Source organism: Lacerta agilis, chromosome 3 (genome assembly GCF_009819535.1).
Source record: "Lacerta agilis isolate rLacAgi1 chromosome 3, rLacAgi1.pri, whole genome shotgun sequence".
In the NCBI taxonomy this organism is placed as follows: Eukaryota; Metazoa; Chordata; class Lepidosauria; order Squamata; family Lacertidae; genus Lacerta; species Lacerta agilis.
Window position 1 is genome coordinate 95,709,836 of NC_046314.1, and position 144,179 is coordinate 95,854,014.

The 144,179-nt window shown below is 42.9% G+C and overlaps 3 protein-coding genes across 8 annotated transcripts; 1 reads left to right on the forward strand and 2 right to left on the reverse strand.

The window, feature by feature from the left end:
• Positions 1–3,351: 3,351 nt before the first annotated feature.
• PRPH2 (peripherin 2) lies at positions 3,352–13,980 on the reverse strand. Its single transcript, XM_033145524.1, has 3 exons — positions 12,926–13,980; positions 9,068–9,314; positions 3,352–3,666 (listed from the first exon to the last, which is right to left on the reverse strand). The coding sequence occupies exons 1-3, from the start codon at positions 13,504–13,506 to the stop codon at positions 3,433–3,435; spliced, it is 1,062 nt and encodes a 353-aa protein (XP_033001415.1). The 5' UTR covers positions 13,507–13,980; the 3' UTR covers positions 3,352–3,432.
• A 4,154-nt stretch (positions 13,981–18,134) lies between these two features.
• TBCC (tubulin folding cofactor C) lies at positions 18,135–19,432 on the reverse strand. Its single transcript, XM_033145464.1, has one exon. The coding sequence runs from the start codon at positions 19,430–19,432 to the stop codon at positions 18,368–18,370; it is 1,065 nt and encodes a 354-aa protein (XP_033001355.1). The 3' UTR covers positions 18,135–18,367.
• Positions 19,433–34,447: 15,015 nt separating this feature from the next.
• BICRAL (BRD4 interacting chromatin remodeling complex associated protein like) lies at positions 34,448–55,947 on the forward strand. 6 transcript variants are annotated; one of them, XM_033144851.1, is made up of 12 exons: positions 34,448–34,757; positions 42,135–42,183; positions 43,851–43,899; positions 43,988–44,047; positions 44,808–46,502; positions 48,189–48,267; positions 49,810–49,910; positions 50,618–50,679; positions 50,813–50,958; positions 51,127–51,221; positions 53,482–53,584; positions 54,675–55,947. In XM_033144851.1, exons 2-12 carry the CDS (start codon positions 42,140–42,142, stop codon positions 55,475–55,477), a joined length of 3,237 nt encoding a protein of 1,078 aa, XP_033000742.1. In that variant the 5' UTR covers positions 34,448–34,757; positions 42,135–42,139; the 3' UTR covers positions 55,478–55,947. The 6 variants fall into 6 exon arrangements, with proteins under 6 accessions (XP_033000742.1, XP_033000746.1, XP_033000744.1 ...); XM_033144855.1 differs by lacking the exon at positions 34,448–34,757 and adding an exon at positions 35,112–35,130; XM_033144853.1 differs by lacking the exon at positions 34,448–34,757 and adding an exon at positions 36,084–36,102.
• The last annotated feature ends 88,232 nt before the right edge of the window (positions 55,948–144,179 follow it).

The window sequence follows — 144,179 nt, forward strand, 5'->3', positions numbered from 1 at the left end:
ATTTCTGTAAAAACAACAAAAATGTCTATGTCTCCTGTGTCCTTACTAGGAATGGGTGAATCTTTCAGTGTTGGTTTCTCCCACTATCTTATTATCACAGTCTCTTATTATTCCAATCTTAAGTTTGGTTCTCCACATTTCCACATCTGTTTGAAAATCATTTCTTAAAAAAAATAATCCTCATGAATATTCACACACAATTTAAGTGCAAATTTTGTGTGCAATTTTGATGAATATATACATTCTTGCAGTGCATTTTTCTGTAACATGCATTTTTGTAAGTTATTTTCACGAATACTGTTTGTCTATTTTCATGCACAATTCCCCCTAAAACATGCATTTTTAAACACATTTCTTGGCTGGAGAACTTCACTGCAAAATGCAGATAAGTGCAAACTTTATAAAATGGTTGTGTTTCTGCTTGTGTATTTTTTTTTCAGAACGTATGAATTAGGTAGGTTCACTTTTAAATGTGACTTGAAATGAAATCGTTCCCCATCGCTAGTCCTTAAACAAAAACTGATTCTATAACCTAATATAATACAATATAATGAGGTAACTCTTGAGATTAGCTGTGAAATGTGGTGATTTTGTAAGTGAACCCATATATTCTGATATCACAGTAAATAATGTTTTAAATAAAAAAACAAACCACAAAATATAGGGATATAACCCAACTCTGTATGAAGTGATGGCTGCAGTCAAATACTTATTAGGTGCAATACAATAAACTCTTTGGAACTTTTCATGACTACAACTCATATGTCAGATACAGAGCATAGCACACTAAAATCTCCCCAGAGAGTATTTTGAAATTTTCATACTTAAACTCTTTTCCAGCTGCCTGTTCTTTGAAAAATGTATCATGTTGACCTAACCGGCACCGTTATACAGTAGATCTATATACAACAGATTTTGAACACTTTAGTTACTGTATTCCCTAATCTTCAATTGTTTTGTTGCTTACTGGTTCTGCTGTCCATATTTCACTGTTTCAAAAATTGCGTTTCAAAAGCTGAAGCGCAGAATTATTTTAAGAGGTTCATACTAAGGTTCATGATAATGTTCTAAAGATTTGTCTGCAAATATCAAGAATGGATTTGGAAAATGGGAATACACTGCATTTAACTAACTTCTTCATTTGGAAAAAGAGTAAAAACTGTACATGCAACCTTGCTGATGATGAACCTGTGTGCGACAATGGCATACCTACTAAAACCACACACACACACACATACACACGCGCACACAAGCCAATTTGCATAGAATTTCATGAAGGTTACCATTGAACCCTTCCTTTTGTCCTCTTCTGGAACCTAAGCAGTCATCAAACCCTTAATCATCGCCAAGTTCTTCTTCTTCTTCTTGGTACCTGCTGCTAAAAACCATGGCTGTACTCCCGTCATGACTTAAGGATACTACTGTAACCTACTCCTTGTTGTCATTTCCCCCTTGCTGTATCTCTTCTGCATTATTCCTTTACATTGGTGCTCCTTTCTCTGTGATCACATCACTCCTGTGCTTCAGTCTCTACCCTGGCATCCTTTTTCACTTCATAACAGCTTCAGTCTCATGGTCCTTATTTCAGAGGTCTCCCCTTCTGCAGCTTGTGGCCATACCTAGCAGAGATCACCTTCTGTTATGGCCCCTTGCACTCACTCTTGTCAAGTGTCCATGCACACAGAAGATCCCCATTGGTCCTCAACATGTCCAGTTAAAAGGAGCACAGATAACAAAAGCTCGGAAAGGCCTTCAAGAGCTGTCGCCAGGGAAAATGCACAGCACCAACCTAGATGGACCGTTGGTCTGACTTGGGCTAAGGCAGCTTCATATGCTATCTATGCATTCTTCTTCAAGTCCCTCCTGGGCTTCTCTTTTTCCAGAACGACCTTCCTTGAACTACCTTACCCCACTTTTTTATTACCACAAGTCCACACACATGTACACTACTCAAAATCTCTTCTCAATCACCCATCCCTTTCTTCTGTCACTTACTGAAGATGGTCAAGTCTTTTGGACAAAGTACCAGGTCCAAACCGCGTTTGTTCACAGCACCTAGGAATCTGCTGAAGCTAGCTAACTGCTTTTTGCTTTCACTCAGGAAAGGCTTGCCTGGCAAATACATGCATGTATGTACAAATAATTAAAGAAAAATGGAAACTTCATACAGAACAAAGATAAAAATCTCTTTACGCAGCAAGCTCTTCCCCATGCTTCATTCAGGCTTCTAAAACTTTAAAAGTATTTGCTATCTCATCACCACTTTTAGAATAACAGTAAAAGTAATATACAGTCATGCAGAATGATGCGTTTGGATTCAAAGTGCACTGAGCCAACAAGGTCATTGGGCCAATGATGTCTTCTGTAAGCTGCAGAAAATCCAACTTTTTCTGCATTCCATCCAATTTGTTGAACAAAAATGTTGAACTTGCTTCGATTATTAGTTGGTGCTTATTAATAGGAGGGGGAAAGGCTCACACCCAAGTGCTGATTTGCGGCAATATTTTTCCTTTGACAACCAAACCGCTACAAGTTGGTTGCCATGATTACTTCTCAGGAAACAGCACAATTCTCATGTCTAATTTATTGCAGTTGGTGTGCATGTTAAAACAAATTGAGCCTAAAATCCTCAAGTAGTTGAAATACAGAAATACCTACCAAACGAATGAATGACATATTGGTATCACAGCACCTGAGCCATCGCTGGCAGCTTGGGCTATAGCTTATCTGCTGTTCAAACCAGTGTGATCTTATTTTTATCAAATGACAAATTGGTGTTCAGTGCACAGAAATCCAGTACAATTTTACTCTCTGTGTTTGCGCATCACGTGAACATGGCATAAGGTAGTCCTTTCAGTAACAACTTCAAACAACACCTGCGTTTATCCAAAAAATTAGAGGCTATTATTATGAACTCATGCCATTCTCTATGTCTTTCCATTACTTGGACAACTGAATATTTTTTTGCTCTAGCAAGAACATCCAGAGCAGTGCTTTGACTACCAGAAAAGTATACTGATTCCCCCCCCCCCAAAATATATTTGTAAACTTAAGTACAAAATAATTAGCTTTAAACTTCCCCATTTGGTTTCTGCTGATGGGACATGAAACACAATATAGTGTCAATCACTTATTCACACCGAATTTCTTATGAAATATCACTTGCATCAAAAATAGAATTACCCTAGAAAGTATCTGCTTTAAACTTCACGTTATAGCATTTCCCAGAGAAGTGGTTTTGGCTGTCTACTGTAAGGATGCTTGTATTATCCCAAAGTGCCTTATACTGTTCTCTCCATATGTAAAAAGTGTGTGTTTTGTGCATGCATATATATATAGAGAGAGATATATAGCTGCGACAGCTTGTATCTTTTTAAAAACTGAATATTCACAAATCTCAGTCTTCGGTAACAGTCTTTTCAGCCAATAAACTCAACTGACGGTTGAGACAGCTTGGGTTTTCGCGCCGTCGCCTTCTGTCCCTTCTGCGCCTGCATCCACCTGATTCAACTTACCAATATTTTTCAAATTTTCCAGGGTGGATTTGAAAGTGTCTTTCAGGCTCTTCTCCAGCACCCAGCCTTCGCTCTCACATTCTGGATCTTCTGGATTGGCAATGCTCTCCAGGGAAGTATGCAGCAGCCGCAACCCTATCATCACCAACATCTGGTTGGGAAACAGAATTTAAATGCCTATATTCAAAGAATGCGTAAATCCCTCCATATCCAAGTATGTCAAAGTGATACACAAAAAGCCATTCAGGCAACGAAACAGTATAAAATGTGCCTTTAAAAACCTGGAAATCAGGAGAACAGCTGAAATCTGGGAAGTCTTGTCTAAATAAAAAGGTTTTCAAATTGGGGTTTAAGCTGGTGTAAGTAGAGTTTGGATTTGATATCCCGCTTTATCACTACCCGAAGGAGTCTCAAAGCGGCTAACATTCTCCTTTCCCTTCCTCCCCCACAACAAACACTCTGTGAGGTGAGTGGGGCTGAGAGACTTCAGAGAAGTGTGACTAGCCCAAGGTCACCCAGCAGCTGCATGTGGAGGAGAGGAGACGCGAACCCGGTTCCCCAGATAACGAGTCTACCGCTCTTAACCACTACACCACACTGGCTCTCACACAGTAAAATGGAGGGGATTCTAGGACCACAGTGGGGGCAGGGTGGGGAAATGGAAGAAGGGCCTTCTGGCAGTTCCCTCACTGCGAGAAGTGAGGTTACAGGGAACCAGGCAGAGGGCCTTCTTGGTAGTGGCGCCCACCCCGTGGAACGTTCTCCCATGAGATGTCAAGGAAATAAACCACCATCTGACTTTCAGAAGACATCTGAAGGCCGCCCTGTTTAGGGAAGCTTTTAATGTTTGATGTTTTGTTGCTTCTTAAAAATTATTATTAATATTCTTTTGGGAGCCACCCAGAGTGGCTGGGGAAACCCAGCCAGATGGGCAGGGTATAAATAATAAGTTGTTGTTGTTGTTGTTGTTGTTGTTGTTGTTGTTGTTGTTGTTGTTACATATTCCAAATCTCTTTCAACTCAGTCACATAACCTGGCAGCCCAGCAGCAGGGTAAGTCAAACAAATTGTTTCCCCTCTGGAGTAGGCCTTCTCCTGAATGGATATTGAAACAGGGGTAAGCTTATGCAAGTTTAACTTAAGCTGGTGTAAATTCTGCAAGTTTTCTATATTTAGGATTACTCTGGACCCGTGACCATTCCAGATGTTATTGGACTCCAACTCCCATCAGCCCCAGTGAGACCCAACAACATCTGGAGATCCACAGTTTCCCCATCCCTGATCTGAACCCTGGATCCAAAGAACCACAGGTTGAACAGAGCAATCCTAAGTAGAGGAAGTTGGCAGAACTTACGCTGGCAAGTTCAATTGGCACGTTCCCCATCAATGCTTTAGATCCTGGAAAAAGCGTGGCATATCTGGTGCTTGAATTGTTCAACCATATGCAGGGAAGAAACATGTTTTTGCCTTCAATAACTTCCAAGTCCTGCAGCGATAATTTTACTCTAGTAGATGTTTGTGGTTATAAACTTCCTCCGAACTAGCAGAGGAGATCTCAACAGTGATTTTCAGGTACGTTGAAAGCTTTTTGAGGGCAGGGTGGTGGTTAGTCTAGATAGCAGGGCCGGACCAAGACATTTTGGCAGCTGAGGTGGACCCGGAAATGGCACCCCACGCCCCACCAGAAAAGAAGGGTTGAGGGGAGATCTACAGCATGCAGAAGAGGGGAACAAAGATTGACGTTGGGATCAGCTGCTCCTGTGGATCATGCTGCCTGAGGCGGTTGCCCCACCTTGCCTCATAGGTGGGCCAGTCCTGCTAGATATCACATGAGAAGTCTTCTATAGCCCTTGCATTGTAAAATCTCAAAATGCAAGTGGTAGAAGTTCAGTGAAAATGTTATACTTCTGCCATCAACAAGAACTCGACATTTTATAATCAAGTGTCTGGTTATCTGTTCAAGGACAGGAGTGGGGGACCTGCAGGCTTTCAGATGTTGTAGCATTATAACTCCCCTCAAGGGATGATGGGAGTTGGAGTTCCTCATCTAGAATACCCCCACTCTTCTCTCAGACCAACTACAGTAGATTGTAAAATATAAGCATTCACATTAAGCTATGCGGCAGATTACTATTATTTATTGAAGATTAGAATGTAATAGATGCGCGTTAGAGTTACCAGGTGGGGTGGGGGCAGTTCTATGGTTGGACTTGACCAATACAAAGCAAAATGCAAACATGAAACATTTAAAATGGCCACTCGCAGTCCAGAGTGGCCATTTTAAGAACACAGCCGGATTTGCTTGCGAGCCTGAGAGAAACCAGGTCCCTCTTGCACGTCCAGGCTGGCCTGCTTGTGTCTCCTGCAATTATATCACCTGGATGCAAAGCCCTCAACTTTGAAGTTCAAAAATAAGAAGTGGAACCTGAGAGAATGATGCCACTCAGTAAGAGGAGTGCTTCTTGTAGTTCTATTTCGACTTCTCGTGCAGTTTCTGTGTGTGTCTAGAGTGGGAAAAGAATGAAGAGCACTTTCTTCTTCTTCCCAATTCCAGTGCCTTCCCCTGCTCTGTTATACAGCTGCCTGCCAGCCATGAATACGAGCATTTTACAGTGGTGAGGTGAATGGATGAATGAGAAATAAAGTTAAGGAGAGTGTTCATTTCTCTTTTTATGCTAATAGCACGGTGTGGCGCTGTCAGGGGTGGGGGGAGGTTAACCTCACAGCACTCATCCAAACCTAATCCCCTGCTGCAAGATATTTACTATATCCTGCCAAGGACTTAAGCAGGCCAGTGTCCTTTCTCCTAGGGCCAACCCTGGCGTCAGGCAGAGCTGGATGGGTGGCGTAGGGGGAGGAGAGGCAGACCACTGATGGTTCTTTCTGAGTCCTGAACTGTTCCCCTCTGTCACTGTTGGCATCAATCCTCTGTAAATCCTGGAAGCTCACAGTTCCAGTCAGGGCACTTTGAGTGTTTTGGTGTTGGGTTTGTTTTTTTTTAAATGTCACTTAATGTGCATACCTAGAGACCTAGGTATATAGAAACCTCTGCCTTATTTTCGAATGCCCTCATTTCTGTTCCAAACTGATAGGCACTCTGTCACCCAAGTTGACCATCAGAGAGGAGGATGGCTGCTTCAGAACAATAGTGTCTGGGCAGTTAAGAGAGTTCTGAAAAGGCTTATTCTGTTAGACCTTGGTTTCCCAAACTTGGTTATCCAGCCATATATATTTTTTTGGATTACAGTTCCCTTCATCCATGACTACTGGTCCGGCTAGCTGGGGATGATGGTTCTTGTAGTCCAAAAACAGCTGGAGACCCAAGTTTGGGAAACCCTGCATTAATACGAAACTGACACTAAAGAAGTAAACTAACCTGAAATAAATTAACAGAGTGAGGAAATAATGTTGATTTTGGTTCTGCTTTATGTCAGGCAGGGTATGGCCCTTGACCCCAATCTGAGAATATGGTCTCAAGGCTTCTAACTGCCCCGCCCCCCTCACCCTGAGAAGAGATCTGCAATGTTCCTAGCATCTGAATCTAGCCTGTATGTGTATGTTAACTCCTCCTGCCATACCACAGTCTTATCACAAATGTACCTACTGGTGGCAACACCATGCTCCCCCAGTCTGGGATGCCCTCCTGCCATGGTGGGCTGTGACTTGAAGGGCCAGCCCACAGTGGAGTGCCTCTGTCATCTTCCACGCTGCCCACTCAGACGTAAAAGACTTGATCATGCCTGTTGTGTGTTTAGCTGTGGCAGGGATGGGGAACCTTTTTTGTGGCTGAGGGCCACATCCACTTCTGGGCATGCCAGAGTGGGTGGAGCCAGAGGCAAAAATGGGCAAAGCAATGAATGTGATTTCCCCCCCCCCCTTTGTACAGCAGACTAGCTATCCTGAATTAAAGCAAGCAAGTGTCATTATCTGAGGTCAAGGGCACACTCCGGTCAGGAGAAACACCATTGAGGGTTTTAAAAGCAACAACCCTGCAGTGACCACCATCAAACCACCCTTTAGCACCATCTAGCCTGATGAGCTCCATTCTTAAGGAAATCAGCCCTGAGTGCTCACTGGAAGGACAGATCCTGAAGCTGAGGCTCCAAGACTTTGGCCACCTCATGAGAAGAGAAGATTCCCTGGAAAAGACCCTGGTGTTGGGAAAGATTGAGGGCACAAGGAGAAGGGGATGACAGAAGACGAGATGGTTGGACAGTTTTCTCAAAGCTACCAACATGTGTCTGACCAAACTGCGGGAGGCAGTGGAAGACAGGAGTGCCTGGCGTGCTCTGGTCCATGGGGTCACGAAGAGTCGGACATGACTAAACGACTACAACAACAACAACAAGCCTGGTGAGAATCTCTGGATTAACTTGAAAGCTTTTGCACTATTTTCTGACCTTTTCATATTGCCCAAATATGGATTTTGAATCTTTTCTTATGGGTTATTGCAGCTCATTTATTGCAGCCAGTGTGGTGTAGTGGTTAAGAGTGGTATACTCGTAATCTGGGGAACTGGGTTCGTGTCTCCGCTCCTCCACATGCAGCTGCTGGGTGACCTTGGGCTAGTCACACTTCTTTGAAGTCTCTCAGCCCCACTCACCTCACAGAGTGCTTGTTGTGGGGGAGGAAGGGAAAGGAGAATGTTAGCCGCTTTGAGACTCCTTTGGGGATATCAAATCCAAACTCTTCTTCTTCTTCTTTCTGTGTTTTTCCTTGACTGCCCTTGAAATGGGTTTAAAGCAGCCTTTGCAAACCTGGTACACTCAAGATATTTTGGACTACAACCTCCATAAGCCCAGGACAACACATCCAGGGTAGGGCTGATGGGAGTTGTAGTCCAAAATATCTAGAGGTCATCAGGTTAGCAGTGGTTGGCTTAAAGGGTTTCCTTTTTTTTCCCTGATCTAGCCCAGACAGGAAACTCTCCTTCCCTTAAATGAATCCACAAGATCTGTCGTCCTGCCTTCTCTACCAACGAGGAGGAGCTTCCTGGAAGACCACTGCCTGGTTGATGCAGCTAAATATAGAAATTTAAGCTAAGAACATTGTCCTTTTTTATTTACATCATAAAAGTTGAAGAAAGTTAAAAGTGAAGGCAAAGAGTGTGGGCATAGCCAGGATTTATGTTGTGGGAGCAAAGATTGGGGGCAGGGCAAAACTGAGCTATCTGGGACGTGATTGGTCAGTTAAGTATTTTTATTTACTTACAGTGGTTGGAGGGCATGGAATTATCCAACACCCCCCCCCAAAGCTGTCTGAAGGCAATTCTGGGAATATTTTATTTTTTAAGGGAAGTTTATTTTTAAAAAAATGTTTTCATATATGTTGGAAGCCGCTTGGAGGGGCTGGGGAAACCCAGTAGGATGTGTGGGGTATAAATAGTAAATTTATCATTATGGAATGGGACGTCCCTATTTTCATCAGAGAAATGTTGGAGGGTTTGTGTACTGCGCCATTTCATTGTGGGTCCCCACTTGATAACCATCACCCATTCTTGTTCTTCACTGCGGTTCTATGCAAGACACCGAAATTACTATGCCAATGTATTACCTCAAAGAGCCAGACAAAGAGGACGATGACTCCCATGGAGCTCATCATGTTGCTGTAGTATTTAAGCAGAGCCTCCCTGCAGCCGCGGTTCCATAGATTGAGCTCTTCGGTTTGAAAGTCATAGCTGTAGTGAGCTGAGTTGTTAGAGACCTGGTACTGGATGCAAGGTCGTGGCGAACTTGGGTTGCAGCAGCTGAAGGGGACGCCATCCACCAAGTACCTGCCGTCCACGTTGCTTTTAATGCGACTGTAAACAGGCAAAGCACAGCAAGTTACAAATATAAAGGCAATTGGATCCAAATGCATTCCTACTGCTATTTGGCACACTGTTTCTCGGCCACAGAATGCCGCATCCAAACTCAGGTTGTGCCTCCTGCATGCAACTTTTCCCCCAGAGACCACATCATGTTTTTGGTATTGAAATGCCAGCCCATATATTCCCTCCCTCATTGAAATCTAGATTTACAATTTCTGGGCAAAATCTGCTAAGTTAAACTCTTGTTTCCAAAGGCCTATATATGCTCTTTGAGCTGGAAGCATCCTTAGACAGGCTTAGACTATTGCAATCATTGGGTCAAGTTGGTCATTCTTAACTAATAATGCTTGTTGATTTCCATGTGTTCAAACCTGGACCCAACCCTGCATGATCATCCTGTTTTCCCTTCCAAAATAATATCCACATCTCACAGCTCTTCATTACCTGAAATCAGTAGTGATGCCTGGAGTGGGATGGAACTGCAATGTTGGCCTCCCAACACTGGTGTCACTGCTGCTTAATTGGATGGGACTGGGGTGGAGAGGGCTGTGTAGCTTCACCACTAGTGGAACATGGCTGGCAGCAGTGGTCCTGGCGGCGCAACCACACACCCCTGATCTCTTCGCCCTCCTGCCCTAACCTTGCTAAGCTAAGCAGCAATGATGCTACGTGAGGGGGGAAGTGGTTCCACCATATGACCTGCTCTTGCTCAGAATATTACTCTGTTCCTTCAGATGATCAATCGAGAACAGCCCATTGCTTCCCACCCACTCACCAATTAGGGAGAAATGCCACTCAAATTCCACAACACTTAATCAGCTAATTTGATAATTTAATAACTGGCCAGAAGAATACTCCAATTTACTATCATCTGTGTAAGCACTCATATTCTGTGGGTATGTGTGTGTGTGTGTGTGTGTGTGTGTGTGTAATACCTGGGAAGCGCCATCTCAGAAGAGGCAGTCTCCCTTCTTTCATACATGGGAGGGAAAGCCGCTTCCTACGTCACATGCTTGCATCATGGGAAGCAGGGATGGGAAACTCGTGGTCCTCCAGATGTTGTTGGACTATAACACCCATCATGCATGAACACTGAGCATGCTGTCCGGGTCACAGTTCCCTCAAACCTGATCTAAAACCAAAGTACATCCAGAACTATCGTTTTTACTCCTGTACAAATTTAACTGATTGTTTGAACTTCATTTTATTCATTTATTTTACAATTGCCAGACTCTTTCTTAGGGGTCTGAATAGAGCCTTCCGTGGTGGTGAGGAGCTTCTATGTCACCTAACTTCACCATTGGGATTGAGGGCCAAACCTGTGTCTAAGGAGGCCCAGCATTCAATATTTCTCAGCACACCCACGTTTTTAAGCACAGCATAATCTTGTTTTTCCCCTCCTGCCCTGCCTTTCTGCTATGGATGGATTAAGAGCAAGCTCACAAATCTTCAGCTAATGCTGGCAAGGGTGAACATCTCATTAGGTTCTCTCAAGTAGTTATTTATATCAAAGGGTATTTCAACTTAAACTGTCCCCAACAAGTATAACTTTTGACATAGCACACATCAAAGTTCAGAAAATGCTAATAACAGTATTATAGTGACTTAAAGATAATAAAGTTCTGGCCATAACCATCGCAACCAAAGAAACAAATTTAAGAAACTCCAGGGCAACTTGCCAAAAACCAAGCAAAACAATCTCAGTATGCTATCTGAGTATAGTATTTATATATATATATATATATATATATATATATATATATATATATACACACACACACACACACACACACACACACACGTGTGTGTGTGTGTGTGTGTGTGTGTGTGTGTTATCATTTAAGATAAACAATTACAATTATTTAAATATACAGTTACTTAAATGTAATTGCTTAGCCATTAGTATGTAACTAATACGAACATATCAAATGCTGTATATGTAACTTCACCCTACATCTACCACTTTCACTTGTATTTAGGGACCAATTCAAAGAAAATCAGCCATGCTTAAATTCCACCGAAAGTAATGGGATTAATTTAATTGCAATGGGCTTGTCCCATTGATTTCAGCGTGATTTAGACCACACTTACCAAAGATCAGGCCCCTCTGAAGCCAATGAGACTTACCCCGTCTCTCCCCCCGCCCCCCGCTGCTGATTGCAGTGTATAACAGTGGGGAAAGTGCTGCTATATCCATATATTCACATTCTATCCATGCATGAACGTGGTGTGGGACCGTGACTACAACTCTCATGTTTTACTTTAGTGCCAAACTATAACTTGAGCAAGTTTTTCTTATAAAGGAGCGGGCGGGCAGGTGGGGGGGGAGCAAACATGAGGATGCCCTGATCCACATTAAGAAGTGCAGTGAGTGGGAGGAGGAATTTAATGCTAGGAAATCCCACCAGTCTATTTACCTCCAAAGGTGCTATGTGCCGTAAATGTGCGACACTTGTTTTGTGACATTCAGAAGCGCTGAAAGTACTTGCCCGCTATGTTGTTGGGTTGCTTTTGCAAAATTACCTTGGCTATAATTTTACTCGGTGTGTGTTTTCCCACCTGTAAATTACCCAGACCTCTTCATAGCATGTACAGTGATTATGTGGTACTTGAAAAACATCGCTAGCAAAACATGCTATCCAAAGCAAGACCCATGAAGCATCTCAATGTCCAGGCATGCTGTAAGGTTGCGGCATGGCGAGGACAAGATCTGCAAAACAATCAAAGACAATCTGCCCAGCTGGTTTTATAAAATCAACTGGGACAGGGGCTGCGTCTCTCTGAATGCATGCCCATTTTGCACAGCCCTACGATTCCACCTGTTCAGTAAGCCAAGAAAGCCAATAATAGCCGCAGAGCGACTTAACAGAGGTCAAGATAAACGTTAGGGCTCAGTGCAAGCAGGAAGCTCTCCTGCACAGCCTCTGCTGAAATGAACAAGAGCTACGTTAATCACTTCGCTTCAGTGAGGTTTGTGCTAGAGAAGCTCCTTACTCCCTCTCCCGTTTAGGGGCAAAGCTGGCACAATTACTTTATTACAGCACCAGGTCTGTAAGATATGAATGAACCTAGGAGATTTATTCAGCCAGTAAAGTAAATTTGGCAGCTTGAAATGACAGTCTCTTTTGAGGGATAAAACATCCTAATTCCATGTTGTTGTTTTTAGTTGAGCCTCTAGCCATTCACAATAAAGCTTTTTTTTTTAACAAACTAAAAGCTAAATGACCTAGAAAACAATGGGGGAACACACATTACACCGGAATGTTGAAGAATGCTTTTTGTACTGGAACATAGGAAGCTGACTTATATTGAGTCAGATCCTTCATCCAGGTAGCTCCATATAGTCTACACTGACTGGCAGCAGCTTTCAAGGGTTTTAGGCAGTGTTCTCTCCTAGCTGTACCTGGGGATGCCAGGTACCAGACCTGGGACCTTCTGCATGCAGAGCGGATGCCCTGCCACTGAGCTACAGCCCTTGCAAAGGAAGAAACACAAAAGACAAGTGGCGCAAAACAGATTCAGATGACAATGAGTTGAGATTCCGATAGCAGAACTTGGAATGCAAACACGGGTTAAAGCATAAGTTATACTTAACTACTTACTCTTTCACTTCCTTAGAACCAAAATCCAAGTATCTGTTGCTGATCCACTGGATCTCAAACCAGTCTCTAAAACCATTGTTTCCACAACATTTGAACTCAATCTGGAGCATGTCGATTGTCTTCTTCATGAAGCACCTCCCTGGAGTATCTGTATCTCGATAGAACTTCATGCCATTTTTTAGACCATGCGCTAATGTACTATCCAGGGAACCCCTCATCAGAAAGCAAATGAGAACCACGAAGAGAATGAAGACGTTAAAGAACACACACAACACTAGGTACACTTTCAAGATAGGCTTCCACTTTGCAAATTTAGCAGGATCCAGAGAATCGTAACAGATCTTGCCTGCAAGACCATTGAACACGCAGGCTAGGAGACCCACCAATATCAAGGAATTCGGCACAAAGTGGCTTTCAGAGTTGTCCATCACTTCACTTCGTTTCCTGAGCTCAATTTTCAAGAACAATCCCATAGAGAAAACAACGATCCCAGCAAACAAGGAGAACCAGTTCATGAGCCATAGTCCTTGTGCTAGTTTTACTCTTTTCTTCTGGTTGAACTTGACTTTCATCACAGCCATCTTTGCAGTGTTGGGCTCACCAAGACTTCACAAAAAAATAATAATCCTGTTTTGGAAAGAGAACAACTTCAGGAAGATCTGCCACCATTCAGGCCTTGAAGATTCCAAATGGCGTAGCTCTAACTGAGCCATGGTTTGGCCCCTCCATCTTGCCGAGCCTGAAGGAGGAGAAATGTGGGTAGGTTTTCCTAGGGGCAAGAATCAACAAATTTCACAATAAATAAAAAAAGGATTATTGGCAAATAGCACATGCAACTATTTCTAGTGGTCCCTTCCATGCAAAGGAGAAACAGCTTCAAGGTTTCAAATGATTAAAGCTGGATCTACAATGCGTCATTCTAATACTAATCAGCGTGATCCAATTTAGAGAAATCTCTGCCAGCAGATGAGCAATGGAAATAATCCCTCATTTTACTAGTTAGTGGATTTGTGCTTTCACATGATACGTTACATTACACTGCAGTTGAAAACCAAGTTATTTCAAGGATGTCCCATTCCTAGTCTCTTTTTGGGAGAAAAGCCGAGACTCTCCAAATCCAAAACTGGATCAGAGACATTGCAATTTTTATAGATTACGCCAAGCCAGTAAGACCATGTTGCTGCTTATCCTGTCCTGCCACTCGCCTTTAATGACATCCCTCTGGTTTACCTGTTTTTTTGGGTGGAATTAAGGTCACCTTTTAAGAGAACTAAAATTTATGTTTGAGGAAGCTTGGATGACAAGTTATACCCATCCCCTAACTTTTCACAGCTGGAAGTGTTCAAAAGCAAGGGAGAAACTGTCTCGATCCTCACCAAAAACAATTCCCAAAGATATTGTGAGCAGCTTATAGGCTAATCGTGCTGGGCCAACAGTGGAGCAGAACTTGAGGCTTTAAGAAAGAAAACCCTTTGTGCAGTGTGACACCAGGGATGTAGTTGCCCCACAGATTAAGCAGGGAATCTCTGCTTCAACGTCACTGCTTAAGGAAGAAGACTGTTTTTTATGGACCTTGAGAATCTCAACAAGGTGTTCCGGTGGTGGAAATAGAACTCAGAATACAGTATGGCAGTAGCTGTAAAGACTCTCATTTGTGGATGAATATGATTATGAACTGTGCACCAGCTATAGGTAATTTCTTACTAGTGTACATGCCAATACAAGGGAAGTCCTTATTTTCTTCCTAAGTGCTCAGTGCAAGAATTTGTAAGTCATGTTGACTTTGTCATATTTGTCCTTGCACTCATCCTAGTAGACAGGAAATATTTATCAGAAAGACGTATGCAGACCCTAACCCATGCTTTTGAAAATCTTTGCAATCCACCTAACATACACAAAATGAAAATGATAGGAAAATGAATGTGTAACTTTTTAAACAGCAGGAGAAAGCATCAAATTCCATACAGCAAACTATTGCAAGAACTATCCTTCTGACTGATCGCAGATCTTCATGGAAAGAGGGAGAAAAAGAAGCTGTGAAACATGCCTCTGTATAATCTAGTGGCTAATACTAATATTACAAGAAACACAACATCAGTAAGATTTATGTGATCAACTAATGCTAAAAAACGTTGGCTACAAACTTTTGAGTTCTCTTAGTACAGATATTCAATTTTAAAAAAAGATGTTTCTAAAACAGATTACAGTATTTTCCCACTTACTGTCATGTCTTCAGATTTTCAATTCCAAAATGGAATTAGTGGGTTGGAACACCCGTTTGTACATTGTGTTCTAAGCACATACACAGAAAGGGAATAGCTGAAGGAAGGTGGTCCCGGCAGGAAAGGTAGGGTAGAAAGGTTCTCTCAGGGTGGGAAACTGGAAGATGTAGGCTCCCAGGTGGCAGCTGGGTCTACCTTTCTTTTTGTGGATAAATGATATGATATATATGATATAAATGTGATAAAGGGCCCTTATATTTCCCCCCTACTTTCTCTTTCTCTTTCTCCCTTTTCATTTCTCTCTTCTCATTTCTTGGTTTCTTACCATGTTTGAAATTTAGATTAGTTTTATGTTGAAAACTTTCAATAAGAACACTTTTTAAAAATACATTGTGTCCTAAGCTACATTGGTAGATTTCCAGTTATGTGTACTTTTAAAATCGTTGCCTTCATTATGACAGCGAGCAAGAGACACAGAAGTGCACCGAGCAATCTTAGTATAAAAACATACAGGAAGGAGCCCGGATGAAGGATGACAAAGCCCATCCCTCCCTGTGTATATGAACAATTATGGCTAACCTTTATGGTTACTTTTAACTGATTTAACTATGTACAATGTATCCCTCTCGTGCACTGCTAAGAGGTATATGAATTATAAGTAACATTTTGCATGGGATATGGCTTTAGGTGGGAGCTTCCTCTTAAGTGAGGGAGGTTTAATTAGAGACAACTACTTTCCTGAAGTTTAGTTTTCATAAGTTCAAGGCATTGTCATACCTCTTTGAGCTACCATGGTTTCCCCCAGAATCCTAAGTGCTGCGGCTTGCTGGGGGCTGCTAGGAGGCCCCTGCTCTTCTTGCAGAGCTACCTTTTCCAAAATTCCCTGGGGAGAGGGATTGACTGTGAAACTATTCTGGTAGTTAGTTCTGTGAAGGGGAATTGGGGGCTCCTGACTGCGCTATGCACCCTTACCTGGCTGCAGTTCCCAGGGTGTTGGGGGGAAAGGGGGAAGTCATGACTGTTTGTGTTGTATAATAGTGCTTTAAATCTAGAGTGCATATGGGACCTATTTATTTTTTTAAAAAAAATATCTACTTAAAAAGCTAGATGGAAAAGGAATGTCTTCAACAGGTCTTTTAAATGTGTTTGTGAGGGGGGGTTATTGTGGTTTGGTTTTTTTGTTATGTTATGCATTTTGTGTTTTCATTTTGTATTCTGCCCTGTGATCTTCAAATGAAGGCTGGTATATAAATTTAATAATTAATAATTAACAACAGTAGTTCTGATGTAGGAGGCAAGAACTGGACTGCTGCTCAGCTTGCTTGTGTCAGTTGTCTAGCTACAGTGCCTTTCTAACCTAGAGGGATGGATCCAGGGATGAAAAAAAAAGCTTTCTACTTGCACAACAGAGCTTTCTCTGGTTCCTCCCCCATTCAAACACTGCAGCCCTCTTTGCCCCTTCTGAAAGCTGCTTCAAGAGTCAAGGGATCTTCTGGAATAGTATGTGATGGGTTATTTTGCAGCAGGATGAAGAAATTAGAATCATTTGGCAGGGCTGTCTTGTACAAGCACATTTCTGCTCACCCAATATATTCCTGGATCCAAGCTGCACAACAGGGATCAACAACACTATCCCTTCTCACCTATAACAGCTTGCTAGGGTGTGTGTTGTACTAGCAGCCATTCCTCCAATTAATTATTGGAATTCACAGTGCGACCAGCAGTAGAGCACTCAAGATATGCCACCTCCAGTTTCTCCCCCTGCTTGTGGGAGAGTGAGAAGTGGCCTGTGAATTGTGGTATGTAACCACCTCCCAGTGTCACAGAGATATTAAGAGGTAGAGTACCACTTGTAAAACAAAATTCAGAAGAAACCAGTCACTTATGACTTTTTAATCTGAGCATCCTGTAAACAGGGAAACTGGTTTATAAAACCAGTAAGTTCTTAACTACTTTCACATAAATACTAAAATAACATAAGGAATGGAAATGTTTTTTGTTACAGTCAAACAGTAATGAAGACCAATTTTACAGAGTTTATAGACAGGCCAACAATACTGAGCCCAAAGGCATTACCTCTAACAGTGACTAGTTCATTTTAATCCAAGATGACATTTGCGGAAATAGCATGGACAGTACATCAAGACTTTGAAATATCCAGACCATTTCATATTTGTACAGAAACATGCAAAATGCTATATGAAGTTTCGTATGTTTACTGTGAAAGCAGTTTTCTTGCATACAGCACAATAAACGTGTGGGCACAATCTAGCCAGAGTTCAGCACTTTTAATTTCACAATGATTTTTGCGGGAGAATTAAGCATGTGCTTTAGTTGTTTAATGCATGTATACATTTTTGGCTGGTCACAGACCTTTCAAAAACTTGCAGGTACAGTGTTAATTGAAACCAAAACCAATTATATGCACTTGTTCAGGATTAGAGTATTTGTCAGCTCTAGGTGCAAAGGTGAACTAAAGCTTACAAACACTGTAATTCAGCAACACGTTTTGGTGACATTTTGCAGGTGGTGCAGGTAATCCCTCAATGTATTCTAGCATACGAAAGTATATTCTATTAGGGACATTTGAAACTGAAGTGGAAGTCCACCCAAAGTTTGCTTCTGGAAACAGGGCATAATTTGAATTGTTTAAAAGGTTAGGCAGCCAGTTGAAGGGATGGTTTGACACCCCTACTCTGACTTGTAGCATCTCTGTTATACATGTGCCACATTCCTGAATAAGCTTATTTGACAGATATGTGGTATACTAATTGTTAATGTTTTTTCAGCTTTAACTACAAGTATTAATTTAACCATTAGATAAGGTTATACTTTCCTCAACACTTGCAGTGGTTCTAATGTGTTACAGAGCTGAAGCATTTCACCAACCAAAGCACTCTTTTTTTAAACCTGCACAATGGGCAGATAACCAAGAGTACTGGCACATCTTATTATCTTAAAAGCTGTGGCAGAGATGAGAAAGCACCACCGTAAAGGAGTTTGGAGAAATAGTAAGGTAGCCGCAGCATAAGGAAACACAGAGTGCAGACAACAGAAGGCACAGCACCAGGGCAATTCATTACTTAGCAAGAGCCACCAGGCTGTGTTTGGCCTCCGCTTATTACACTGCCTAAACCGATACCGGGAACAAGAAAAAAGACATCAATCTGGTATCTCCAACTGCATCCTTTTGTGAGCCGTTTCCAGAATGCACCCGGCTCTATCTAGTCCCCTCTGCGGAGGGGCTACAATCACCGGTTCGATCCCAGTCCGCGATCCTCTCATTTTCGGGGATCACACTCCAGTTCGGCGAAGGCTCGTTCCTAGCCAGCCAGTTGAAGTCGTCCACTTGGCTCCAGTTGTCCCTGCTCCTGTCGAGCCCGGAAGTCTCGAAGTCGGCGTCGATGCCCTCGTAAGTCCACGTGTAGGGCGCGAAGCGGACCCCGCTGCAGTCCTCCAGCATGGCCCGGCAGGTCACCTGCACGTAGAAGCTGCTCTGGGTGGCCTGGTGCGTGCGGAGCTGCTGGCAGGCCAGGGCCAAGACGCAGCCGTCGCAGCCGTCGACCCTCACCGACGTGGACACGGGTCCGCAAAGCACCGTACAGTCCCGGCAGTCGCGCACCAACAGCGTGTTGGGGTTGCCCCGCAGCCGCACCCGGCAGCGGCTCAGCTGCGAAAGCGCCACGTCCCGCTGCAGCAGCTCGGCTGGCCCCAGCTCAAGCTCCTGGTCTTCGGCCCGGCTGAAGCCGCACCCGGGTTCCTCCTCCTCCTCCTCCTCCTCCTCCGCCCGGCTTGGCTGACCCTCCCGCGTTGAAGGCACGGGCGGCGTCGGCGGCGCCTCCTGGGCCGAGGCGGGCTCCTTCCTGAGGCCCTTCTTGAAGGCGAAGCGCTTCTTGGGCTGCAGCTGGAGGCGCCGCTCGGCCAGCGCGTCCTGGAGCCTCCCCAGCGCCGCCTGCGCCTGGCGCACCTCGTAGGGGGCCAGGAAGCGCACCGAGTCCGTCAGCAGCCGCTGCAGCTCCTGCAGCCGCTGCGCCGCCTCCGACACGGCCTCGGCGTCCCGCTCCGGCCCCAGCAAGGCTTCGGCGGCTGCCCGCTCCCGGCCGAAGGCGGCGGCGAAGTAGTCGCTCTGCTCCTCCCGCACCGCCAGCGACTCTTTCTCGCGGCGCCGCCGGCCGGCTTCCTCCCTCCGCTCCGCTTCCCGCTGCTGGAACCTCTCGGGGACCTCGGGGGCGAAGCCACGGCCGCCGGCGACAGACACCCCGTTGCTCTCAGGAGCAGCCTCCATCTTGCTGCTTCTTCTTCCTCCTCCTCCGGGCGCGGCTTCGAGCGCCTCGCACTAAAGGCGGCGCCGATTGGCCCACTAAGCCCGGCCTAGCTCGCGATTGGTTGCGGAGGCCTCAGGGAGTGGGCGTGGCCAGCCTCGTTTCTTAAAGGCGCCGCGCCGGCGGTGCTCAGAAAAGTGCCGGCAGAGGAGGATGTAGCAATAATGAAGCCTCGTCGCATCCGGCTGCTCCTTCGGGAGGGTGGAAGGAGCGAAACAAAACACAGCTGGGTGTGGCCGGGGCTGGAGGAAGTCGAACGATCTTTGGACGGAAGAGGAGAGGGGGATTTGGGGGGAAAGGGTTTTGGAAATTTCGGCTCCTGCTTTTTTAAACGTGAAGTATTTGCTAGTCTTTGCTAAGGGACTCTTCGGTGTTGCAATTGCAACCAAAGGAAATGGCATGCCTGCCCCACTGCAAATTATTGAGCCTGTCTTTAAGCTCCAGCGATTTATCAGGCGCTGCTGTGTTCAGAAATGGATTCTAGAGTAATAGGTGTTGCCGCAAAACCACTCAAAAGGTCCTCTGTGTAATAGACATACAATTTGTAGTTTGCTGTTTGTCGGGAAACAAAAGGTTGTGTTCCCTTACGCATTTAATTATCACTTCTGAATAAAAGATACAGAGGGTTGTGGAGGAATGCAATACATTTTTTTAAAAAAAGGGAGAAGAAACAGCTGTTTTCCTTCAATATAATAAAAACTAGGTGAGATTTTGGTTCAAATAATTCAATAGATGTCCAAAGTCTGTATCTTTGGCCCGCCGGTTGAATTAATCTGCCCCCCGTGGCAGCATATTTCCTGTGGTAAAATCCTAAAAAAAGCTCAGCAACTTCAATCCTAAAAACAACAAACTTCATCAAATCTGGCCCTCTTTGAAAAAAGTTTAGGCACCCCTGTAAACGATTGAAAGATGATATTGCCCTCATCCATTTGTTTTGTGTTAGAGCATATGCTTTGATGCAGAAGGTCCTATGTTCCATTTTTGGCATTTCCAGGTCCAGTAGGGGAAATCCTTTTTCTGAAACCCCAGAGAACAGCTGCCAAACACTAGGCCAGCCTTGTCCAACTGCTGCCTGACACCAATAGAACCTATAGTGCAACACATCTGAAGTGTACCAGTTTGGCAAAGACTCAGCTAGATGGACCCAAGATCCCTAGGTTCTTAATCCATAGCAATGGGAGGTGATGGAAAGTCCCAGAAAAGTTACATCCTAATTCTCTTAAACACATTCATGTGGAAATTACTATCCATCTATGCCTGCCATGGAAGGTATTGGAAATAGGTTTCACTCACGTTTATGCTGAAAAAAGGGCTCTCAAAGCATCTTACAAATGCAAACACCCTGTTTTGGGGCTTGTTGTTGTTTAGTCGTGTCTGACTCTTCGTGACCCCATGGACCAGAGCACACCAGGCACTCCTGTCTTCCACTGCCTCCCACAGTTTGGTCAGACTCAAGTTGGTAGCTTCGAGAACACTGTCCAACCATCTCATCCTCTGTCGCCCCCTTCTCCTTGTGCCCTCCATCTTTTCAACATCAGGGTCTTTTCCAGGGAGTCTTCTCTTCTCATGAGGTGGCCAAAGGGATTTAGAGATAAGGAAAAAAATTACAGGCACCGGTAATAATACGGTAATAATAATTATAATTTACTATTGATATGCCACCCATCTGACTGGATTGCCTCAGCCACTCTGGGCGTCTTCCAACAATTATAAAACCACAGTCTCGTTCCTTATTGGAATCAGCCAGATAAAGGACTCTACTAGCTAATAAGAAGGACCATGCACCACCACCTGTTGTGTTTGATTTCCTATAACTTGATTACAGTACTTCCTTAGGAATTCACTGCTGAATGTGTTAACTACACTGAAAAACAATTGTGTGTGAGGTGATTTGAAAGCTTCTGTGGGAATACACTTCGTGGATCCGTTAAGATCCGCGGTTATTTGTTTATATTAATGTTTATTATGAACTACTTTTCGTATCCTTCCGTTTAAAAAGTGAAAGTAAAAGTAAGACTCAGTGGGCACTTTGCCACTGAGATCACTCCGCCTAAAAATTGTAGTTCCAGAGGTTTTTGAAGTTGTCATTGGACGTTTATTGTGCTTCCCGCCTTTTTGGGAGGCAGCAACAGCATTTCTATTGGTAATATATCGATCGTGATGTCACACTTGGTGATCAATAAAAGGCTGAGGCTCCCCGCTTAGGCATCTCAGTTAGTTCCGTTATTCTTTGGTTCTTTCAGTTGGGTTAAGTTTAGTTTAAGGGGAGCGGGTTGGAAGGGCTGGACGGGTTGGAAGGGCTGGACGGGTTGGAAGCGCATGCAGGTGGTAGTTAGGGTCTAGCTCGCAGAAGATTTGGCGGTAAAGGTTAGATAGCCTTTAGACCTAGCATAGGTTTAGATTGCGGAAGATTTGGCGGTATAGTTTTATTTAGCCTTAGCATTGCGGAAGATTTGGCGGTGCAGGGACTGTTAGTTTAGGGAAAGTTTAGCTTAGGGCTAGGAACAGCAAAGAGTAAGAGCCTATGCGGGTCAGCCAAAGCCATAAAAGAAATATCGGTGTCTGTCTTTATTGGGGAAAAAGGTTTTTTATTTAATTTTTAAAAAAAACATTAGGGGTTTCACTTAGTGCTTTAACTTTGCCCTTAGTTTGGTCATCTTTGCTTTAGCAACAGTACAGGAGGTCACAAGTGGTTTCAAGTCTAGTTTCGAGGCATCCATTCATTTTCGAGGCATCATCATTTCCGACTTACTCACGCAACTTCAGATTATGAGGCTTGGCCGGCGCCCGTGCCAATACGCACGTGGAACGCTGGCCGCATTTCCCCGGCAACTGGTATCCCGTGTGTAGGTAGCCTAGACTTACACACGGGAAGCTCCAGCACCGAATCCCCGCAAGCTTCCTCTGTACTGTTTAATCTATGATGCCTCGTTCAGACATGTTGGAGACACATTCTAAGTCTGCTGCTTGAATAAAGTTCCAGCATTGCTTCTTATGTATGGGAGTTACTGATGCAGAATGATGCCTAAAACAATCCTTTGGAAGAAGAAATTCCTGACCAAAGCATTATTGGTTACAATTGCCACTTTGTGGCAATAATTTGAATCTGTGGTCATACTTAAAGGTAAAGGGACCCCTGACCATTAGGTCCAGTTGTGGACGACTCTGGGGTTGTGGCACTCATCTTGCTTTACTGGCTGAGGGAGCCGGCGTACAGCTTCCGGGTCATGTGGCCAGCATGACTAAGCCGCTTCTGGCAAACCAGAGCAGCACACGGAAACGCCGTTTACCTTCCTGCTGGAGCAGTACCTATTTATCTACTTGCACTTTGACGTGCTTTTGAACTGCTAGGTTGGCAGGAGCTGGCACTGAGCAACAGGAGCTTACCCTGTTGCGGGGATTTAAACCCCCAACCATCTGATCGGCAAGCCTTAGGCTCTGTGGTTTAATCCACAGCGCCATCTGCGTCCCACACGTGGTCATACTTACAAAGATCATTATTGGGAAGCATTATTTAGAATCAGATGTGTCATCAACTGGTACTCTATAAACACAACTGCCTATCTTGAAGCTGCTCTGTTTGGAGGAATTTGCAAACCTCGGGGGCAGATTATAGACTAGAGATGGGAAACCTATCTCCAGTTGTAGGACTTTCATTTCTCATCCCAGACCATTTGCTATACCAGCTGCAACTAATGGGAGTTTGAGTCCAAAAACATCTTGAGGGCCACATCCCTGCCACTGATTAGCCAAGGAACCTGTCAAAAGGGATAGCTGATCAAAAATCCAATTTAAAAACTTAATCAACACAGTCCTATGCATGTTTGTTTAGCAGTCCCAATAATGTACGTTCAATGGCTTTAATTCACAGGTTAAGTGTGCACAGGATTGCAGTGTGAGTAGTTTGTTTTTTAGAATAAATACACGAATATACATTAGCTTAATGTTGTGTATAAACTAATCAATTAAAGCTTTTGGTTTTATTTCAAAATTTTAGATGCCGTCCATGAATTTCAGGGTGTGATATACCCGGGGTGTGTGTGTGTGATGGGCTTTATGTCTTCCCCCCCCCATCATATTTTTAATCAGAAGTAAGTCCCATTGAGTTCAATATACTCCCAGACAAATGTGAATAGGGTTGAAGCCTTAGCAGAAAAATACCAGTTTTCCTCCACTCTGCTATAATGGATCACATGCGTAGAAACGTGGCTCAGCCTTATACTCACAGTGAGGAGTGACTGTCTGAATTTGACTGAACTGTTGTAAGCTATAATCTTCTGTCTAGATATAGTCTCTGTTTGGCTTTTATGTCAGATGTAAAATTACAGTATTAGACGTTAGGGAGTTTTCCAGCCCCACATGTAGTAATACCAACCTTTGGAAATCCTAAGAGGAAAGGATTGTAAAGGAGGGGAAGCTAGCAAGGAAATTGTGTTGTACCTGGATAGCTTGTTTTGCAATATTTCACCAGGGTTTAACTATTCTGGGGCCTGCAAGCAAGAGGAGCTGTTGGACTAGTTACTGCTATGAATGATAATCTGTACAAAACGAAGGCTTCTAAGTGCATTTTATTTGCAAGAGATTTGCAGTCATCATGGAGCAAAAGTGATAGGCACACAATAACTAAAATGATTTCAATTTCCATCTTGTAATTGATTTCCAGCATCTAAGAAGTAATAGTTTTTTGGGGGGTGGGTGGGTTGTAGAAGGGCAATGTAGTGTTTAGTGTATTATATAGCACTTAGCCGGCTCAGTGCTCACAACTTAATGGGTTTGTGTCTCTACCTTCAAAAGAACATGAAAAGATTGTGATTTTTATCAGCAGACTTTCTTATGCCTGGGAAGCATGCTGAATCCTGAAAATGTAAAAGAAACACAGAGATTTGACTTTTTGTCAATGCACTTGAAAGAAAACTATTGCAAGACGTTGGATGAGTGCTTTGCAAATTGAAGCCTATATATAACCTAGTTGCTGAAGGTGTGGTAGCCTCCCTTGCAGAGTGTCTACACATGTATCGAGGAGATTATAAGATTCAAGGGTTCTGGTGGCAAGCCTTAGAAAATAGTAAGCAAATTGCTGGATACTTAATTCCAAGAAATCCAGTAAATTGACTTTTAAACTGTTTGGAAGGATATATGGATATATGTGAATGTGGAAATAGTTACCAATATTTTGATAGGAGTGAAAATGTTGATTGCAATGTATTGGAGGCAGGGGGGAAGACTACTACCTCTTTTTTAAAATATTGGACATGACAATAAAATAACATATTCCATCCAGGCAAGAAATTATTTATTGATTGGGCAATTTTAATTTCCTTTTGGAATGAAACTTTTGATGGTTATGTTGTCAGTTGGTATTGTTTTCTTTTGTTTGAATATTGATGGTAATATTTGCAATAACTCATCTCTTTCATTTGTTACTTGAAGAACTAATGAAAATAAGCATGTAAAGTGTGAATATGATTATTTGTTTGTTCATTCATTCCATTTGTATCTCCTGTTCTCTTCACAGAGCTCAGGGTGGCATCATAGTTCTCTCACTCCCCAATTTGTCCTCAACACATCGCTGTGAGCTAGTTTGAGCTGAGAGACAGCGACTGGCCCAAGGTCACCCAGTGAGCTTCATGGCCGATTTGGGATTCAATGCATATTTTATATCCAATTGCAAGTTTTATTTGGACTTAAGAGGTATACACGTTTTGTTGAAATAAAAATTGAACCTTGGTCTCCCAGGTCTTAGTCCAGCACTGCAACCATCAAACCACACTGGCTCCTCCAGTGATAAACACATACTTGCAATGACATGTATCATTCAGTTACCCCTTTGTAAAGTCACAGAAGGATGTCCTGCATAATGTTGGCTGTGGCCCCAAAAGTCAACATTTCGGTTTAAACTGTCTTACCTTTAACTATGAGTGAATAGCCTCCAACATCTGGAGACCTGGGATTTAGCACAACCTATTTTATGGGATCCACTTTAATTTATTCATTTTTTTTTAAAAAAAATACTAGGTTTGTTTTTCTGCTTCTCTCTTTCCCCATCTAGTTTCCACTTATTATTCCCCATTAATCTTCCCACACATTATTGCTTCATTCTCTTTTTCTCCCCATGACCCTTCCTATCTGCACATTCCTTTCAAAGTAATTTTACCCTTCTCCTGAATTCCCCCCCCCCATTCTCCTTGCACATACAGCTTGCCCCTTATCTCTGCCTCCCAACTTTCTCATTCATCCTTCTTCCCTGGACCCCTTTACATTCACCTCTTCCTCCTACAACAGCTTCCCTCTATTCTCACTTAGTTAATTAATTGGTTAGTATTAACTATTAACCTTTTATTTCTTATTTCTTTCAACACCACCTCTGGGCCTTTTTCCTCAGAGTGGGGAGACATATCTTCCTGTCCCCCTGAACTTCTCTGTCCACCACCTTTACTCATAGAATCATAGAATCTTAGAGTTGGAAGGGACCCCATGGGTCATCTAGTCCAACCCCCTGCAATGCAGGAATCTCAGCTACAGCATCCATGACAGATGGCCATCCAACCTCTATTTAAAGACCTCCAAGGAAGGAGAGTCCAGTCTGTCCCACTGCTGAACAGCTCTTACTGTCAGAAAGTTTTCCCCGGAATATTTAGTCAGAATCTCCTTTTTTGTAACTTGAAGCCATTGGTTCGAGTCCTACCCTCCAGAGCAGGATAAGCATGCTCCCGCCTCCATGTGACAGCCCTTAAGATATTTGAAGATGGCTATCATCTCTCAGTCTCCTCTGATCCAGGCTAAACATACCCAACTCCTTCAAGCGCTCCTCATAAGGCTTAGTTTCCAGACCTGTGATCATCTTGGTTGCCCTCTTCTGCACATGTTCCAGCTTGTCAACATCCTTCTTAAATTGTGGTGCCCAGAATAAAACACAATATTCCCAGTGTGGTCTGACTAAGGCAGAATAGAGTTATACTATTACTTCCCTTGATCTGGACACTAGACTTCTGGTAATGCAGCCTAGAATACTATTAGCTTTTTTGCTGCTGCATCACACTGTCTGGTGACTCATGTTAAGCTTGTGGTCCACCAAGACCCCTAGATCCTTTTCACAAGTACTGCTAGTAAGCCAAGTGTCCCCCATTTGTGCATCTGGTTCTTTCTGCCTAAGTGCAGAACCTTGCATTTGTCCTTATTGAAATTCATTTTGTTAGCTTGCGCCCAGTTCTCCAATCTGTTAAGGTAATTTTGAATTGCGATTCTGTCTTCTGTGGCATTAGCTATCCCTCCCAGTTTGGTGTCTTTGCAAATTTGATGAGCATCCCCTCAATTCCCTTATCCAAGTCATTTTTAACGTTGTCAAACAACAACGAGCCCAGGACACAGAACCCTGTGGCACCCCACTTGTCACGTTTTTCCAGGATGACGAGGAACCATGGGTTCGTTCAGTCAACTAGCTACAAATACACCTACCGGTAACAGTTACTTCATTCAACCCACATTTTACCAGCTTCCTTGCGAGAATATCATGGGGGACTTTGTCAAAAGCCTTACTCAGTATGTAAATAAGTTGCTGGTACTGGCATGGATCTAACCAAATGGTTAAAACACAGCTGGGGCATAGGGCCAGCAAGCAGGGAGACAGTGGGCAGATTGTAACACTGTTTGAGGCCCACTGGTTGGTCTGGGCCCACTGTTTGAGAAACTTTGGTGTAGACAAAGTTTCCATGAAGTGGAAATTATGGTATCTAGAAAATTATCATTGTGTCCAATATAGTTGGAAAGCATATTGAAAATGATGCCTGCCACCGTAGTGTTCTGACCAATGGGTGGCTGTCTCTGAACTCAATTTTTTTTAATAATAACAAAATGTTGGGTTTTTTATTTTTAGTAAGCTCTAGGAGCAGGGCTTATTAAAACTTGTGTGCGATTGTAATAACTAATTAATAATGTAGTGATCAATCAGCTGTCTTTGTTAGTTACACGGTTGTGGACCTATTCTCCACTGCATAAACTTTCCTGACCTCTTCCCAGAGAAGGTTCCAAAGTTTTGTAATAGCTTCAGGAAGACTTAGCTGTAGCTAATGCCATCTAAACCTGTTATATAGGTCATATAGTCAGCAGGGCTGACTGTCTAACTGGAGCACAGTTGGCAGGTGGGCTTACATGGGGTGAAGCAGCTATGTGACAGGAAAACAATTTGTAGCTAGCGGCAAGAGTTCTGATGCAGCTTCCTCCACTGAATGTGTGTGTTCTGGACTAATGCCACATTCCACAGTGAAAAAGTCAAGTTTGGTGGCCCATGAATAGCTTCAAGTGAGCAACTTACTCCAGCAAAGGTTGAGAGCAGACTATTGCTTTTTAAGCCCCTGTCTGCAGTTTGCCTCCTCCAGTCTCCACCTCCCCACCTCCCATAGATAATTTCCGAGCCTTAAAAGGCCAACCATCTGGCCTGAAAACAGGCGCCATTCTTCTTCCATAGCTTCTACTTGGTCCACTCCTGGACTGGCGATGTGCTAAGAGACACACCTGGTTCTTCATGCTCAGGGGGAAATGCCCATGAGGGTCTGGGCTTTGGCTCTGTTGGCCCTAGAGGGCCAGAGGGAGGTTTCTCTGGGGGCTCCTGTCCAACGGCCTCAGGCACAATGGCCTTCAGTAGTCAGGTCTGAGCTCTGAACCTGTGTCCTGATCACTGTTAAATTCAGGAAACATTGTCTAGATGGCAATATAATCTCTTCCAACTGGTGACACCGCACAAGATGCAGATCCCAGGGGGCCTAAGATCTGAGATCACATTTATGGGTCAGGGAGCCTAGCTGACACATGGGGAATGGCAAGACACCTCGGTGCTGGCATCATTTCCTAATCATTTATTTTCATCATGTGGCCATTCACAGGTAACTTTGGTTGCAGCTGCTACCCGTAGTGCATTATTATCTGTATGTTGTCCTTATCTTTCCCCAGGCAACCAGTCAGCCATAGAGCATTTGAAGAGGCAAGAAAACTCTCTACCCTTTGTCATGGCAACCACAAGGGAAGCCTGCAGCAGCAATAGTGACAGATGAGTACCTCTGTTGGGTTGCCACTTTTGTCCTAGGGTTCCTAGGCTATTCTAGAGTGCATGGAAGACAATCACGTAAAGAAGAGGGGCATCTGTGCAACATACAAGGCCATATCCAACTAAAAGTACTACTCACATTAGACTCATTGAGATTAATAGTCCTAAATTAGTCGGGTCCATTAATTTCAGTGGGTCTGCTTTGAGTAGGAGTAACACCATGCTCCCAATTCCCATTCCAAAAATACAAGCCAGAAGAAAACTATCATTGGTGTGAAAAGCAGTGGAGACTTCCAGGAAAACCAACAGGATGGTTGGTGAAGAAAGTGTCAGGAAGGATTTTTATAAGCCCTTCCACAAGGAGAGGAAACAATATAGACTAAACGTGTTTGTTTGTAGCATTTAGTCTACTCTTTTAAAAAATAATTAATCTTTATTAATTTTGTAGAAGACAAGGCTTCAAATAATAAAAAACCCACATGGTAGAAATCCCCAGAATTTATAACAAAGGTAAGTAAAATTAAATGGGATACAAAACATGTCTGTATTTCATCTTATTATTCTGTCTGTCTTCAAAGGCTCCTTTGTGGACAGCAATAGAGGTTTTTATTCACTGTTACTCCTATTCAGAGTAGACCCGTTGAAAAGAATGAATATGACAAACTCTGAATCAGATTTAACGAAATGAGGCTCATCAGTGGAAGCCCTGCACCAAGACTTTGCTGGCATATTGGGGTTTTTCCTCTCTCCCTCCTGTGTGGCTCCATTAAATGGACTGTGGGAGGAGTCAGGAGGACAGTGTGCTGGGGGAGAAGAGTGAGGGATCAGGATAGTTGTTCTGTCTGGCAAGCCAAAATGCTCATTCTGACCGGTGATGTTGAATCAGCAGCCTTGGCATGTTGTTGAATTCTTCCTTCCAGTTTAGGGTTGTCATACGAATCTCGGTTATGTCTGGGAAATTCCAGATGTATGGCAGCCCTATTCCAGTTCATTAAATTCAGTGGGTCTCCTCTGAGTATAACTTGGTTGGATACAACCCCAAGTTCCAAAGAAAGTAGTCATGCCTCTCCAATGTAAAGTATGTCTTGGTGTTAGGAGTACCACAAGCTTATATACCTTGCATCCCTACCTTCAGGGGCTCTGCTGTCTCTATCGAAGAGATGTTGTTCACAGATGATGCAGCCTTGACAGCACACTCCAAGGAAGCTCTAGAAGCTAATCAACGGTTTTGCCTAAGCCTGAAGAGAGTTTGGCCATCAGCCTGATGAAGACGAAACACCTGGTCAGGATGTTGCTAGCACTCCAAGCATCACTGGTGAGGTGGTAGACAATTTTGTCTACCCGGGTTTCATCAGCGCTGAGCTGGACAAGCGTATTGGCAAGGCAGCCATGTCAATGGCTGACCTCTCCAACTGGGTATGGGAGAGTGTGATGCTAATGGCCAAGATTAAGATGAAGGTCTACCAGGCATGTGTGTTGAGCACACTGCTTTATGACTCATGGGCAACACCTCACTTCAGAAGATTGACACTTGAGGGCAATTCCGCCACAGATGGAAGTATGTGCCCTATTCTTGCACACATCCAGCATTTCTGAGAATTTGACTGGGTGATGAAGCATAATTTAATCAATATGAGATGCCTGCAAAATAAGATTTTAAGTACTGTTTCCTTTACTTATGCTGACATCAAGCAAATTGATTTACTATTCCATATTTTCCCCCAAATCTGTATCACCCAACTCTCAATCTCAACGTATCTTGTAAGTTTTCCATGTTCAGAGTCATTAACAGATGGTAAATTTTGGAAATTTGCTTTTTAGAGTTCACATTTACTACTAACATAAATCCTTCAAAGTTCTCATGGCCTGTGTTTTTATGCTTTGTCTTTGTGGTAAGGAGAGTTGGAGGCCGGTGAGAGCAGAACTTCTCCCCAGCCACAATCCTAGAGCGCTGCTGAGGGAGGAGGAGGAGGAGGAGAGTCCACCACCCACCTCCCCGCCCGCGCAGCTGGAGGACCATGCTAGGGAGAGGCCACATGTGCCCATGAAGCCTCTGTGTGTGGTGCTGTCAGGAGGGGGTCGTGCAAATGCTGCACGTTGTGCAGAATGGAAATATTTAGGTGCGATGTTCTATCCATGGATGCAGCTTGCAGAGGGAAAATTTGAGAGGGCGAGGGAGCATGGGTCTGCTGTGGGGAGTGGAGCGCATTTCTTGTGCGTGGGTGCCTGCCTGCAGAAGGGATTTGTGCTGCGGAGCAGTTGTGGAAAATGCCTATGTGGTTGTGTTGACAGGTGTGCAAAGGAGGGGTGCAGAAGCTAAAGGTATCTGTCTATATGGCCTTTCCAAAGGCCAGGTTGTGCAACCAGCTGGGGCCTGTAAAAAGCCAGGCCGGGAGCCACCTTAAGTTGAGGCTGCATAGGCCTTGTGGTGCATGTGATTCAGATTCTATTCAGTTGAACCTCTGGTTACAAAGTTGACATTTTTTCAGCAATGCCCCCCCAGTGAGCCTTCTTTTGTTCACTTCTTTTTATTTTGAGGCAGTGCACACCTATGTTTGTAGAACTGCAAACCTTTCCAGTCAGGTGTAACTCCAGTCAAATCCCAAATATGAATGTGGGGAAAGATGATGGTGTGTAGCCTGGTGTAAATTAATTTGTAGCCTCGGGGGATTACCGAGGCGTGGACTGTCCCTGAGAACCGTAGACTGCCCCAGGACAGGTGAGGGTGCTGATCCCTTATTTTCAAATCTGAAACTTGACAGCTATGATCCAGTGCCTCCTGCAAAGTTCTTTCACTCTTGGGACCTACACTTGTATAGAACTCACATGGTCTGTACTGTTCCTTACCTTTCCGGCCCTTAAACTGTTGCACTCCATGAAGGAATGAACTATTAGGTTGGTAAAGCAAAGGCTGGGTTGGTGCCAAGCCTTTCATCCAAACCTTGAGTGTTACTCTGAAATATGGATTGGAGACCCATGCCAGAATTTTTGGACATTTGCCTAAAAAAGGGGAACTGCATTTACTCTTCAGCACAAGAGGTTTCTGGAGTGTCTTACAAAAATCTGTAACGGGATACTCCCTGCCCTCAGTTTTGTAGACACAACTTGAGAGGAAAAGAGATTGGGGGGAGGGAAAAAAATTCAAGACACTAGTTCTTAGTTACAAAGTTCTTACAGATAGGTCAAGGAAAAGAAAAGCCAAAAGTTGCAGATCTCTTGGCTGCTTCTCACCATAACGAAATCAAGGGAGAGATAGCACTGGATGCAAAAAGAAAAGAAAAGAAAAGAAAAGAAAAGAGATGGTTTTCCAAAGTGCCCTAAAATGTGTATTATAGTTGTTCATTCCCAATGCAATTTGGAAAAAGTTTTGATTCTGCAGGGAAATCTAAAACATATTTTAAAAAATACATTACGTGTCATTAAAAAAAAAACCTGGAACATCTTGAAAACCTTTAAACACATCTTAACAAAGGAACACACTTCAGAATAACCAATTGAATATTACCTCTCTCAAACTCACATATGTAAACAGAAAACCAGTGCTAGTATAAACCTAACCTATTAACTTAAAATACAAAGTCATACTGAAGTCATACTGAACCCACTTGTACCAAGAACAACAAATACGCTTTATACAAATTTAGGTGGGCATGAACAAGTATTCACTGACAGCAGGCTATCTTATGGGCACAGGGTAGACACCTCGGCACGTACAGACCACTACACCCTCAGCATCTGCTGCCTCAAGTGGCTGCCTCACTCTGTCCAGTGGCTGGACCATCACTGTTCGCATCTCTCCCTGTCCTGCAGCCTGAAGGAATGGTGGCTGCCAGGTGACAGTTGATGGAGGGAGGAACCTGACAGAGTGGGCTTCTCAGCAGAGCAAAGATACAGGAAGGATAAGATGGGATGACAAATCTACCTCCCTACATATCCATCAGTTGATTTAAGTGCATTCAGACACTGAATGTCTTTCATGCATGCACACCAACAGTAGGAGAAAGGTTCCACTCTTAGGCAGAGTAACCCATGGGTGCAGAAGCCATGGTATGCATTGTCCTGCCATTTCACTATGGCCAGGATGGGAAGGTAGGGGGTCCCTTCCTCTTCCTCCTCCCCCATTGATGACAGCGGGATGCAATTAACACTGATTCCATTGATTATGTGGGCATGTCAGAATTAGGTTGTTTTAGATTTGATGGATCCATGCTTGCACCCAACACACTCGATTTTCCTCTGCATCTGCTACAGGAAAAGCTATGCTGCCAGAACTTTTAGCTGGTGGACCAGGGAAGCTTTGGCAAAATGTCATTCCATCAGATGACCTCTCTACTGGCTGAGTGGGACCTTCTAATGCTTGTTTACAAAGCTATTGTACTACCAATACTATATGCTTGTGAAACATGGACCACTTATAAAGGGTGTCTCTGAAAATTTTTACACATCACTTGGGAAGACAGGCAAACTAATATCAGTGTACTGGAAGAAGCAAAGATCACCAGTGTTGAAGCAATGATTCTTCAACATCAACTTCGTTGGAATGGTCATGTTGTGCGGATGCCTAATTATCGTCTTCCAAAGAAACTACTCTATTCCGAACTTAAAAATGGAAAGCGTAATGCTGGTGGTCAACAAAAGAGGTTTAAAGACTGTCTCAAAGCAAATCTAAAAAAAAAATGTAGTATAAAAACCAACAATTGGGAAACATTGGCCTGCGAATGTTCCAATTGAGAACAGCCTTTACCAAAGGTGTCATGGACTTTGAATACACTCGAACTCAGGATGGAAGGGAGAAACGTGCTAAGAGGAAGACACACTTGGCAAATCCACATCATGATCAATTCCTGCCTGGAAACCAATGTCCCCACTTTGGAAGGACGTGTGGATCCAGAATTGGCCTCCACAGTCATTTACGGACTCATTATTAAAACCGTGTTTATGGAAGTCAATCTTACTCGGCTACGAGTGACCGCCAAAGAAGAAGAAAGATAGTCTACATTGCCTCTTCAACTATTGAAACATACATGAAGAACAAGATACTGTATATGAGATTGCCCATTGTAATGTACTCTATCTAATCTATCTCCCAATGAGAAATTATCTGTAACCCATTTTTTTCCACACCAGAAAAGGTTTTGTGCATGTTTTCAAAGGCAGTTAACAAAAGGTTTTGCAATGTTAAAACAAGGTGGGATGGTTATGTTTCTCAACAGGAAATCAAGTATTTATTAATTCTTTGAAAAGTTTTTAACATTTTTTAAAAAGAAGATGAAAGGTGGGCAATAACATTTCTTTTTGCACAAATAGAACAGTGAATATGGACAGCGTTAAGAATTCTGGATATTTTAAACGAACTTTAAAATAATTTTGCCCCTCCCAGAACAGAAAACATGAAATATTATGGCCGTTAATTTAATCTTTTATGAATTTATAATAGGCTCTTGTCAATAGCATGTCAAAGTATGGTAACAACCATTACAAAGTGACAATCCCTAAGAATCCCTAAGAAAGTTAGGTACTATGTACGGACAGAATTATTTTTAAATGAAAAGCTTAGCATTCAGTTCCTTTGAAATATTTCGAACCTCAGTTTCTTTTGTGTGCGTCATTTTGGGTGTGCATGTAAAAAAAAAAAAGAATGAAAAATTAAAAGCGGCGTTTTGCTTTTTCAAAAACGCGCAACTGTGTCACACACTTAACTGGTTGGGCGGACTGCAAAACGTTCTATTAGACCGGGCGACTTAGTCACTCACTGCACCATTAACTAAGAGCAAACTTAAGTTTTTCAAAGGGTCAGCAGATGACAGCTCGGAAGCGAGCTGGTTATTCCAAGGGGCTTGATTTTCTTTGCGACCAAGAAACAAACAAACAAGCAAGCAAGCAAGCGAGCGAGCGAGATCTTTTAAAGGGGACCCTCCTTTCACGCCGCGCTTTGCAAAAGGCAAAAGGCAGCTCGCTCAAGTTCGCCGAAGCGCCGTTCCTTAATAATGCTCTGTGAATGCGGCTCGAGCTGCGGTGTTTCATTTTCTTCCCCCAGCCTGGTGCGCCGATCGCCTCTCCTTGTGGCTGGCTGGGTACTCCCGCACTGTGTGCTTGTTGTACTCTCTCTCTCTCTCTCTCTCTCTCTTCCTTTCTCTCTCTCTCTCTCCCCCCTCCCTTTCTCTCTCTCTCTCTCTCTCTCTTACACTGCCAGCCCCTGATGTGATGGCGAAGAAACCCCGTTGACAAGGCACTGCTTTTTCATGACGGTGAGTTTCCCTTTGAGTGTATTATAATTTTGTGATAAAAATTTCAAGGAAGAAAAAAAAAAACACACAACCTCCTTCCTCCCTTCCTTCGGGGAGGGAAAAGAGAGAGAGAGAGCGAGAGAGCGGGGGTGTTGGTGGTGGGGGGAAGAAGAAGAGAAAGAGAGAGAGAAATCTATCTCCAGACCAGACAGAAAAGAAAAAAAGAGGAGCAAATTAACAACCAGGAGTTGCCAAAACCAGGATATTAGGTTTCAGCCCAGAGAGCTATTGGCTCCGGGGCTATGTATATAAATATATATCTAGAGAGAGAGGAGAGAAGAGAGAGGGGGGACGCGGGGAGGAAGATGAAGGAGGAGAAGGCGATTTGGCGCGGGTGGGCAGGCTGCTAATTCGCAGGGAAATGAAATATTTATTTCTTTTTTGCAGCGAGAGGCCGCAGCGGCGGCGGCGGCGGCGGCTACTGAGGGCACTTCCAAAAAATGTTGTTTCTTAAAGGGGGAGAGACAGGCAAGGAGGGAGAGAGGGAGGAAGAGGGAGAGGACAGATAAGGTTTCAGGTCTAGGCTGATAGCTGAGAGAGAGAGAGAGAGAGAGGGAGAGACGGGGGGGGGCTGGGAGAGAGAGAGAGAGAGAGAGATGACTGGGGTGGGTTTCTCTCTTCCCACCCCCCCTTCTCTCTCTCTCGCTGATGCCATGCAAATTTAGGAGAGGAGGGAGAGAGGGGAAGGCGAAAGAAGGAGGAAAAAAAAACCTCGGTTTAATGACTCATTGATTGAGCCGGTTTAAAATTAGTTGTTGTTGTGTTTGGGGTGGGTTTTGTGTGTTTTTTCCTGGCCGCCCCCTTGGTGGCCATCAAGAGGGAGAGGGAGAGTGGGGTGTGTGTGTGTGAGTGTCTCTCTCTCTCTCCCTCTGTGTGTGGTGTGTGTGTGAGGAAGAGGGGGATCGAGAGTGTGTATGTGAGGGAGAAAGAAAAATAATCTTTTCAAATCTCCTCCCTCTTTTCTTCCCCCCTCGTTTCTTTGCTTTTCTCTAAAGCTCTCTGGTCTGTGAAGCACTTTTTCCCTTTCCTCCTCCTCGGGAAAATGGAGACGCTCCGTCTTCTCTCTCTCCTGGGCGTGAGGCTGCCAAGAATTTTTCTTTTTCTTTTGCGTTCCTCGTTGGATTTGCTCTCATCGACCACCTCTTATCATCTTGTCATAATTTTCCGCTATATCTTTTTAGCATGGGCTGTGTTTTTTTTGGTTTTTTTTTACGGGGATTCCCAATTCGTTTCTTTTATATGGTTTCTTTTGTTACTCTGTGTTTTTCTTGTCTCCTCCGGTATCGCGTTTAAAGGAATGGAAATGGTGATTGTTTCTGTGTATGTGATTCTAAGTCGGTAGGATTAAATAGGGTGGGGAGGGGAAGAAAAAAACCTTAATAGTCGGCTGTAATTACGTTCTTTTTTAAAAAATGGCAAGATTAATAAATATTCTACATCTGTAACAACGCCTTCGTTTTTGTCTTTCGATGAAAGTGAATTTGTTAACTGCCGCCGGATTAGTCTTCCAAGAAAGTACTTTTTTGTGGTTAATTGATTTTCAGTTATGGTTACACTATAAGGGGGGGGATGGGGGAAGAGAAAGCCTTAGATAAAAGACTGGCTTGAAAAAATCTCTGAAATGTTGGATCATTTTTGAGGTGGGTCGCCGATTTTCTTTCTTCCCTCCCTCCCTTTAAAAGCGAAGCGGGTTTGCCGAGGGTTGAGGTGTAAACGTCGGTAACTTTAAAACCGATTGTTTTATATATCTTGTTTTGAGAGCGGAAACCGGTTTAGCATTCGTAAAAATAAATAAATCACCTATTGCTGGGCGAAGGAAGGACAATGAGGCCTTTACTTTTCCCGGGGCTAGGGTGTTGTTGTTTTTTAAAACCCTTAAACATGCATGGCTTTTGAATATCTTAAGCACTGATCGTGCCTTTCCAAAGGTCAGTCGAGGAGGCTGTTTTCTCTCTCTCCGTATCAGCGTTTACATGGCGGGGTACGGTCTGGTTTGTGCCCCGCTTCGGAGGGACCAGGAGGAGAGAAGATGGCGCTGCCTGGCTGCCGGCCAGGATTTGTGGCGCAGTTTCTCTCCGTTCTCTCTCGTCCCCTTCAAGCCGCCATTTTGAGAGACTCTTGACATTTTTTCCCGGGCCGGGGCGTTGCCCTCCGTTGCTTCTCGCGGTCTGGTTTCGTTACCTCAGGACAGACTCGAAAATGCTCCCTCACGAGCAAAATAATAACTCCTTCCCCCACTCACTTAGGAAATATACTTTTTATTTTTTATTATTATTTCCTAGAGTAATCACTTTCCTAACACCCCACCTCAAAATTTATGTGGAATGCGAATCGAAAGGTGTGTGTGTGTGTGAGAGAGAGAGTATGCTTTTTTTTTTTTTTAAATGGCCACTATTTTAAATTATCCAGTCCTAAGCACACAGTTTACCCATTCAGTGTAATGGGTAGCTGTTAAAACGCTTCTCCCTTTTGCCATGTTCTCCTACACTATAGTATAGTGGATATGGAAATCAATTAATCCCACGTTGTCTGCCAAACAACAAAGGGGCTGCTGGAAAATAAGCGATTTGTAAAATTTAAAAATGGAGGAGCAGCACTCTCTGAATTGGCCTTCTAGATTTAATTCGTCGCTGTAGGTGGGCATTTTTACACGGTGTACCAAGGAGGTAGCTACTGTTAGCTAAAAATCGAAGTGAGCAAAATACGCCTTCTTGAGCACAGGCATCCCTGTTGCTAAAGTAATACAGGAGTAAAGTATGTGGAAAGCAAGAGTCTGTGTTGATTGAATTAACTTAACTAAAAATGCTTCCAAAATTTAGAAATGGTTTGGTTTAGAAAGCCCAGTAATGTGGCTTTAAGGCAACACATGAAACCATTGTGCTTTCCTGTGAGAATGATTTAAACACTGGGCATTTAAATATCATTTTTTGCCAGTCATATCTTGCCAGCAACAGACTACCTTTCTTTAAGCATTTTAGAATTAATCAAAACGTTTGGGGAGGGATTAGTTTTGAGATTCCCCACTCTCCCCTCCCCAAATATACTCCCCTTGATGAGATACAAATTTATGTTTCACTGCTTACTGCAGTAATGTTTATCTCATCATTTTAAAAAATAGCCTGGATGTTGTTTATTTTAGTTTCTAATGAGAAGATAAAATATACAGGAAAAAAGATGGAAGAATGTTGCTTTATAGCGGAATATCAAGGTCTCACATGTGGACTTTCTGCAGTTTAAGCTAAACTGAACTCTTGCACCCACTGGGGTTGCCGTATTTCAAAAAGTGAAAACCAGGACACCCCAAAAATTGCTGACAAAACCCAAAAGTTTTTTAGACAAACCCCAGAGTTGAGCCAAAAAAGCATGATTTTTCAATTGACTTGCCTAAGATCCAGAACAAAGCGCCACCTTTCGGAAATCCTTCCTCCCTGATGTCAATTCTGCATTTAAAATCCCGGTAATGTCTGGGGAAATCTGGACATATGGCAGCCGGCAAGACACCAAGGCAACAGTGAGAAGCTCCTGATCACATAAGCAAAGTCATTTTCTTAATGTTTTTAGTGTACAGTACTCCAGGACCAAGGATGTAGCTTATAGAACAGTTTCTGACACATAATACTCTTTGGTGAATGGCATAGTTAGAACTGACATACTATTAATTACTTACCCGTAATAGGATTATAGTGTTCCTTTCAATACATACATAGGCAAAAATTAATTTAAAACTTAATTTATAGCATAGAGAATTAAATAAAATTGCTGTCTTCACCTGTTCTCATGAGAGAGAAAAAGCAGAAAGTTCACTGGGAACAGGATTGAGTGGATCCAAAACAAACCAGGTTTCAAACTGAAGCCACAAATAGTGTTCTTGTATGGGGGAGGGACTTTTCTGAAACAGGCATTTCTAGTTTCACATAACATTCCCATTCCTCTCCACCTTCCCAAATGGAAATGTCAGGCTGCTGAATGTGTGCATTCCCCCCCCCCCTCCCAGAACAAAATAAAATAAAAAATTCCTTCCAGTAGCACTTTAGAGACCAACTAAGTTTGTTCTTGGTATGAGCTTTCGTGTGCATGCACACTTCTACGAAAGCTCATACCAAGAACAAACTTAGTTGGTCTCTAAGGTGCTACTGGAAGGAATTTTTTATTTTATTTTGTTTTGACTATGGCAAACCAACACTGCTACCTACCTGTAACCCCCCTCCTAGAGACAGGAATGGGTTCTATGTAAATTTCTTCAGGTGCATAGAGATAACCTAAAATCCTAACTAGATTGTACCTCAGATACATGGAACAGGGCAGATGTTCCAGAAAACAGATTCCCCTGTGGTATATAATATGTGAAGCGAGGATCTAGCTGGTAGAGTAATGGGAGGGACACCCAAAGATTTCTTGGCCAAAATAAATAAATAAAATTAGCAAATCTTTTCCAGTTTAAGAAGAAACATGATAGGGGTTGCCTTTGTACTTAAGCTCTTCCTTGTGAGGGTACACATACAGGTCAGATGAGTGCTAGAGGAAAGTGCTGTGTAGTGGGCAGTTGCCACTCTACACTGGTATGCAGATAAGTAGGAAACATGAAAAAGGTAAAGGACCCCTGACAGTTGAGTCCAGTCGCAGACGACTCTGTCCGCAGCGCTCATCTCGCTTTACAGGCCAAGGGAGCCGACTTTGTCCGCAGACAGTTTTTCCGGGTCATGTAGCCAGCATGACTAAGCGCAACAGATGGAACACTGGAACCAGAGCAGCGCACGGAAATGCCGTTTACCTTCCCACCGGAGCGGTACCTATTTATCTACTTGCACTTTTTTTGCGTGCTTTCAAACTGCTAGTTTTAACTGACCTTGAAATCATCCTTTGAGGCCCTTTGTGTGCCTCTTCCACAGGAAGTTTCCAGGGTGACCACACAAGATGGGACTTATTCTGTGGTGGTCCCCTGCTTGTGGAATACTCCCCCCAGGAAGGCCTGCCTGGTGCCATCTTTATTTTTAGGATTCAGGCAAAGACTTGCCTTTTTATCTAGGATTTTTGGCCGTGAATCGAAGGGTGGCATGCATCTAGCCAGGATGGGAACTTTTAAGTCCTGCCTTTTATCAGTGTGGCTGTATAACTTACTGTATTTGTATTTTTAGAACTTTATTGAATATTCTTAATTGGTTTTAATATAAGCTGCTTTGGGTCACTCTGAGAAAAGTGACTAAGGAATATAATTAATAACAAAAATAAAAGGATTTAAACAGCATTTTAAGTATATAAAAGGTGTGATCCTTTCCTACATGGGCAGAGTGTCAGTGTATGGAATGTGAATTCAGAGCTCTGTAGGGGGGACCACATGGGGACATTGGAGGTGTTCAAAGAATTTCATTCCTCATAATGCACTGACTGCATATGTACCTATTTGTCATGGATGGGACCCAAAGTGTTCTGTAATGCTTCTTCCTTCCTACAATACCACTGTGTAGTAGGTACTGACTTGCTCATAGCTACCTGGAGGTTCCAAGTATAGTATGTTCTTGAATGGCTTTTAGTGTAATTTTGTAAAAATATATTTGAAACTGATCATTTTACTTTATATAAAATAATAACCTTGTGAATGGTATCCATTATATGAAAATATGACAGATACATTACATGGTACTGTGGCCTGTGCGGAAGAGACACACAGAAAGAGAAGTTCATTTCTTGATATGTGCAGAAAACCCTCACATAGGCCTATGGACAATGCAATTTTATATTGAAAGGATTGCACACAGGGTGAAAAACAAGTGCTGGAGTCCAGCAAAGGATTCTGACTGGAAGCCATATGGAATGAGGAAATCAGAGTAAAAACAAGAATGTGAGGCATGGAGTTCAAGAAAGGGTGGCTGCAGGGTGGGAGAATATACCTTCCTCCTTGGGGCAAACTTCATAAAGAGATTTCCATGGTCTTTTTTTCTTGACAGGGTTATTTACTTTTAAAGGTTGCTCGATGAGAAAACAACATCAGCAACAAAAAATAGCAGATACAGATTTCTCTAAAACTACATTTGGGGGAAAACTGCAACAGTTAAGTTCCTACCAGTCATGCAGCTTTTAAAGGCATAGAAGCAGTTCCTGAACCAAGATGTCAGTCCTCTTAGTATCTTCTTTATCTGACTGGGCTGCATTATGTTAGAGACCCACAATGTACTTTGGCTTGCCTCCCTTTGTCCATTGCAGGAACTCAGAGACAGAAGTGTCACCCTTTGCTGAGGGACATGGCAGTGTGGGGAGGGACCTTGGCCCAGTCTGATCCCAGCCTTGCTTTACCCCCTTCCCCCTTCTAAGCTACAGTCTAGAGTGGGCCACTAGTTTTCTGTGGTAATGTATGCATATAGTTGTAGATCATTTATATATTTAACAGTTTTCTATACCGCTTTCCGCAAAATGTATCAAAGCAGTGTGTAGCAATTTAAAACAATAACATTTCATAAAACTACATAAGAAATATACATATCATACAACTGACAGAATAAATAGCAAAACATAACTGAGGGGTCTATAAATGCTTTGGCAAGAAATAATGTTTCCAGTTGCTTGTGGAAACACATCACGGAAGGTGCCTACCAGATCTCTTAGGGGAGACTTCCCTAATGAGGGAAACAGACTTCAACTTGACAGGCTTCTCCAACTTGACAGCTGTGGCACTACCAAGAGGGCTCCTCTAAAGACACCGAACAAGCAGGTTCAGATGGGAAAATATATTTTCTCAGATATCCATTTCTCAAATGGTTCAGGGTCTTGTAAGTAAACAGTAAAACCTTAAAACTGGGGATAGGTCAGGGGTCCCCAAACTAAGGCCCAGGGGCCGGATGCGGCCCAATCGCCTTCTCAATCTGGCCCGCGGACGGTCCGGGAATCCGCGTTTTTTTACATGAGTAGAATGTGTCCTTTTATTTAAAATGCATCTCTGGGTTATTTGTGGGGCCTGCCTGATGTTTTTACATGAGTAGAATGTGTGCTTTTATTTAAAATGCATCTGGGTTATTTGTGGGGCATAGGAATTTGTTCATATTTTTCCCCCAAAATATATTCCGGCCCCCCACAAGGTCTGAGGAACAGTGGACTGGCCCCCTGCCTCAAAGTTCCATTTTACTCCTATACTGTATTCAAAGCAGCATGTAATAACGTGTGCCCTGTTGTAAAAATATGCTGTTGCTAGTCTACATAATTTGCAGGTTAGTGAACAATAGGAACATTTTATGAATAAACAATACATGTTAGGAAGAAACATGTTGAAAAGCATCCTCTATTTTTAATTGTCTTGTTCCGGAAAGAAATAGGAAATATTTATGATACAATATTATTTTTCCTTAGTTGTCATGGATGATGACGATGATGAATCCTGTCTCTTTGATCTTATTGGGTAAGATTTTTTAAAAAAGAAATTATGCAGAGAAATAATACAAAGTTCACTTTGCAAAAAGAAAATTTGCACAAATAGTCTATTTGTGTCTGTTAGAAAAGGGGCATAACTGTCCTAATCTCCAGACCTGCTGGCTGGAGAAGGTTAGAATTTCATGAAGGTTCCTCCCTGCTGGTGGAGAAGGTATCCTACTCTGTGGGAGGGGCAGGCATCTCTGCAGTGAAATCCCCCACTTTGCCCATGGAAAGTGCTGCATGTTTAGTTCTACCACTGGTGTTGCTGCTGCTTACAGTAGGCACCTTCATTCTCAAAGAGGCTCCTGGTTTGGGCCTCCTATTTGTGCTAACATGAAGCTGGCATAAATAATTCACCTTGAAACCAGTGGGGAGATTTTGTTTTAAAAGTGCAGAATTTAAACACTGGGTAAGACCATCTCTCTATCTCCCTGCCTGGTTGGGTGAAGCCTGTAGGAAACTGACACAAAACTCAGCCCCTATTAGGATAGCACTCTAGGGCTGAAATCAGGTGCACACTTACTTAGGAGTAAATCTCATTAATCTCAGTGGAACAATTCTCAATGAAGTTTTATTGAGTTCTTTTTTTGACAAAAGGTGGGGTATAAGTTTTTTTTTTTAACAAACAAATATGCTTTGGATGCATGTTATGATGTGTTTGAGTTCTACTGTAAATGAAAGAAATGCTTATTATTTATTTACAGTTATTTATTCACAAGTATATAAGGCACCTTTGTAAACCATTTTGAGGTTGTTTTTAACAAGCAATATATAATTTTTAAATGAAAATAATAATACAATAAAAATTATCCCAAAGGCATACAAGGTATTTAAAATTTACAGTAAAAGAAGTAATGACAAATATTACCTACATTATATAATAAGGGCCACTTGGATGAAATTGAATTTCCTCATAGAAGGAGGGTCCCTGAAATCAGTGAGAGGGATTGAATGTAGTTCTCTGATGCTTCATTTGGCACCTCCAGCACCAACCTTTTTACTTAACAGAAGTACCAGAGAGTGGCACTCTGCCTCCTTTCTTCCCACCAGCTTGATCACTACTGCCTTCTTAGCCTTGGCCATTTTTCCCAGGTGAGATAGGGACTTAACAGTGGTGAGGAGCAGTAGAGGAGTGGGAAATAGCAGCAGGAAATGGCATGAACAATGGTGGCAGTGGTTTGGGAGCTAGTGACAAAGTATGTAGATAGCAGAAAGTGCGTCCACCGTAGATAGGTCTCTTGCCAAAGGCCCCAACATTTGGAGCTGGTCCTTCACAAAATGTCATACGTATGTAGGGAATAAAAATGTAGGAAATAAAGAGAGTTATAGCCAGCTAAGTCAGTGGACATTAAATCATTAATTTCAGTGGCTTATTTGGTTCAGTCAATAGCTGAGAGCTATTTTAAAAACAATGTAACAGTTAAATATATTGCTTTATAAATATATATTTACACTATTGATAGGGTTTGTTGCAAACAATCCAGGGTTGTTGCTTTGAGATGCATGCTCTAAAATAGTTGGGGATCATAGCCTCAGTATTCAGATGGTGTGATTCAGAAAGATTCTTCCTGCTTGTGCCATTTTAATATAATTTAAACAAATGCAAGATTCTCAGACTGATCCATCTTACTTTCCTTGTTTGTATTTTTAAAGAGATGCACAGGCGCTGAATTATTTCCTCCATGGAGCAGGCAGTAAACCTGTAAGTATCATATATTCTGGTATGTTAAATATTCATCTAATTTTACAAATTGTGCTGCTCTTATTGTAATGCTTTTTCTGTATTACAGAACAGTGAAGACTTAGGATATTCTGCAGCCAACTCAAATTCCATATTCGCCAATATCAGTGTAAGTTTATATGAAAAAGTGTAATTTTAGTGCATGTTAGTGTGTGCCTGAGTTCTCCATTCTTATAATACTCCTATCGTTCTGAGGGAAGTAAAAGCCTAAAAATAACATGCAGACAATTGCTATTTAAACTAAAGGATTGAATATGGGTGAAGTAGGAGGAGAATTCTGAGCCTGTGCACTTGTGCACTAAGCTTTTTCCACCAGTTTTTGCCTTTTGCAATGCTAGCATCTTGTTGCTTCCCCATTGGCCAGTAGGATTATGGAGAAGGAAGAATTGTTGAGTTGGGTTTCAGTGCTACTTGTCTATTGAGCTTTGGGCTTCCCTCCTACATTAAGTAACCTTTAATAGGGCCTCCGTGGGGAGGATGTGGGCCAAGTGGTCTCCCTTTACACCTGGTTCAGACTTCTTGCTCAGTCTCATTTTGGGTTAATGCTGAATGCCACTCATCTAATGATACCTGACTTAGTAGTATTCTTGAGAGATGTTCTGAAAGAGAGGGGGTGGGGAAGAAACATATAATGAGCAACACTGTACTACAACTAATAATTTGTTTTAAAATAGTATTTTATTGTTGCTATTACATTTACATCCCACCTTTCCTCCAAAGAACCACATGGTTCTCTCCCTCTCCATTTTAGTCTCACAATGTTTTGTGAGGTAGGTTAGGCTGAGAGACAATGACAGGCTCACCCACTGAACTTCATGGTTGAGTGAGGATGTGAACCCTGATGGTTTGTATTACGTTTTTTCTTTCAGAGTTCTGATCCTAAGTCATCAATCAAAGGTGTTGGTAGTCAGCTTGGAGAAGGGCCTAGTGATGGACTGCAGTTGCCAAGTAGCCTTCAGTTTCTTGATGATGAACTTGAATCTTCTTCGTTGCCTGATCTTAGTGAAGATCAGCCTTTTGATATCCTCCAGAAATCTTTGCAGGAAGCTAATATTACTGAACAGACTTTGGCAGAAGAGGCTTACCTGGATGCCAACATAGGCCCCAACCAACAGTTTGCACAAGCTCAGCTACATCCTTCCTCATCAGCATCTTTTACTCAGGCTTCTAATGTTTCTAGTTACTCAGGTCAGACGCTGCAACCTATAGGAGTTACTCAAGTGGTACAGCAACCAGTTGGAGCATCTTTTGCAAGCAATACAGTTGGTGTGCAACATGGCTTTATGCAACATGTGGGGATCAGTGTTCCTAGCCAGCATTTGTCAAACAGTAGTCAAATTGGTGGTTCTGGACAGATACAATTAATTGGTTCATTTAGTAACCAACCTTCTATGATGACCATCAATAATCTTGAAGGGTCTCATATTATTTTGAAGGGTGGTGGGCAGCAAGCACCTGGAAACATGAGTGGTGGACTCTTGGTTCATAGACAAACACCTAATGGTAACTCATTGTTTGGCAACTCAAATTCCAGTCCAGTAGCACAACCTGTAACTGTTCCATTTAATAGTACAAATTTTCAGACATCTTTGCCTGTGCATAACATCATTATACAGAGAGGTCTTGCTCCAAATTCTAACAAGGTTCCCATCAATATCCAGCCAAAGCCTATTCAGATGGGACAGCAAACTACCTACAATGTGAATAGCTTGGGAATACAGCAGCATCATGTACAACAAGGGATTCCTTTTGCTTCATCAAACTCACCTCAGAATTCAGTAGTTGGTCCACATATGTCTGTTAATATTGTTAGTCATCAAAATGCAAGAAAAGCAGTTACCTCTCAAGCCGTAAGTAATGCCAGTGGTAGTATTGTGATCCATTCTCCTATGGGACAGCCTCATGCACCTCAGAATCAGTTTCTTATACCCACAAGTCTGTCAGTAAATCCTAATTCGGTTCACCATGTCCAGACCATAAATGGACAACTTCTTCAAAATCAGCCTTCCCAGCTTGTTTCTGGCCAAGTATCCACTGAGCATGTTATGCTAAACAGGAATTCTACGAACATGCTTAGAACTAACCAGTCATATTCAGGACAGATGCTGAATAATCAGAACACTGCTGTACAGCTAGTTTCTGGTCAGACATTTGCAGCTCCTGGAAGCCAAGTTATAGTGAACCATGGGACTTCTCAAATTGTTAGTGGCCAGGTTCCACTACAACAGGGATCGTCTGCTGTGTTGCATTTATCCCCCAGCCAAGGAAACATTTCCCAAGGTAGAACAGGCTTTACCACAATGTCTCCTGGACAGTCAACAGGTTCGAGTATATCATCAAGCAACCGGTTTACAGTTGTAAGTTCTGCTACAGTGCATCCCAACATTGGTCCATCAGCACAGACTGTTGCTTCAGGAGGAAATTTTGCTGGAGATCAACTTACACAGCAAAACAGAACACAATTGTCTGTCACTGTCTCACATCGTCTTCCAGTTTCTTCTTCCAAATCAGTCAACACCTTTAGTCACACATCGGCAACCCAGCCCCAGTTTTCCTTTGGCCAGGTATGGATTGATGCAAGTTCAAAATCTTTAGCAATTTAATTTTTAGAAAAATTAAAATCTCTTTATAATGCTGGGTTGGGAATAATGCAGCCAGCCTTTGCAGCTTCTAAATGTATATATATATTGCTATGATTTTATTGTTTTACAGCAAACACTGCAAACAAATAACACCCCAACAACCTTTTGAATCAATACTTCTTGGTTGGAACTATTGGGTTGTATCCATTATTGTGCATGGAGAAGATGGCTCTTTTGCTTCCCCTGTAGCCTTCTGTACCCTCTGAAAAGCTTCTTTAGAGGGTTGAAGGGGAGGCTGTGGACTGTGTCATACGGGGCAGCAGTGAGAGGATTGCTGAAACTGGGCAGATGAATCTTGTTTTAGTAGAGTTAAATTCTTGGCATTAGAAGACTTGCCCCCTGACTGCACCACCATGTGACAGAACCCACACATAGGAAACTGCTTTATGCTGGATCCATCTAGCTCAGTATTGTGTACACTGACAGGCAGTGGCTCTCCAGGGTTTCAGACTGGCAACATTCCCAGTCCTAACTGGAGATGCAAGGGATTAAACCTGGGACCTTCTACATGAGTAACAGGTGATCTGTTACAGAGCTACATCCTTTTTCTCCAGGAAGACACCTGGAGAAGCTTTTGGTGTAGGGAAAAACAGGAAGGGAAAGATCCATCTTTTGAACTTGCCTTCTACTTGTGCAACGTTTAGTACAACCCATTATTTCTGTTCTTTCAATAAGTCTTGTTTAATTGCTAAAAGTGAGGTTTTCAGAATTCTCAGTACAGTGGTACCTTGGGTTATGGATCCGCACCCCAAAAAGTCCATAACCCAAGTGTCGCGCTTGCGCATGTGCAAAAGCGCAATATTGTGCTTCTGCACACGCGCGACCTGTGCAGAATGCTTCTGTGTGTGCGCACGTGGCGAAACCCGGAAGTAAACACTTCCAGGGTTGCCACGTTCGCAACCCGCAGCAAACGCAACATGAGTTACGACTGTAGTGATTTAGATATTCATTTATAAGTATTGAAGTCACATTGTAGCTGATTCCTTAATACTATTTATTGTAATTTGCACGTTGAGACTGTGTGACAGATGGCAAGGAGAGCTCTTGAGGTTGTCAGACCATTCTCAAGTGATTGAGAAATGATTCCATTTAATATATATTTGTACTACTTGTTCTCTTTAAAGATCTGGAACAATTTAGAATTTGATGATGGAAGGTATTGATTGAAGGTCCAGCAATGGAAAACCATGGCTCAACAAATTTCAGTTACAATCCAACATGGCTCAACAAATTTGGAAAGTGCTTCTTGGTCTAATAAACCAGAGATGTTATATCTGAACTGGACAAGATGCCACAGATGTTTGTATTGATTGCTAAGATCATACGAGCCCTTCTGGATCAGGCCAAAAGCCATATCTAGCCCAGCATCCTGTTTTGCACAATGGCCAACCATTGAAAAAAGGGCAATGATTTTGTGTGCCAACCTTTCAGATAAACAAATTCAAATTTTCTACCTATCGGAGCTCATTTTGTTTGTAGTGCAAGGTAATAAAAACTGGAACTGCAGATAGAGTTTATATGTTTTCTTTTGTATATAGGATATTGGCTTTTTCTTATCTTTTACCTTTAATAATCTGCATGGTATTTATGTGTGGTATCTTTTTTCAGACTCAAAAAAAAGTTACAAATATGGTGTCTTCAGTTTCAACATCAAAGTCACAGGATAATCTAAGACCAAGTCTTTTAGGTAATAAATTGCTGAGTCAGATAAAGTTTTTGTTTGTCCTAAGCTATGAAGTGGGTTCTTAACTACAGCAAAGGTTTGTCTTGAATATTATTTGAAAATTTGAACTTTCAGGTTGATATAATAATAATAATAATAATAATAATAAATACCTTTATTGTCAATGTACAACCTGTGTACAAGGAAAGTAGCTGTGCTACTGGGAGTTAACATATATGTGTCAGATTCTGTTTGTTTATTTATATGCCACTTTTAAAACAGTTTTCTCAAGGCAGCTTCCAATTAATGCAATAAGAGTTTTTAAAACCAATCTCTAGAAAACATTTAGCTTAAAAGGGTAGTATACAACAATTTCCAGTCAGACCGGTAAAAAGTTATATTACACTTTAAAACATAGAGAAAATTCAGTTAAAATATGTATAGATAGAAATTTAGTTTAAGTTCAGTAGGGTGGAAATTTAGGAAATGCACTTTACAAATTGCTAGAAGTCTTCTGCAAATTTAGTTGATTCCCCCCCCCCCCCATGGCTTTTACAAGTCATAAATGCTTTACAGAGCACCAACAATTTACCGAAAAACATGAAAATGTAATATTAGAAGGATGTTTTTATTGGTTGCAAAGAGAAGATGCATGAGCAACGGAGCTGTTTCCTGAAGTTAGCTCTGCACTAATTTCTCAATGCATATATGGCCTTCCAGTATTGTCATTGTGCATCTTAGAACATGGGTGAACTTTGGGACTGTGCCTGTGGCCTAAGGCATTTAGTAGTATGTTAGTAGTAAACAAAAACTTGGGAGCTGTGATTGGAGTACACATTTATTGTGGAACACACACGTGCCCTTCAGATGCTACAACAAAAGTGTACCTGACTTGTAGTGGAAGTGAAGGAAGCTATCTTTTGTTTTAACCTTGAAGTGATCCTAAGATTTGAGACAAGCTGCATTAAGCTTGCCTGAGTAATTGAGCACATTAGTTCTTCGGGAACCAAAAAGAGAAAACTCGCATACTCATTGGAACTTGCTCTTCAAAATGTGTACTTGGGAGCACAGCTTAAAGCAGTCTCTACAAATAACAGCAGAAGATATTTCAAACAGAATATATATGTCAATATAGTAAAAAAATAACATGATTCTTTGATTAAGTTGCCTGATTGAAACAAGAGACCAAAGTGTGGGGGGTGGGGGTGGGGAGACTGGACAGTACTTTTTTTGCTAGTATGTGTGCTATTTACATTATGAAGACAGGGATTAGCTGGGCTCCTCGTGCCTTTTTCATTGATACCTGTATACAGCTTCGACATTCTGAAGTTCCATGAAATAGCAAGTGGTTAGATGCTGGCTTAAACCTCACAGGCTCATGAGATAGTTTTAATAAATATTTGTGTTTTGTATGGGCCTGCAGTAGTTTTGTAATAGCATTGCTATTTAAATACGCATGCCTACGTGCAAATTAATTTTAAATCATTCAGTGACATAACTAGACAGAAGATTCCACATATTGTATAGGGAACTGTTAAAGAATCTTCATAATATATATTCTTATAGGACAAGATACCGGGGGCAAAATCATACAGCAGCCTATAGGCACAGCACTGACACACCAAGAAAAAGCAGTAGGATCATCTTCTGCCCAAACAAATGTACAGGTAGGAGGCAATTTCCCCTTTCCCACCCTCTGCCCTTGAATGTTACTGAAAAGGCTAATAATTTCTTGTTTGTACTATTTTCTACATAGAATATAAGAAACTTTCTATTGGTCATTCATGAGAGGAAATCCATTATAGTATATATTAAACATCCCATCACTTTTAAATATCAAATGAATATGTGCTGGCTAAGCTTGATGGTAGCTGGAGTCCAAATAAGCTGGAGGGCACAAGGTTGGAGAAGGCTGTGTTAGCATATCTGTTGGCACTCTAAGCTCTAGTCATGTGCTGTCTTTGGATCAGGATGCAAGACAGCACATGACTCCAATCCTGTTCTTATTTACTTGGAGAAAAATGCTTCTGACTTTAATGGGGCTTATTCATGAAAGTTTGTGTTGGATTATTGCCTTTGTATCTGTCAGATGCATGTATTCAGGAGTATATAGCCGTACTGTTGATTTATTTTCCTAGTATCTCAAAAGATTAAAAAATGCCTTTCTGAAAATCCAAAAATCTGGTCATATTGGTAATGCAGTCTATAGAAAATGCCTTTAAGATATTTTTAAACCCCCCTCTCCCCATGATTTTATTATCTTAAAGAGATTTTGAGGCCATTTTTATTTCTGTTGGATGATATGCACAACTGTATAATTGATTTTTATAAAAGAAAGTTAGCCCAGTGTATTTGATGCGTGTTTTGAATCTAGGTCGATGGCCATACAATTGGACAAAAGAGGCCTGCTGCTAAACAACTAACAAAAGGAGCCTTGTAAGTTGTTTCCTTTTATGCCTCCTTTTACTTTAGATATTTCTTCCTCTCTTTCCCTCCCTCAAATTTTGTCAAGTTGTTACACACATGTGGTGCTATTGTAAACAACTGACAATAGCAATCTTCCCATTAGTATTCTGCAGCAGCTACAGAAGGACCAGGCACATGCTGTGACTCCTGATAAAACTCAGTTCAGATCTTTAAATGATGCAGTCCAGAGACTCCTCTCATATCATGTGTGCCAGGGATCGCTGCCAACAGAAGAGGATTTAAGAAAAGGTACTTTTTTTGCTCTCCAAATGGTTATGAAAATGCTTTGCTTCTGGGGTTTTATAACAGTTAAATGTTACATTTTGTACTAGGCAAAAAGTAACAATGAAATGCTTTAAATGACTATTTTTGTTGTTAAGAACTACTATTCTAAATGTATTTTCTTCACCTTTCCAGTGGATAATGAATTTGAATCTGTAGCCACACAGCTCCTGAAAAGAACACAGGCTATGTTAAATAAATACAGATGTCTGCTCTTGGAGGATGCTATGGTAAGACTAATAAAAAATATATGTGTGCATGTGTGTATATTATGGATTTGTGCATCTTATCCCACATGGGTTAATTTATTGTAACACAGCAATGTGCAGCTTTCATCTAACTCCATGGCCCGTATCTCTCAACATGTGGTACTTGGGAATGTTTAGCACTAACAATAGATTTCACTAAACAGATAATGTTACCATCATGTGTTCACAAGTTCACTGGGTGAGAGCTTTTTGACTTCTACAATGTTCCCCCCTCCCCAGAACTCTTAATGTATTTCAAAAAATGTGAGCAGGGGTTGGGGTCGGTCTCCTTTCACAAGGTATGCTTGCTCAGAAGAACTATCCAGGCCCATCAGGGATAAATGTACAGGAACAGAAAGGTCTGAGCAGGCATATTTGCATGATAATTTAGTCCTTTCAACTATTTGTTGATAATAGCCTGGCCACAATGCATTGGTAAACTCAATATTCTATTATTGCAATACATTGTATGAGAGGTGGCCAGTGGGTCTGGTCCAAAAGCATCAGCTTCTGCAAAATGCTGCAGCTAGACAGTTGGTAGGGACAAACTATTGCCATCACTTTTGAATTATGGTGCTGGAGGAGACTCTTGAGAGTCCCGTGGACTGCAAGAAGATCAAACCTATCCATTCTCAAAGAAATCAGCCCTGAGTACTCACTAGAAGGACAGATCCTGAAGTTGAGGCTCCAGTACTTTGGCCACCTCATGAGAAGAGAAGAATCCCTAGAAAAGACCCTGATGTTGGGAAAGATGGAGGGCACAAGGAGAAGGGGATGACAGAGGATGAGATGGTTGGACAGTGTTCTTGAAGCTACTAACATGAGTTTGGCCAAACTGCGAGAGGCAGTGAAGGATAGGCGTGCCTGGCGTACTCTGGTCCATGGGGTCACGAAGAGTCGGACACGACTGAACGACTGAACAACAACAACAACATTGCCATCACTTAAATCAGGGGTGAGCAAACTTTTTCAGCAGGGCGCCGGTCCACTGTCCCTCAGACCTTGGGGGCCACACTATATTTTGGAAAAAAATGAATGAAGTCCTAGGCCCCACAAAGAACCCAGAGATGCATTTTAAATAAAAGGACACATTCTACTTGTGTAAAAACACGCTGATTCCCGGACTGTCCGTGGGCCGGATTTAGAAGGAGATTGGGCCACATCCGGCCCCCGGGCCTTAGTTTGCCTACCCATGACCTAAATGATGCTTAAAAGCTTGTATTGGGAGCTCATACACTACTGAGCCAAGTTCAAGATTCTGGTATTAATTTACAAGGCTTGTAACAACTTGGCTCTAGGGTACCTAAAGGACCACTTGATGCCTTTTATTGCTGCTTGATCACTGATGTCTTTGGGGGAGTCACTGTTACTGACGCATACAGTGACCCGGAACGCAGCACCCATGCAAACAGAGAGTTGCTTTTACCAATTACATGCACAGACGCTGATGATGTTGCTATCTCATCACAACAGGGAACATTAATCAGTACCAGGAAAAATACACAATTTGGCCACACCACACTCACTTGCATTTCACAGAAATTGCTTAGAAAGTACCTGCACATTTGCCCCATAACTTCAATTCTAGGAGGGGTAGAGAAGTGCTTCTTTTTTAAAATGAAAGTTATGAGTCTGGGGGACCTTTCCAGAGGCAGCAGTGAAAGCCTTCATGGTGCCCATGGGTGCTGGGTTGGTAATCCCTGATTTAGTGTTACTTGTGTACCAGCCCATAGTCTTCATTTTTTATAGAGGCCTCTTAAAAACAACACCAACACCTCATGGTTTTTGCATAAACCTGTTTTTACAAAACATGCACACTCTTTCAGATCTGGCATATTTAAGCAAAGTTATTACCTGCACAGTTAGGGCTGCAATCCTCTGTGCACTTTGGAGTAACGTCCCATTGAATTCAGAATGGACTCACTTCCAATTCAAAATATATAGAGCTGTGCTGCAGAAACACTTTGATGTGGAACAATAATATTATAAAAATAGTTCCCCCCCTATGTTAACTGACTTTCCCTAACAAACCAATTTTCCAAAACAAATGTGTGTATTTATAATATACAAAAACACCAGTTTTTCTTTAAAAATAACCCCCATAATGAACTTGCAACCTCAGTTTGTCTGTTGAACTTTAGCATTCTGTTTTATAGTATTGTTAGGAAACTTCATGCTGTTCCATGCAAGAAAAAGCTGAAGTTGTTAATTATAGAAATTATTTTGTTTCTTTCTTTTCCAGAGGATAAATCCTTCTGCAGAAATGGTAATGATTGACAGGATGTTTAACCAGGAAGAAAGGCAAACTCTTTCCCGGGATAAACGCCTTGCAATAGTAGATCCTGGTAGGTAACGTAACCATTTTAAATGAAAGCATCTTTGGCTGCAGTCCTATACAAATAAACCTGGGCGTAAGTTCTATTGAACTCATTAGGTCTTACTTCTGAGTAGACATGTATAGGCTAGCACCGTACCATACAGAGAAATGATTTTAATATTTATAACAGCGGGTTTTTTGCCATAAGTAAAATGAGAACGCAGGAAGGATTTATATTTGTGGAAACTTGGGTGCTGCAGAAAAAATACAGCTGTTTTTGGATGGGGGGAGGAGAAACCCAATCATTTTGACATCCTTGTCAAACCTAAATTTTATTTATTTATTTATTGCTTTGATAACATTAAATACATTCTGCATGATTAAAGCTGCAATGTTATATCAACCTATCTGGGAGTATGCCCAATTAAACTCAATAGGACTTGCTTCTAAGTAGATATGGGTAGGACCGCACTGTTAGCAGGTAATATACAAAACAGTGTTACATTTATAAAGTGAAAATGTATAATTCATTTGCATTCAAGTGAGCAATTCTGTCCAGAGAGATGGAACTCCAGTCTGTTACACTTTAAGTTGACTAAACATACTTTTTTTGCCAGTTTGCAAACAAAAACAAACAAAGCTGAAAACAGAACTAATCAACAGTGGGTTGGTGCACATATAATCCTGGTTACCTGTAACCCCATGTGACATATCAGTAGTCAGTGCATGCTTCCTCTCTCTGGAGCAAATTCCCCTTTTCTGGTCTTAATTGTAGTTAAGGGAAACAGTGGCCCAGACCTTAACCATGGTTAACACTAACCTGAATTCCCCTTAGCTCAGGACCTGAAACTCACTAAAACCATATTTTAGTACACATGCTTTAGTTATTCTATACAATGTTCTTCAGCTAGTGGGCTGGGACCACTGCTTGGTCACAGCTAGACCTTGATAAGTGGGACCCAACAGCAATACCATCCAGCTATATGGTAACAAAATTCAGAAGGGTCTGCAAGTGTGTGGGTCCTAATTCTGAAAAGATTGAAAGCTACTCCATTCCTTGTTTTTCTGTCCATAATATGTCACAATTCTTTACTAAAATGCTTGCATTCAAATTTCAGATGGTTTTCTAGCAGACTTTTGTTGTCCATCCACACAAATTGACAAGATCGCTGATGAAACACAGCCGGCTGAAAGTGATCATCAATCTAACAAATCTTCAACGTCTCAAAACCAGATTGCTAATACCCAAATTAAAGACAGATCAAGTTCAAGCACAGCAGAGTCTTTAAATCACAACAAACTTCAAGTAGTGCCTAACAATATTATGAGTTCACAACAAGGAAACAGTTCTATTAAAAAATCAGAAAGCCTCGCAAAAGCTTTAAAATTTGAGAAAACAAGCTCCTCTCCTGAAAGCCAACATATGGCTGATTCAGAACAAAAAATCGCTGGCAAAAATCCAGGAAAGTCAAATGAAAACTCGTTAAGTTCTGAAGATCATTCGTCAAAAACCTTATCAAGTGTAGATCATGGTACGCATAATAAAACATGTCGGAACACAGTTGATTCTCACCCAGAGACAACATATAATCATTCCCTCCAAGACAAAACTCCTCGGAGTTCTCCAAAGAATGAGGATTTGCATCCAGACAATTTGAAAGGTTCTGGGGAACCCCAAAAGGATTTGCTGCTCAATAAGAGTTTAGAGACTACATTCAAAAACATATTGGAACTGAAAAAGACTGGGAGGCAGCCACAAAGCGAAGCAACTGGCAGTGGCTCCTTAGAATTAGAATATCCAAACTTTTCACTTATTTCTTCACAAGAAAACTGCCTGGAGAAATTTATTCCAGACCACAGTGAAGGTGTAGAAACAGACTCTCTTTTAGAAGCTGCTGTAAATAGTATCTTAGAGTGTTAATAGTTACAGTACCATGGACATATTTCTCTTAGAAGTAAATGTGAATGACACCACAAGAACAGCCTGACAAATGTCAAAGGATACCCTTTCTAAAGTAGATTCTGTTTTGTGTTTGAAAGCAATACTCATTGTGGTTACAGTGAGGTGTTCAGTAATGTAAACCCTTGAGAGAAAGCTGTCTGGTAGGGCCTACACATTATGATACAGCTTTGCTGATTGTTTTAACATTGCAGTTTAATGAAACTGCAGTTCACTAGGCCCTAAATTAACAAGGTAATATACTGACAATCACAGTCTAGTAACAGGTTTCTTAAATAAAATGTTAAGAATGTTGCATTTAATAGGAAAAGATCCATTGCCTCCGCCCACTATCACTTGATTTTGTGATTTAATATTTGGGGCTAAAAAAAAATCCCCAGTACCTCTATTCAGAAATGCCTGTCTCTTGAGGTTTGGAACAAAGAGAGGGGGGGGGGGGAATTGGAAGAAGAGAAAATGGCATCAGTGTTTACAGGGCTTTATACTTTTAAGTGCTTTTCTATGCTCAGTGAGCAGAAACAAATATCTTACATAGGAATTTGCTGTATTGAATTACACTGTACAGTTTTTGTCACTTTCAGCACTGCATAAAACGATACATGCTAGTCTAAGAAGCTAGTAGATGGGAAATTGTATACAAAGAGGCTATAATATAACCGTAAAATTCTGTATAGACACACATAAATGTATGTATATAAACACACACACACTAGTTTCATCAAGAAGAGCTATTGCATTTTCTAATTGGAGATAGTCAAACTTAATCTTTCTGATGTGGCATAATTTTTTTCTAGACCAAGTGTCAAAAGCACTTTTATTTGGAAATCATTGTAGTAGTTTATACTTTAAGGAGATAATAGCCTTAATCTGAACAATTTAAAGGCCAGTGTTTGCTATTTGCTTATTTCTGCTTCTTGCTGTTCAAGAAGCCTGTCATCTGTAGCAGCAGTTATAGTTACCAAAATATGTACAAACCAAAGTTAATTTTCTGTCCCATTAAAAAAACTATAGGTTGAATTTAGAATTTGCCGTCTGCAAATTTGGACTTTGCCTTCTGTTCACGGAAGGCTTTTAATCCAGTGGAGGATCCTGACGGAGGAGGAGGCTGCAACGTTTGCAGATTCTTCCTTCCTCCTGCAATGCTCAGTACCATTTCCCAAATTGTTCCAAAGGGTTTCCCAACCCGCATCCAGAGTGGATTTTCATAGTGCTGCAGGGGAAGGGATAATCAGGAAATGTCACCTCTTCCGCATCAACCAATGGGAGAGTCCCTGAATCTAAGCCTATCTCTAAAGGCATTTAATACATAATCTAGAGCCAAAGGAACCCCTTGCATGTTTGCATTTGGCTAGTTGTCATCATGACAATATAATTATTTATTATTTTAACCAATGGCATTTCCCCATTCTTCCTGTGTGTTTTAGAAATTATTCTATCACCATCACCAGTGCTGCTAGGTACATTGCTTTTGTGCCATTAGTAAGAGGGATGTGGCATGTATGCCTGCTAAAAACAAAACCCCAAGAGGTGTGTTTTTTGTAAAGCAATCTCTCTGCAGCTTCCCCTTACAACCATATTCAAAAACTTCCTTATGGATATCGTCATAGCCTTAGAGCCCTGAGGTGCAGGAGCCTCGACCCAGTGATAACTGTGTGCATACAGAGGTTTGGAATTTAAGCATTCCCAATATTGCTTTTGGGGAGCTCCATGGAGCTGTGCGACACAGCAAGAGTAACAAACTGTGGTTGTCAGTTGGGTTGCCAGAGCGCCCAGATAAAGGGCAGGATTTTGCTTTCTTCGCTCCGATTTTATTGTAGCGTTAGAGCCATATTCTACTTTTTAAGTAAACACAAAACACTACCACCAACCTTGTGTTGAAACAGAATAACTATAGAATAATAAAAGATAAATTCAGCAAAATAGTAATGCAACTTAACGTTCTGTTCACTCTTAAAAAAACGGGGGGCTTAAAATTTCTGGTTTCTTTTTTACCACTTTTTTGTTTTTTTTAAGTGCCAGTTTTAAAATTACTTATTTGTGAAACCCCAGATTCCACGAAGACAGCATTGCCACTTTGGTTCATTTTTGTAGGCATGGGTCCTGTACTTGCTTTCTTATCAATGATAGTGCAGCAGTTGCCTTTCCATCAAGAGGCTGCAAAGAATAAATTCATTGAACTGTAACCATAATGAGATGTCTAAGATAGCAGGGTGTATGTTGCACCAGTCACAGAAATCAATTGAACTAGAATCTGATGGGAAGAATGATAAATTTGACACATACATGTAAATTTGTCTTCTTTTGGTTTTATCTCACAGAATAAAGTTTCTATCAGCTGTACAGAATATTCTGAACCTAAATACCAAAACAAAGCTTACACATTTTGAATATTATGTGAGAGTTTACTTTTAGATAAAGGTTTAGCTGAGACATCTGAAATGTACTTCCATCATATGTGGATTAAATTCCACCTATATTGATTCCAACATTTATGCTGGGTACCCACTGAACAAAGTTCAGCTAAATTAACCTACAGTAGCTAATGTATTTTATTTATTGAACTTGGTTTTAGAGCTCTGAATATTTTAATTGGTAATGCAGTAAAAATATTTTTGTTGTAAAAAAAATGTGAATTTGTTACGCAGCACATGGTCCTGAATCCAGTGAAGACCATTTATTTGTGCATAACTGCTTTGTAGGATTGGTCTCTTTACTTCCTGGATGTCTTTCCATGTTGTCTAAGGTTAAAAGAAAATTTTAGTTGGCAACTATGAAAAAAACAAAACCTGATTCAACAATGTCAGCATAATTGAGCTGTTAGATTTGGGAGGCCTTACAGACTGACTTTACTGAAAGAGGATGTGTCACTTGTTGTCAGTGTGGTATGGATTTTATTTGCTTAAATACTTTCATTTGTATAGTATGTCTCACTTGAAATTGCTTTGTATACATTTTGTAAAAATATTTATAAAATGTTTTGTAAAAAAAGTATAACAAATTGCAGTTTATTTTGTTATGTTGGATAAATACTGTTAAAAGACAACACGTTGGTAAAATATATTGTTAACCCATGGATAGGAAATGTTTAGCTGGAGACTACAAATTGAAACAACCATTGCAATACAGCCAAAGATTTGGGAAAAATGTGTTATCTGTGATTGTCTTGATTTACCCAAGATTAATAACTAGGTTTTGAAAAGGGTTTCTTTTTTAGTTTCAAGTATCACAGTGGCAGTATATTTTTATTACATTTATATCCTGGTTTTCTTCCAAAATGGTATTAAAAACAAATATATATGGGTTTCTAAGTGGATTCTCATCTAGACACTGATCAGACCAAGACCTGCGTAACTTAATTTATAGGCTTTAGATATTCTCCAACAGAGCTGGAAAGGTTCAGAAAGGGACAGCAAAATTGATCCCAGGGCTGGAGCAGCTCTCCTGTGAGGAAAGGGGTTACAACATTTTGTGCTTCAGGAAAAAGAAGTGATTAGGTGGAAACAAGACAGAGGTGTAGTAAGGTTTTCTTTCTGTCTGTTAATGCAAGCCATCTGATGAAGCCAAATGTTGAGAGATTCAAGACAGAAAAAGTACCTTTTGACACTGCATAAATAGTTGAATTTGTGGAAGAGTGAAGTGATGACCACCACCTTGGATGGCATTAAAAGAGGATTAGACAAATTCATGGAATTATGTTTTGCTTCTAACGTTGGAGGCACAGTATACTGAAGTATAGCAGTGGGACTCGTAAGTAAGAACCTAAGAACACAGAGTTCTGTGTCAGGCTAAAGGCCCATCTAGTCCAATGTCCTGCTTTCATGGCGCCAACCTGAGGAGGGCAGAGTGCTGTTTCACTTGTGGGCTTCTCATTGGCAAGTGGTTAGCCAATGTGAAGACAGGATGCTGGACTAGAAAGGCCTTTGGCCGCCAGATCCAGGAGGGCTCTTTAGTCTTAGCACTTCTCATAAGCATTGGGGAAAGAGTGGCTGGGGAAACCCAGTCAGATGGGCGAGATATAAAAATGATGATGATGACGACAACCCATTCCTATTCTCATACCAAGGATTTCTGCCCACGTTCCACCATTACATGCTGCTGGATAGACCTTTCTGATCTGCTGTATGCTGTATTCATTTATTCTACAGCAGTCATCCCTTCACTGGTCTTAAAAGGTGAGGCAATTTGTTCTTTAGACCAAAGAACTACTTGTCTGACAACATTTCATCAACTATTTAAAAATTACGGTAACCTCACCAGCTGGGGTATGCGGAATGGCAGGTTGTGCAGTGCTCAAGGCCTCGTCATTCACCGACCATCGCCCTGGTCTTAATTTTAATATTATGAATTTATTTCTTAGCTGTCCTTTGCCAAGAAGCTGCAGGGCTGCAACACAGTACAAAAACACAGTAACCTTGGGTTAAGAACTTATATTCGTTCTGGAGGTCCGTTCTTAACCTGAAACTGTTCTTAATCTGAGGTACCACTTTAGCTAATGGGGCTTCCTGCTGCCACCACACCGCCGTCGTGCAATTTCTATTCCCATCCTGAAGCAAAGTTCTTAACCCAAGGTACTGTTTCTGGGTTAGCGGCGTCTGTAACCTGAAGCGTCTGTAACCTCGACTTACGAATTTAATCCGTTCCGAATGCACATTCGTAGGTCGAAAAATTCGTAAGTCGAAAAAAGCAATTTCCCCATAGGAATGCATTGGAAACGAAAAATTCGTAAGTCGAGTAAACCGCATCTAAAATTCGTAAGTCGAGTAAACCCCATCTAAAACCGCCAACGGATGTCCATTCGTAAGTCGAAAAATTTGTATGTCAAGTAATTCGTAAGTCGAGGTACCACTGTATTTAAAAACTGAAGCAAATGGCAGTTGCTGCGAAGGACCACTATGGGCAGAATGGGGGCAGAGTGATGTTGCGATCAAGTCCTCCTTGCAGGATTCCCACAGGTGTGGGATCGGTCACTGTGAGAACAGGATACTGGACTGGATGGGCCATTGGCCTGATCCGGCAGGCTCCTCTTATGTCAACAGGAGTTGTTGACAGACAAGACAGGCAGCTTCTCCCTGTGGAGCACCTGGAGAAGGCAGATAATAAACAGCTGGGAAGAAACATAGCTATTAGACTTGAAATTTCACAACTTATAATTCAGGAGGGAAGGAGGAGAGGCATACTGTTGGAGCAACAAGAAAGCAGGGAGAAAATGCCTGGGGGAGGCTGGAGCACCCTGCTGGATGTGGGGAGAGGTGTCATGCTGCAGGCATGGAAGCTACTGGGAAGCTGACTGGAAGGAGGACAGAGGAAAATGGGGGCCTAGTGAGCTACAGGCCAGGCCTGAAGAAGTTAGCCCTCCTCAATCCACAAAGCAGGAAAGCTAGAGTTGCCATATGTCCAGAATTTCCCGTACATATCCGGAATATTGCATTCGGAAGCAGTGTCTGGGCAGAAATCGCTAAAATATCCGGGACAATCTGGACATATGGCAACCCATGTCGACAGTGTCGTTTTGGGCAATTTCCCTTAAAAATAGCTGGAAAATGTCTTTTTGAAGATGCCTGCCTAATATCAATAGCTGAAGTTACATGGGAGCTCCAGTTACATGGGTGTAAAGGAATCTTATTATGGGACTCTGCCAAAATTTGAACTGGTATCTAGATCGCATGCTTACTGCATCTTTGGGAAGACCCGCTGAATTGCATCTACTGACTGATCAGTATCCTACTATTAAGTACAATAGTCAAGGAAACTGCCATTCATGTGAGGAAGCCTCTGATAAATAAACTGCTTTATAGGAAGAGGTGGGGGAAGGAAATTCTGTAGAGGACCTGCAGTTAATGGAGCGTTTGCAGTGAATTCAGCATCACTCTATTGCCATCTGCTGGCAAGTGGCAGGTTGAACATTGTTCATTCTCTTTAAGAACGTTAAGTCACTTTGCAGACTGTCAATATTTCGCTGAAGGATTTCACCACACTTTTATGTTTGCACAATTCAAGTGGATCAAAGTGCCGTGTTGCCTGCAGCAACCAAGCCACATTAAAAACACCCCCCCCGACTTTTGTGGTTTGAAATGTGATGAGGAAATGAGGAAGTGTGGGATCAACAAAGGACTAATGGTAAGGTGTGTAAACAGCACACAATCAAATCAGGATGAATGCTACTTGGATAAGCAGCAAATCCTTGGAAATTTCACTTTCCCAATTTTTGCAATGCAGTTCTCCAGCCAAATACGTATGCAAGAATGTATATGTAGAGGTAAAATCCGCCTATAAGTACATATATTAGTGAAAAAAGCATACAAAAATGGATTGATCTTAGGTGAAATTGCTTTTCAAAAAAAGCACATATTAGCAAAATTGCATATAAACTAATGTATATTAGGAGAAATCTGACTAAAATTCTGCTTAATTTTTAGCAGGAATATTTTTTTAAAAAAACCATTGCAAACTGATGTGGAAATGTGGAGAACTGAACTTAAATTTGGAAAAATGAGAAATTGAGATAAAGTGAAAAGATAAATGCTACAGGTGGCCAGTTGAATTACTGGTAAATGCTGGTTGTTTATTTGAACTCTCTGCTGCCTTTCTGAACTAAAAATCAGGAAACAATTTGCTGTGAACTCTATAAAAACTAGGTTGGCCTTGCTATTAGGAATCATGATACAAAAGATTTTTGTCTGTTGAACATAGAGAAAATTATCTATCCCTCCACAATTGATGCAGGTTTATTTGAGTTTTCAGTCTTGCCACTAGAGGGAGAAACTATACTGTATTACCTTTTGACAAGCTTCAAACTGTAGATATAAAAATGTTGTTTCTCTCAATCCTTGCCTGTTTTGAATTTTTAGAACCAAAGTCAGTTAATATGCATTATATGTATTTGTTGTTCACTACAAAAAGTGTTGCATTCAATACCTAATAAAAATACGTTAAAAGATTAAAAGATAGATATATATTAACTGAACGTGCTCAGTCTGCAATAGGGCACACCCTACCTCACTCAACTAAAAGATGAACACCAATTAAGAGCAAAAATAAAAATGTTTTCTCCTGGCACTAGAATCATAGAGTTGGAAGAGACCACAAGGGCCATCCAGTCCAACCCCCTGCCAAGCAGGAAACACCATCAAAGCATTCTTGACAGATGGCTGTCAAGCCTCTGCTTAAAGACCTCCAAAGAAGGAGACTCCACCACACTCCTTGGCAGCAAATTCCACTGCCGAACAGCTCTCACTGTCAGGAAGTTCTTCCTAATGTTTAGGTGGAATCTTCTTTCTTGTAGTTTGAATCCATTGCCCCGTGTCCGCTTCTCTGGAGCAGCAGAAAACAACTTTTCTCCCTCCTCTATATGACATCCTTCTATATATTTGAACATGGCTATCGTATCACCCCTTAACCTTCTCTTCTAAAGTGATGGTACCAGATGCATCTCTCTGAGAACAGCATTTCACAGTTGGGGCGCCACCACTGAAAAAGCCCAGTCTTGTGTTGCTAGCTTTTGCATCTCTCTCCAAGGGGGCACACAAAGAGGGGCCTCAGATGATGAATGAAGGGTCCAGGTATTGGAGTCCTGATACAAGGCTGTAAGGTTTTATAGGTAAAAACCAGCACTTTGAACTGAGTCATGGTACGAATCTAGACACTCAGGTGTTGGTTTCATGTAGGGCATAAATGCATAGACTTTGGAGCGAGGCTGAGCTTTTAGGCCTCCTTCCCCTGATCTCATATCCTCTTCCTGTGTCAACTACCTGTTGGGGATGGTAGCCAATAACAAAAGCTAAATGGGTGATTGTGTAGGTTCAAACTGTGCTTGTAAAAGGAGAACTTCAAAGCCATCACCCATCACAGTGAGACCCACTTGCTGAGGAACAACTGGGAGCGCATAGTAAACTCCCATACAACACGAGAATAAGTTTTAGAGTTAGCTAAATACACCCTGCCACACCTGGACATGCATTCCAGGAGGCTGAATTTCTGAACCGTTTTCTGATACATATGTTATAAAGGCATGCCACATTTCTATAAAGTCATTTTTCATTTGCTATCCATTCGATGTTTCTATTGTCCGGACATTTTGTCTCCAAACAGATAACTGCAAATTACCCAAACCCTTCCAATTTTCAGCAATCATTTAACAAGCTGCAGCCAGCAGAAAGGCAATCAATTCTTTTTGTAGAAGGTTCTTCTGCTCAGCCTTGATAACTGTTAACAAAGCGAATTGAGGGATACACTGAACAGCCTGTTTCATTGTTAAGCAAGAAGCACATACTTCAGTTCAAATAGCCTTGTGAGCACTTTTCCCTGTGATTATCATTTCACTTCTATGCGTAAAAAAAAAACATTTTGTGTTTGGAACCCGATTCTTGGCACAGAACTTCTATCATGAGTACCAGTTTGGAAAGAAATCAACAATTTCCACATGATTTCCTAGAACGGAATGCGGGACTTCGATCATATATTTGGAAGCCAGTGCAGAAAGCAATGAATCCAAGTTGCATTTGGAGCGGCTTTGTGAACAAGCTGGATCAGCCCATTTTTCCTTTCTGTCATAGATACAGCAAAGTTTTCTTGCTCTTCAAAAACTGTTTGTCCATCCACGCTTTGAAAAATAATGATCAAGTGGCTGGCTTTTTTAAAACTGGCACACATTGTTTCTAAATACCTCAGCAGCTATGATGGTTCCAAACTTAAATTTGCTAGCATCTTGCTACATTTCACACACTGAAGTATTTTTTTTCGGTGCAAGTGACGCAATTTCCCACGTATATTTTACATAATTTATATTTTTATTAAGAATAACATGAAAGAATACAAACAACAATAAAAGGTACAGTCATGATGTCTATAAGGCAGAAAAGAATAGCAGCATGTTACATTAATTAACCAAGCCAAAAAGACATATGAGTGTTGAGGTTCCTTCGGGTGACAGTTAATAAAAGAAATAAACATAAACCAATCAGCAATTCAAAGTATTATTTTAATTCTCCATGCAACACTCTACAGTGTTGTGCAAGTTTATCAGCCAGAGCCAAGTACCATAGCCCTATCATACAGCTGAATCTTACCCGAGCACTTGTGCTGCCCACCACAGCAACTGAGGGCAGCAGACCAGTTTTAGCGGGCGGGCAGACACAGGCCAGGTCACGTGGCACACAGAATCATGTCCCCCAGTAACCCCAATACCTCTCCACTGCTCGCCAGCAGATGGCTCACTGTCTAATAGCTGGTCCGGCCCACTGCGCTGGTAGATCTTTGATTTTCCTCTCAACTTTGTTTGAAAGCTAAATGCAGCTCATGCTACAAGAGAGAGGCCACTAATGTGACTGGGGGAGTTGGGGGTGGGGTGGGGGAATGGGAGCATTAAACTCTTCCCCCCTGCATGCTTTCCCAGTCTAAATTGCCCTGCTGAAGCGATCTGCTCCACAGGAAAAAAATAATACATGCATCTATGCCATGCCTGCATTTTCACCCTATAGAGAATATGGTGTGTGTGTGTGAGAGAGAGAGGGCAGGGAGGTTAAATCAGGAAAATGGTGTCCCTGTGACCGTATTTAGTAAACAAAACAAAACAAAACAAAACAAAACAAAAACCCCTGGAAAATCATTCCTAGCTCTTCCATCATAAGATGTAGTTTGCTCTGAGTATGGAAGTAGTACCCAAGACTCAGTTTCATCTGCTTTCAGCGTGCTCATTTTCGCTCTACGTCTGTATCCAAGTGGCTCGTCAGTAACAGCAAATGTGCAAATAAACAGTAGACTTCAATTATCTGTTGCTAATTATCACTCAAATCTGATTTGCACACACTTCAAAAGAGCCCATATCGTTCCATTTAGTTATTTGCTTCAGTCTGATGGGTCTGTAATTCAAACCAAACGTGGGTCAACTGCCAGCCGGCAATGAAAGGAATGTGTTTATCCATAATCGTATCTTTTGAACATGTATCTGTGGTTCATGAAGTCACTGGGGAGGCAAATTTACCGGTACGTCGTTCCTCAAATTGACATTGCTTGCTTGGGTCAGTTGTTAAAATGGTTTAAGCAACTTTGCAGAGTGGAAGCTTCCCCCCCCCCCTTTCGACAGGCACCAGGAGAAGCAGTGGAAAGAGAAGCAAGCAACTGGAGTAAAAGCAGATCAGCCTTGGCCTTCCCCACGATAGGACTCAGAAGAGGACAAGGGCTAGAGATGGGGGGGGGTGGCCGGTTCCAGTTGGGGTGTGCACAGTGATTTTCTGGAATGATCAGAGGACTTTCTGCACAGATTTGGATCCCTTCCAGAAACAGCACATGAACTACACTTTGTTATGAAGTTTAGGGGGAGGCAGACTCCCCATAATCCTAAATTTAGTAAACGGTAGAACTGGTAGGGACCCAGGTGGCGCTGTGGGTTAAACCACAGTGAAAGATACTCGGAGTCCAGTGTGACTTTCATGCTCTTTATTCAGCTCATAGTAGTGAGGAATGCAGTTCCCCCAAAACGTTTGCTTTATATACACTATTTACACAATGGGCCCCACGTGATTGCCTAATTCCGGGATACTCCTGTATGCCAATCAGAGTGTGGATTCACTTCCACCTGGAGCTGGATTGGGTGGCTCCTGCAGACCAATCAGACTGCTGCAATCTCAATCCTATTGTTCTGGGGCCAATCAGACTGCTGCAATCTCAATCCTATTGTTCTGGGACCAGTCAGACTGCTGCAATCTCAATCCTATTGTTCTAGGACCAATCAGACTGCTGCAGTTTGGATCCTATTCAACTCAGTACATAACACACAGAGTCTAGGGCTTGCTGATCAGAAGGTTGGTGGTTTGAATCCCTGCCACGGGGTGAGTTCCCGTTGCTTGGTCCCAGCTCCTGCCCACCTAGCAGTTCGAAAGCACATCAAAGTGCAAGTAGATAAATAGGGACTGCTCCAGCGGGAAGGTAAACGGCGTTTCTGTGCACTGCTCTGGTTTGCCAGAAGCGGATTTGTCATGCTGGCCACATGACCTGGAAGCTGTCTGCGGACAAACGCCGGCTCCCTCGGCCTATAGAGCAAGATGAGCGCCGCAACCCTAAAGTCGGACACAACTGGACATGATGGTCAGGGGTCCCTTTACCTTTACCTTTAGAACTTAGCTAATACAGTGGTACCTCGGTTTTCGAACGTCTCTGTTGATGAACATTTCGGTTTTCAAATGCTGTAAACCCAGAAGTAAAGCCCTGTCGGGGTTTGGGTGCTGGAGCTCCTCGTGCACAAACTTGGACTGCTCATGCACGAGGTACCAGTAGCGGGGAAAGCGGCCAGCGTTCCGCGTGCTTTTGAGCACGGGCGCCGGCCAAGTCTCACAATCCGAAGGAAACTGAGTAAGCCGGGTGATGACTCCGAAGGTGCATGAGTTCTTAATTGCCTTCTAACCAAAATATTGCCTCGAGAAATAGAGGATACCCTGAATCTGAATAAGTAGATCAACTCAAGGAAATTAAAAATTTTACCTTAAACCTTTTACTCCCCTTTTTACCCCAAAGAAAGACAGACACCGGTTATATCTTTAGTGGCTTTGGCAGAACCCGCGTAGGCTCGTCCCCTAAGCTAAGTTCTCCTAAGCTCAAAGTCCCTGCGCGCCCAATCTTCCGCGAGGCTAACTAAATAATACTAAAACCGAAATATCTTCCGCGAGCCTAGCCCTAGGCTAAACCTAAAAGAAACCTAACTAAAGCTAAACCGAATGATCTTCCGCGATCTAACTCTAACTAAAGGAAAAACCCATCCAACCCGTCCAGCCCGCTCCCAATATCCTTAAACTAAACCCTGAACTTAACTAAAACCCAACTAAAGCAAAACGTGAATGAACGTGCCTAAGCGGGGAGCCTCAGCCTTTTATTTAGGAACAAACGTGACATCATGATCAATGCCTTAACCAATAAAATCACTGTTGCTGCCCTCCAAAAAGGCGGGAAGCAAGTTTAACGCTCATTAATAACTTTGAACATGACCGGAACTATAAAATAAAGGCGGATTAATCTCATTGGTGAACCAAACTATTCATTCTTACTTTCGCTTTCGCTTTTGCGCGTAGTGATACCAAAAGTAGTTCCCGAAAACCTCATTAAACAAATAAATAAATGTGGATCCTATGGCGGATCCGTGCAACGTATCCCGACAAAGCCCTAAACAGCCTCAGTCCTGTATACCTGAAGGAGCATCTCCACCCCCATCATTCAGCCCGGACACTGAGATCCAGTGCCGAGGGCCTTCTGGCGGTTCCCTCACTGCGAGAAGCAAAGCTACAGGGAACCAGGCAGAGGGCCTTCTTGGTAGTGGCGCCCGCCCTGTGGAACTCCCTCCCTTCAGATGTCAAAGAGATAGACAACTATCAGACATTTAGAGGACATCTGAAGGCAGCCCTGTTAAGGGAAGCTTTTAATGTGTGATATTTTAATGTATTTGATTTTTGTTGGAAGCAGCCCAGAGTGGCTGGGGAAATCCAGCCAGATGGGCGGGGTACTACTACTACTACTACTACTACTACTACTACTACTAAGCTTCAGTTTTCAAACACGCCTTGGAAGTCGAACGTTTTTCGTGGCTTCTGCTGTGTGTAAGACCCTGAGGCCTAGCTGTTGGCTTTTGAGGTTTTGGTTTTCGAACGTTTCAGAACTCGAATGGTCTTCCAGAACAGATTACGTTTGAAAACCGAGGTACCACTGTATTTGGAGTATGGAGGGAAGATACAGTATGTACGATGCTCTTAAAAAAGCAACAGTCTCTGAGTTGTATCTACTCTGACCTTGGAGTAGAGAACTGCAGGCCACAAACTGCTTGTAGAAAATGCATTCTTCCCCAGTTCTCTGGGAAGGAGGAGATGGCAAACCACTAAAATGTTGACGAACCTCAAGCAAATCATTTGCAAAATGCAGAATGTTCATTGCAACCTTGGTCTTTTAACATCAGAAAATTATCCAGTAGCTGACATATGCTATAATTTGTGGCCGTGAATACCATTCCTTAGGAATATTCCTCTCATTTTTGGGTCACTGCCTGATAGCCAACTGGACTGTTTCTAATGTCATAACCATTATTGTGCACACACACTAACCAGCAATGTAGCTCATGCCACACCTTGAATTCTAGTCTGTTGTCAGTGGAATGAGTCGCAAGGGGCCAGAAGTAAGGATAGCAGGCAAATATGTCAGTTTTCTCAGTTTCTCATTTTTCCTGTGTTAAGTACAGTTCCCCACATTCCCACATCAGTCTGCATTTTTTTAAATTAAGTAAAAAAATGCCTCATAAGGATTCATCGGCATTTTATTGTGAATTTCTCCTAATATACATAAATCTGTATGTGATTTTGCCTAATACTTATGTTTATACAAAGCAATTTCCCTTAATATTGTTGTATGCCAACCCAATCTATGAGCAGTGTGAGATTCCAGGGATTCCAGGCACTTACCCAGAGTTTGGTTTCCTCAGAATGAGGAACAATGGAGACAGTGGTGTCTTTATGATATATGGTTTATTTACACATATATCCAACTGGAGCCTACAATGGAGGGGCCTCCAGTATTAACACTCCAAGAAAGTCTTACTTAGTCACAACCTTGGATTCCAGCAGAAATCAGGCATGACTCTGCCTCTCTCAGCTGCCCAGCCTGCAGCTTCCAGCTTCTAGCACACATAACTCAACTCTCAACCCTGGCCTTTTGCTTTCTGTCTACCAGTGTTGCGGGAGGGAGGTCTGCCCATTTTCTGTCTGGCACAAAGCCACTTTCTTTGTTACCTTAATGACACATACTCAGAGAGCCATTATCTCACCAGGAAGTTAGCCTGGCTATTCCAGGAATTGAATCCATGTTGGATTCAGGAATTAGAACGGGATTTAGGCATACAGTCTACCCCCCAACTCATAACAGTTAAATGCATTTTTGGGGGTATATTAGTCACATTAATATGCAGTCATATTCATGCTTCATCCTAGTGTCTACATTTCTCTGCACATTACTTGGCTGAAGAAGTACACCACAAATTTCAGAGAAAGGTGAATTTCCAAGGATGGCCATGCTTTAGTTTGCATAACGTAATGTGTGTAATTTATACCCCATCCATCTGACTGGGGATAGTGATTCAGCAAGTGATTTCAGCTCTCTGACATAGCAGGCAGGAGACAGCTTCTTCATGTAACACTCTTTATTCAAGTAAACAAGACTGGGGAACTGAGGAGAGGGAAGCTACATTTATAGGGACAGTAGACTGGCTTGAAAGGATACATTTTGGAGGGAACAATCTCAAGCAATCACAAGTCTGCCTTTTGGTGGGAACCAATAAGTCTGAGGATCCAAATGCAGCAACTTGAATGAACCAATAGTAGCTGTTCCTTCTGGAACAGGAAGGCAGTTACGTTTCCCCTAATGTGAATACAGACAATAGTAATACAGATATGATAACCCTTGAATCAATACACAACATCCACACCCTCCAACATTTCTCCGATGAAAATAGGGACATCCTAAGGAAAAGGAGGACATTCCAGGATCACATCAGAAACTGGGACGGCTTCTGTAAATCCAGGACTGTCGCTGGGAAATAGGAACACTTGGAGGGCCTGGTACTGTAGGTCATATGGCTTCCCTAAGAGACAAGGAGGAAGGGGAAAAGAGCCGTGAGATTTACCTTCCTCTCTCCTGTTCAAGTGAAATAGGTTCTTAATTATAAACAGTGAGGCCCCAAGCAAGGGACTGAAATGAAGGGCAACTGCAGTGACCTGCAGGCAGAACCAATCAATGTTGACAGATTTAACAACATAAGCACCAAGGGCGACATGCCAGTCTTCTCCTGGACAAAGAGCAGGGATGGTCGCAGGAGAAGCTGTTATGTACATCATGGAACACACGATGCATTTAGAATGAAAACATTTGCTTATCAGTGGAAGCACTGTAATGTCAAACATACGGTGGCCACTTGATATTTTAACCTTACCTCCGAGAGACGAGAAAATTAGATAGCTGGTTTTATTTAGGGCCTTCAGAGTCTGTGAATATGAAAGGTTGGGCTTAGTTAAAGTGGGACATAAGCTTCCTGACAAAGCTGAGGGAGCTGGAGAAACATGTCTGTGTTCTCTGGCTCTGTCACTATTTATTTAGAGGAGCACCATTGGTGGCACTGTGGATTAAACCACTGAGCCTAGGGCTTGCTGATCAGAAGGTTGGCAGTTCGAATCCCCACGACGGGGTGAGCTCCCGTTGTTCTGTCCCAGCTCCTGCCAACCTAGCAGTTTGAAAGCACATCAAAGTGCAAGTAGATAAATAGGTACCACTCTGGCGGGAAGGTAAACGGCATTTCCGTGCGTTGCTCTGGTTCGCCAGAAGCGGCTAAGTCATGCTGGCCACATGACCCAGAAGCTGTACGCCGGCTCCCTCAGCCAATAAAGCTAGGTGAGCACCGCAAACCCAGAGTCATTCGCGACTGGACTTAACTGTCAGGGGTCCCTTTACCTTTATTGGTGTAACACAGTGTTTTCCAAATTTGGGTCTTGGACTACAGTTCCCATCATCCCTGATCGTGTTGCTAGCTAGGGATGATGCAAGTTGGAGACCCAAGTTTAGGAAACACTGGAACATTTTGTAGTGGTTTTTAAAATATCCAAGGTTAAACACAGAAGAAGGGGACAGGAAGAACCATGACAATGCTTCTTGCTTGCCTGGACAGAGGATAGAGAGGGATGTGTTAGGGTGAAGAAACTGGCCAAATGTACAAAGGTAAAATTCACATTTATTGGTTTGCTCACTTTCGCCTCACCCACCTGGCCTTGGAAAGTTACCTAGAAAGGAATGTGGGCCTCAGGCTTGAAAACGTTTCCTACCCCTGAGATAGAAGATTGATTCAGATGTAACACCAAAGCATGATTTGGCACTACACCAACAAACCCTGTCCCTGTGCAGTCCCAATCCAACCTTGGATTCCAATCCTGGATTACAGAGTTTGTACAAACCATAGTTTACCGCTTCTGGCCTATGGTGTATTGTAACCCAGGAAGCCTGAAAGCTGATTGCTGGAAAAAAGCTTACAAACATTGATGAGTGTCCAAGCTGGGATAAATTATTGCTAAGGGATGAAGGCGAAGATGTCCATGGTTATGTAAATGGGAGAGGAGAAGAACTAAGGAACGCGGAAGTAAAGAGAGACATGATAAAATGCACAGAAGCCAAAGAGTTCTAGGTAAAATGCCCATGCCAGAGACATTGAGAGAGAGAAATCACGTAAAGGTGTTTGTGGCCAATGCTAGAAGCCTCCAGGTCAAGGTTGGAGTCCTAAAGGACAGCAAAGCTATCCTAGAGACACTGACTGGAAAATAGGAATTGTTCCCTGCAAATAGGGGCAATTGGAGAATATGACAGTCATAATATGATCCTAAACAAAGATGAAATTTAAAAGAGGTGTCCCATGACAAAGACCAAGTATATCAGTATAATTGTGTTAGGAGAAAGGCTTTAATGATGGTTAGGAATTTGTGCTTCTGCCATCCACTTCTATAGAAAATGATGCAGGCTATGCATTACTCTAGCCATGGCACTAGTATCCATTGCTTAATACTCATAATAGAAAATTAATGCTGGAAAACTCCATGTAACAAGCTCTCGCGTTACTAAGCCCTTTCTTAAGCTGAAATTCCTCCTGCCTAGGGATGAACTATTGAACTCTTCTAACATTTCTGGAAGCCCGGATTTAGAAAAACTCTGGCATTCTCCCAAGATGTTTATACCTGCATGCAGATAGGCACGTTAAGATGGTACATGGTGCCTATATTTGGAGGATAAGTTCATTGACAGCTGCTTTTTTTTGCATTAGGGAGAAGCAAGCAGTTCCCCAGCTGAAGCCTCATTCTATCAAAAAACATTTTCCCCTTGTTACCACTTCCATAGAAATCAAATGAGAACCATGTTGCTTTGCGGTAGGCACCAGGGATGAAGGATTTCTCTGGCAGGATCCCTTTGCTGAAATAAAGGGAATAAAACAGGGGTGGAGAGCCTCTGGTTTGTTGGGTGCTATAAGCAGAGACTTGCTGGATCCTGTTCTTACAGTAGCCAACCAGATGCCAATGGGAAAACAAGAGAACTTGCTTCACTTGTGATTCCCAGCAACTGGTATTCGGAGGCTTATTAGGGCTGATGAAAATTCTAATTCCTATCAACCCCAGCCAGCATGGGATAATGGGCATTGTAGTCCAACAACAGTGGGAGAGCTCCATCCCTGAGTGAAGATTTGATGTGATTGATTATATTTCTGTGCCGCTTTTCATTTGAACGAATCTCAAAGCAGCTTGCAAATAATAAATAACAGTAATATAACAAAACATGGTAAAGGTAAAGGACGGTTAAGTCCAGTTGAAGGCAAATATGGGGTTGTGGGGCTCATCGCGTTTCCGGCCCAGGGAGCCGGTGTTTGTCCACAGGCAGCTTTCCGGGTCATGTGGGCAGCATGACTAAACCGCTTCTGGCGCAACGGAACACCGTGACAGAAACCAGAGCGCATGGAAACGCTATTTACCTTCCTGCCACAGCAGTACCTATTTATCTACTTGCACTGGCGTGCTTTTGAACTGCTAGGTTGGCAGGAACTGGGACAGAGCAACTGGAGCACACTCCATTGTGGGGATTCGAACTGCTGACCTTCCGATTGGCAAGCCCAAGAGGCTCAGTGGTTTAGACCATAGTGCCACCCGCGTCCCTTATAAAGCATGACATCACAAGTACAGCATAGATCGTATAAAATAATTGACAAATCATCAACAAAACAATCATAATTTATTAATCTGACACTGTTCACAAAACAGCAACTAAAAATTAAGATAAACATCACAATTGCAGCAAAAGTCACATAATATAATAAATCAATATACCATTTATAATCTATAAAACAATATTAACAACATTAACAAAATAGCAACTAACAAAAAAGCTACACACTGTTTAGTTCATACACACACTCTCCACACCCCCATGACTCATAGTCTTTCACTCCATTTAGTTTATTCAAATACTCATAAAATACTATATTGCCCATTGTTAAGCCAGCCGGGGTCCTTGAGTAGTGGGCCATTGTTGAGACGGTGGGGTTCTTGGGCCTTTCACCAGTAGTAAGGTGAATGTTGCCTGGGTAGCCTGCTCTGGCATTGTTGATGAGGAACTCGCCCACATCTCTCTCCTGATTGTCAAGGTCCATTCCTACTTGAAGAAGTCTGAGATGAGCCTTTCCCTCCAGAGTGGTGAGTCACAGCTACACTCAGTGCAGAGGCTGACCAGAAGGTCCGGCAGTGTCTCAGGACACTCTCGCCAAGCCATGACCTGTCCACCAGCAGCTGTTCTGCAGCTGCACCTTGGCTGACATGGTGGCAGAGAAAGCTAATGGGAGTGAGCGGGGAAGCTAGTTGAGTCCACCAGGCAGGAAGGAGAGGCCATGATAAAGATGCTGAGGGAACTTCAACAGGGTCCTGGTGGCCTAGATGAGCTCGCAGCCAGTTGATTTGTCTCGGCGTCCAGGCTGCTGCCCATGGAAGTCTTGAAGCAGAGGGCATCGGTCGGCAGGGCGTGAAGGATGAGATGCAAGAAGCAAAAACATACCTGTGTTCCTGGACAGCTCCCTATATTTTCAGAGATTTATTATACAAGAAAAGTTGTTAGTGGATTTTTGCCCCCAAATCTCTGATTTCCTCCCCGCAAAGGTGATGCCTTGTTAAAAGGCCAGGGCTTATTGATTTCAAAGCCAGAAGGTAGAGTTGAATGAATAATGAACAGCAGCTGCTGGAAACACTTTGTGGCAGCCTTGGGACTGTCTTTCCCTATGTTGCAATTACACTTTGACTGACCTCCAAGAATAACGAACAAGAGTACCCAACTGGATCATAAGCTCTGTGTCTGTGTTGTCCAGAGTAGGTGTAACGTTTCACATCCACGGGGTCCTCTGTGTCAGTTGAACATTATACCACTGTACACCCGTCAGGCTTGCAAAGCTAACTCTCAATCCTTTATTTTTATGTTCTGATTCAGCATTTCTTTGCAAGCTGTGCTGAAAGTGCAGATAAGATTTTCCATCTCCGAAGAAGAAGAAAGCTCTCTCTTATTTTCTGAAGGCAACAGCGTGTGTGTCAGTTGTTTATGGCCTGACTAAGAGCAGGTGCTTTCTAGTTTACAGCAAGCGGGGAAATATGTTACTTGGGGATTGCGAGGAGATTGTGGATGGTGGTGGTGGGAAATATCTGCTTTATAAATTATTGTCGTGGAGTGCCAAAGTAAGCTCAAGCACTCAGGTTTTCATCCATAACTCCTGTCGATCTGAATGGCAATTTGATCTGTCTGTTTTTAATGGGGCGTGAAATGCGATGTCAGCCCCGTTCTCCAGGTTTGTACGAGGAGCTGAAGCAAACCTAGCAACTTAGACAACTGCTGCTTTGGTGTTTACATTCCCTCTGTCTCTCCCACTTATGTATATTTGTGCATATCTGATGAATGGGCTCCAATCTACCAAAGCTTACGCCACAAGGAATCTATGAGTTCACGGTGATGCAAAGTTCCTTTTTGTCTGGTGCCGGGAAAGCCCATGACTCGGGGCCCCCCAGTCATGAGACTTCCCCAGGGGTCAAGGGTAAGCTGGAGCCAGACCTCTTCTACACCTTCCCCTTTTAAAGGGAGGAACTACCGGTACATAAGAATTAAATCCAGAATGCACCTGCCAGACTGGTGATTGGGAGTCGCCGCCGGGACCGTATAACACTGGTTCCAAATGAACTACATACTAGGCTCCCAGTACGTTTGCAAGCACAATCCAAAGTTTTGGTGTTAAAGCCCTAAACGGCTCCAGCCCTGTATACCTGAAGGAGCGTCTCTACCCCTTTCGTTCAGCCCGGACACTGAGGTCCAACTCCGAGGGCCTTCTGGTGGTTCCCTCACTGTGACAAGTTACAGGGAACGAGGCAGAGGTTCCCAAGTTTTCCTGAGGGGAGCCATGGCAGCTCAACTGGGATCAAATAGATAAAACTGTACGGCACAGAAACCTGCATGGTTTGGAAACATTCCCAGATATTGACTCTGAACTTGGAGCTGATCACTCAACAAAGGCTTTGTTGTTGTTGTTGTTGTTCAGTCGTTCAGTCGTGTCCGACTCTTTGTGACCCCATGGACCAGAGCACGCCAGGCACGCCTATCCTTCACTGCCTCTCGCAGTTTGGCCAAACTCATGCCAGTCGCTTCGAGAACACTGTCCAACCATCTCATCCTCTGTCGTCCCCTTCTCCTTGTGCCCTCCATCTTTCCCAACATCAGGGTCTTTTCTAGGGAGTCTTCTCTTCTCATGAGGTGGCCAAAGTACTGGAGCCTCAACTTCAGGATCTGTCCTTCTAGTGAGCACTCAGGGCTGATTTCTTTGAGAATGGATAGGTTTGATCTTCTTGCAGTCCAAGGGATTCTCAAGAGTCTCCTCCAGCACCATAATTCAAAAGCATCAATTCTTCGGTGATCAGCCTTCTTGATGGTCCAGCTCTCACTTCCGTACATTACTAAAGGCTTTGTAGTGAGTGACCAACTTGAGTGGTTTCAGGACTGCAGCGAAAGGGTCTTAAGCGCTGGTATCGGCAAAGATGAATGAATGACACACCTCATTTCTGCCGTTGCAGCACTTTAAACAACAAGAGGCAATTTCTCAAATAAGCAGATTTCAAGTCCTTCAGGGCCTTATAAGTTACGGCCAAGTAACAACACAGAGCATTCCATCCAGAAACCTCGCAGCAGATCCCCGGGTACTTTTGCAAAATATTCTTTGCACACAAGACTGCCATTCTTTTTTGTACCAGATCTGATTTCTTCAAGGTTTCAGTACCTAGCTTCTTGCACAGGCCATCACGTTAATCCAACCGCAAGGTGCCAAAGGCATGGTTAGCTGAAGCTATGCTTCTCTACCAGCGAAGGAAAGACCCTAAGTGCAGTTGTCGAGAGCAGCCTGCCTTCCCCTTGAGGCCTTGGAGCACATTCTCAAAGCCATTCCAGCCCATAGCAGTTGCAGTTGTTCTTAAGTTCATGCTAATATCCTGCTATTGCAAGGGTGGGAAACATTTTTCAGCACAAGGGCCACATTCCCACCAGGGCATCCTTCTAGGGACCATGTGCCAGGGTGGGCAGGGCCAGAGGCAAAAGTGAGCAGGGCAATGCATGCAAATTTTAACTTAGTACAATAGGCCTACACAACCTCCCACACCTCTTTCCATAGGTGTCAAGTCTCTGGGGCCCTGAGCATCCACAAAATTCTCCATGAAGGGGCCGGGTATCCACAAATTTCGGTGCTAGGGCTATGGGACACGGGGCCAAGTCATTTAAGGTCATTCAAGGTTACATTGCAGCAAGGCAACTAGGTTGGTATTTAATATGGTATTTTCACAAACATATGCATTTTAAACACACCACTTTCTCATAATGTACACATTTTGGGTTCAAGAACCGCATTACAAAAATCAAACAAGCATGAATTTTGGAGAAAAGCTGCATTTTAGTCCTTGTGCTTTTTCGAGGAGTGCGATTGACACAGCTTCATGTTAAATATGATCTGAACTGAATTTCCCTTCTTCTTCTTCTTCTTCTTCTTCTTCTTCTTCTTCTTCTTCTTCTTCTTCTTCTTCTTCTTCTTCGTTTCAGAATGCTGTCTTGGTTGCTGTCTGCCTATTTTAGTGTGAACCATGCCTATTTTATTTCAAACTACACCCAAAGCTACGTTTAAAGAACCCACATTAATTTCCTCTGGAGCCTTATGGAAAAGAAAAGAAAAGAAAAATCAAGAGTGAGGCAGAGTTGTGGTGACAACCTTTTCAACATGTTGGGAGAAAAAACCTCTGGTCACACATGGCAGGCAGATCCTACAGGAGTGTACAGAGCCAAGCTTGTTCATTAACTTTCCCTTTGCGAATGTGCTGGCCAGATAACTTTGCTGGTCACACTTAATGTACCATCACATGCCTGGTGGGGAGTGGGGGGTCAAATATTAGCAATATCCAGCTGCAGTTCAGGCTGGATTTCAATAAGGCTTCAAACCTGACCATGAAATCCTAATATTTTGGGGCATTATAAATCTCTGCTGTCTCGCATGCCGCATGAAGCACTCATAAAAAGGATAGACTGATTCTGTTGGCTGGTGCACGACGCAGCTAGGAGTTTTGGAGATCATTCCCAGCTTCTCAGTGTTAGCCTTAATAACACAATCCTAAAGCAACTGTTTGAGACAAAAACAACCAAGCCATTGTATGTCAGGGCTAAGATACGATCACAGACAGCTCCTGCTCAGCAAGATCTAAGAGAACGCAGATAGCCAGGAAAAGTCTAGAAAACAGCTCTCAGCTTGAGATGATTATGGAATCATGCAAGTGCCCATGTAAAGGAAAGTTTCCCTAGGTCAGCAGATGATTCAAGAATATTAGGTGCATGAAATGTTAGGAGCCTAGTTTACCGAGGTTAGTAGATAATTTGAGAATATTGGGTACAAGAAACTGATGAAAAATGACTGGCGCACACTATGCTATCCCAGAGGGATAGTATTATAGGAATAGGAATAGGGATAGGAATAATTTTTCGGTCAAGTACATTTTCCAACATACTTGGAATTTTGCTTCGGCTACATTGCAGCGTAAACATACCTTATACAAACACTGTTCCACTCACAATACAATGACACAGCAAAGAAACCCCACCCATAACTGGCCTCCCCTTCCGCTACACAACTATGAATTTAACAATTTAATGGCACAAGGGAAAAAACTGTTCCTGTGCCTCTCCCATGCTACCCAAGGGGGGGGGGTAATAAACAAGAAAGCACCGAGCTCAGTCTGTGAAGCTCCCATGCCTTTGTGTCCTCATATTCAATCAAAAAGAGTAGCTGTTTTCAGACATTCTCATGAATACATGTCAAGAGAGCGGCTTGTGGGTGTAGATAATAGGGCTGCTTCCAAGTTATTGTCTCTCCCTAAAGTGCTCTGTGGGAGATTCCTCCTATGTCAATGGGTTGCCCCATTCACACTAGGGCCCCCTTCCACTCATTTCCTTAAACATCTGGACTGGGACATTGTGCTCACTTAAAATAGCGGACAGCTGACAGAGGCTGGGTCTGAGACACCACCCACCATTTAAAGTGCCCATAATGCCCTGGTGCTATACTACATTGGTCATGTTGTGAGAAATTCAAAATGGCGGCAGATTAGCTTCCACAGTGAGGGAACAAATCAAGTGGGTCTCCCAGGGTATGTGGACCCTGAAGGATGCTCTAAGATGCAAAATATTGCTGCTGGCCCAGAATATTGGTTGTTATTATTATTCTTACTTATTAAATTTGTGGATCTCAGGGCAGTTCACATCATAAAAATACAAGATAGAAACGTGAAATATGTCATGAAAGCAACAAACAAACAAAAAACCCCACAAACCCACTCGCTTCCACAAATATATTTAAAAGAGTATAGGATGTTATTCAGTCAAAGGCCTGATTGAAGAGGTACCTTTTCACCTGGGGCCTAAAGGCATATAATGAAGGTGCCACCCAAATTTCCTGGGGAGAACATTCCACAAGCAAGGGGCCACTGCAGTAAAGGCCCATTCTCATGTTGTCTCCCTCCAGACATTTTGTGGAGGAGGCACACAAAGATGTGTGGAGAAAGCCTTCCTTGCACACAGTTGTACATCCATATAAGAAGAGCCCTGATGGATCAGGGCAATCACCCATCAAGCCCATCACCCTGTTCTCCCATTGACCAACTGGATGTCTATGGGAAGCCAACAAGCAGGAACCGAGCACAACAACACTATCTTGAGATTCTCTTTTTTCATATATTTTTTTTATTTTCAGAATAACAGAAAAGAAATACATATTATTAACATATATTCCACAAGTCAATACAAATACTGTACTCCGCCGAGCTTGTGACTTCCTTCCTTCTCGCCTCTGGTTTTCATTTTTCCATCGTTCGTCAGCTTTCCTAGGTCTGTCTCTGCCTTTTGAATAATTACAACATTATTTAGTCTTTGGTCAGAGACTCTTTCTGTTGCATTGCAAATATTATGTCAAACCTGTCAATGTTTTCATATCTTTACAATAATTTTTTTTAATACTCAATAAATTTACTCCAGTCCAATTGAAACTTCTGATCACTTTGGTTCCTTATTCTCCCAGTCAATTTTGCTAATTCTGAATACTCCATCAATTTTATTCTCCATTCTTTGATCGTTGGTAAGTCCATTGATTTCCATCACTGATTTTTCCACTGTCTTGAGATTCTCAGTAGCTGGCATTTAGAGACATACAGCTTCTGACTGTGGAAGCAGAACCAGGGGATCTCTTTACATATTAATATTAATATGTAAACACAGCTAGGTTGAGGGTAGAGACTAACTTCTGCAAAGTTGTCCTGCATTGTCCATTATCTTCAGTGAATACCTGAATAGGGTTAGGGCAAAGCAAGACGAGGAAAGTTTGGGTTGTTCCAGGGTTGTGTCGGTTTTGTGTGACAAAATTCAAAAATTGCTCTCAGATTATTGAGCAGCTTTAAAATTAGGCATTCTCAATCCACCCAACGTGCTAGTTGGCATAATGACCCTGTTCTCGGAAGCACGGAGGAATCATAACAGGCCAAATTCCATGGCTCTCTAAACGTTTTAGAAGATTACATCTGGCTTTTCTGCCAGCTGAAAGAAGGATTCAGTTTTCAGCCAATTAGAAGAATGAATCGGTTGACCAATTAAATCATTAACTTTATTTTGTAGTAATAATCATTCCCATTTGAGATCACTGAAATGTGTAGAGGAAAATTGGATTAAAAGCTGTCATCAGCCAGTTCCTTCCCCTTGGATGTGTAGATATTCCCAGCCTTGAATTTAGGACAAAACATGATTTCTTTTTATTACTTCCCTCCGCTTTACAGATAAAACTTCAAAACAGAAAACAACAACAAAAAAAGCAGGAATCTCACATATCGATAAGTTATGCTTTTCTTCCTCCTGTGACTGTAAGCAGCTGTCTTGACTCTACTCACACTGCTTTTGGCAACTGAAAGTCTTCTTGCAAATTCATTAGCAGCAATAATAAATGAATAAACCGCATATTGCTGTGCTTTTAAAGTTTTCTGCAGGTTATATGCCACTGATAGACGCTAATAAAGCAAACTGGGAGGGAAGGAACAAAAGCAGTTGCATGTCAATGTCCCGACCCCTCCCGTAGTGAAATAAAGACACAGGACTCAATAAGTAAGGTTAAATGGGCAAGAAAAAGGCCACAACTTTATTGGTTACGGATGTTGAGCGGTATTGGCTTAGGCATTGGATCTAACTGACTATATCCGACTCCAGTACGTCGTGCTGGCAGTCCGGGAAGGGTTAACCACGGATGGGAGAATCCCTGCTGCTGCACATCAGCTAGGGACTCACCCTGTGATCACCGGTATGGGGCATGCCTTAGGCCCTCACCTTCCACAGCTTTGGACAGGGACACGCCCCCCGGACTCATTTAACGAAGTACCCTTCAGCATTTGAGGGGAGGTGATGGCTCCCCCCACCTTTCAGCCTTCCTGAGATAATCCAATGCCTAACCGCCAAAACCAAAGTTGTGACGAATTGCTACGAGGTAGGCGAAAACCACCAGGCTGAAGCCAATTAGCCAAGTGGGGAAATTCCTACCAGGTCCCTCAACGGCGACCAACCGTGGTCCATAGCAAGGTCCAGAAAAACTCTGCCTAACGGGTGGGCGGGCGGGGAAAACCGAGTCAGCTGGGAGCGGGAGAAAGAGGCTGAGCCCTGGCCGCGCACCCACTTAAATGCAGCAGGCACGCCCCGGCTGGCCACGCCAGTTGGTCGCTTGGGCAGGGCACCGCGCCCACGGCTCGGCCAATGATGCCAGGGCGATGAGGCCATCCCCTGTGCACATGGAGGGCTCGTGATGTCTGCAACCCCCCTCCTTTCTACGGACGGAAGGGGCTTTACGTGCAAGTGTACTCACAATTGAAACCGTGGTTGTTTTACTCTCCTCCGGCAATCTTGCTGCTGTAGGAACCAGAGCAAAGCCATGGTTTGTCTTAGTGTCACATCTGAACTTGGGTTGTCCATTTTCCTCCCCCAGACAAACTGCCACAAATGGTAAACCAAGAACAAAACTTGGCTGAAATTCATGGTTTGTTTGGAGTGACACAAACCATGAGCTTGAGTTTGGACATAATGAGCCTAACATAATATAACATAACATAATATGGCTTATGCCTGGGTTGGGTGGAAGCATCTGGACCTGGGGAGCAGTCAAGTAGCTGCTGCACTCATCCACATTCATGCTTGGCTTAGCATTATGTGTGAACTGGGCGAGTGTAGAGGAAATCGGCAAATACCCACCGCTGGCCAACAAATGAAAGCACGTTCTCCTTGCCTAACATGGAGGGGTGCACTGGAGCTGGTTCATTTGGGTGAATGGAACAATGGCCACCAACCTCAGTCTGCCCTCATTAAAATTATAAGTTTAGTGTACATAAAATCTTAAGATTTCTCAGTACATTCAAATATATTTCAAAAAGGCTGGTATTCCTGGTCTCCTGACTCAACTTGTGAGTTTGAAACATGAGAAGGTGTTTATGTATAATCAAGGGAAATTATAGCAGCTAGTTATGCCTGCCTGCTCTGTCTCTTTGTCTTAAAACTGCAGGTTTTTACAATGATCCTGCCAATGTCTCGATCTGTTTACAGTTTGTTTGTAAATACTCAATAAACCATTTCCATTCCTTTCTAAAAAGTTTGTTGTCTTGATTTCTTATTCTTCTAGTTAGTTTTGCCATTTCTGCATACTCCATTAGTTTCTGTATCCATTATTCTTTTGTCAGGACCTCTTCATCCTTCCACTTTGGGGCAAATAACATTATTGCAGCTGTAGTCACATACATAAATAAATTTCTATACTGTTTAGGTAGTTCTAATCCCATAATTCCCAAGAGAAAAGCTTCTGGTTTTTTGTAATGAATGTTATCTTAAACATCTTTTTTCAATTCATTATATATCATATCCCAGTAAGCTTTAACCTTATTACAAGACCACCACATGTGAAAAGGGTGCCTTCTTTCTCTTTACATTTCCAACACTCATTTGACTTTGATTTATACATTTTTGCCAATCTACTAGGTGTTTAGGTACCATCTCTATAGCATTTTCATATAATTTTCTCTTAAACCATAACATGCTGTAAATTTTATATCCGTATTCCATAATTGTTCCCATGCTTCTATTTCTATATTATGACCAGTATCAATTGCCCATTGTATCCTTGAAGATTTCACTTGTTCATCTTTCGATTCCCATTCCAATAACATCTTGTACATCTTAGACATTACTTTAACATTACAAATTAACAGGTTTCGCTCTAATTGTGATAGTTGTTCCCCAAACCCCCGCTTCCTTTCCTTTTTAAATATTTCATTCAAATGATAATATTGTAACCATGTTGTTAACATTCCTGGTAAATCTTTAAACTCTTTTAATTTGAATTCTCCACCCTCCTCTCTTAGCAAATATCTGTAAGTCGCCCAACTTTCTGTCAATTTTTTCTTTTTCACTGCTAGGGCTTCTAAAGGTGAAGGCCAAAGAGGTGTTTTAATTTCCAATAAATTTTTTATATTTGCCCCCTAATTATATGGTTAATGAAACCTTTATGTACTTTCATCTTTACATACCACAAATAAGCATGCTAACCAAAAATATTATCATGACCTTCCAAATCTAAAATATACAGATTCTTCAATAGCAATCATTCCTTCAACCAGCACAGACAAGATGCTTCATAATATAATCTCATATCCGGCAGGGAGAAAGAACCTATCTCTTTCATGTCTATCAGTATTTTACATTTTATTCTCAGTTTTCCCCCTTGCCAGATATATAGAAGGAGGAGAGATTCAACATAGGTTCAGTGCTGGGAGTCCTCTCCAGCCTGAATGCATTTCAAAGCATTTCACAGAGCAACAGAAGGAAGCTTATAAAGTCAGCATAATATATTGCAGAAACACCAAACCCCTGCGCGCAACAAACCTTCATAGACATTTGTTTCAATGGTAGTTTTAGAATCCTAAGTAGATCGAAAAAGCTGTATAAACAATGTTAATCTATTTCCACTCTTAGCTCATGCTTAAGCGTTTTATTGTTGTTGTTCAGTCGTTCAGTCGTGTCCTACTCTTCATGACCCCATGGACCAGAAAACGCCAGGCACACCTATCCTTCACTGCCTCTCGCAGTTTGGCCAAACTCATGTTAGTAGCTTCGAGAACACTGTCCAACCATCTCGTCCTCTGTCATACCCTACTCCTTGTGCCCTCCATCTTTCCCAACATCAGGGTCTTTTCTAGGGAGTCTTCTCTTCTCATGAGGTGGCCAAAGTACTGGAGCCTCAACTTAAGGATCTGCCCTTCTAGTTTTAAGCATTTTATAGGAGCTGGATAATTTTTTATTTTTGGCATGGAAAAGCACCAACCTTTTTTCTTCTTCTTCCCAAAAGTGGGATCCAGACCTTGGCGGTTTTCTGTTTCTGTGTGTGCTCCGTGCCTCGGAACGACATCTGCTAGCAGTTAATTTGCAAAACGGGGAGAATGCCACCGCAAAACGTAGGCTTTATTTTAAAATAAACACTAGAAAAATATTACTTGGGCAAAGAATAAATGTGTATCAGAAAAAGAAGGTGGGTGGCGGCTGCCCACAAACCGGATGGTCTTCATAACAGTTCAAAGTAATCGGCGTATATTGGTGGAGACCGCCGCTCTGGCCCTTGTGGAGGAAAGAGGCTGCCAGAGCCAGCAGCTTCTAAACCAGGAGTTGTTCTCTCTGCACCATCAGCTTTCTTTTAAGAACGTCCTGATCACCTGACTGTTTTCCTGGGCAGAAATGCTGAAGGAAAAACATACCCCAAGTGCTTGTCAGCAGGAAAAGCCGTTCCCCCCACTTTGCTAATGGTCACAGAAACATGGCCGGCACAGCGTGCCAGTAACAGAGAGAGTGAAGGGAGAAGTCTGCAAACAAGTCTCATCTTCCTGCTGTGGGTTGGCTGGGTTCGCCAGCAGAAAGGGAAGAGTGGATAAAATGGCTGGCTGTTTTGGTGCGTGTTTGGCACTCTCATCCGACATCCCTGTGGGTAGATTAGTTTATTTTATTTATAACACCTATACCCCACTTTTCTTCTAAGGAGCGCAAGGTGACATACATAGTTCTCCTCAACAATGGGTGATATTTAACTAAGGTCCCCTCAGCGTAGACCCATTGAAATTAATGCATCTAGCTTAGCCATGTTCATTAATTTCAACGGGTTGACTTGAGTGCAACTTAGTTGAATATTGCCCCATGGTTAGGAATGCTGATGCCCTGACCCAGGAAATGTTTATATAAGACTCCTAGCCAAACAAAGGCCTCCAGGATAGGGAATTCCACATATTGTCAAGTCTTCCAGTTAACTGGCTAAAGGTCTTGGCAAATGACCAAGCTTCTGGTCCTGTTGATGCCAGCACCTATTCCATTGCATGCTAGTTAATCAAGTCCTTCCTTTTGTTTGATTTTTTTTTCCTTTTTACAAAAAGGAAAATGAAATGGAGGAGAAATCTGGTGTTTTGTACAAGGCCACCCAATTTGCATCGCTCTCAATGCCACATTTTTAAGCTACTTGTCTTGACCACATTAATCTCTTTTAAATATTATAAAATATGATCTAATATATTGTATAACTTAACTGCCAATGTGTTTCCACGGCAGACAAATAGAACTATTCTGGCTTCTTTGGTTGGGGGGGGGGGGTGCGCGGCGGAATGCAACAAATAACTAGTAAAATTTGAAGGTAACATTCTTGCTCAAACCTTAAGAGGATTTGGCAGAAGCAGAAATCCAAAGAAATGCAGCTCTCTGTTGGAAACCAGTGGGAATTTTGCCACTGACCCCAAAGGAGCCAGGATTTCATTCCAAGAATACATGTATAAAAATTCTATTTCCAGATTCTCAGGGGCCTCAAGAGGCTTTATGAAAGTTCTTGTGGTTCAAGTCAAGCGAGATCCTCAAACACTGATGAAAGGGGATTTGACAAATGCTTGCTAAGTTTGCTTAATATCAATGTGATAATCCCTTTGGTCCTGTTTTGGAGGAAAACAAACTCTTGTTTCCCACAATCGCAAAACATCACTATGTGCGGGGGGCAGGGGGGAGCCACAACACCGAGCAAACTTAGAAACAGTTTTGCTTAGAATCCATAAGGAAATAAGAAACACATGACTGGATTTGACCGAAGGCCCACCCTTTGACTACAACTCCCATCAGCCCAAGCCAGCAAATTGCCTGGAGGTGATGGGAATTGGAGCTATGCAACACATTACTGGCTTAAAACTCAGCTAGGCCATCCATCTTCTCAGTTAGAGCCAAAGCTGTTTTGGGAAAGGAAGTCATCAAAACACAGTGCGTGACAGGATAGAAACAGGATAGGTGCTGATGGTGGCTTATGCTGTATTTACACAAAAATACATTATATTTATTTTGCAAATGATTCGCAATATTGCAATTTTCAACAAGAAAACAATTATTGCATTGTACGCGTTGTCAGTTCTTTTGACCATCTTGTCATTGTTATTGCGACTTCCACTGGCCTCTTATTTCTCGGTCTGATACGATAAAGTCGCCATAAGGCAATTTTATCACATCTCTTTTGCATGAGACATTTGGCTTGAAATGTCCTGCAAAAGATGGCTCAGACATTATACAATAGAACGAAAGATCATTACCCCCTCTCCTCTCTCTTTCTTTGCAGTGTCTATGACAACAGCGTCTCATACCAAATGTAAACGGAATGTGAAAAAGACTCTATGAATTGAAAGTGGAGGCGCTATATGTACTTTTCCTTGTTTATTTGTTTGTTTTTGTAACACAGAAAAATCTTCAATAAAAGTTTGAAGTTATAGTCTGCACACAGTTTTATACTGTGTCAGGCATATCATTCTCATTTTCTGCCACGTGATCCTCTAAGCGGGAGTTTACAGAGACTGAACCCAAGTCCTTCCACGTAGAAAGCACCTGCTGTACGACTGAGCTATCCCTTCAGCTGAGTTTCTGATGCTGTAGTTAAAATCAAAAAGTCTCCTGCACTGACTATCATGTTCCCCAGGGTCCCCCCCCAGCTGGATCACACTGGAACTTAGTTCCAGCACCTCTCAGTTGGGCGCCATTGCCATTCTAAGAGAACAAGGGAGGTGTTCATGGTGAGTTCTGACACCTCTTTTTCTAGAAAAATAGCACTGATGTTTCCCATGATTCTGATCTCGCTGCAGTCATCTAATCTGCTATATTTACCATTCTTCCTCTGCAGAATTCAAGAGTGATTTACATATGGTTTCTGGACTGTCTGCAAGCTGCTTACAAAACAGAACTATCAGTTGGAAAGAACAACAGAAGTTCATTTAAAAACACATCTCACCCCCCCCCCCAGTGTTTACAGAATAAAGATATTACCAGAGTTTTTAAAATGTTGCTTTGCCTGCTATAACTGTATTTTATCATGAAATAGTCACTAGATGGCACTGTCAGTACACGGAAATACAATTCCCCCGGCCTGGAGGGTCAAAGCTGGATTAAGTGCGCAATTTCATTTAGGTGATTCATTTTTCTCTTCTATGGGCCCAACTACATAATGTGATGTCCAGTGTCCCCCATGAATTTAATGTGAAGATAGAAATAGCCATTGAGGGATAGTGAAGTGAGATTTAGACAAAGTCAGACGTGGAGAGGGGAGTTTAACTGCCGGTCCTCCGACAATCCCAATGAAAATCACGCCTCACTGATGGTGAGAGGAAGGCTTCCATCTGTGCCAGGATGGTGAAGCTTAGCCAGGCAGCCTGGGAAAATATGCCCCAACCATATGAGGCAAAAGAGGGAATTCCGGGATTATGGTAAAGATCAACAACTGGAGTCAGCTCCACCGTTAGGCAGAGTGAGGCTGCTGCCTTAGGTAACAGATGCTGAGAGGCAGACAGTGGAAAGTGTTGTGTGAGCCATGCAGCCTACCTGGAGGGCTCTGTCCATTAGCTAGTGTTGAAGCAAGAGTCAGCTGCCAGTTTTTTGCACATGGAATGGGAGAAGTGCCATCTGGGAAGAGAGGCAGTGCGGTGTAGTGGTTAAGAGCGGTAGTCTCGTAATCTGGTGAACCGGGTTCGCGTCTCCGCTCCTCCACATGCAGCTGCTGGGTGACCTTGGGCTAGTCACACTTCTTTGAAGTCTCTCAGCCTCAAACACCTCACAGAGTGTTTGTTGTGGGGGAGGAAGGGAAAGGAGAATGTTAGCCACTTTGAGACTCCTTAGGGTAGTGATAAAGCGGGATATCAAATCCAAACTCTTCTTGTTCATCATCTTGTTCTTTGCCTTGGGCAGGAAAATACTTTGGGCTGTCAGGAACCGGAAAATCACAGCACACAAACATGTCAAGAGTACCATATTTTCCAGTGTATCAGATGACCCCTACTTTTTGGGACTGGAACAATTTTTTGGGGGGTGGTGGTGGTGGTGGTGGGAATTGCCTAGAGCTGTTGAGTTTTTTTTTTTTGGGGGGGGGGTTGTCACCACTGCCAATCTACAGGCTGCATACCACTGCAAATCATACACCGCCACGGCCACAAATTGTCTGCATGCTCTCTGCAAAAAGCCCACCTGACTGCTTGACGCAACCACAGGAGATTGCACGCACAAATCGCCACGGTCATAAATCAATGTCCAATTTCCGAAGCCACAGCCAATCGTCATCAGGCTTTGACGCAGTAACCAACCACATGCCCAGTTGCTGCTGCCAATCTCCTGCTGGCTGCTGCCACCAATCGCTTGTCTACCCTCTGCTATCCGTGTATAAGACGACCCGCAATTTAAGCCAATTATTTCAAAGGAAAAAAATATCATCTTCTACATGGAAAAATACGGCACTTGTTCTCTAGGAACAAGTTGCTAAAGAGGGAATGCTTGCCAAAAGGGAAGGTGTCGTTCTCAGGGTTTTTTTTTTTTTTAATTGCAGGCCACCACCAGGGATAACGGAGAAATTTGATAATAATAAAATTATTATTCTCCTTGTGGAATGCCCTTGGAAGTCAAGGAGATAAATAACTATACAGCTTTAAGAAGACATTTGAAGGCAGCTCTGTATTTCAATGTTTTATCTTTATTATGTTTTTATATGTGTTGTAAGCTGCCCAGAGTGGGTGGGGCAACACAGTCAGATGGGAGGGGTACAAATAATAATAATAATAATAATAATAATAATACAGTTTGCATTTAAAGGCAAATTTACCCGATTCTTTCCAAAACAGTGCATGGGCTGAAACATAAACTTGCACTTCTCCAAATTCAGCCATGCAGTTCTCCATACTACGTCTACAAAAATGCACAAATATATAGATGCATATATTTGTGAAAGGACATGCAAAAATGTATTTTCTTAGAGGAAATTGCTTTGCAGAAAAGGTGTACATTAGGAAAGAAAATGCAGTAAGATGCTGATGGGTTTTATTGAAGACTTTAAAAAAATGTCAAACCGATGTGTAAATTTGAAGAAATAAATGAAACAGACAGATTTGCCCATCCTTGGGGGTGCCCCTTGCAAAATAATAAAGAAAAGTGGTTGCAAAGAAAAGTGTCCCTCTGAAATCTGAGTGCTTCCACTCTTTAGGATACAACACAGAAATGGCTTTTGCGTAGGACTCTTCAGATTGCATGGAGCAGCCCTGTTTAACCTTGATCTCCTTACAGACCATATTGACTGATTTCCATAACATTTATATATCACACTTTTTCTCCCATCAGGGAGCTTTGTGCAGAAGGCACAGGATTCCTCAGCAGCCATCCGTCTAAGCACTGACCAGACACAGCCCTCTTTCCTCAAATTTCTACACACACACTTAGCTGTATTTATTTATTTGGAAGGTTTTTATCCTGCCTTTCCTCAAACAGAGCTCAAGGCAGCCGGCAAACTGATAACAAAAGCCTCCCTGATATTAGAATAAAAGATGCAAAGCAACAAAACTAGAGCAGAAGACATTAAGATGACACGAAAAGAAATCCCTTTAAAATAAAAGCCAGCAGAGCGTAAAACACACAAGACCCAAAACTGTTTTTTAAAGGGGAAGGTCTTTCACCGTGTGCTGAAATATCAGTACTTGGGGGGTGGGTATAAGATGGGCCTCAAAACATAAAATTATCTGATTGAGAGAGGCAGAGAACCTATCACTTCTCGGGGATGTCTATTCTACCACCAAACAGCTCTAAACACCAGGTACTTTATATCTGAATGCTTTTTCTAGCAAGCTACAGCAAAGTTTTTGCAATGTGTACCCCCCCAGACCATGGGCTCTTGCAGATGGCAGTTTACTTCGGACGCGGTACTGATCACACGTGCAATTTTTGCACAGTATCTGTACAGCACTATCCTTAACAAAATGCCATCCCATGAGAAGAGCCCTGCTGGATCAGGCCCAAGGCTTCACTTGTCCTGCAGAAATAGTAAAACTGGATTAAATTGGTACTGGGGTATGTTACCGGATTTTTTTGAGGATGACATCACGTGGATGCTGAGAAAGACTTGCATGTGTGAGTAGCACCCAATCCACAACAAACAGTTGTATAGAAGTTGAAACTGGTGTGTAAAAAAAAGTCCAAACCCCTTTCAAAGCCAGCATTTCAGATGAAGCAGAAGCTTAATAGTGGAATGACCTTTTTTGTCCAATTAATGAAGAAACATTTGGTTTCTTTCTTTTTGTAGTCTGTCGAACCCATTGAGGATCATGTTCGCTGGGCTGCTGTTTTGCTGTTGATGTCAAACACATTTGTCTCATTGCTTGGTGCTGCAGCACTAGTGACAGGGTGGAAATTTGGTTCTCACCGAAAGGCAAATCTGCCTAGTCTGCAATTTCTGAAACGATACGTGAACCTTCGAAAGCCACCAATCTCTGAATTTTGCAGTAAAGTAATGTGTCCAAAAATGCATATAACCTGGCGAACCTGGTGCATTATAATAGGGGAACATTGCCTGGTAAAAAAACAGTGTACATTATACAAGCATGTGTATATTAGGATAAATTCACAAAACGATTTGGAAATGTGGCGAACTGAACTTAATACTGGAAAATGGAGAAACTGAGCAAAACCAAAACTTGATTCCTGGGAAAAAGCATAGCAGGTTAAAGAAAGGGACAGTTGTTTCTTTATAAGGTAGACTCAGGGGCTGCCTCACTCCAGCATGTTAGCATATGATCAAAATCTAATGCTGACAGTTTTAAACACCTGCAATTGGCCTATGGTTGACCCCCCCACCCCCCACTTGTTTAATCATTTGCCTTGTCTCCAGGACAGCCTGTCGAAATGGAAGATTGGGACTTTTAACTGAAAGGCTCCTGTCATTAGCTGCTAAGACTTATGCATGACAGTCTGCCCATCACATAATATGCAGACAGATGACAGCCACTTAGCTCTTTTATGTCATGATAGAAGCCCAAAATTGCCCATAAATGAGGAAGAAAGCCATTATTTAATCAATCAAAATTGTGTCAATTGGCTGAAATTTGTCTCCAGTATAAACAAATGGAATGTTTCTTTTTCCCCCTTTTCTTTTTTCTTTCTTTCTTTCCCCTTTTACTTTTTGGCACTCTGAGAAAACACAGCTAAATTACTTGCAGATCGAGCCGTCCGAAAACAACGTAGGAAGTGAACCGGGAGTCCGAGCCATTAAAAATAATTGCGGAGATTATGCTGAATCACTCCTTTGTACAGTGTGCATGCACCTTCTCTCTCCATAAAGGGAGAACTATCAATAGCTACTCTTCTTAAATTTGGCACTTGCTGAGTATGGACATGTGTTGACTGGGGACAGGGGTGCACCATGGTGCCTGACCATGGGTCAAGACAAAGGCCTGTGGAGGCCAGCAGTCTTATGATGCACGCTGGCGAACCAGATGTCAGTGGGAAGCCCACACTAACAGGAAATGAACACAACAGTACTCACCTGCTTAAGCAACAACACTCATAGCCTGAACATGGGAAATGGAAGCAGTGCTGTTTTTTCTGGAAAAAGGGGTGCTGGAGCTCACCAGGAACATCTCCCTTGTTCTCTTTGTAGTCAAAGGGCTGAATGGGATGGGCCCCCTTTTTTATTTTTTTTTTATTTTTTACATTAAACTACAATTAATACTACATTCAAACAAAAACTTTCTTACATTCATCATTGGCTGACAAGCCATGACTTCCCTCAACCCCTTCACATGGCTTTCTAATTTATAACTTAGCATTATACTTCTTAAATCAACCATTGCTTACAACTATCAAAAGAAAATACTTTCTTACTACTATCCTACTTACCATTATAACTCTACAAATTAACTACAAAGCTTCTTGAAGTCCTATTAACGTATTTAATTGTAAATTGTCTTTTAAGTAACTCGTAAACTTTGTCGAAAATTCTTTCTAGTAGTCTTTGATGAACTTCTGGTCCCGCTGCTCCCGGATTCTTCCCGTCAATTTGTCCATTTCTGCGTATTCAGTCAATTCTAGCTATGCTACTCTACAGCTTCCAACCAACCTGACTGGACAAGATCATAGCTGTCAACTTCTCCCTTTTTTTGAGGGAAATTCTCTTATTCAAGTGCCGTTTCCCATTGCAAAAAAAAGGGAAAGTTGACAGCTATGGCCGTTTCCCAATGCAAAAAAAAAAGAAGGTTGACAGCTCTGGACAAGATTCTTCAAGCTCATGCAAAGACATTTCAAAGAGGAGAAGGCAGAAATTCTGCTGGCCTGGGGTAGCCCAATGTCAGCAGGGTGTTCTCTTATAATGGCAATGGAACCCACCTGAGAGGTGCCGGAATTGAGGTCTGGAGCGAGTTCCGGCTGAAAAAAAGTCCTAGAAGGAACGGTATGTGGAGAGCCAGCTGAGTGCTAAAGAAGTTAACCGTTAAGAGTGATAATTTTTTTGTTACTCCAGAATGGATGGAACTGAAAGTGGCAGTGTCGTGTATTCTTGAAGGACTTGCTTGATTACGCAGCTTTACGGGGCTCCCAGATAATTGCAGCATTCATTTCATTATTGCCAAATTCAGTTATAGCAGCTGAACTCTTTTCAGTTTGCTCTGAAGCAGCACAGTGTGTTTAGTCCCCAGAGTACATTTTCTGGAATATTTTAATATACATATTTTGGCCGGCCCTGCTAGACTGTCTGTAAACACAGTTGGGATTACAGCTGAACTGAAGCCTTGGCTAAGAAATATGATAAATTTCAGCTGATGATTCAGTAAGGAATTGCTCATGAAAACAATCCTCGGCCGTGTGTATTGCTTCAAGGAACAAAGCTAGTGCATCAAAGCCTCTCTTGGTGCTTTGATAGGTTCGAATATCATACCGGAGTGAAAAATTGATCATTCCAGAGTGAAAAATTGATCACTGGAGATGTTGGGGAGAGATTCAGCAGAGATTAAGGTTGGGTTCAGCCAATGTAATGAATGAATCCCACGAATAAAGTCTCTCATCAATCACAGGAAGCTAGGATTTATTCGTAGAAGCACAGTTCCTAATATTTCCAATGGCTTGGGAATCTTTCTCAGTGGGAACCTGTTTGCCGACAAACTTTGACAAATAAACTGAGTGAAATGCACAAGAGGGAGAGCCAACTCTGTTTGTGTAGCTTGTAGCTTCCCCCCCCCTGTCGACGATGTTGCTATGCTGGGGGAGAAAAGTGAAACGAAACAGTAGACTTGTCATTTAAGGATTTGGCTAGAGCTGTTGACAAGCTCCTCTCCTTGAAGACAATGTGTCCCTGTGCCTGAGTCACATGCTATAAAATCTTCCCACCGAGGTCCTAATATGCTAAATGCATTGCTGTCAATCATGTCAGAGTTTTTGTTTTTAGCTTATTTAATACAAGCACCCTCAATTTTGGGGTGGGGGTGGGAACCACAGCACAAAGAGAAAGCAGGTGAATGAAGCCCTTCTTGAACTGGGCTACTTCAGAAATCAGCAGGCAGCGGGGGCTGGTGCCCATTGGGATTGGCAGGACCGAAGGCAGGGAACCCAAACAGAGAGTGGAACCAGAGCCAATGACAGGCAGAGCCTCTTAACTCTGGTCCCCATCCCCTGCGTCCTTCTCCTTGCTAGGTGTAGGAATGGATTTAGACACCAGGAGAGGATATATTGTTTAGTTATTATCCTCCTTTGTTCACATCTGTGAGACCAGCAGAGTACCATCCTTTGCAGCTTAAACTTGGGAGCTAAGACAAGATTGATTTAATCTTCTGCAAACAACAATCCAGGAAGCTTTAAGGCAAACTGGGTTTTCCTGGTATTACCCCTTTTCTACCCCTTAAAAACAATAGTGACATACATTTTTAAATGAAGAAATAAACACAGCGTTTACTTATGTAATCTAGGTCTTGAAGCATTAGTTACAGAAGGAAAAGGAAGGCAAATTTAAAACTATTATTTAAGTTACAAAAGTACAAAATGTAAGTTCAAAAATGGTCAGACATGCATGTGTGGTCAGCTTGGAAGCATGATGAAGAACAGAAAGGCTGCCCAAGCAGGGAAGAATTCTGAAGTGTTATGGCTTCCGGCCAAGGCAGACAAAGGAAGTGATCTCAGAGAGTTCCCTCTAGCAAATTAACAGGAAAGCTCTGTGAGCCTCAGACCCTTCATGTGCCTATCTGGCAAAACATGAATTGTTGGGTTGACTGCAATAATGTCTCACACTAAGTTCTACCAGGGAAACATGGAGACCAAAGAGGCAACATGGAGACAGGCAGGTGAGGGCTGGCTGAGGGCAGTCTGAGGTTGGTGGGGCAGTGCCCCATTTGCCCTAGCAGATCAGCCTCCACTGCCGACAGGGCTTTGCACACTTAAATTTTCCACCATGTAGAAATGATCACAAACAATTCACTGGTCACAGACAAAACCAACATGCCAGAGGAGAGGAGACTAGTTTACATCCTTTTCTTGGGCATTCTAGCTTTCCACAGGTAGGAAATACTTCTGCCAGTGGGGGTGTTCAATCATACAATCTGTCACCTATGTTCCACAGTGGTACAGCCCAAGGTGAGCCATGCCAATTTAGTCTTCTGGATGTGTAGATGGGCTCCTAGACTGGCCTTCTCATTTTCAGAGCTCCGGCAATTGAAGAAAAGAGCACATACCCTTCTAACACTTCGTGTGTTTCCAGTTCTTAAAACGCTTGCATTTCAAAACTTCCATGTGGTTTGAAAAAACACACAAGTGGGCTGTGAAATAAATGGAACGAAAGGGTGGCAAGATGAAGACCTAACCTGGAATACTGTGTCCAGTTCTGGGCACCACAGTTCAAGAAGGATACTGACAAGCTGGAACGTGTCCAGAGGAGGGCAACCAAAATGGCCAAAGGCCTGGAAACGATGCCTTATGAGGAACGGCTTAGGGAGCTGGGTATGTTTAGCCTGGAGAAGAGAAGGTTAAGGGGTGATATGATAGCCATGTTCAAATATATAAAAGGATGTCATACAGAGGAGGGAGAAAGCTTGTTTTCTGCTGCTCCAGAGAAGCGGACACTGGGCAATGGATTCAAACTACAGGAAAGAAGATTCCTCCTAAACATTAGGAAGAACTTCCTGACAGTAAGAGCTGTTCGACAGTGGAATTTGCTGCCAAGGAGTGTGGTGGAGTCTCCTTCTTTGGAGGTCTTTAAGCGGAGGCTTGACAGCCATCTGTCAGGAATGCTTTGATGGTGTTTCCTGCTTGGCAGGGGGTTGGGCTGGATGGCCCTTGTGGTCTCTTCCAACTCTATGATTCTATGAACAAAGCCACTGACAGGCAAGACAAGAGAATTTCAGTGTTCACTTTTGGAAGAACACCTGCAAATTTAATGAATACCCCCTCTCCTTATTTTTTTTTTTTTTTTAAAGATCTGGGAATGAGAAACGTGCAAATCTGCCTGGTGAAAAGTTCACAAGGGAGGGTGTAGTTGGCAGCTGCAAGGGAATGTTAATGCATTCTCCCCCCCCCCCAGGGGGAAGTAAGGAGGAGGTCTGCCAAATCCATGATGGATCCTTTAGATCTCTCCACACAGCAAGGTTTTCCCCAATTTAAAGCAGCCCACCCTTGAGGCCTCACGTCAGAGTCAGCATATTTCTGGATATAAAAAACTGGACAGGACTCCCTCCCGAGCCTGTCAGCACCTCTCCTGCATTCGCTCTACAGGGATGCAGTTGAATGACACGAAGCACTCTGCTCGCCTCCAAAGGTTTGGTCCATTGACTTTCTGTCTCATTCATCCCTTGTCCGACATGAGGCGTTTGAAGCCACGATTTCAGACGTTCGCACAGCGCCAAGAGAACGGTTCTTCCCAAGCTGTTCCTTTTTATATTTCTACCCTTTGGATTATGATACTGGTTCTTATTATTACTGTTTTTATTGTTTTGAGGTTGTGTTTCTGTATACCACTTTTCCATTTTTTTCTTTTTTAAAAAAGTAGCTTAGAATTGCTTCTAAAATAATAAAGGAATTTACTTCTTAATCAAATTCTGATGTTATAATGAGCTTCCTGTTGGACCAGCGACCTAGGACAGCCTGATGCCCTCCAGATCTGGTTGGACTGCAACTTCTGTCCCTCTAGACCACTCAAGATGATGGGAGTTGGAGTCCCAACAATGTCTGAAGGGTACCAGGTTGAAGAAATCTGGTTTAAGATATCTCAAGGGCTGCCACTTCATTTTTGAGCCTGCCTGGGTGCTTCTGCCTTGGGGCCCACAGCTCTGACAGAATCAGGGTTGGTAGTCTCAGAGGGACCAGGAGGAAAACGAAGAAGCAGCAGATGTGGAGATGGGGAGTTGGAAGGCTGGAACCCCATGTCGGAGGACAGAGGTCCCCCCCTTGTGCCTATGATGTCAAAGAGGGAGAAGCAGCAGAGGTAGATTTAAGGGAGTGTGACTGGCTCAGTTGCACTGGGTAAGGTGCCTCAGGGGGTGCTGCAACTGTGATGTAGAATGGAAAGTGAGAGGTGGGGGCACACCAGATTTTGGTGTTGCACAGGGTGCTGTTGAATTTGAGACCCCAAGGTCTGCCAACGGAAGCAGACCTGCTGTTTCTCTCCTCCACCCCTTTGGTGGAACCTCATGAAGGGCACGGGGCAGACTGCCACCAGGTGTAGGGAGGGACTCAGCAGGAGATGGCGGCAGCAGAACTGGAATCAGAGAGACAAGGCACAGCCTTGCTACTGAGAACCAGGAGCTTCCTTTGATCAGACACATCAGTCCCAACGATGCTTCCTTTGATCAGACACATCAGTCCCAACGATGTGTATGTGTGCGTAGCAGATTTGTAGGGCGAGAGTCTCCTGTGAGTTACCTCATCTTGTTCCATCTACAAAAGCTTGGTGGGAGGGACGTGTCAACTGTTGGTACATCTTCGTAGCTTCTATTCGGTTATAAACATCTTGCCTTGCTCTTGTACCTTGGAATCTTGATTTCTAGACCCTGTGCTTGCTGCTGAGCCGGAACCATTATTAGCCTGAATAAAGATATCTTCCTTATTTAGAAATGAGTCAATGTTCTGGTGTTTTGGGACATGAGCCTGACAGCTCCACTCAACAAACTCAAGCCATCTGAAGTGAGGTGGCTGGGGATGTAGGGCAGGGCTTTTTCAGCAGAGGCCCCTACCCTGCACACCTCACAGTTTGCTTTTAGATGACTAGCTAAAACATTTCTGCTTACTGTAGTTGTTGTTGCTCACTAGTTCCCGGCTGTTTCATGTTTTCCCATACCTCTTTTCATTTTTGTTTTACGTTGCAGGTTTTAACACAGTTGCCTCAGGCATTTCTCAACAGAAAGGAGGTGCAATATATATTGTTTTTTGACCCCCAACTCCCCCCTCTCTCTCTCCCCTCCCCCCTCTCTCTCACACACATGCCCTATAGCTCTAGCTGTAAATCTATATATTATTGGTGTCTGGCCCTGCTATTTTGAACACTAGATTATGCTCTAATGTGCTGTCACATGAGATGTATTTATTAAGCTGCAGTGCTGTGGGCCAGTTGTTTACAAATTGCACATGTTTTTGGTATTGCTTAGATTAGGCACCGGCAATGAAGTCAGCTAACAGGGTCTTGATCAAGATTTTCCATGGTTTTCTCCAAGCAAATGTCAATTGGAGGAGTGAAAAATTAGTTTCACTCTACTGAGATTTATTGAACCATAGAATTTCAAGAATATGAACGGATAAGCCAAATATCTGACATCCATAAGTAGCACCAGAGGGAGTAGTGAGGTAGGGACACACACTTGCCCCCTCCGAACAAGTAATTTGCCTTCCTACTCTCTCTGCAATATTTTTTCTTTATTTCAGAAACAACTAACAATAACTTACAAGCACTGAATGTTAGCTGTGTCTAACTAACTAAAGTAGTTTTGAGGATCTTTCATGCTATGCATAAGGGGGAGAGAAGTACCGGTAGGTATACCATTCGCCACATGAAAAATGGAAGGTGATGTATCACTTTTGGGATTGTTCTCACCTTTAAGATTCATCTCATGCAAGAGTCCAGGTTCAGTCCTTGGTTTCTTCAGGTAGGTTTGGAAGGACTTCTCTCTAAAATTTGGGGGGGGGCAGTTGCCAGTTTGTTTAGACAACACTTGATCGACTGATGGTCTCATGCCAAGCTCTGGTAAATCGAAGAACCAGGAGAATGAAAAGATATTTGCCTGTCACCAGAAAGACATCATTATCAGGCAAGCTCCTCTGAGGGAGAATGCTCCAAAGTCAGGGCGTTGCCTGCATGTTTTCCTTAAGGGTGCACACAACAAATGGAAAAAGGCCAATTCAGATGAGGAAAATGGCATGGGAAGAAATGGATAGACCCTTCCCTCCCTCACCATCACAATCACAAATTGTGTTTTTCTCCCTAGCTCCTTTGGAAAGACATTAAAAGAAATGGGATACCCAATCACAGGCTCTTCAAAGTCTTGTGTAGTCTGGCCCTCACTGTGGCTTTTAAACTTAAGAGGGTAAGTGAAGGGAAAGTGATGAAAGTCACTACACCACCTTGAGCTCCTTTTAGGGTAAGTGAAATATAAATCTAGTAGTGTTAGTAGTAGTAGTAGTAGTAATTCACAATTCAAAGTGGTGGTGTTGACCTTTAAAGCCCTAAACGGCCTCAGCCCAGTATACCTGAAGGAGCGTCTCAATCCCCATTGCTCAGCCCGAACACTGAGGTCCTCCTCCGAGGTTCTTCTGGTGGTTCCCTCACTGCGAGAAGTGAGGTTACAGGGAACCAGGTAGAGGGCCTTCTCGGTAGTGGCGCCCTCCCTGTGGAACACCCTCCCATGAGATGTCAAGGAAATAAACAACTATCTGACTTTTAGAAGACATCTGAAGGCAGCCCTGTTTAGGGAAGTTTTTAAGGATTGATGTTTTTCTTATGCTTTTAGATATTTTGTAAGCCGCCCAGAATGGGTGGGAAGAAGAAGAAGAAGAAGAAGAAGAAGAAGAAGAAGAAGAAGAAGAAGAAGAAGAAGAAGAAGGACCACACAGGGAGGGAAGGGGCTAAGTTAAGGAATTTTGTTCAACACCCACCCACATGCTAGAACTGGCATTGACACTGGTATACTGTTGAAAATTTGATCCAGATTGTGTGGATTGGCAAACTTGACATACGTTCATTCGTTTGTTGCAATTCTCCCTACTCCAACAGGACAGAACTGGATTATATCAATCTGTAACCACTAAAGCGTTTTGAAACTAGACCAGTTACGAAAGTGAGCTGCTCAAAATGTGGGTCTGAGAATTCCACAGAGAATGAAAGACGAGATAAACGAGAAGCCAGACAGATACAGTCATCTTTACTTAGTGGGAAAGGGTGTGAAGGTTGCTTCCAGTTTCCCCTTGATCCATAGCCCACTGGTGGAGGAAGAGGAGTGCGGGGGGAGCGCACCGCCCCTGGCAGCGCGATCCCAGTGGGGTGTCATCGCGGCTGCCCCCCACCCACGCTGGGCACCACGCCCCCTCAGGCGGCGCGCCACGCCCCCAGGATGCACGCCACCCCCACCCCCACCTGCTCTCCGCCCCCGCCCCCCGGTGCCGGAGCATGAAGCTCCACCACTGCCATAGCCATGGCACAGAACCAGTCAAAGCTAGAAGTCATTCTTGGCACCCTTCGTATGTAGCAGTGCACTTTAAGTAGCGCACATACATTTTTCTAGAAAAACTTACAATGCCTTTGTGAGATAGTCTAGGATTATTATACCCAGATAGCAGAGGGAGAACTGAGGCTAAGATATTAGCCTCGGGGAACCTAGTGAAGTGAAGGATTTGTCCTGGGGCTTCCTGCCTGGGTTTGAGAACTTGGTACAAGACATTTCTGTTTGAGGGGAAGCGTTAGTTCTGTTCATTACAAATCTGCATAGCATAGGCTTGGAGAGATGCTCCACCCCACCCCTTGTTTTGATAGCCTCTAGCATTCATGGGTTCAGCTACTTGCCTGGGTTACTGCTGATTGCCATTGGCTGAATTCCATTAATCCAAAGGGTCTGTGCCTGCTATTGGCTGAACTACCTTGGCCTTAGAGTACTTTGGGCAAAAATATATATATGCTAGGACAGAATGGGCAGAGCAAAACTAGCACCTCAGGAAAGGAAGGTTGTAGTGGCCAAGAATCTACCCCATACATTTAAATCATATGGCTCCCCCCCCAATAAAGAACATTGGGATATACACACTGAACAGGAGTAGGTTCCACTGAACTCACTGTGACTTACTTCTAAGTAGCTGTGCCTAAGACTGGGCTGCCACTGTCCTGAATTCAGTGCTAAAATGTCTTTTGTATCTTCTGTCTGCTTCCAGTTTTCATTCTTTGGAGCTGAACGACCGACAGTTTGCACAGGGCTTTTCTATCCTGGGTTGAAGTTTGCAAAAAAAAAAAAGGCCTCTAGAGATTTTTCTTGGGAATCTGATTATTTTTGTTGGTGGAACTGGCTATCAAATGTTACTGAAATTAATTTAAAAGGGGGAGAAGCACTGCCCTGTATGTAAGAAGCCAATATTAACAAAAAAAGGAAGGGTGGGTGCTGGGGGAGGAAAAGCATAATAAACTTAGAGAGGAAAGGGAGCTTAGGATGACCTCTCTTGACCTTTACCATCAGGACAAGGGGAATGAGCTTCTTAAAGTCCGAGTTTTGTTAAATTTAATCCGTGCAATGTCTGCTTTATTCTCTCGTGGGGATTTGAGGTCTGACTTGCATGTTATGTTCTCACATTTAAAATGTTCCGTCAGCATCACTGGGGGCTATGGGGAATATTAGGTCGGCGGGTTCTGCGGCCTTTCGAGCTAAATGAAGGGGCCAAAGTTCATCAGCTTCATTAATTTATTTGGGAAGAAAGTAAAGTAAAAGTAAACCACGTATTTGCTTTCATTGAATGACTGGGTTGCCCTTGGTTGGTTCCTCCCCCCCCCCCCGAGTTCCGGCACCTCACCTCTGAGTCCTTTCCCACTACTAGAAATAAAAGGACAAAAATTGTGGTGACCACAGTTCATAAAGCAGAGGGCTGCCACATCCCAAGTCTATAAAACATTTAGATTTAACAGCATGGTGATCAGAATAATTGTGTGCATTCAAAAAAGTCACTTCTGGTGCATTTCTTCTAAAACGAAGAGTTTTCAGGATCTCCACTCCATTTCAAACTTTTGCAAATAAAGACAATTGGTAAAGAAGGCTGATCGCTGAAGAGTTGATGCTTTTGAATTATGGTGCTGGAGGAGACTCTTGAGAGTCCCATGGACTGCAAGACGGTCAAACCTATCCATTCTTAAGGAAATCAGGCCTGAGTGCTCACTGGAAGGACAGATCCTGAAGCTGAGGCTCCAAGACTTTGCCCAACTCATGAGAAGAGAAGACTTCCTGGAAAAGACCCTGATGTTGGGAAAGATGGAGGGCACAAGGAGAAGGGGGCGACAGAGGACAAGATGGTTGGACAGTGTTCTTGAAGCTACCAACATGAGTCTGACCAAACTGCGGGAGACAGTGGAAGACAGGAGTGCCTGGCGTGCTCTGGTCCATGGGGTCACGAAGAGTCGGACATGACTAAACAAAAACAAAAAACTTCAGTGCTACTTTTTGCTCATGGAATGGCTTTTGATTGAGCAAAGGCATTCTTGCAACAAACACAGGGTGTCTTGTAAAATCTGAGCACATAGGTACATTCTGACTTCTATGAGTTGGCTACCGTAATAAAATTTGGAGATTTGGAAACATTCTGAGCATGATGAAACTGGTTAACATAGAAGCTTTGCATTTGAAGAATGCTTTGAAAGCAACAACCCATCTACGCTGGTATCACCATGAACGTATTTTCTTAGCCTAGATTCCAGCCCTTTTCAAACTTTCTTCAGGCAATCTTTTGCATATCATCTTATCTGCCTGAAGAATTGCAGGTGGGGAGAGTGCTGTTATTGCTGTCAGGTGCTGCTTGCAGGCATCTAGTAGGTCATGGTGAGAACAGGATGCCGGACTCAATGGGCCTTTGGCCTGATTCAGCAGAACTCTTTTTATGTTCAACCAAACATTTTAGAAGCAGTTTCACTGCCACAGCTTGATGAATGGCCATAAGGCAGTAAAGCTTATTATTTGAAACTACGTTTTTTTGTTTGCTTTGCTTATTTGCACGAATAAGCCTTTTTGGTTATCACTCAGTTGGGTTCCTTCTATTTCGTGCCACGTGAAGGAGCTGAGACCCAGAGGTCACAAGCTGCATCCAAAAACAAAACAAAACCATTGTGATGGATGAGCCAACAATTCCCCCCCCAAGCCATTTGATTTATTGAAAACCTGAAACCTTCCCATCTCCCCTGCCGCTTGGCCTGGAACCCATGTCAAAGTTTCCAAGGAAACTGGTCATATCAAGTTTACCAGAAGATGGCTCCCCCACAAGCACTGCGTGGGAGAAGATTATCTTTTCACTTATTTTAGTAGGCATTTCCCATGCAGGTGTCTGCTCATGTGACCCATCAATGTTCTCATCCCAGCTGATGAGAATTTCCCTTCTTTCTCTTTTACACGCTTGGCCAGGATTTATTGCAACAAATGGTAGGGAATTTCAATCCCCTCAGTGGGGCCTTCAGGGCAGAACTTTGGGTGAGAAGCTCGGGATCCCACTTAGCAGAATGAGCAGCCCCCCCACCCTCCCACCTCAAACACAGCAAGGCTGGCTTCCCACATTTTTATGTAAGGGAAGCAATGCACCAGGGATGAGGAATCTGGGCTCTCCAGATCTTGTTGGACTTCAACCCCCCATCAACTTTAGCTATCATGGTCAATGATCAATGGTCAGGGAAGCATGGGGATTGCAGTTCGTCAACATCTAGAGTACTTTGGCCACCTCATGAGAAGAGAAGACTCCCTGGAAAAGACCCCAATGTTGGGAAAGATGGAGGGCACAAGGAGAAGGGGACGACAGAGGACGAGATGGTTGGACAGTGTTCTTGGGGCTGCCAACATGAGTCTGACCAAACTGCGGGAGGCGGTGGAAGACAGGAGTGCCTGGTGTGCTCTGGTCCATGGGGTCATGAAGAGTCGGACATGACTAAACAACAACAATGTCTAGAGGTCTGCAGGTACCACACCTCTGCAGCACACATTGACATCTAAAGTAGCAGTTTGGCCCATGAGGTTATTTTGGCCACCTGCCCTACCCCTGATTTCATATCTGATGTCAAGTGCAGGGCAGGTGAAGATGTGGCTCCCACAGGGCTTGCACTTTGCATGCACCATCAATGAGCTGATCAGCATTCCATTTGCTACCCCATTGCAAGTGCCACCCAGATTGTAAACTTTTTATGAAAGAATGGAAATGGTTTCTTGAATATTTACAGAAAACTTGCAAACAGATAAAGACATTAGCAGGATTATTGTAATAGCCTGCAGTTTCATAAGAGTATATATTAAAAGTAGATTATTAAATGAGCAAATTAAATGAATTTGGATATGCAGAAGGTATTAAAAAACAAATTTAAGGAACCACAGAAAGAGGGGGAAGGAAGTCAAACTTTGAAATGTTAAATTGATTGTAAAACTAATGAAATGTATAAACTTGAAAAGTATAAAAAAACTTTAAAAAAAAGATTTCCAAGTGCCATCCTGATTGTCATCGCTTGCCAAAGCACAACACTTTGTGTGCGCTTTCAATCGACAGATTGGTAGCGCTTGCAAAGTACTGTGTGATTAGATTTAGATCAGATTAATCCAGATTAGATTAGATTAGCCTGTCTGATTAGATTTCAAGATGCGTGGGAAAAAGAAAACAGGTCACCTGACCTCATCATGACATCAGGTGACTGACAGATCACAATGGCAGGTCAGGTCAAAATTGGCCCATGGGGAGGGTGTTGAGAATTCCATTCCTCCCGTGCTGCAGATATGTGTGGAATTGTTACATGTCACATGTCTGTTTACATTCCAGCACTGATTGTTGGAGTCTTGTGAGAGGAAATTGAGATACGCTGTTTCCGCTCTGTATAGCTATTGCTTTTGCAGCTCTCTCACCGAGGAAGAAAGACAGAGAGAGGAGCCATGTTTTCTTTGCTCTGTCACATTTGATTTAATTTGCAATAAATTAGGCTTAGATGTTACTCCTCAAGACTGAGCTTCTGTTTTGAACTCTGCTTGTCGTGTGTTCATGTCCCTGGATATGGGCCACATCAGCGTGATGGGAGACTGGAGGAATGAATCCTGGCGACGCTGCGTTGGGGGGAGGCACCAGGCCTCAGCATTATCACCCAACAGTGGGAGGTGGTTTAAGGAAGATAAGGCAAGGATCCACTGATCTGACTGAATCTTCTTCTGCTTGACCCCAAGTCACCAGTCTTGACAAATCCATCCTTTCTCACACATTTGTTACCCATTCCCCTTGATGCTCAACATACCCTTGGTGTCGTTTTGTGTCTAATCTATTGAGGGATAAAGCAAGGCAGGAGGGCAAAGGCCACATCCCTGTGCCACAGCGAGGTCCCTAAATCTTCCTGTTCATGTCAAGCAGTGCCACACAACTCCTTGCTCCTTCTTATGGTATCAATCCCGCAGGATGGCCACCTGCGTTTCTACTTCATCTAATAAACACGCTATGTCAGTGGAATCCCAGGGAGCGACTTGCCATTGCTTGGCCATGAGTCAGATGGAGTCTTTGAAAGTTTCCTTCAGGTACTCTGCGGTTGTGTGTTCCAGCTCTTGGTTCTAAAAATGCTTTCCAATATGTCACGACAGGAATTACCACTGTTAAAAATAATAATAATGCCATGGAGCTTGGCCGCATAAATATTCCTCATTGTGCTTCTGCAGGCATATTCATGGTGTTACAACAACTGTCAGAAAATGGTCACACATATGTGGCCTCAATGGAATCTAATAAAGGCACAATACTTGGTTTAAAGGGATACAGCTGACGTAATGTCAGGAACTTAGAGTGTCAAGTATTTGGCCTGGTTCAGCCAAAGGACTTAAATTCTTGATTTCTTTTTTTTTTTTTTTAGATTTCTTCTCCAACTCAGCCAAAGATCAATTTACACTAAAGCTGTGTCAAAAACTGCTTTTACAGTTTGGGTTTAGGGCTTTTTTCAGACTGTTAAAGCCTGTGCACTTAACCGTGCAGCCTTCACATAGAGAGTTTCTCCTAGCACTAATCCCTTGCCAACGATAGGATATGCTGTCGTGTAAGAAATACCCATTCCATGGCCATGTGTCCTGCTTTACAGAGGGCAGTCCTCTATTTGAAAGACTGTCAACCTTCTTTTCAAAGGCAGCCTCTGTTTGGAGGCTGACTAGCCAAATCCTGCTTAAAGAGAAAATAATGTTAAGAAGAGAGCAGACAGGGGCCTTGAATTGTACTCTTGGATGAAACAGTCTATCTTGACCCATTCAAACTGAGTTCAAGCCTGGCAATGGGATGGAATTGACCTTGGTCACCCTGATGGATGATAATTATCAGGAGAAGGATGGGGAACGCAACCTTGTTATTTTGTTCTTGTTTTTTAAAAAATGAAATACCAAAGATATAAAAATGCAAAGCAGGCATGGCTATGGAAGGATGGCTTAACCTTGCTGGTGTCTACCATTTTAAAATGACAGATGTAGAGATTTTTATATTCTAAACCTCCCTGTGATCCTTGGATGAAGGGTAGTATAGGAATTTAATGAATAAATAAAAATAAATGAACAAGATCTGCAATAAATCATTTTCACTTTTTTAGGCAATCTCCTCCTTCAAATCCGGGCCCTATAAGAACCAGGAATATCAAGTCAAATTCATTATTTGGACTGAGCTATGCAGCAAGCCTAAAATATGCTGTTTCTCACTCTCAAATATCACGAGAGGGGGAAGAACAGAACTGGATTATAACTCTAGTATGCAGAAAACTCTGAGGTCCAGAGCAGCTCAAAACGTTAGAACAAGGATATGAAATCAAGGCTCTTGATTCTTCACAGTTTTAGAAGACTGGGTAAGCATTTTCTTCTTCTTCCAGAACCTCACATTTAGGTTCACTTTACAATCCTAAGATATCCATGTACGCTTCTGAGTGGAAAGTTTGCACCAGGCTACCATAGCCAAATGGAAGGAGCTGTCGGCCAGCCTTGAAACAAATTAGAAATGTTTATGAAGAGCAATGAAAGTGTGAGTGCTCCCCCTTCCCTCCTCAAAAAGAAAAGTGTAAGGTTTTTCAGCTTTGCAGGGAGAGCAGTGTTGGTTCGTTGTGGTGACCTACATGCATTCTTAAAAGTAGTTTGTTTTCATTACTCAGTATAATTCCATTTGACTTGAACTTGGCCTGAGCGCTGCATTTTAGAAGTCCTCAGGATATGGCAACTGCCATCTAGTTATTTTCCAGTAGTTGTCATTCAATTACATCTTGGCTTTTGTGCTGTTACTTAGAGGCCAGCTGTGGTTTTCCTCAGTCTGAGCCTATGATGGGATGTTTTATAACGATTTACTAGCAACTTTCTTTCTTACACATTCAAGTAGCTTCAGCATCAGGGATCGATCCTAAAGCCTGAACCCGCAGCTAGGCCCGAGAGTGACTGTGTGACATGGACGAAGGCTGCATTCATGCCACATGTTTAGAGCACTAATTTATTATTTTAAAAGTTGTGGCTTCCCACAGAGGATCCTGAGAACAAATATTCATTTCTTTTTTTTCTTTTTTTTGCTGTGCTTTATAGTCGTTGAATATTGCCACATGGCCTACAATATACTCTCTTAGAAGAGAACTAAATTCGATACGAATGAGATTGAAGGCCCTTTCACTTGCTCTCTCCTCACTTGTGCAATGAACATCTCAGAGGAATTAAGCGTTGTGTTCTCCTGGTCCTTCTATCAGTGCAAGGATTTTAGCTTGCCATAGGAAACAATCTCCCGTCTCCTCCCCTGTGTGCTGATCCAGGGGTTTTTGGTGTGTGTGGGGGGGACAGGGCATGGGGTGAGGAGAGTGAGGACCCCTGTGGCACAACCAGAAGACCTTGGGCAGGGTTTCTGCTGGTGGGACTCAGTTCAATCCCGCCCCACGTTTCCATGGCCCCAAGAGACTGTGCTCTCCAGTTGTTGAGGCTGAAGGTCTGAAGCAGGGAGCCTTCTGAGCCTAAACCTGTTCCCTGCATGATCTAGAACCCTGGTTTTGCAAGGTGGTAAAACATTATGTTCAAAGAAGCCACTGGTGTAGGGGGCACAGGGTCATGCATGACGCCCACCCCAAGCATCCCTGGGAACACCATGCCGATCAAGGAAGGTCTGGAGGTAATCTTCTACCCACATTCATGTGGATGTTAACAAAAGCCTTTAGGGAACCCTGTGTTTTAGAGAGCTTCCTTCACACCTTCCCTACTCAAACATGAGAAGGTATGAGACTGGGTGAATGTGGACATGGATGGTGTGTGTGTGTGTGTGTGTGGCATGTGTGGCTTTATGCCCCTACTACACACTGATAGTTTCTTCTCAGGTATAATGCTTGAACAGAGCTTTTTTTGAATGAGGAGCCTACACTTCAGATCTTCCCAACCAACACATGGAACATAAGAACGTAAGAGGCTTGCTGGATCAGGCCAAAGGCCCATCTAGTCCAGCATCCTGTTCTCATAATAGCTAGCCTGATGCCCGTCAGCAGGACCTGAGTGCAACAGAGTTCTTCCCACTGACAATCCCAGCATCTTAACTGGCGTACAGAGGTAAGAGCATACCAATTGTGGCCACACAGTGGATTGAGTTGACAGGATACAGCGGATGGTATTTGTATGAGCTGCTAATGCTCAAATGGGGCTTTATTCATGCAATTTAAGGCTACAATTACATGGCTGAAAATTAACTTTGCCAGACACATGGGAATATAATTTAGTAGTATTGTACCGCTATATTATAGAGCAGACAAGAGACAGACGGACAGATGGAGAAAAAGATCTTAAGGGGTAAAAAATGGTAGGTGCAGAAATCTTATTAAAGAATGCATCTGTTTCTTATTCATTTTAGGGGGGGAATTCTCCATGTGTTTTTATTTTAAATTTGTATGTGTGTTGTTATCCTTGTGTCAAGTATTAGGTAAATAGAAGCACTGAGAATCCATTTTCCAGTGAAGTTTGGTTAGGGATATTTGTATACATTGTGTGGGAGATAATTTGACAGCTAATTGGATCTTTGAAAAGAGTCAACTCCCTGCAGAACTTCTAATTCAAAATACCTGCTTCTTGTGTACAGCTCTTTACCATACACCAGTATTTGTTTTGGATATGAAGTTACATTACCCTTCAAAGTGCATTTCTGACATGCTTCGCCACAGCTTTGTATAACGCAAAACAGTGTCATATAATGGGCTCCAGGATAACAAACACGACTAGAACAAGGACTTAACGTTAAACCAAAACCAAATGTGTTTTCTCTTATCTTCTATATCCTATTTCCGAACTGTGTGTGGACATGATGTTAAGGCTTCTACTGTGGGGTTCCACAGACTTGGCTTGCGGCTTAAATGAAATTCACACTGCAGATCCGCAAGGAAATCAGCGTTGTGTCAAAACCTGGCGTCACCATCCTCTGCTATGAGCACAGAAGCCTAAGCTTATGGTGACTTGCTCCACCGTATCTGCTCTGGCCAACTCCTTTAAACTGCATAAACACTGTCCTGAGTGAGATGGCCTATATTTGCCACTTAATGTCCTATGGTAGGCCTCATGGGGAGTTTCTGGCTACGGTGCCCTATTATAGGAGATGTTCCTCCAGCTCCCAACAACGTTATTAGCAATTTGTGAAGGTTTCATCTTGTTCAAACATAGAGGTATATGCAGCCATGACCAGTTTACATGCTACATGACAACATGAAAATGAGTTTCCTTCCAAGTATCCAAAGGAGCACATGTGGATCTCTAGTTAGGTACACGTGGATATAATAGATGCTTTGTTTGGCCTCCTGTGCTAATATCTGCCTCTCTTCAAAGAAGAAGAAGAAGAAGAAGAAGAAGAAGAAGAAGAAGAAGAAGAAGAGTTTGGATTTGATATTCCGCTTTTCACTACCCGAAGGAGTCTCAAAGCGGCTAACATTCTCCTTTCCCTTCCTCCCCCACAACAAACACTCTGTGAGGTGAGTGGGGCTGAGAGACTTCAGAGAAGTGTGACTAGCCCAAGGTCACCCAGCAGCTGCATGTGGAGGAGTGGAGACGCGAACCCGGTTCCCCAGATAACGAGTCTACCGCTCTTAACCACTACACCACACTGGCTCTCAAGAGCAATATTAGTGGCGGAGAGCTGGAATGTCTAAGGGCACCTTTGTAACTCCAACAGCATTTGCATGAGGTTGTTTCAGGGCAAATTTCATGTCCTGAGAATCCAACAGCTCAGTGGTGATCAGGTGGCAGATGGGCCTGGATGATAGCTTGACTTTTCCATTTTTAAAGTTGTTCACACACTCACAATTCTCACTCAGTTTGGAACGTTTATAAGTTGAAGCAGCTAGGAAAAGTATTCTGCTTACACTTGCATTGGTGATGTAAAATAGTTTGCAATAAAAATGGGATCTTCTGCTCCGTATTGAGTATTACTAAACGGAAAATCAATATCTGATTTTCTGGGATAAAGAGGTACAGTAAGTCAAAAACCAAATAGTTCCCCTGATATGTCAGTTGAAGATGTTGTTGTCTCAGCAAAGGCTGAGTCCTCTGTAGGAGGACTATCATGGCTTGACCTTCCAGAGACTCCATTCCTCTGGGAGAGTGGTTTGTAATATTTAAAGGCCCTGTATGCCTATGCAGCAGTTGCATGCTCCTGTGTGATTCTAGAGTTGCTGGGCAAGTGTCCTCAGACTCTGAGGGTAATGGAAGAGCCACTAGGGCACTGCAGAATGGAGTCCTGGGGGTTCTCCCTCAAGCGGGGCAACTGGTATCTCATCTGGATCAAAAAATCCTCAGACCAGCACTGAGACCCTAAGGCAGGTGGCATGACAATTAGTCCCCTGTTTGAATGTGGGAATACGTTTTAGGGTTTTCCCACACGATAGCCGCTTTGCTAATCCTTCCGCGCAATGCGCAGAAGGAAAGAAGATCCAGCCGGAGATTGGAGCCTGGATCCCTCTGCGCCTCCCCGAAAGTGCGTCAGGAAGCCTCCTGGTAACGGTCGCAAGGCTGGTTTCCCGCCCGGAAACACTCGTTATTGCAATGCTGTTATTGGTTGATGCTTATTTGATGACGCTGTACAAGTTCTCAATAAATAGCCCTGCCTCTGTTAGCTCGACGACGAGTACGAGCAGAGCGACAGAGAGACGGAGAGCTCGCTCACAAAACTACCGACTGCAGTCTCATTTATTTGGCCTCCTTTCTGCTTCTTCGGCCACACCTTTTGCTTTGCTTCTTGCTGCCTATCCTATCCTCTTCAGCCCTTATGCAACTCCTAAAACTCCTCACGACCTTCAAGAACCTTCATAACCACCGAACCTTCATAACCAGCTGGAGCAGGCTCTCAGACGACTGGTTATCCCAGCAACTGGTTATCCCGACATTTGAAGGTATCCTCTGTTTGAAGTCCAAGTCAGGCTAGCAGGTGGGACCCTGAAGTTGCCCATCAACAGTTAGAACCTAGACAGCAGATTCAGGAGGCATACAGATCACCTGGCCACAGTCTTCCCCACTGAGACGGATTTCTGTTTACATTATAGTAATGGTTTCTAAATATGCATATGAAAATCTTGTTTTCTTTTCTGGTGATGCAATTTCCTCTTGTCTGGCAAGGTGTAAGTGGCCACCCTAAGCAATGACTAGTGCATTGTGGGGCATGTAGTCCAGTAGAGGCGAAGAGCCATTGAGAAGAACAGTCCCAGAAGAATTAGGAGCGAGCTCATGAGACATATCGCAGTGCCCTATAAAAGCTTCTCATTTTGCCACTGTGCCGTGAACAGCTAAATAAAACAAAAAAATGACAGAGCTGGCTGAAATGTTTAGCCCTGACTGAAAACATTGGAACAACATGTCTGAGTAGAAACATTTCGTTCCATGAAATGACTTCATTTGGAATTTCCTGTGGGATTGAAAAGTTGCATTTTTGAGTAGCTCTCTTATTTAGGGAGAGGAGAATACCAATATGGTAAAACTATTACATTTTTTGCAAGTGTACTCAGATTTGGAATCCGCAGGAAAATCAGAGACTGCTGTAGGCAAGAGAGAGAGAGAGAGAGAGAATAATCTTCAGACAATATATATCTTAGGACATTTCATCCCATTATTTTATGCACAGACCAGATGTCACAATTTTTACGATTGGATCCAGCAAGAGGCACTGCTGCCTGAACTGCTCGCAGCAGAAAACAGCACAAGTAGCAGTGGCAAAGCCTGGCCTGTTCTTCCTTTCTTAGAAATCTGCCGTATTGACCTTCTCGATTTCTGGCGCACACAGCCCTGAATATTTTTATTTATCTGGTGCGTCACACGTTCTGATCTGCACAGCCTGCCTCACACAGCAGAAACCTTCTTTGCTGTGGCGACGAATAACTCCTGCAGAGGGCAGGGCAGACGGGGGTTCCGAGAACCAGCATGTCACACTGTCCAACTTATAAAGCTCTCATTCTTTCTGTTTTTCTTTTGCCTGGCCATCTGCGGGTGGAAAAGGACCGTTATTACTCAGCAGGAGTCATGTTGAGCTTGGCCTTCGCTTCTTCTTCTTCTTCCCCTCTTCCTGATCTTGCCCAGGAATGAGGGACGCGGCTGAGGGATTGGTGAAACCCCAGTAAGAATTTTGCTGGGAAGCGGAGGTGGTGGCAGCAGCAGCAGCAGCAGCAGCGGCGGTGGTGGTTGGATTCTTAAACCTATAAAAAATAAAAAAAATAAAAAATGACTGACTGGTGGGAAGAGTACAGTAAAGCCAGTGAATAATTTTACTGTCCTGCTTGAGTGTCTTGGGAACATGCCATGCAAAACAATAATATCTTCCAAGCAAGCAGGAGATGGGCGGGGGGAGGAGGAGATGGAGATGCAAGGGGAAAAACAGGGTCCGGGGTGGAGGAGGAAAGAAAGTGGTTGGACCGCTGCCTCTAGTTCCTGCTAGATTTGGATAGACCAGTCATAATCTCTGTGTGTGTGTGGGGAGGGAACAGCTTTGCTTAACTTTTCATTAAATATTGGACAGGGAGTTCAAGTTCAGAACATAAAAAATCAGTATCGATCTCTTCGGCGAGCTTTGACAAATTGCATTTGTGACCAGCCTTATTGGCTTGCAAGCTCTATACACGCATCTGTTAAACGGTTAAGTTGTTTTGCCGCCGCCGAGGCCACATCTATATAAAATTGTATTAGGCTGCTGGAAGGCAGCAGGAGAAGTTAGCCTCACAGGAAAACAGCAAAGCAAATTCCTCCATTCTTTAGGACAGAATGAAAAGGCAACAGGAGATAGATGAGATTACCAGTTCATTCAAATGGGTAAGGTCTCATATTATTATTATTAAAAAAAAAAAATGGCAGGAAAAGACATGGAACTGTTTTTTTTTCTAACCTGTGGGAATACGTTTTTAAGGTGCTCCTGCACCTGTTTGTTTATGTTTACTTTAAGGTAACCTTCCGCGCTAGGAAGGAAGGGCAAAGGATCCAGCAGGGAGTTTGCTGCATGGATCCCTCCGCGTTTGGGCAAAGCACGCTAATTTAGCCAATGTAACGGTCAGTAGATAGTTTCCCGCCCAGAAACTAGCTTAGAGACAAGGTTGTGATTGGTTCTTGTAAATGTTGTGACAATGTTTGATTTCTTAATAAATAGCCTCTGCTCTCTGCAGCGTGTGTGGAGAACGCGCGAGACAAGCCAGAGAGAACATCAGTGCGAGACAAGCCAGAGAGAAACCGAAAGCAAAACCAGCCGCACAGAGCAGTTGAGAGCTTCTTCACCATTGACTGCAGTCTCTTAGTTTTTATTTCTTTTATTTTAAAAGTGTTTATTTGGCCTTCTAAGTTTTGGCTGCTACCTAGCTTAGCCTATCTTTCTATCCGGAGACCTCCGGAATCTCTGGAACCTTCAGATACCTGCAGAAAACCTTCGGAAACCTTCAGTAACCTTCAGAACTCACGACAACTACCTTCAGATCATAGCCAGCGGACCCTTTCACGATGCAGTGGGAGCAGGAACTCTGGGATTACTGGTCGTCCCATCTGCTGGCTATCCCCACACTAACCTTCCTCTCAAAGAAATCTCGCTGAAACTGGGGTTGGGGGATGCTCCTGATGTGTGTCCCCTCACCCCAATTTCCACCCCTTCCAGGATTTTGTTGCATTATCACTGACCACTCCCTTGCTATTGACATTAAGGATAAAGTTAAAAACCTTCCTGATTGCCCAGACCAGAGGTTTTCAACCTTTTTTGAGGTCCACGGCTCCCTTGACAAACGACATTCTTTCTGTGGCACCCCTGCTTCCAATGTTTTGCGCAGATGGGGGCCATGGGGGGAGGTCTGGTGCAAATGCAATAAATACATAGAAACCTTTATTATGAAGATTTCCAGAGTATCTGATAGTTTGATGCGCCAAATAAACTTATGAATGTTTATATGAACTGAATCTGAACTCTGAACCTTTGGGGGGTTTGCCCATCTCCATTAGGGTCCAGTTCAGTATTAGCAGAAGGCAACAACAAAGACTTCCCATTGATGCTTCCTAGAGAAAAAAACAAGCTGGTCTAGGAAACATGCACACATTTCATTTTTGTAGAGCATGATTTCATCACCAAGAAAATCTGTACATAGCGCTGAGTATTAAACAATTATATTGCGGCCTGAAAATACACCAAACGCGCTCAGCTGTGCAGTGGGAGTGCCAACACAGTTGAAGAAACTTAAGTTCATTCTTGTTGCCTTTCCTCTCTCTATCGCTGCTTCTGTTCCAGGCAATTTTACATCTGGAACGGAAGCCAAAAGGGCTATCAGGAAAATGCCATTCAGACAAGCATTTTGAGAAGGAAAACGTTTCACAGAAAACCAAATCTTGGAAATTTTATGTGAAATGTGTGTGTGTGTATTGTAGATGAATGCAGAAAAACATCTCTTTTTATTATTCAGTTCTCAAGGGGTTATGTGTGTGTGTGTGTGTTATTTCCCAAAGATTTTCCTTTCAGCTTTGGAAGGTGTCTTGAAAAGGTTTACATGTTCACTGCTGAATTTGCCTTGAACCTGGATCTCCACATTGCACTTCATGGCTTTGGAACAGATGTGTTGGAGAATTATCATGAGCACTAATGAGGGGCCTGTCTAAGAAGGATGCACTGCATTTTGTGCTTTGAGTAGGGCTTCGATTAAAGTGACATTGCCTTCAAGCACGAATGCTGCTTTATCTCTCGTGGACTGATGAACTTTGGGTGGCAGGAAACCTGGGATTATCGGCAGAAATGAGAACACTGAGCACAAACCTTTTTTTTAAAAAAGAAAAAGAAAAGAAAAATGAGAACATGCAGTCTCACATTTCACCAGAAAAGGAATTTTCAGCTGGAAGTGCTTTTGTAGCCATGGGAACATTTGTATTCGCAATGGCAGGAGGGGATCCAGGTCTTGAACCCTGAAGATGCACAAATCTAAATCTTAGCCTTGATCAATCATCAGGAATGCTGTTACTCATGTCCCAGTTTTCTGAGTGGTGCAAACCCCAGGTTCTGTTTCCTCTGAATTATGGAACTGGAGGCCTACATGTAAATAGTCGCATTTAGTCACAATTATACAGGTTGAGCACAAGTGGAGACTCACAGCTTTACACCCACTCCAGCAAATACAGGGCTTGGAAACCCTTTTTGTCCAACAGGGGGGATCCCTAAACCCCACAGGCCACTTTGGAAACCACCCCTCTTCAGTCAAGGCATTGACTTTGACAAATATTTGCTCTCACAGTGGCCTACAAGATGCCTATGAGAATCCTGAAACCAGGACCTGAGCACAAGAGCACTGTTCTCGCTTGTGATTTTACCGTGTTGGCATCTGTCTGTCTCGAGAGACAATGGAGTGCGCCTCTGGGGGTGAAGTCGAACTGCGCTGTTAGTAGCACTGAAGTGACCACTCTGGGGCACAAGTAATGGCAGTGTGCATGGAGGCTCTGGGCTGCCCAGATGACAAGACTCCCTTTCTTGGCCTCGTTGATGTGGTCCAAAGGAAAACGGAGTAATGTGTTTGGCACCAGCTTGCCTGCAGGAATTGCTGGAAGGAGGCACAATTCAACCGCCTTAGGAAATCCTTTCTAGAATTGTGTAGGGTTTACTCTTCAGCCTTTTCTTCTCCTGAAGATATCCTGCAAGGCAGCAGAGGTTTAAGACCAGAGCTTTCCTTCTCCTAGATGAAGATTTCAAGCACCTGGTATTCAGGGTCATGCAGCTTTTGACCATGGTGATGGAACACAGCCATCATGGCTGGTAGGACCTCTTGCAAACTTCACAGCTGAGTAGAGGCTTGATCCTTGGTCTCATCAGTCTAAGTCCAACATTTTAACCCAGAGCTTTCTAAACTGCGTGTCGTGACACATTAGTGCAGTGACGGCCAAACTTGGCCTTCCAGCTGTTTTGGGACTACAACTCCCATCACCCCTAGCTAACAGGACCAGTGGCCAGGGATGATGGGAATTGTAGTCCCAAAGCAGCTGGAGGGCCAAGTTTGGCCAACACTGCATTAGTGTGTTGGCTGCAGTTTGTAGGTGTGTCATGCAAATGCTCCCCACGCTCCTCCCCGGGCTGGTAAGGGGTTAGTTTAACCTCCGATGTGGTAGTAAAACTGAATTACTCTGTCGCGAAATTATGCATGTCTAAAAACTGTGCCACCTGCATGAAAAGTTTGGAAAGCTCTGCTCTAACCCTTGTATCACAGAGGCTGTAATACTTACTGTCATGCTGGGTGTAGTGACAGTTCCTTCCAGACCATGTTTGGAGGTAAAGGCACAGGAGGCAGAAGAATCAGGTATGATTCAACAAGGGAGGGAGGGAAGGAATCACTAGTTAAAGACTAGCTTTGGATTCTAAGAGACCAGATGTGCTCACAACAGAGGTGCATCAGCTTTCTTGCCTGCCTTGACCTAGAACTCTGTTGTTGTTTTTTATCTCAGTTCCTGCTGCCTTGCCTTGCCCGCTCTTTTTACCTTCTACAAACAGGCTCCCATTACTGATTCCCAGCCTGCATGCCTGAGAGTATGGTGCCTACACAACTGATCCAGCTTTTTGCCTTGCAGTTCTGTAGCTGTGGATGGAGCGAAAGCAGCACTTGTCCTTGGTGCAGCCTGGATGGATGCAAAATGGGCATTTAAAGTAATATATATATATAGAGAGAGCCTTTATTGAGGGGAAAAGCCATTTTGTAACTTACAAGGTGGGGAGGCGAAGCAAGCAAGCAAGCAAGCAAGCAAGCAAACAAACAAACAAACAAACAAACCAATAAATAACCAACAGCCATTAAAGGCAAAGCCATCTTTTCACCTAGATATGGTTCATCAAGGTGGTAGATGAAAGAGGCTTAGTAAGGGCAGCTGGCCTGGGAAAGTGGCACTCTAATAACTATTCATTGGCTCTCTGGACTAAGATGGTTAATGCCCACTTTGGGGAAGAGCCATGACTCAGTTGGTAGAGAAGAAGAAGAAGAAGAAGAGTTTGGATTTGATATCCCGCTTTTCACTACCCGAAGGAGTCTCAAAGCGGCTAATATTCTCCTTTCCCTTCCTCCCCCACAACAAACACTCTGTGAGGTGAGTGGGGCTGAGAGACTTCAAAGAAGTGTGACTACCCCAAGGTCACCCAGCAGCTGCATGTGGAGGAGTGGAGACACGAACCCGGTTCCCCAGATTACGAGTCTACCACTCTTTACCACTACACCACACTGGCTCTCTCTCATTTGCTTTGCATGAAGTTGGCCTTGGGTCCAATCCCTGACATTGCCAAGAAGGGCTGGGAGAGAAAGCTGTTTGAAATCCTGGAGAGCAGCTGCCTGCCAGTGCAGACAACACTGAGCTAAATTGACCAATAGCCTGACTCAGTATCATTCAGCTTCCCATGTAAGGAACATGGTTGGAGAAAGGGGAGAACCAGGAAAATGGGGCTGTTTTGTTTATCTTACCCAAGACTGTTCCTTTAATCCATTCCTTAGGAGGATGTGGAATTGGGAACCTGCCACAACCATAGAAATGATTAGTAACGTCACTGCTTGAGCTCACACCTGGAGGAGCTGCTGGCTATTGGCCAACGTCCTGACAATTGCAATAAACAGCCTAACTAGACCAAGGCAGTTGTGAATTTTGGCAATTTGCTAACATTGATGTGTCTGCTGTGAAATTAGCATCTACATAAATAATTGTGTCATTGGGAAAAAAATAATCTGGGATTTTTTTAAATCTACTAATATGCGCCAGAGTTTCACATGTGTAATTGCACGCAGAATTACACTATTATCTGTGGTATGCTTTTCTTGTCTGTACAGTGGGGCGGCACGGTTTTTAACTGTAACATTCCACAACGTTTATATTTTCTGAACTCCCCCCCACCCCCCGGTCGAAAGCAATCTGGAATGAATGAGGACAGTGAGGATGTCTGGATGAAACTATCCCATGGAGACATATTAAAGTCAGTGCAGAGGTGAACTATGATCTTTCAGACCTCAATCCATGTATCCTAGGCTATATTTCTACAGCTGAATCATTTGAAATATGAACGTTGTGTGCCTGGCCTCTATTTAAGCTGTCATGGGGAATAGCTACCAGAAGGATGGAGGAACCTCAGGAGTCATTCTTAGGTGTGAGTCAAAATGTAAGACTTCTCCCCCCCCCAAAAAAAATAATTCTGTGGGTTGTAAGATGATTTGCATCTGAGCAACCTTTACTGAAAGCCACAACTTTTCAGTGTGTCCTCATTGTGTTGCATGTTCACATAATCTGCCTCGATTTCAGGTGGATAATTTAGGGCCAGTGTACGCTATATAGAGTGACATCCATCATGATAAATATGCCCAGTAGTTTATAACAGATTACCAAGAGCCCATAATGGAAAAAATGATTCAGGGCCCATTCCAACAAAATGGACATGTAATTCCTCCTCTTCCAGCAAAAATATATATGCTTGTACATCCTAATAAGTTTATAATCTCCCCAGACACATCTCAAGAACTGAAACAGATTTGATTCTAGAAATTCTTAAAATTTTGTGGCAAATAGAAGGGGAAGAAATGGAGGCAGTGAGAGATTTCACTTTCTTGGGTTCCATGATCACTGCAGATGGTGACAGCAGTCACGAAATTAGAAGACGCCTGCTTCTTGGGAGAAAAGCAATGACAAACCTAGACAGCATGTTAAAAAGCAAAGACATCACCTTGCCGACAAAGGTCCGTATAGTTAAAGCTATGGTTTTCCCAGTAGTAATGTACGGAAGTGAGAGCTGGACCATAAAGAAGGCTGATCGCCGAAGAATTGATGCTTTTGAATTATGGTGCTGGAGGAGACTCTTGAGAGTCCCATGGACTGCAAGAAGATCAAACCTATCCATTCTTAAAGAAATCAGCCCTGAGTGCTCACTAGAAGGACAGATCCTGAAGTCGAGGCTCCAGTACTTTGGCCACCTCATGAGAAGAGAAGACTCCCTAGAAAAGACCCTGATGTTGGGAAAGATGGAGGGCACAAGGAGAAGGGGACGACAGAGGATGAGATGGTTGGACAGTGTTCTCGAAGCTACTAACATGAGTTTGGCCAAAATGCGAGAGGCAGTGAAGGATAGGCGTGCCTGGCGTGCTCTGGTCCATGGGGTCACGAAGAGTCGGACACGACTGAACGGCTGAACAACAACAACAACAACATTCTTCCGCTGTTCTTCAGCTTTCATGATTTTTCACATAGGCTATGAATGTGGGCATCTATATCTGACACCCAATGTGATTTGATTTCAGTCCTTGATATCTGCCCAAAAGTATTTGACAGGTGACAGGATGGCATTTAGGCATTTCACAGAATTGACCCTTGACATGCAGCGTGCACAGCATAGTGGTTTTCGTACTTTGAGCTTCAGGAAACACTTTCTGCACATGTCAGAAAGCAACAACCCTGCAGTCTGCCACAGAACTGCATTTCAAAATGTGCAATGTGCACCTCTTGGTTCCATTAGGGGTGTCAAAGCCATGATGCCATTTGCCACAGTTCCACAAAATTCCCATTGGGAGGCTAGAGGTACAAAAAAATAACGAGTGGAGAGGGGGGAAATGAAAATGCTTTTTTCTGGGGGGCAGAGGCGGAGCTAGCTGCTCTGTCACCCGGGGGCGGGGTGAACCACCCATGGGGGCCAGGGGAGCGTTCCAGGGTGGCGGGGTGGTGATGTCACCCTCCCTCACGGATGACACCTGGGGCAGGCCACACCCACCACACTCCCTTCCTCTGCCAGTGCTGGGGGGACACAGGGGTATGCATACCCCTAAACATTTTGTGAATCTTTGTACTTTTGTCCATTTAATGTATTTATTTTTCCCGATTTGAACTCTAAAATGGTGGTTTTCTTGAGTCAAAATGAGAGTACCCCTAAACATTTTTTAAAAGAAAAAAAGTACTAATTCTTTTTATGCAAATCTATCTAATTCACACTTCTAGATTCCACACACAAACTGAAATGCAGCACACAAACTTTGGAATTCTCAATTCTCCAAATTTTGTGGCAAAAAAAGTACAAAAAGTGTACTTTAAGGAAAAGGGCACACAGTAATGCTTATATTTAGTGAAAAAGTACAAAAATGCATTATACAGGGAAGAGCTTGAAAAAATGTTTTGTTTCTCTTAATAACAACCCAAAAGTGCATTAGCAGGGTATCACACCATACCATATACTAAGTAAACAAACAATACATAATAACAGGAAGAAGTGGTAACACCAACAGAAATGCAGGCGTCCATGTTTCCTGAGCTGGCATGGATGGTGAAAGCTGGGCATCTAAGTGCGAATCACAACAAAATCACATAAAATGACCATTCTGGATCCTCCATCCCTCTGGAGACAGAACTTACCTTTGTAAAAGCCATGTTGATTCTTCTTCAGGAAGACCTGGAGATGATGAAGACGGGGACCTTTTTTGAGAACAGCATGTGCTCTGCCACTGAACCACTAACCCAATATTGGTTTCCCCCCAACTTGGTGCCCTGCAGATGTTTTAGCTTACAACTTCCATCATCCCTGATCATTGGCCATCCTAGCTGAGACTGATCTCAATTTTAATACAAAATTCATGGAGGGCATGTCTATATACTTGATAATTTTCTCTTTAATAATGCTTTTTTAATCAATTCCCATAGAGCAGATGTTAAGCTAATCAGTCTGTAATTTCCCGGATCCAAAAGTTCAGCCTGCTATTTATTATCTCTCTTGTTGATTGATTATGCATAACGTTCTCTTCCCAGAACATTTTTATATAGGCGGTTTTTCTCGTGGCACTTGATTTGGGAAGCAATGGCAATGGAAGTACTGTACCCAGAGTCCATCCATTTAGCTGGCTGCCCTGTCAATTGGTACATATAACGGAGATTCTTTGGTATTACTGAAATGCACCCTTTGTTTGTTTTCCCTATGAACATCTTTCTTTGAGAGATCATCTGGAAGACATAATGTCTCTTGTTTCATTCATTGCATTAGTCTCCTGGCAAGAGCTGCTCCTTTGTGTTGTGAGTGGTGGATGCTGCCAATGAAGGCATTAGTTCATGTCTTTGGTGCAAGACATTTTGTGTAAAATATAGACTCTAATGTGCAGAATTTGCAGGTCACTGAAGTGTTACAGTCTACTGAAATGGGTCTGGAATCAATAAGGTTACAGATCAAACTCAATTTCATTTAATTTTCATTACTACCTAGAGTAAAGCCCCACATGGTTTTACATGAAAAGGAATAAAGCATTAAACCTCATTCAAGCTCTAGAATCAATATTTTATATGACCTACAAATAGAATTAAATAACTTTGCTAAGTACATCATGCTATTGCCTTCTCCCACTTTCCCCCTGTAGTCTCAGAGGGTTTTGTAGGCAGACCAGACAAGATACAAAACTACTATAAAAATCAAGAGAAACCAGCCAGTTCCCCGAAAGCCTTCAGAGCAAGAGTTCTGACCATATTTTAGTTCTGTGTTTACCTTCAACTTGGGTTGTTAACATCTGTGGGAAAGAAAGAAAACAGGCCGCATAATGGAGGTGTTTTTTTGAGCTGAGTTTGATTTTGTAAACCTTCACATCAAAGCTGTATTTATTGATATGGATATTACAGTGCAGTACAATCTAAGTTCTGTTTCCGCTAGAGCTTTTTAGAGCTGCTTTTCTATAATTAGCTGAAAGTAGAATTAAAATGCGAGGTTCCCACACAGCAATTCACATATTGCTGTATTATTTCCTTGTGAAGATCCTTCAGCAATATTTACTCACAAGTAAGTCTCATTCAGTAAATATCCTTTCTGTGATTAGTTAGAAGCTTCCTGTTTGCAGGTCCTGCCTCTTTCATTGCTTCCTGTTGATCGTGGCTGGGATTAGTGATGATTCCCCCTTGATAATGTCAGTTTCTGTTCCGAGGTGGGGGGCGGCTATAATGTTTTCTTTTCAATGTTTGCAACAATGCTGATTCACTGTAAGAATGGCTTTGTCTCTTCCCCCACTCCTTCTTCTTAGCTCTAGCCATCCCTCCTGATCCCATCAGCCAGAATTTCCTTTCCTGAACATTGTTCAGTCAAAATCGTGGTCATTTGCTGTGGGTCAGTATATGTGCTTTAAGGGGGTGGGGAATGCAATCTGCAGGAGTTTCTGGAACCCCTCGAATTCTGTAGTTTTGTGGCAGACCCTCTAAGTGTCCCTATTTTCCAGACATATCCCTGATTTAGAGAAGTCATCCCGGTTTCTGCTTTGATTCCGGCATGTCCCACTTTTCCTTAGGATGTCCCTATTTTCATTGGATAAATGTTGGAGGATATGGAGTTATCCAACCCCTGAGCCGTCAGAAGACAATCCTGTACAGGGAAGTTTTTTTAGACGTTTAATGTTTTATTATGTTTTTATTGGGTTGCCATATTTCAAACAGTGAAAAGGAAGAATGGATACAAGAACTTATGGAATATGCAGAAATGGTGAAATTTACCAGAAGAATAAGAAATCAAGATAACCAACTCTTTATAAAAGAATGGAAATGGTTTATTGAATATTTACAGATAAATTGTAAACAGATAAGAACATTGGCAGGATTATTGCAATAACCTGCAGTTTTATAAGAGTATATATTTAAAGTAGATGAATAAACGAGCAAATGAGGTTAATTTGGATATGCAGAAAATATTAAAAATAAATTTAAGGAACCCCAGAAAGAGGGGGAAGGAAGTCAAGTTTTGAAATGTTAAAGTGATTGTAAAAAGTGAGTTCTCCTTCATGGAGAGCACGTGTTGCGGTTGGGGCCTTGCAAGACACCCCTCTGTAGTTGGGTGGGAGTCAGTTAGATAGCCAGGACAGGCGATAGGGTCTTTTGGGTCATTAGGGAGATTTGTATGTTGCAAATTTTGATAGACAGTTCAGGGGTTATATATTCTTGGTGCTCGCAGCATCAGCCCCTCTTTGCTGCGTGCACCGGATCACCTGCCCTCCCCCCCATTAATGAGGATTGTGCGTTGACCTTGCTATGCCTGTCATGGGGTCGTCTGCTTTAGGGGCAGGGGCCTGGTAGGAATTTTTCCATCTGGCTGATTGGCTGTTGCCATTTCGTTTTCGCCTACTGCGTAGCAATTAGTCACAATTTGTAAGGTTGGCGATTAGGCATTGGTTATTCAGTTGGTTGGTGGAGGGGAAATGGTTGGCCGTGCCTGCCCCTCCAATGCTGCTGCTGCGCAGGGAATTCCGTTAAAGGAATCCAGGGGCTCTCCATGCTTTTGTCCGTATCCCCTGGTCGGGGGCCAGGGCCACACAAGATCCCCTGGGAACATTAGGGGAGAGGCGAGGGTCCCGGGCCCCCTGACCCCATTCTCTCCCCAATGTTTTTTCCCTTGCTGACTCCGCTAAGCGGGTGGATGTCAGCCTGTCCCCAGGAGGGGACAGATAGTCGAACCAATGCCTATCAACCACTCACATGTTGTAATTTAATAAAAAAGTTGTGGCCAAAATTATGCCAATAACCTCAAACAAAATTTCTGTGTGCGGTGTGAGTTATTGGGGGGGGGGGGTTGACCTTGGGGACCCCTACACACAATTAGTGAAATGTATAAATCTGTAAAGCATAAATAAAAATTAAACAAACAAACAAAACAGTGAAAACCCGGACAGAAAAGTTGTTGAACTATTTTCATTGGAGAAATGTTGGAGGGCATGTTCTCCTATAATGGCAATGGCACACACATGAGAGGTGCCAGAACTGAGTTCCAGTGAGTTCTGGCTGGGGGGGAAAGCTCCGTCTGTGTGTATGTTGATGTTATGGGGGTATATCCCTGTCGCTGAGTGTGTATTGACTCCTTCTGCTATGGTTGCTATGAGGGACATCTTTGTCATGCCTCTTTGTGGAGGATGGTGCTGCCGCCATTATCACTGTGAGAGTGAGTGCTGGAGCTGCTGTGTCCTGTGTTGTTTGGAACGCTGCCATATCCCCTTTACTTTTTATGCTGGGAATACATGCAAGTCTGATAATGTGGTGCTGACACCTTAAGCTGGCTGCAGTGGACAATGGATTGCTCTGCCCGAGATACAGCACAATTATTTGCCAAAATGCATTTTAATCATTTCCTGCTAAAATAAATAATTGCAAATCTGTAATCACTAGATTCTGGTCCAAGTAAGAAAACCTTACATCACTCCTAGGCTTTGCCCAGAGTTCAGATATTGGTGAACCCCAAGAGGCTGAGTTCATTGGAAATTCATTTCAAGAAGGCAGAATTCATGGAAGCCCTTCCCAGCATAAGAAATGAACAGGGCCATCTTTACCCGGGGGTGCGGGAAACCCGCTGATTATCTACCTGTTATAAAATCATAAATTTGATCAAGCTAGAAAAACAAAATACATATATACCTAGTTATTACCGAAATGTACTGTTTCACTAAAGGACTTTCGACTTTGTGCGCTCATTTACCAAAGATGCACCGTGCCAGCTGCGGCGCTTGTCATTCACAATGGCGGCGCTTGACTCAATGGCAGCGCTTGTCATTCTCAATGGTGCCGTGCACGCAAAATTAACTCTTACATCATAAAAGTTAATTTGGGGGCTAAGCTCAATTTGGGGGTGCTGGGCGGATCCTTGTACCCCAGTGGCACATATGCTAAAGACTGCGCTGGAAATGGACATGGCTATGGTGACTCAGTGTGGGAATACGTTTTTAAGGTGCTCCTGCACCTGTTTTCTTTAAGGTAATCTTCCGCGCATAGCAAGGAAGGTAAAAGGATCTGGCAGAGGTTTGCTGCCTGGATCCCTCCGCGCTGGGGGCAAAGCGTGCCAATTTAGCCTCATTAATGATCAGTTAAGAGTTTCCCGCCCAGAAACTAGCCTAGAAACAACGTTGTGATTGGTTGTTGACAATGTTATGACAATGTTTAACTTCCTAATAAATAGCCTCCGCTCTCTGTAACGGTGTGGAGAACGCGCGAGACAAGCCAGAGGGAACATCAGTGCAAGACAAGCCAGAGAGAAACCGAAAGAGAAACTAAGCCGCACAGAGCAGTGGAGCGCTTCTTCACCATTGACTGCAGTCTCTTAGTATTTATTTCTTTTATTTCAAAAATGTTTATTTGGCCTTCTAAGTTTTGGCCGCTATTTAGCTTTGCCTATCTTTCCTATCCGGAAACCTCAGAAACCTTCGGAAACCTTCAGAACTCACGACAACTACCTTCAGGTTCATAGCCAGCGGACCCTTTCACGGCCAGTCCCAGATGCTGGCTATCCCCACAACTCAGGTCACAAACAAAAACCTCTGTTCTCTCAGTTCCTTTAATTTTTAAGCCAATTCTTGGTCCAAAAACTGCCTAAGAAATCCCACCTTATGCCCTTCAGATCTGGTGTGTGGCTGCGGTTGTTTAGTGGAGATCGGAAATCTGCACGTGCTCTGGAATGCTCTTCTCCCAGTGTGTTTATGCCACACGCTTTTGGCAGTGAAAATAGGTTCTGTAAATGAGGCCTGCCAGGAACTATATCTAGTTTAGTCCATCTTTAAACATTCGCTCTGTACTACCCCCCCCCCCTTCCTACTTTCCTGGAGAGGTTTTGAAAAGACACAGTCAAAATATAATAGAAATCAGGTGGATTGCTGATGAGTTATGGGTCAACGGTGAAGCGCTGAAAGGTTTTAGTTTTCTGTAAATATATATCTATATATGCATAATACACATGGACTGGAACTCTTCCAAGCCAGCCTAAGATAATAGGAGTAGCCTTTTGTGAGCACATAAAACGATGACATTCATTGTGGTAAATAAAACATTTGATTACTTTTTCCATAGCTTAAAAGAACTGGTGCTTTCCTTTGCAAACTCTCTTCCAACTCCACATTTGCATTCAGAAACCTTTCCAAGACAACTTGCTGTGGAGTGGGAAAAAGTAACTGGGAGATCTTAGATGTGTTGAAGACACATTTCAGGCGGAGCGGGGAAGATGATGAATAAGATTATATGTTATGTACAAGGCAACCGGATTGTCAAAGAAGAGTTTCTATAAATAAAACGTTATTTAGGAGCTCTGTGGGAGCTTTTTCCAATTAGAGTTGAAGGCTTCTTCCTCTCTCGTCTCCTCCATCCCGCAAAACTTTTTGCTCTCCAGATGGCATTGGACTACAACTCCCATCTGCCCCAGCCAGCACATCCCTTCCTCAGTGTTGATGGGAGTTAGAGTCCAACAATATCTGGAGCTCCACAGGGCCTCCATCCCTATTATAAGATAGTTGCAATTTCCATGAAAAGGTAAGACAGTTGAGAAGCTGTGAGTTGTAGAAAGTGCTATATGCCCAGCAGTTCCTATTTTTGCTTTTTTTTTTTGAATGCCTTGCTAAAAAATTGTTAGTGTGGGAATGATAACTTATTTATAACTTATTTATTATTCATTTACTATATTTATAGATCACTTTTCTCCCAAGCTGGGATTCAAGGTGGCTTACATTTTAAAACATCATTGTAAAATACAAAGTAAATAAACATACATACAAACACTGCAGATGATCACAGCCTGGAGACAGACAGATAGGTTGTGTATTCATAGCAGTGACCAGAGGAGGAATGACTGCTGGGAGGAGCACAGAGAGAAGAAACGCCATGGTGCAACTGCATCAGCACAACTGGATGCCTTCTGCCCCAGATGCAACAAAACATGTCTCTCCTGTATCGGTCTCTACAGCCACAGCAGGCGATACAACCTTCCAACAGTTTGACTTCACCCCCAAAAGGAACACTCCTCCATTGTCTCCCGAGACCAACACATGTCAACAAAATCCTTGCTCAAACATGTATATAACAACAACAACAACAACAACAACAACAACAACAATTTATTATTTATATCCCACCCATCTGGCTGGGTTTCCCCAGCCACTCTGGGCGGCTTCCAACAGAATATTAAAATTCAATAGTCTATTAAACTTTAAAAGCTTCCCTAAACAGGGCTGCCTTCAGATGTCTTATAAAAGTCTGGTAGTTGTTTTTCTCTTTGACATCTGGTGGGAGGGCATTCGACAGGGCAGGTGCCACTACCGAGAAGGCCCTCTGCCTGGTTTCCTGTAACTTGGCTTCTCACAGCGAGGGAACCGCCAGAAGGCCCTCAGCACTGGACCTCATAATTTCAAGCCTAACAAAAGTAGTAATAAAGAACAAATAAAACATCAAAAAGTACACAATCAAACTGAACCATTTTCACATGAATCATAATAAGATGCAAAATAAATAAACAAAAATTAATATCAGTAACAGCAACAACACCCCAACAAAACCCCTTAAGCAATACCCCAACAATCAAACAAACAAACAAACAAACAAACAAACAAACAAACAAACAAACAAACAAACTGCAACCTGCCCCAATCAGCTGTCCTGCCACAGCATTCTCGACCACTTTCAAAGGCAGCCCCATGGAGAGAATGGTACAGTAGTCCAACTGGGATGTAACTAAGGCATGCGTCACCATAGCCAAACATTGCTACCCCCTGCATTATTTATTCTCTGTTCATAAAAGGTGAATGAAAAGCAGATGTCAGAAACAGATCTCTAAACTTTTCTGTTCTACAAAGAAGATATAGTGAGGGAAATCAGAATCAACCTTAAGGAGCGATATAGGAAATTAAAAATGTCTGAAGACTGTGGGAAACCTTTTCACGCTCACAGTAGCTTTTGAATCAGAAACACAGAATATTGCAAAATGTTGTTTATTTTAAAAACTTACACCCAGCCTAATTTTCAGCTTACAATAGAAAAAGAAATAACATTTTTTTTTATAATAAAAAAAACCAAACACAGCTCTGGCAAATAATAAATCAAACTGTTACCATAAACGCTTACATTGCAGAAACGAATACAAAACAGCTATCAAAAAATCAAATATCTGGTATCAAAATGGCCCACAATTTTGTTTAGTTTCTGCCACTGAAACAGTGAAAGCTATTGTGTTTATGTATGTATATGTCCATATATATAGCTATATGTATATCTGGGGCTGAGTCATTTCTTTAGCTCTGCTTAGCTCTTTCTTAGCTTCCCTTCCCTTCATTTGACAAATATGTGTGTGACCAAGAAGCCATTTTTCAGGGTTCATTTGTCCATGCAGAGCCGCCCCTACTATTAGGCAGAGTGATTTGAAGTCACATGAAAGGGCAGCAAATTGTCACTCACTGTTTATTGTTGTTTTCACTGCCTGTAACAGAGAAGAATCATTTGTAGGTTTTTCTACTTCAGGTGTCCAAATAATTTGATTGGCTTTGCATCTTGACTTGGAGGAGCTCTTCGCTGCTCAGCTTCAGGGAACAAAATGTTTTGGACTGGGCCCAAACATTTGTACCTATGCGGCAAACAGTTGCCAATAAAGGAGAACTTCAGTGACAGGTGAGAAACTGGGACAAAAAAAGCACAAGATCACAAAAGCAGAGGTTCATCTGAAGTTACCATGTCACCTTCCTATGCGAGTCAGTGAGGAATTAGACCATGTGGGAGGTAGCTGAGAGTTAGTCACTTGGCTGATAGAGCAGTGAGGTCAGGCTTATCCACGAACCAGGAAATAAGCGAGTTTTGGGGCATTATTTTTCCTTCTGATCTTTGTTATAAGAACCTTCGGCCAAGCTCACTCCAGGGATGAACTGAATTGAAATTAGCCCATTGTGTTTATGGCTGGGAAAAGCCAGAGGAAAAGATTTATTTTCCTTTTTCATTTCAGAGAAACATGAAGCTCTGGTGGACCCGGGAGCACCAAACCCCCCTTAGGAAACACCCACCTTGTGGATTTTGCTGGGCTGAGTGTTTATTTTGCTCTAGACTTGAGGAAGGCATAACTCTACACCGTTAGCTGGAATGAAATAAATCCTGCCGATCACATTCACACTTTGTAGCTTGTGTAAAACCTGGAATGAAAGACACTTTGCCTGCTCGGCGGATAGCTTGCTTGTTCCTCTGTTGTATGTGCCTGCTATTTTGCCTTCCCTGTGGGCTGTTACACACACACACACACACACACACACACACACTTGATTTTAGGAGTGAGGTTCTTCTTACTCCTAAAGCCACATGGCCAGGTCTCCATCCTTCCTCTTGAAATTGATTAAAAAGATGAACTTTCTTTTTTGAGGCAGGTAACCTGGGACATTTATTTACATTCTGGGATTCAGCTGAGTCCTTGACCTGACCTTAAGAGGAGGCCCATTACCTTCAAGTTTGGCTGGACTCCGTTCTCTCCATGCTTGAGGAATACATTCTAGGTGGCTTCCTGTGTGGTCTTTGATAATTGTAAAACTTAGAGGGGGGAACTGTTTGAGGTGTGTGTGTGCGTGCTTTATTTATGTATTTCAAGTTATGCACAGTCTAAAACGTCATTCCAAATAAATAAAAAAACACACATCCATAGGCAGTTTTGTATAAATAGAAAAAAATCCTCTCCTGTGCAACTTCCCTTGCTGCTTTTCACCGGCATTAGTTTCAAGGACCACACAGGGAGTGACAAGAGTAGCTCTGAAACAGAAGATGGAGGTAAAAAGTCTGAAGGGAACTGGAATCTGGATTCGAGAACTGCAGTCACTTTGGTTTTCTGCAGCATCTATCAGCTGTCCACTTAGTCCAGTGTCTTCCCAGTGGAAGCGGGAAGTGGGGAGTAGGTGGTGCTGTGGTCGAAACCACTGAGCCTCTTGGGTTTGCCTATCAGAAGGTTGGCGGTTCGAATCCCCGTGACGGAGTGAGCTCCCGTTGCTCTGTCACAGCTCCTGCTAACCTAGCAGTTCAACCTAGTAGCATCTAGATCAGTGGTGGCGAACCTTTTAGAGACCGAGTGCCCAAACTGTAAATCAAAACCCACTTATTTATCACAAAGTGCCCAACTACTGACGCGCGCGGGGAGCAGCGTGGGGAGCAGGCGCCAGGCGCCCCAGGCCAGGACATAGGTGGGCGCGGTGCCCATCATCAGGGCGGCGGGCAGCACATAGCGCATGGAGTAGGTGTGCAGCACCAGCGACAGCAGCATCTCTCCGGCCAGAGTTGGGCTGACTTTAAAGAGCAGGGGGGGGGGGAGAGAGAGAAAGAAATAAGAAGAAATGAAGATCCGGCTGCTGGGCTTTGCGACTCCGCTACCACATGAGGGAGGAGGAGGCGCCTCTTCTCACGCCTCGCAGCCTGCAGGCGCCGCCGCCGCCGAAGAGGAAGAGGAGGGCTCCGCAGCTCGGCCGCATGGCCCGCGGGTGGCCCTGGCAGGAAGCAGCGTGGAAGGGCGCCACGGAGAAGCAAGGAGCAGCCAGCAGCGGGAGCCGGCCACCGGTAGCTCCTCCTGCAGCTCGGGAAGCGCACGCGACGCCCTCACCTGCCGGTCACCCCCGCGCCTCTTGGGCGCTAACCGAGGAGGAGGAGAAGGGCGCCGGCGACGAGGCAGCTCTGCCTCCGCTTCGCCAGAGACTTCCGGGGGTTGGCCAAGGCTTGTTCCGCCCGCCCGCCTCTCCCCGCCTCGATTTGGTTCTTGCCTCTCGTGCCCGGGAGGGAAAAGGCGCGCGTAAAGGCGCCCTTAGGGCTTAGCTCAGATGGTGCGCGTGCCAGCAGTGAGGGCTCTGCGTGCCAGATCTGGCACGCGTGCCATAGGTTCGCCACCACTGATCTAGATCAAGGGAAGTAATAGTACCACTGTATTCCGCTCTGGTCAGACCTCACCTGGAATACTGTGTCCAGTTCTGGGCACCACAGTTCAAGAAGGATACTGACAAGCTGGAACGTGTCCAGAGGAGGGCAACCAAAATGGTCAAAGGCCTGGAAACGATGCCTTATGAGGAATGGTTTAGGGAGCTGGGTATGTTTAGCCTGGAGAAGAGAAGGTTAAGGGGTGATATGATAGCCATGTTCAAATATATAAAAGGATGTCATATAGAGGAGGGCGAAAGGTTGTTTTCTGCTGCTCCAGAGAAGTGGACACGGGGCAATGGATTCAAACTACAAGAAAGAAGATTCCACCTAAACATTAGGAAGAACTTCCTGACAGTAAGAGCTGTCCGACAGTGGAATTTGCTGCCAAGGAGTGTGGTGGAGTCTCCTTCTTTGGAGGTCTTTAAGCGGAGGCTTGACAGCCATCTGTCAGGAATGCTTTGATGGTGTTTCCTGCTTGGCAGGGGGTTGGACTGGATGGCCCTTGTGGTCTCTTCCAACTCTATGATTCTATGAAAAGCACACCAGTGCAAGTAGATAAATAGGTACCACTGCAGCAGGAAGGTAAACGGCGTTTCCGTGCACTCTGGTTTCCGTCATGGTGTTCTGTTGTGCCAGAAGCGGTTTAGTCATGCTGGCCACATGACCTGGAACGCTGTCTGTGACAAACACCGGCTGCAGCAAAACATGTCTCTCCCATATCAGATTCTATAGCCACAGCAGGTGCTGCAACCTTTCAACAGTTTGACTTCACCCCAAAGGCACACTCCTCCACTGTCTCCCAAGACATACGAATGCTAACAGCTCTGATTCCCCTAATAAAATTTGGCACGGCACTATTTTGCAGCTTTCTCAAACATCTTCAGTGTAGATTTTTGGACAAATATATATTTGAAATGATTTTGAAAAAAAACTTTGTATAGGCTTTTGCTTTTAAAAAAATGTTCTAATAATACACTTGTGACATGGGGGCATTCTTGCAATAAACAGCTTTTTTGTGGTTATTGCTTTGGAATTTAACTGGCCATAAAAGCCGTTTATTGCTTTGTACACTGCCCTGACATGAACAATATCACCATGCTCTGAGTTACTGCAGCAAAGAGAGCTTTAAGTTAAGCCAGAGAGGGAGAGAGGATGTGATTGCACCCTACATTTCCACATGACTGAGTGATTGATGTAACATATGAACCATTTTCTTCTCTATGCCTGGTGAGTACTGTATGGCGAAACAGATATTCTTTCCAAAGGTATCTCTGTGAGAGGAATCCAGAGGAAGGAAACTCTGCAAAAAGCCATCATGGAAACCCTGCTTATGGGATTTTTTTGTGGGGGGGGGGGCAGAGGGGGCTCTCATCTCTAGCTTTCAAGGGTCTTGGAGGTGATGTTGAGAGAGGCTACCATACTAGCACTGAAAGCTGCCTTACATCAGGTCAAACCATTTTTTCAAATATTGTTTATTCTGACTGACAGGTCTGGGGCAGAGGTCTTTCTGACCCTTCTCAGGAGAGGTGTGTAATGAATCAGGTCATAGTTAGGGGCTGTTTAGAGACCCATGGAGTTTTAAGGGTTAATGGAATCCCCAGTTAGAGTGACAGGCACCCTTGGGAGGCGGGACATTCCGCTATTTAAAAGGAGGGAGCAGCCGTTAGAGGTTGTCGGTTAATATGTGAGGGTGTGAGAGGGTTGGAGAGTGGTGACTGAAGGAGGGTGTGGGGCGAGGTTAGGTTTAGGTTAGGTAGGAACGTTAAAGACGTGTTTATGTTTATGTTGATGAAACGAAGAATATACACTGATAACAAGCTAAGCTTATGAACCTATACTGAAACCGCTATGCTCTGTACTAAATAAAGATCTCTTGTTTTTGAGCCAAGTCGTCGTTCTTTTGGTCCAGCAGGTTATATAAGCTCTTGAGGAGGGGAATTCAGGTAAAGGGCAAAACTAATCTGAAAGGCGATAGTTTGTGTCTTAGAGTTCCCTCAGGAGGGGCTAGTGGGCGAAAAACCTGGGATTGCCACAGAGTTGCTAAGAGGGCTTAGTCAACTGGTATAGTGAGGGGATCTAACAAAGAGAGGCCCCAAACTATAGGCAAAAGAGAGGTTAAACCCCAAAGCCCAGAGCAGTGGAAATAACCGGCCACGGCCGCTGGACAGGAAAACCCCCGTTACTAAGAAATTCCCAGTTTATTAAACAAAGGGAAAGACAATAACAGACGGACCTCAAAGGGACAGGTGGGGTGCGTGTTAATTTGACCCAGAACACCTGAGTAAAAACGTAACTTAGTAACTAGGGGTGAGTCTGAGGTGGAGGTTCGTCGCAAGGTGCCATGGATTGAACTTGGAACCATCTGTATGGAAAACATGTTCTCTGTTCCTGAGCTGCCTGTGATCCCTCACCAACATAAGATACAAGGTTGTTGATGCATTACAATAAACACAGGGACAAGCTACCACTAGGTACATGCACAAGTGTTCGTGTGAAAGAGTGTACACTTGCTTATTTGTACCTACTGTGCAAATTGGGCACTCATTGAACATGGCTTGTGACACAGCTCAGCTATTTGTGTGCATAGGTACAGATTGTACACACACTGAATGTAATGTGTGAACAACCCAACAGCCCTATGAGTATTCCTGCATGTGTGTACTGAGTCCTTGCATACAGAGTCCCTTGAGGGTGAGCGTGTGACCAGCAGGCGCAATATCCTCTTCACTCTCTACTGCATTCCTTTTTACATCGATTATCAAAACTGGGTGAAAGTTATCAAGGCAAAGAAGCTCAAGTCCTGGGGAATCTTCACTATTCAGTAGCTACTATTCCACTATTAAGTTGTCATTTTATATAATGCATTCTTTCCCCCCAATGGGCATTTGGAGAAGAAGAGACCTGATTAGATGAAAGGATAAGTTGCTGCTGCTATTAGGAAATGCCATTTGCTGATTTTCTATTTTCTTTATAAGAGTATTTGTCTTGTTAATTTTTTTAATGGATTTTAGATACCTGATTTTATTGCAGACTGCCCTCGGGCTTGTGCAAAAGGTGATCTATGAAATAATATAAATGAATAAACTGAGGTTTGTGTGTGGTGAAATGTGCACAGTTGTGGTGGCTGTGCCTGATGGGAGTTGAGGTCTAAGATGTCTAGAGGGTGCCAGATTGAGGAAGACTACTTTAAGGCCTTTCTGTTTCAGCTCCTTACTGATACTTATGCCTCAGTTTCTTCCACGAGCTGCTTTGTTGTTCGGGTGCCTCATCAGACAAAAGACACACAAGAAAACCTCACTGACACAGCAGGTGTGTGTAGAAGGTAGAGAATTACAGCAAGAGATGACTCACTGGCTTCTGGTGTGATAAAAATCTACAGGGCCAGTCCTGCCATTAGGTAGATTGAGGCATCTGCCTCAGGCAGTGGATCAGGAGTGGTGAACCTTGAACCCTCCAGATATCGCTGAGCTTCAACTCCCATCATCCACAGCAAGCATGGCCAATGTCTGGGGATGGCAGGAGCTGTTGTTCAACAACATCTGGAGGGTCAAAGATTCCTCACCCCTGCAGTGGATGCTGAGGGGCATATAGTAGACAGCTGTGTCAGCCATTCAGTCTGCCCTGTGCCCCCTAAGCTAGCCTCAGGTAAGAGGAAGACTCTGGCTATGTGCAAACAACATTTCATTTTAGAATCAGTAGAGACCAAATACTGGCTTTTTCTGCATAGTCCACACACAATCTAGATCTATTGCCTATTTTTTGCCGTGGAAAAGCGCTTCTTGGGGAACTGGTTTCATTCTGAAAAGAAAAGCTCATTGCAATTTGATTCTGCCTTACTCTGCAGTCTGTTCATTTGGAAACAGATATAGGTGGTCCTGGCAATGGGGTGGGCGAGATTGTGGATGGATGCATACCAAGATCACATTAACCAATTCCTTCTTCATTCATAATAATAATTTAATTTTATAATAATTTATTATTTATACCCCGCCCATCTGGCTAGGTCTCCCTGGCCACTCTGGGCGGCCAATAATAATAATTTATTATTCACCTGGAGCATGTGTAGAAATGAAAAGGCATGGATAATCTAATCAAGGGGAGAGTTTTAAAAAGTATATCAAGTAATTGTTGCTAAAATGACACACACTCTGGTGGATCGCAGGATCTATAATCAATCCAGTTTGAAAGCAGCTTGCTGAGGATGAGCATGAATGATTCCAGTGTTACAAACAGAGTGTACACAGCCCTTGTCTCATTGTCAATGCTTAAGTAAGAGTCAACTGCATGTCTGGTCGGCTTTTGTACATTGAATGAGAGGAGGTACCATTTTGTCCTCTGCCTCAGGCGGCAAAATGTTTTGGGCTAGCCCTGGGAAATCTGTTGTTGTTGTTGTTGTTGTTGTTGTTGTTGTTGTTGTTGTTGTTGTTGTTGTTGTTGTCTTAACCCTCACCCCAGATTTCTTAAAAATGCAGATAGATTCTTTTAAAAACAAACAAACTTCCAGCTCTAAGTTTAAAAGTTTAAAATGAAATCTGAACCTAACACTAACATTACAGCTGAACTCATGACCCTCTTATAAACTTAAGAAAGGATTGCCTTTCTTTATAGATCAAAGAATGTAAAAGGTAAAAAGGTAAAGGACTTCTAGATGGTTAAGTCCAGTCAAAGGTGATTATAGGGTTGCGGCACTCATGTCGCTTTCAGGCTGAGGGAGCCAGTGTTTGTCCACAGACAGTTTTCTGTGGCCAGCATGGCTAAACCACTTCTAGCACAATGGAACACCGTGATGTAAACCAGAGCACACGGAAACACCGTTTACCTTCCTGCTACAGCGGTACCTATTTATCTACTTGCACTGGTGTGCGTTCAAACTGCTAGGTTGGCAGAAACTGGGACAGAGCAACAGAAGCTCACCCTGTCGCAGGGATTCGAACAGCCGACCTTCTGACCAGCAAGCCCAAGAGGCTTAGTAGTTTAGACCACACATACATATATACTGTAGATAGGGGGTGGGTGCATTGTAGTATAGATCAGGTATTGGGAACCTGAGGCCCTCCAGATGTTTCTGGACTACAGTTGCCCTCATCCCTCCTTTGTCCATGCTGGCTTTGGTTGATGGGAGTCCAACAATGTTTGTGGAGCCCAGAGACTTTCCTGGTGTGTGTGTGTGTGTGTGTGTGTGTGTGTGTGTGTGTGTGTATCTGTGTGTAATAAACTTGCATTGTCTTCTCTAAGGTTGTAACACAGTTCACCTTTAAATGAATATGTTTTTATGGCTGTATCAGCCAGTTACAATAAATATATTTTAAAAATTAAATCAAGTATCTTAAAATGGACTTCTTCTTTTTCTTGATGGATGAACATCTTTGGCAGATCCATTCACTGATCCTAGCCAGGATTGTGGAGGATACTGGGTAATTGTCATTTTCTGTTCCAAATTTGAAGAAGTGTGCATGCACACAAAAGCTCATACCAATAACAAACTTAGTTGGTCTCTAAGGTGCTACTGGAAGGAATTTTTAAAATTTTGTTTCATAATGGGAATATCTGAGTTGAGTACATGTTTGGAAAAGGAGACATTAAAATTATCTGGTCCGTGTTAGCCTTTGAAAGACTCGTGGCTTTCTGTAATTTTCTGCTTCCCAGTGCATTGGAACGCAACAGTTTCCTTCCACTCAGTTGGTTATTTGGGGTAGATTAATATCTCCTCCATAATGATATCATATCTACATGCACTGTGAAGTTTATTGAAAGCTTGCACAAGACCCCACATGTTCTCCTAATGCTAAGTTGGCTATACTTTGTGAGCTGTTGGCCACCTCTTGCAACCTGCTCTGGAAAAGGATATATGTATTCAGTGATACTTGTTGCGTTTGTTCATTGTGATGCTGCAATCCTTCATAGCCCTTCCCTAACTTATCAGGATCCCGATCACTGGAAGTCTGGCAACAACCTACCTTGGAGACACTCCCAACAACCCACTAGAAATTCCCGACCCACAAGCTGGGAACTGCTGCTTGTCAGAACAGGGATGATCGGGTTCCAGCAAGTCACATAATAATTTCTGCTGTTGATCAGTTGTAATTCATTTTGTCAGGTCCAGCACTTTTGGCTGAATTATATGACATTCTTGCTTAACATGCAGCAATGTCTGGCGTAGGACAGATCCTTCCTTGGAGCAGTAATATAAGCCATTCTGCTGGTCTCGCTGGAGTAACTGAGAAAGGGACCTTGGCCAGTGAAATTTAACTATGCTATCATATAAAATAAAATATTTCTTTATACACTTTTCTGCTTGGAGTTGATATGACCCGATGGTGTCCTTTTAGATAAACATAGATTCACACTTTGGCTGCAATCCTGTGCAGACTTACTTTCACATTCTTTATTACGGTCCAAAGACCTGCAAAGAAAATTTTGAAAGCAAAATACAGCAGAAATACAGGAAAACTTTGGTAGGCAGTCACTGTGTTTTATCCAGAGCGTGTTGATTTCTAATTCTTATTACCTCTAAGATAATTTTTTTGCCATGACCAGGGTTATATCGATTATCTTATCTTTAAGGAGATACTTGAGATAGACGTTATCAGAATTCCCAGGTAAATTTACCAGTAAGGGTTTAATTAATTGGTTCTTGGCTTGTTTATACAGCCGACAGTGTAGTAAGGTATGTTTCATACAGTCAACAGCCTGAGAGTTACCTAGGAGTAAGTCCCAGTGAACTAAATGAGGCTTACTTCTCACTAGATATGCACAGCGATTATGCTGTCCGTAAGTTAATGATACTGTTCACAGCACTGGGTAAATAATAATATATTTTCCAGATGGTAAAAAAATCTAAAAGTCCCTTTTTGAAAGAAAGAAAGGTAAATAAACATTAAAATACGCCCCCCCCCGCATAACTATTCATTTTAATGGCACTCCAAGAGTTCATCCAGGGGTCTCCTGCTCACGTGGGAGCAGTACCATACACTTTGGCTCAACATTCTTTGACTTGCTACAAAGAGCTAATTCTTCCAATTATTGAAACGAATGCTGCTGATGTATATGGATTGACAAATTATTTTTCAAAGGCTAATTTGTTTAAGCAGATGGCAAAGCCTGATATGATGGAATCGTTTCAAGAGGTGAGAGATTTTTAAATATATATATGTATATATATGGGGAAGGAGAACTCCTGGCACATCTGGGATATTCATGACTGTTCCTTTTGAGCCTAGAGATGAGATGGTTTCTTTATTGTGTCTGGTTCACTTTCCCCTGCATGGCACCTCTCCAGTTGAACTCTTCTGGAATTGGATCATGCAAGTAGGGACGTTGGAGGATTCTGATGGAAAGAAAGATGGGAGCGGAAATGGTTGATGCTCCTTTATTTGTCCCATGTCCAGAATGGAGGCCAACCCAACTGATATGGTTGGGATTCACTGTTAATATTGTTTTGTTTTTTTAATTAATATTTATTGAACCAATTTTTAAACATAACAAATAAACATAACAACAACAACATAAAAACAATAACAACTACAAAAAGAAGAAAAGGAAAAAAAAACTACAAATGTCTTTCTATCTTTAACAAATTGCATTTTCCTCCCATCTTAATTGGACTTCCTCTTATCTCCTCCTTCTGCGTCCCTTGTAAATATCTTTCTGTAACTTCCAAAATCTAATACTATCCATATTCTAACATCAACTTATCATTTAACACCTCTTATCTCTTAACCTGTATTATATCAATATCACAATAATTACCTCTAACTCTTATCCTAATCCTAACACTTTATCACTTAACTATCTGACTTCCATTCTACAACCTGTCTTATCTTCATAATGTATCTAATTTTAAATCTTACAATGCTCTTTTAAATACAATTTAAATTTTCCCCATTCTTTTTCAACCGCGTCGTCTCTCTGGTCACGGATTTTCCCAGTCATTTCTGCAAGCTCCATATAATCCACCATTTTCATCTGCCATTCATCAATCGTTGGTAATTCTTCCACACTGTTAATATTGCTTTGAGCCTGCAAATGACACCCAATTGAGTACATCGCCTCCTGTTTGAATTTCCTTCGTGTGGAAATAAATGGGGTGAGAGAACATGGTGAGAATGAGAACTTACATGATTTTTGTAACTAATTTAGCAAGTTATGTATTTCCACCACAGCGGACAGCACGGCGGATAACATTATTGGTAGAAGATGCAACAGAAACTGAGCTGCATGCGAATACAGGGCAGAATGGGAAATGATGGCTTCTTACACCAGGGGCCTCATTGACAAAGAGCCTCCTGATTATGATTTTTTAACTCCAGTGTCATGAACTGGGCGAAACAACATTACTAGTATAGGAAGGTTAACCTAGCGATAGAAGTTTTTATTTAGGTCATCAGATAATGCGTCTTGATTGGTGATAAGCATCTGCACATTCAGGCTGCTGTGGACCTAGTTTAGGAGTTTCAAGGAGTGTTTTGCAAGAGGACAAGTTTTGTTTCATACAGCGACAGTGTCAGAATGGCATGGCAGCAGCAAGCATTTGCTGTTTGCTGTATGAACCCAAATATTCAAAGGAGATGCTATTTGTCTTGTGCCAAGAACGATTGGCCAATGTTTTCTCATAACTTGGGTGATGCTTGCATGACTCACTGGAAAGATCCCCTGGCTTTCTGCTGAGTCTTCTGCATTCGTCCCTCTGAGAATTCAAGGGAAGGGCAGCATGTTAACAAGCCAAACAGGAAGCAAAGCTCAGCATGTCATCTGCACCGTACAAGCCTTATCACTATGGCTGAAGGTGTTTCCTCATGTTCTTGCCTTGAAGTCTCTCTGAGGAATATTCAGAGGTAATTTAAATGTATTTCCCTTCCTAGTAACAGCACTACTACTATTTCTAAGCGATGTGAATCCTGAGAAAAACAGGGCATGTTTGCGTAGCCTAGCTGTTTATGGAGAATGTCAAGGCTCTTTCTTAGGGTTCTTTTTCATTAAGCCAAACTTGGACCAGGAAGCCTTTAAAATAGAAGACCCCTTCAAATGGATGGTGGTCAACATACTGACAAGACAGAAAAACTGTTTCTGGGGGACAGGGGGTGGGCTGGTATGGGGGATTCCCTGCTCCTGAATGGGGTATCAAATCAAATCAAATCCCTTTATTGGCATCAGAGTATAAAACATTACAGGTCACTGGGATAATTAAAAGGACAAGGGTGAAGCTGTCGAGGGTTATAAGGTGATCGTGCCTGAATGGGGTAAATATGCAGCCTGGGACTCAATTTGGACTCACAGCTGTCCACTTCATTCATCATTAATATAAATGTATTATTATTAAAATTATTATTAACATTATCAACACTATTAAAACAAATGTATATCATAACAGATTGTGTCAAATAAATAAGACGGCCGGTCAAGTCCAGACTCTAAAGTACCATGAAAGTTAGAAGCACTAGATACAACAAATTTCACAGCTTGCTGATGGATTTAGCAAACTATGACTTGCAACAGGCTAGACACTTCTGGATCTCTGATACTTAATTAGAAAACCATTTTCCTCTCAATTGCCAAAGAAACTATCAATTGGTGCTGTGCTGTTTTCTTTTAAAGCAATTATATGGCACCATGCAGAAATCTGAGCAGTGGAAAACTATATTTATAGAGAGTTTGGGTGTCAGCCTAGGGGCCTGAATCAACTGTAGTCTTCTAAAATGAAAATATCTGAAACTAAATCCAAACTTTGCTTTACTGTTTATGTCTAGCCATAGCACTCTGCATTGATTTATCAAAGTGAATGTAAGGATAGAGTTTGCTAACAAACAAAATTGTGGGGCCGTGGGGGGGGGATCCAACTCTGGAATAGTAATGTCATGTGCATTAAGAACCCTGAAGCATATAGTTGTACAGTTCTGCAAATATACTAGGCCATATATAGGACCAGCAGCAGAGCAAGCCAATCGGGCCAGCCAGGGCAGGAAGAAGAAGAAGAGGAGTTTGGATTTGATATCCCGCTTTATCACTACCTGAAGGAGTCTCAAAGCGGCTAACATTCTCCTTTCCCTTCCTCCCCCACAACAAACACTCTGTGAGGTGAGTGGGGCTGAGAGACTTCAAAGAAGTGCGACTAGCCCAAGGTCACTCAGCAGCTGCATGTGGAGGAGTGGAGACACGGACCCTGTTCACCAGATTATGAGTCTACCACTCTTAACCACTACACCACACTGGCTCCAAGGAGTCTGCCTGCCTCCTCCCACTCAGCTGCCCTACAGCTGAGGGGGAGGCAGTGGGCAGACCGTTTGGGGCAGGACAGACGCGTGGCTTGGGTGCGCCGTAGGCCCCACGGTGAGTGCCACCCGGCATTTTGTCACCCCCTCAGTGGTGACACCCAGGGCGAACTGCCCCCACCGCACCCTTCCTTCCTCCGCCCCTGTATAGGACATAAGATTTTATTTATTTATTTGGAACTCAATGGTGCATCTGTTATGTTTGCCAGGGGGCACTGTGGTTCCTCTTTGAAGAAGGATGGTGGGCTAATTGGCCTGACCTATCAGGACTCTTCTTATGCTGTTTCCACTGATATTAAGAATAGGATACAAGTTAACTGATGAGTTGGTTATTAAAACAGATCTGCTTGCAAATTTCCCAGTCTTTCCATTTAGCATGGGCATGGGCATGGTTCAAAGAAGAAACTAAAAGTCTTGTGAGGCACCATACAAGGTCTTGGGCGCTGCTAAACCAGCTCATTGGATCCCAGCTGAAGTCAGGGCCAAACTAGATGTGATAATATTCATGTTGCTAGCTAGTCCATGGCTGGTTTTCTTCTATAAATAGCTATCACAACAGTGATGGAGGGAGTGCTGAACTGGGATATTTTATGGGGACTATGGTGTGGAGAGTGGCTTCAACTCTTTGCCCCAATCTGGGGTCCTGACCAAAATTGGGATTGGGTTTCTGCAGTGCACCAGTCAGTTGCAACGGGAGCTTTCTTCCCAATAAAAGAGAAAACTGTCAGGATATTATTACACGCCGAGCTGCAAAAGCAGCAGCAAGGCTGACGTGACTATGTGTCTGTTTATATCCTGTGTTTTTATCCTGTGAGAAAGCCACCAGTCCTATGCGCTTTCTCACACATGTGATGGTATTGTCTTTTTACTTTCCTTTCTGGCTTGGAAGATGCCGGACACGCTAATGCACAGCTCTGACATAATGAGCTGGCAAGCAGAGGCATACTCTGCATCTTATCTACAATAAAGTAGTTTTAGCCTTAATGGCTTGTGTGTGTTGTTCTTCACGCTGGGGAACAATCGCATATTATCAATGTGCCCCTGGACTCGAGTAGCCAGGAGTGCACGAAGGCTTCGTCCCAACCTGGGGGTCAGTCTCACAACTTGCCCCCACGGGACTTTTGCTAACAAAAACACGTCACCAAAAAAGAGGTCTAATGAGGACACCAATTTACATATGCTAATTTCTATGTCTAGATTTAATTTTGTGAATTTTGGAAATACATTTCGCTTTCCATTTGCCTGCTCAGTCTGCTGCCTGTGTGTGTATTAACTGCTGATGGACATCTCCAAGGATCCCGGTCTCCCTTTCTTTATTTTTAAATCGGACTTGAACTGAACAGTCTTTCAAATAGAGAACTCCTTCAAACAGAAGACTCCAAAGTAGGTCACCCAAAGCACATATCTTGTATCCCCGACTCAGTTACTAAATTCTTTCTGCAAAGTATGAGGATCAGACCAAAGATATTATATCCCCCAAGAATTCCTGCAAGTGTTATTTATCAATCATAAGATACAGAATGAAAGATTTCCTTTCCATTATCCTATAGCCTGCTCCTTTTATTACTTCTTCGTTGATGAACAAAAGCCCTATTATTAATTTCAGTGCAAGTAATGAAATACCAAAGGACTTTATGGAGCCTGCATACAGCCAACCATTCAAGAACGCTGTCATTATTATTTTTTGTAAAATGGCTTTTCTGTTAAATGAGTCCTTTATTTTATTTTTTAAAAAGACCAACAACGCAGGAGCTTACGTAATTAATTCAGCATAATCTCTCAGGAGGAAAAATGGCAAAAACCTGCCAGTGATACAGCCATGATCATTCCAAACACCACTGCTGGTATTAGCTTCTTCAAGATTGGATGGAATGCTCGATCAAAGGAATGTTGCTTAAGCAGATTTCAGTGTATAATAGGGATAAATCAAAGCTCCTTTGGGTGCATTTGCATAGACACTATGCTGGATTCTTCCCTGTGCTATATATGCCCATGTGGTCCCATTTACACTATATGCCCCGCAGGGAAATAGACACTGCAGGAGCATCTTATATAGCTACTTTCCATATTGCTTTCAAACAGCTCTGTAGTTCTCCCCACCCCAAAATCAGCTTTAAAGATGCCTAGTACAAAAGCCAGGAGTACGACATGGCTGTATATTGTCACTCTGCTTATTTAACATATGCAGAATTCATCGTGTGAAAGGCTGGACTGGATGAATCCCAAGCCGGATTTAAGATTGCTTGAAGAAATATCAACAACCTCAGATATGCAGACGACACAGCCTTGATGGCAGAAAGTGAGGAGGAATTAAAGAACCTTCTAATGAGGGTGAAAGAGGAGAGTGCAAAATATGGTCTGAAGCTCAGCATCAAAAAACTAAGATCATAGCCACTGCTCCCATCACCTGGCAAATAGAAGAGGAAGAAATGGAGGCAGTGAGAGATTTCACTTTCTTGGGCTCCATGATCACTGCAGATGGTGACAGCAGTCAGGAAATTAGAAGATGCCTGCTTCTTGGGAGAAAAGCAATGACAAACCTAGACAGCATCTTAAAAAGCAGAGACATCACCTTGCCGACAAAGGTCCGTATAGTTAAAGCTATGGTTTTCCCAGTAATGATGTATGGAAGTGAGAGGTGGACCATAAAGAATACTGATTGCCGAAGAATAGATGCTTTTGAATTATGGTGCTGGAGGAGACTCTTGAGAGTCCCGTGGACTGCAAGAAGATCAAACCTATCCATTCTCAAGGAAATCAGCCCTGAGTGCTCACTGGAAGGACAGATCCTGAAGTTGAGGCTCCAGTACTTTGGCCACCTCATGAGAAGAGAAGACTCCCTAGAAAAGACCCTGATGTTGGGAAAGATTGAGGGCACAAGGAGAAGGAGATGACAGAGGATGAGATGGTTGGACAGTGTTCTCGAAGCTACTAGCATGAGTTTGACCAAACTGTGGGAGGCAGTGGAAGACAGGAATGCCTGGCGTGCTTTGGTCCATGGGGTCACGAAGAGTCGGACACAACTAAAAAACTAAACAACAGTACAAAAGCCACTGGACATATTTCTCTGAAAATTGGCAGCAGTCTCAACCAAGGACACCTCTCATATGTCAGAAATTTCCAGAGCAATTGCCCACAAAACACCAGGGGAGATTAAATGGTCCCTTCTTCTCCAACTCCAAAAGTGCAACAGCGGTCATTGCAGGAAAACCACTGCAGTCATTCCTCTAAAATTTGGTAGGGTTCATGATGCAAATTTCATCCGCTTCTGCCCTAATAATAATAATAATAATAATTATTATTATTTTGACACCCCCTTCCAATTTTAGAGGTGTCCACAAATGCCTTCTGGACCCTTTTGCCTTTAACCATACTGGGCAGGCTAGCATTTGTGCAAATTTCATCCACTTCTGCCAAAAGAGGGAAATCCCCACTGAGACATGAATCCTACTGGGTAACTTCATGCCGGTCACTATTTCCTAACCTCACCTACCTCACAGGGTTTTTGTGAGGGTAAGGTGGGGAGGAAGAGGACCTTGAGCTCTTTGGAGAAAAGCGGACTATAAATGCAATTAAAAAGAAAGAAATAATAGGAAATATATATAAATAATCTCAGTCCAA

Coding starts and splice junctions, on each gene's coding strand:
- PRPH2 (XM_033145524.1), bottom strand. CDS start 13,506: ATGGCTGTGATGAAAGTCAAGTTCAACCAGAAGAAAAGAGTAAAACTA. Junction 9,315..12,925: donor GGTTCTAAGGAAGTGAAAGA/GTAAGTAGTTAA, acceptor GCCTGTTTACAG/TCGCATTAAAAGCAACGTGG. Junction 3,667..9,067: donor TCTTTGTCTGGCTCTTTGAG/GTAATACATTGG, acceptor TTTCCCAACCAG/ATGTTGGTGATGATAGGGTT.
- TBCC (XM_033145464.1), bottom strand. CDS start 19,432: ATGGAGGCTGCTCCTGAGAGCAACGGGGTGTCTGTCGCCGGCGGCCGT.
- BICRAL (XM_033144850.1), top strand. CDS start 42,110: ATGATACAATATTATTTTTCCTTAGTTGTCATGGATGATGACGATGAT. Junction 49,911..50,617: donor CTGCCCAAACAAATGTACAG/GTAGGAGGCAAT, acceptor TTTTGAATCTAG/GTCGATGGCCATACAATTGG. Junction 53,585..54,674: donor CCTTGCAATAGTAGATCCTG/GTAGGTAACGTA, acceptor TTCAAATTTCAG/ATGGTTTTCTAGCAGACTTT.